The sequence below is a fragment of the Macaca nemestrina genome, chromosome 1, assembly GCF_043159975.1.
Source record: "Macaca nemestrina isolate mMacNem1 chromosome 1, mMacNem.hap1, whole genome shotgun sequence".
Lineage (NCBI taxonomy): Eukaryota > Metazoa > Chordata > Mammalia > Primates > Cercopithecidae > Macaca > Macaca nemestrina.
The window spans coordinates 86,698,153-86,840,961 of NC_092125.1; the positions used below are offsets into that span (position 1 = coordinate 86,698,153).

The 142,809-nt window shown below is 46.5% G+C and overlaps 4 protein-coding genes, 2 long non-coding RNA genes and 2 pseudogenes across 8 annotated transcripts; 3 read left to right on the top strand and 5 right to left on the bottom strand.

Moving 5' to 3' along the window:
* Positions 1 to 3,934: 3,934 nt before the first annotated feature.
* On the bottom strand, positions 3,935 to 11,067 carry LOC139359302 (large ribosomal subunit protein uL23 pseudogene; annotated as a pseudogene).
* Positions 11,068 to 11,856: 789 nt separating this feature from the next.
* Positions 11,857 to 12,957, bottom strand: LOC105499684 (H2A clustered histone 25). The gene has a single exon (XM_011772446.2). It carries the CDS (start codon positions 12,693 to 12,695, stop codon positions 12,303 to 12,305), a length of 393 nt encoding a protein of 130 aa, XP_011770748.1. The 5' UTR covers positions 12,696 to 12,957; the 3' UTR covers positions 11,857 to 12,302.
* Positions 12,958 to 13,005: 48 nt separating this feature from the next.
* Positions 13,006 to 13,477, top strand: LOC105499683 (histone H2B type 3-B). The gene has a single exon (XM_011772445.2). The coding sequence runs from the start codon at positions 13,006 to 13,008 to the stop codon at positions 13,384 to 13,386; it is 381 nt and encodes a 126-aa protein (XP_011770747.1). The 3' UTR covers positions 13,387 to 13,477.
* Positions 13,478 to 19,312: 5,835 nt separating this feature from the next.
* LOC105499682 (H2B.U histone 2) lies at positions 19,313 to 19,812 on the bottom strand. Its single transcript, XM_071081939.1, has one exon. The coding sequence runs from the start codon at positions 19,785 to 19,787 to the stop codon at positions 19,407 to 19,409; it is 381 nt and encodes a 126-aa protein (XP_070938040.1). The 5' UTR covers positions 19,788 to 19,812; the 3' UTR covers positions 19,313 to 19,406.
* Positions 19,813 to 38,034: 18,222 nt separating this feature from the next.
* Positions 38,035 to 57,800, bottom strand: LOC105499685 (uncharacterized). Its single transcript, XR_011615258.1, has 2 exons — positions 42,766 to 57,800; positions 38,035 to 41,096 (listed from the first exon to the last, which is right to left on the bottom strand). It is a non-coding gene; the product is annotated as an uncharacterized lncRNA (long non-coding RNA).
* Positions 57,801 to 61,540: 3,740 nt separating this feature from the next.
* LOC105499688 (ring finger protein 187) lies at positions 61,541 to 68,130 on the top strand (the record flags this gene model as incomplete). The annotated part of the gene is made up of 4 exons (XM_024787035.2): positions 61,541 to 62,248; positions 63,312 to 63,404; positions 66,199 to 66,420; positions 67,032 to 68,130. Coding segments are annotated over 4 exons (1,026 nt in total), but the record flags the coding sequence as incomplete, so codon positions are not given.
* Positions 68,131 to 119,456: 51,326 nt separating this feature from the next.
* Positions 119,457 to 121,427, top strand: LOC105499687 (uncharacterized). 2 transcript variants are annotated; one of them, XR_011608840.1, is made up of 3 exons: positions 119,457 to 119,923; positions 120,005 to 120,138; positions 121,184 to 121,427. It is a non-coding gene; the product is annotated as an uncharacterized lncRNA (long non-coding RNA). The 2 variants fall into 2 exon arrangements; XR_011608838.1 differs by having other exon boundaries at positions 119,459 to 119,923; positions 120,005 to 120,100.
* Positions 121,428 to 121,993: 566 nt separating this feature from the next.
* Positions 121,994 to 124,702, bottom strand: BTNL10P (Butyrophilin-like protein 10; annotated as a pseudogene). The gene is made up of 2 exons (XR_011608841.1): positions 124,351 to 124,702; positions 121,994 to 123,627 (listed from the first exon to the last, which is right to left on the bottom strand). The product of XR_011608841.1 is annotated as a Butyrophilin-like protein 10 (transcript).
* Positions 124,703 to 142,809: the final 18,107 nt, after the last annotated feature.

A 142,809-nucleotide genomic window follows, 5' to 3' on the forward strand; every position in this document is an offset into this window, starting at 1 on the left:
GCAAAGATGAGCCGGGTGCCAGTGGCTCACAACTGTAATCCCAGCACTTTGGGAGGCTGAGGTTAGAGGACGGCTTGAGCCCAGGAGTTCTAGGCCATCCTGGGCAATACAGGGAGACTCCGTCTACAAAATAAAACAAAAAACAAAACAAAAACAAACAAAAAAACAAAAACATGCACACACACACACAAAACCAAAACCAATTAGGCGCTGTGGTGCTCACCTGTAGTACCAGCTACTTGGGAGCCTGAGGCCGGAGGATCGCTTGAGCCAGGAGTTTTGAGGCCACAGTGAGCTTGATTAGGCGGCAGAGCTAGACCCCGTCTCAGCAAAACAAAAACAAAGCAAAAACAAAAGCAAAGATGCTTCCAACAATCAGGGTGACCCCAAAAGGACAGCAGCGTTTTCAAAATACCTCCCTGGGCCTGCAGTGTGACCATTTGAGCATTAAAAACAACCGTACAAATGGTTAATTAGAACATGTCTCATTTATAAAAGGAGGAAAGTTAACATACACGTTTCTAATAATAAGACAACAAAAGTATGGAAATAACATCGTGTTGAATTTTTATTGATTTTGTTTAAAAGGATCGCGTTGACACATAATGGGGGTTTTGTTTCTTTAAGTTCATGTCTGTTTATATAAAGTTTAGGTCTGGGTGTGTGTGTGTATCTGTGTAAGCAGGAAAGAGTGAACCAAGTCGAGAACCCGGGACAAATGCACTTGAGAAGGGGCGATGGGCGGGCCAGGCTCGCCCGGGCTGAGTGCTGAGGAGGGGGCACGTCCCACCCATGCAAGCCCAGAACAAAGGCGCCTGGCACTCGTCACTCCCCACGCGGGCTGGCTCTGGAAAGCCCAAGGGAAAAAAGCCTCACTTTCAGGAAGAATAAGCCTCAGCCCATGTATCTAGGGAACACGCGATGCTGCGAGAAACCAGTGACTTAACGCGTGTAAAACTAGGAGAGCATCGGAGGTTCTGACCCCGGAGGGGAGCAGACCCGAGGCAGCTGCAGCGGCAGCGTGCGGAGACTCAGAGGGTGGAATCTGCAACCAACGCAACCTGGCCCAGAGGTTTTGAATTGACCAATTGGGAGACGTCCCCTAGAATGAATAAGGGCCTCAAAGTCTTAGCGTTTTATGCAGAGTAGCAACCACTCAGCCCTGGGAACCTGAGCCTGCACAACCCAGTAGAAAGCAACAGTGACCGTCCCCGGCGCCCGGCATCCCTGCGCCCCGCACCCCTGTATTCCCGGCTCCTCTGCAGCTGTACAGCCTGCACTGCAGCGCCCCGCAGTCCCGCTGTCTGCTGCATCGCGCAGGTCTCCAAGACCGATCCCGGCTTGGAGGGGCTCTGCGGCCCGGGGCCTGTGCGCCTTTGCTGCCGGGCGGGTCATTTTCATGCCTAAGGACCCGCCCCTTGCACGCAACCTCAGGTAGCCAGCCGGAAATGGCGTCCAGGGCTCCAAATGACATCTCTTTTCACATTTCAGCAAAACAGCCGCACCCTTTCTCCCCAGATGGCCTCTGTGACCCTGAAAATGCCCGCTCCCTCCAAGTCCCTGGGCAATTGCTGGAACGCATCTCAGAGCCTGCGCGGGGCGGAGGAGGGGTATGTGCTTGGGCCACTAATTTTATTTTCTTGGAAACTTTTTTCCAGTCCAAACCGGAGTCAGCTCCTCTCACCCTTGTAGAAAAGGATCCCGTGGGGGCCGGGCGGGGTGGGTTGGGGCCCAGCGGGGTGCGGGAGGAGGCGGTCAGCACACCACCCTCCCGCCCTTTGTTTTGCCTATTGGAGTTCAATTTCATTCCTTCTCCGTCTTCCATTGACCAGAGAGGAAAGGAATCGTTTGAATTTTGTTTTTAAGTTCATCAAATATCCATTTAGCATCTACTATGTGCCAGGCATAGCTGTTAGTACTTGGGGTGAACGCATCAGATGAAAACATGCCTCCCTGGAGCTTGCAATTAAGTGGAGGAGGCGGTGAGAGTAAACGGAGGTGATGGCACAGTGTTGGAGGGGTTTCCACTATAGGCAGAGGGCACCAGGAGGCCGGTGGTCGCGCAGGACAGGGAAGGCTGCAGTTGGAGAGCAAACCTGGAGGAGCAGCCGCCGTAAGGCCCAGAGTGCGAAGACGCCGCCTCTAAGAGCAGTAGAGGGGACCTGGAGCTGGAGGGTTGGAAGAAGGGTGGTCACAGGCAAGCAGAAGGGGGCCTCAGAAAGACTGGACCTTGTTTTGAGTTTTTGGAGGAACCTCCGTCCTGTTTTCCGTGATGGCTGCACCAGTTTACGTTCCCCTCAACAGTGTGTGAAGGATCCCTTGTCTCCACATTGTGACCAACACTTGTTGTCTCTTGTCTTTTTGATAGTAGCCATTCTATCATGTGTTCGGAGACATTTCATTCTGATTCTGATTTGCATTTTCCTGAATTTTTTTTTTTTTTTTTTTTTTTTTTTTTTTTTTTTTTTTTTGCGACAGGATCTCCCTCTGTGGCCCAGGCTGGAGTGCAGTGGTGCAATCTCGACTCACTGCAGCCTAGACTTCCCCAGCTCAAGGGATACTCCCTTCTCAGCCTCTGGACTAGATGGGACCACAGGAACCACCACGCGCCGCCGATTTAAAATTTTTTTTTTTTTGTAGAGAGGGAGTCTTCCTATGTTGCCCAGGCTGGTCTCCAAATCCTGGGCTCTAGCAATCCTCCCACCTCAGCCTCTGGGATTACAGGCATGAGCCACCGCATGGGCCCTCCTTGACTAGTAATGTTGAACACCTATTGATATACCTGTTGGCCATATGTCTGTCTTCTTGGGAGAAATGCCTATTTAGGTCCTTTTTCTATTTTTAAAGTTAGGTTATTTGGTCCTTGTTTTGTTTCGTTTTTGCTATTAAGTTGTACGAGCTCTTATATATTTTGGGTATTGACCCCTTACCAGATGTATGGTCTGCAAATGTTTTCATCCATCCATAGGTTGCCTTTTAATTTTGTTGATCTAGCCATCTCACTTCTGAGTATTTGCCCAAAGGAAATAGAATCACTGTCATAAAGAGATACTTGTATTCCCATGTTCATTACAGCACTATTCACAATAGCTGAGATACAGAAACAACCTGAATGTCCATCAGTGAATGAATAAAGAAAATGTGGTATAGATATTATTGTTACATGCTATACTATACTATAATAATGAAAATTATTCAGGTCTGAAAAAGAAGGAAACCATGTCAACAACATGGATGAACCCAGAGGACATTATGCTAAGTGAAATAAGCCAGGCACAGAAAGACAAATAATACTGCATGAGCCATCTTATATATGGAGTCTGAAAAAGTCGGGGGCTGGGTGAGGAGGAGTGCAAAGCTTCAGTTATAAGACAAGTAGTTCTGGAGACCTGAAGCACAGCATGGAGACTCTGGTTAATAATATATCATGGACATGAAATTAACTGAGTAGATCTTACATGTTGTCACTGCACACACAGACACATGCACACACACAGACACATGCACACACACACAGGTAACCACATGAAGTGATGGGTGTGTTAATTGACTCGACTGTGGTAATCATTTCACCATGTGACATGTACCAAGACATCATGCTGTGCACCTTGAATATGTATGAGCTTTATTTGTGGATCATACTGTCAGAGGCATTTGAGTTAGAGCAACTCCATCTTGAACAGGGGCTGGGTAAAATAAGGCTGAGACCTGCTGGACTGCATTCCCAGGAGGTTAGACATTCTAAGTTACAGGATGAGATAGGAGGTTGGCACAAGATATAGGTCACAAAGACCTTGCTGATGAAACAGCATGTGGTAAAGAAGGCAGCCAAATCCCACCAAAACCAAGATGGGGACTAATGTGACCTCTGGTCGTCCTCACTGCTCATTATAATACATTAGTTATCATTAATTATAAGTAAAAGATACTCCCCCCTTAGTGTCATGACAATCTACAAATGCCATGGAAACATCAGAAAGTTTCCCTACATGGTCTATAAAGGTAAGGAACCCTCAGGTCCAAGAATTGCTTACCCCTTTCCTGGGAAACACATGAATGATCCACCCCTTGTTTAGCATATAATCAAGAAATGACCATAAAGGTGGCCAACCAGTAGTCCTCAGGGCTGCTCTGCCTATGGAATAGCCATTCTTTTATTCCTTTCTTCCTTTTTTTTTAATGGTGAAAAGATATATATATATATTTAGAATTAGCCAGCTGGACTCAGTTTAGATGATCCCAATTTTGTTGGTAACATCCAAAGCATCGTAATCAGGAGCCAGTCGAACATATGCTCTCCATCAGGCTGATGAAGGTGTTGACCTTGGCCATGTTAATGTCACAGAGCTTCTTCACAGCCTGTTTGATCTGGTGCTTGTTGGCTTTAACATCCACAGTGATCACAAGTGTGTTGTTGTCTTCTATCTTCTTCATGGCATACTCAGTGGTCAGCGGAAACTTGATGATAGCACAGTAGTCAAGCTTGTTGGGGACACTCTGCCGAGGATATTTGGGATGCCTCTGGAGTCACAGTGTCTTGGGCCACCAGAAGGTGGGTGACATGTGGATCTTCTTTTTTTGTATGTGGCTATGGACACCTTTCAACACTGTCTTCTTGGCCTTCAAAGCCTTTGCTTTTTCCTCGGCTTTAGGAGGGGCAGGAGCTTCCTTCTTTGCTTTCAGTGCCATCTTGTGAAAAGCTCCTTTACTTTATTAATAATCTTGCTTTCACTTTATGGATCTGCCCCGAATTCTTTCTTGCATGAGATCCAAGAACCCTCTCTTGGGGTCTTGATTGAGCCCCCTTTCTGGTAACAGTACCTTAATGAAGCTGGGAAAAAATAAAAAGGGACCAATAAAGCATTCTCAACAACAAAGAGAGTGGGGCTTTTCTTTGTAGGGCCCTGTGAGGCCTTCCAAGAAGCAAGGGCTTTGAGACTGTGTGGGTAAAGCTCCTGGGGTTGGAAATGTGATAGTTTTATAACTGTGATGATAGGGGCAGGCACAGTGGCTCATGCCTGTAATTGGGAGTCCAGGGCCTTTGAATGCATGAGCACAGATGTTGGAGACCAGCCTGGGCAATATGGTGAAACCACTGTCTCTACAAAAAATACAAAAAACTACCCAGGTTTGGGGAGCCTGCCTGTAGTCCCAGCTACTCAGGAGGCTGAAGTGGGAGGATCGCTTGAGGTTGAGAAAGCAGTGAGCTGTGATTGTTGCCACTGCACTGCACTTCAGCCTGGGCAACAGAATGAGACCTTGTCTTGAAAACAAAACAAATATGATGATGGCAAGTCTATCATGCACAAGCATGCTGCCCTGCACACCTGCAGGGATAGTCCCACTGGTTGCACTTATCCGCTGTCCAGGTGTCCTTGAGAATGCAGCCAGGAGGGGTTTCTCCTGCCATCCCAGAGCTTGGCTTATGGCGGGAGTGATGTGACAGTCACCCACTCAGTGCCACGAAGGGAGGTAAAGTGGTGATTGGATGGAAAGTAGTGTGTCTGGGCTCCCTTGCCTTGGGGTCGCCTCCAACAGCTGCTGTGCCTGAGGGACTCATGAAAAGTCACCTTGAAGCTACAGGTCGTGGCATGGAAGGGCTCACAGACAATTTTAGAGTAAGGGTGTCACACCTATGCTAGGCGAGTCAACTTACCCCTCTCCACCTCCCATCCTGGGGTCAGGTGTCCATAGGTGTTGTCTCTCTCTGCTGTCAGACTTTTCCCAGATAAAGTCCTGCTTACGAAGACCAGGGCTCAGGTGCAAGAGCAGGAGGGGTCAGCCAGAAGGTCAGGGATGGGTTAGCTGGTGAGTCAGGAAAGGGTCAGTGGAAGGTCAGGAGGGGTTAGGGTTGGGTCAGGGAGGAGAAATGAGGGGTCACCCAAAGGGTCAGGAGGGGTCAGCTGAGGGGTCAGGGAGGGTTAGGAGGGGTCAGTCAGAGCATTAAGAAGGGGTCATCAGTGACTCAGCAGTGGGTTGGTGGTGGGGCCAAGGCCCCCTGGGGCCTCGCCTGGAAGCTGCTCACTGTCCCTCGGGCCACACGCTGGGGGTCACAGCAAGTCAGCAGGCCAACCTGGTGTGGTGTGCTGAGGGACAGCTCCAAGGCCGTGTGTGCCAGGGTGGGGGGACCTCTCACCACAGGTCCTGTGGGCTCCACCCTGACACTTCCTTTTTCCCATGAGCTCATCCAAACCACGACTTGAGTGACCACAAGCCATGGACTGTGGACGTTTCCCAGAGTTCCAGGCTCATACTCACCCACTTGATACTCACATCTGTTCAAGGGGCCTGACCACCCTGCAGAGAATCCCACAGAAGGTTCTCCATGCCCCAGCCCCACCCAAACACTGAGACTTCCCTCAGTCATCCCCAGCCCGGGAATGGCTCCATCCTTCTCTGGTCACTTAGTTAAGTAAAATAGACAAACGAAAGTTGTCCATGCAGGCTGCTGTAACAAAACACCACAGCCTGGGAAAGTTAAAGACAATAGGGTTTAGGGCTCACAGCTCTGGAGGCTGGAGTACAAGATCCAGAGATAAGTCATAAGTAGAGTTTGTGGGTCTCAAAGGCAGAGGCGGTGGCAGGACCAAAATACTGAATATGCAGGAGATAGTGAGTAAACAGAAGGCCTCAGGGGCCTCAGGGCACTAAACATTGATGATTGCTAAGTACACAAGTGCCACTTAATGTGCAGGATCACTAAATATACAACAGAAAGGCACTAAGTATTCATAGTCGTAAAATATACCAGAGACACTAAATATTCAGGATCACTAAACACATAGGAGGAACTAAATATTAATGATCACAAAATAGGCCGGGCGCGGTAGCTCATGCCTGTAATCTCAGCACTTTGGTAGGCCGAGGAGGGCGGGTCACGAGGTCAGGAGATCGAGACCATCCTGGCGAACACAGTGAAATCCCATCTCTACTAAAAATACAAAAAATAATAGCTGGGCATGGTGGCGGATGCCTGTAGTCCCAGCTACTCAGGAGGCTGAGGCAGGAGAATGGCATGAACTGGGGGGGCAGAGCTTACAGTGAGCGGAGATCGTGCCACTGCACTCCATTCTGGGTGACAGAGCGAGACTCCATCTCAAAAAAAAAAAAGAAAAAAAATATATATATATATACCACAGACACTAAATATTGAGGATCGCTAAACACATAGGAGAAACTAAATATTAATGATCACAAAATATACAAGAAGCACTAAATATTCAGAATCACTAAATACATTAGAGACATTGAAAATCCAGGATTGGTAAATGTATGAGAGGCAAAGTGTTCATGCTCACTAGGTATACAAAGTACACTAAATATTAAATATTCAAGGTGACTAGTTGTACAAGAGGCACTAAATATTCATGATCACTAACTATACAAGAAGCACTAAATATTCAGGATTGCTAAATTTATGAGAGGCACTGAATACTTATGACCACTATATATACAAGATGCAGTACATGTTAGATGTTAATGATCCCTAAGTATGCAAGAGGCACTAAATATTAAGATAAATAAACACGAGGCTTAGGTATCTAGGATGACTAGATATGCAAGAGACACTAAATATTCAGGACAACACTAAGTATACAATAGGCAGTGAATATTCAGGATACGCTAAACAGGCCTGGCTCATTAGAGGCACTCCCGTTGGGATCACCATTCCAGCCCACCTTTCTCTATGGCATGGCCAGGACAGCCTGTGTCTCAGTGGCCACACGTGCCCACCATGGACCCACCAGCTGACCCAGCAGCTGACTCATCCTTGATCCCTCCTGACCCTCCATTGACCCTTCCCTGACTCACCACCTGAACTCCTCCCTGACCCCTCCTGACCCTCCGCTGGCCCTCGGTGGGTGGCGAAGGCCCAGAAGCCAGGTCTAGCCTGTTCACCAGATACCTGCTGTCTGGGAAGCCTGGCTCTCACCTCAGCCCCACAGGCCCACCCGCCACAATGCTTTGGGCTAGTTTGTTATCTTGACAGGAGAAACCTGGGCCTGGCCAGCCAGTGACCAGTAGGGCCCACTCAGGGCCATGAGTGGGCTGAGGGCACAGCCCACTGGGCAACAAAGATGGTCTGGGGCCCAAGGGCAGCTCCACGAGGGGTGGCTGCTGGGTCCAGGGTCTGGAAGCCAGGTGGTGCCCTGGACTTGGTGTTCCCAGCCGCCTGCCCAGAAGCAGCTGCCACTAGGCAGCAGTGAGACAGATATGGCCAGCATCCCACTGCAGCTGACGCTTGGTGAGTGGCATGCAGGAAACTAGAGACTCTTTCAGGCAGGTCCCAGGCCTACTCTGGCGATCAGAGTTGGGGGCCCTGTGAGATGGGAAAACACACAGACAGGGACAACGAGGATGAGTTCAGTACAACCCACACTGGACAGGGGTCAGAGCAGGTACCCAAAACTGCTTTCCTGAAGGACTGGCATCACAAACGCTTTAATGCAGCATCTCAGGAGAGGAAGAAATTGCAGGGAAGATGGTGGTAGTTTTTTATGTTTTGTTTTCTTTTTAATTGGAAGACTCAAGCATTTTGGTGTTGAGCCATGTGGGAACTGACCAGCTGGGGCTGGGGAGAGACCCACGGCCAGAAGAGGGGAGGAGAGGGATGTGGAACACGGCTGAGCCAAGCTGCATTCTGCAAAACTGCAAGCTCTCTCTGTGGGTTACTCCTGAGGCTGGCTTCAGCTGCATTCTCCCTCTGGGACATATCTCCTTTTCTCTTCTTCCTCCATAAAGTGCCTGCCCATAGGGGTGTGTGAAGTATCAAGAGTAAACTTCCAGAGAAGGTGGGTGCATACTGGGAATGCAGCGGGCAGAGAAAGGTCACGATGCATCCACAGGAAGACAGCCAGCCCTGTGGAGATGAGCTGCCCACAGCCACCAACAGGACCCTCTTCTCTCCACAAGGTCCCCAAGTTATGGCTGCTGCTGCACCAAAGGCAGTCCCTGCTGCCCCTCTTTATACCTGGGGTAGGCCAGTAGCATCCTGAAAAGCACTAGAATGGGCCTCTCTCCTCTCGGGCATCTGGTCTACCCTCCCCGCAGCCCTTCTGGGACCCCAGGCTTTCTTGCCTTTCCTTTCTGTTCTCCTGGTTACGGGACGATTTGGTACACATTCGTGTATTAGGTTCAGATTTTTTAAAAAATTGAGTGGTGAAATTCACATGACACACAATGTACCATTTTAAAATACACAATTCAGGTGCATTTAGTACATTCACAATGTTATGCAGTTACCACCTTTGTCTAGTTCCAGAACATCCTCATCACCCCTAAAGGAAGCCGTTCCCACTAGGCAGGCACTCCCTTCCTCCAGCCCCTGACAGCCAACAGTCTGCCTTCAGTCCCTATGGATTTGCCTGTTCTGGACATTTCGTATCAATGGACTCAGACAATCTGTGGCCTTTGTATCTGGCTTACTTGACTGAGCATGTTGTCAAGGTTCATCCCTGTAGTAGCATGTCAGTGCTTCATTTCTTTTGAATGACTGAATAATATTTCATTGTAATTGGACAGACCCCAATCTGCTTACCCATTCCTTAGTTGATGGACATTTGGGTTGTTTCTACCTTCTGTATTTCCTGAATAATGCTGCCATGAGCATTTGTGTACATGTTTGTGAATAAATGTATATTTTCATTTATCTTGGGTATATATACCTAGGACTGGAATTGCAGGACCATACGGTGATGTCTTCTTTATGTGAGAGTCTAATGAAGCTGAGTGCTCCATTACAGGCTCATGCCTGTAATCCCAGCACTTTGGGAGGCCAAGGCGGGCAGATCACCTGAGGTCAGGAGTTTGAGACCAGTCTGACCAACAAGGTGGTGAAACCCTGTTTCTACTAAAAATACAAAAATTTGCCAGGCGTGGTGGCAGGCGCCTGTAGTCCCAGCTGCTTGGGAGGCTGAGACAGGATAATTGCTCCAACCCTGGAGGCAGAGGTTGCAGTGAGCTGAGATCTCGCCACTCCACTGAGATCATACCACTGCACTCCAGCCTGGGCTACAAAGAGATACTCCATCTCAAAAAAAAAACCAAAAAACAAACAAACAAAAAACAGCCAGGCATGGTGGCGGGCGCTACTTGGGAGGCTGAGGCAGAAGAATCACTTGAACCCAGTAGGCAGAAGTTCCAGTGAGCCGAGATCACTCCACTGCACTCCAGCCTGGGACACAGGGCATGGCTTTATCTTAAAAAAAAAAAATGAAAATAAAAATAAAAAAGAGTCTAATGAACTTTCTTTTACTGAAGCAGGCAGCACTGGGTAATTTACTACATTTCTGAATCGGATAACCGGATAGAGAACCAGATCTTAGACCAAAGCTGTCCAGTGGAACTTTCTGTGATGCTGGAAACATTCTGTATCTGTGCTAACATGGTATCCACTGGCCACATGTGGTTAAGATGACTGATGAACTACATTTTGTATTAAATTTTAATTATCTGAAAATTAAATAGCCTGTGTGGTTCGTTGCTGTGTGTGAAACACCACAGCCTCAGAGATAACAAACGCAGTGCTACCCCAAAGTAGCCCTCCCACTACGCTGCCTCCCCCTTCACTCCATTTGAGAACCTTTTACAAAATCTGGAAATCCATGGTGATAATCAAAACACTTAAAGCCCCCAGACCCTGCAAAAACCTTAAATACCATTAAAGTGTATTTGAAGAGATAGAGTGACCTACATAGATATAAATACATAAAGATAAATTTCAACTGAAAATGAAGGCTTTCACAAGAAAAATAATGAAAAGAGCTCTGAAGGCTACTTCCTTTCCTGGCCAGTCCTTGCAGTTTTGTTTTACTGAAATGCTGCCCACTCATGACACACACTGTGAATATTGTGCTGTTTAGATCCACACTGTTGGAGCAGCTGCTTACCAATTTTTGGTTCAAATAGTTTCATAGCACTGGGATATTTTCTAAAGACACGCAGATTTGTGGTTAGCTGGTGTCCAGGAAGGCGACTTGAGTAGACCCAATTTTAATAGGGTAAATATAAATTATATAATATTCCTGAATCATTTTACTGGCCTATATTTGTTATTACAATAAATAATAATTGCTAGTTACCCTGATCTGATAATAAATATATTCAAAATATCACTATGTACCCCATGCAATATACAATTGTTAGGTGTCAATTAACTAAATACTATCACATTGGGGATTAAAGAAAAAAACAAAGTAGGAATCATTCATATTTTGAGAAATAGATTAATGAACACTGTACAGATAACAACAGAAGAGTAACACTTTCTGAGCTCTGATTTTGTGGCAAACATTTTTTAAGGGATTATAATGGATTAAATCAATGAACCTCTCTCCTCCAAGATTTAGAGGTTATTAACACAGCCATTTCAGTTAATTTGCCTGGAGGTCTCTGACCCTCTTAAACCCTCCTGTTTATAAGGAAAAATGTAGTTACAAACAGTTATTTTCCTCAAGTCCACATGTGTCATCATTCATCTGGTTCTAACAATACTCATTGTAAATTTGCTTAACTCGCAGATTTAGTTTTCCTTTTCAGAATCAGTGTACAAATTATTTTGTTCTGATTTTAGCAATCAATTTAAGCGGATCTTTGATTAATGTTTGACCAACTGGAATTAAACAAACTAAATTCCTTTAAATAATTATCCTATTCCAAATTAAGTCTTCTTAAAAGGTTTATACTTTTCAGCATCTGCTAATCTGGTTCCTTTTAAGTACTGAACCTTTCCTCATGACCTTTAGAATTCCCAGCCAAATAGATTAAATCTTAACCCTGGTGGAGCTCACATTGTTAAAACTTAGCAATTTAAATAGAATCCATAGACTCACTCTTCAGAATTAAAGTGCAAACTACTTAGAGATCATAAATACTTTTAATATCAGATAAATCATTAAGAAATTGCATTCTGTACTCGACGACCACACTGGAACCTTGCCGGAGTCAAGAGAACTTGTCACTAGTAATTATGAAGACACCTTTACGGTGAGCGTATTAAAACCCCTACCAGAGGTTTTCGATGGGACTCAAGAGCAAGGGGTAGCCACCTGTGGGCGAGGGTTCCTTGCTGTTAACAGAACACGTTGCCCACCAGGCGAGTATGCGACCCAATCAGTCTCCAGGGTCTCGGTTCCCGTTGCGCCCTTCCCCGTGGCCACTGCGCTCATTCATGAGCCTAGGGTGATCAGGACTCCGTCCTATAAAGAACTGCAGGCTCAGTGAGACTCTTTTCTCGAGATGGTGGGTGGCTCTGAAAAGAGCCTTTATGTCCATCAAAGGGGCCCCGGGGGCAGCGGGCGGCCTCACTTGCCCTTGGCCTTGTGGTGGCTCTCCGTCTTCTTGGGCAGCAGCACGGCCTGGATGTTGGGCAGGACGCCGCCCTGCGCGATGGTCACGCGGCCCAGCAGCTTGTTGAGCTCCTCGTCGTTGCGGATGGCAAGCTGCAGGTGGCGCGGGATGATGCGCGTCTTCTTGTTGTCGCGCGCCGCGTTGCCGGCAAGCTCCAGAATCTCGGCGGTCAGGTACTCCAGCACCGCGGCCAGATAGACCGGGGCGCCGGCCCCCACGCGCTCGGAATAATTGCCCTTGCGGAGCAACCGGTGCACTCGGCCCACGGGGAACTGCAGCCCCGCGCGCGATGAGCGCGACTTGGCCTTGGCGCGCGCCTTGCCGCCCTGCTTACCGCGACCGGACATTTCCGATTCAAGGGCAAAAGACAACAAGAATCCAAAAGCGAGACCGAAAACAAGAGGAAAGAGAACTCCAGCGAGCCCTTATCTATGGTAAGGAGGTAGGCTAGACCGCGGAGTTCGATTGGATGGCTATGGTAGCCAATCAGAAAAAGAACCTGGCACTCCTAATTTGCGTATTCCTTTCCCAGCGATGACGTAGAACAACGTTTGATCCAATCAGAAGTGAGCAAATCCTGAGCCTTCATTTGAATACAAAACGTACAAATAGAGTTACTCCGAGCGCTGCGCGTTTTTTTGGAGAGACACAGCCATCATGCCAGACCCGTCCAAATCGGCTCCTGCGCCCAAGAAGGGTTCTAAAAAGGCCGTCACCAAGGCGCAGAAGAAGGACGGCAAGAAGCGCAAACGCGGCCGCAAGGAGAGCTATTCTATCTACGTGTACAAGGTGCTGAAGCAGGTGCACCCCGACACCGGCATCTCGTCCAAGGCCATGGGCATCATGAACTCCTTCGTCAATGATATCTTCGAGCGCATCGCCAGCGAGGCCTCCCGCCTGGCGCACTACAACAAGCGCTCCACCATCACGTCCCGCGAAGTGCAGACGGCCGTGCGCCTGCTGCTGCCGGGCGAGCTGGCCAAGCACGCTGTGTCCGAGGGCACCAAGGCTGTCACCAAGTACACCAGCTCCAAGTGAGGCGTTTCCCGGCGTCCTGAACCCAAAGGCTCTTTTCAGAGCCACCCACACGATCGAGAAAGGGTTTCGAACACGGTGAAGGGTTATGTAACCTAATATGTCTCCATGCGCCCTAGCGGTTGCCGGGTGCGGCCGAATGTGAGCCTCCTCTGTGTGTGTGTGTGTGTGTGTGTGTGTGTGTGTGTGTGTGTGTGCGCGCGCGCGCGCCGGCAGAGAACGAGAAAAACTGCTCATTACAGAAATTGGGGTAGAAACAGTGCTCAGGTGATGTAGCTCAGTAATGTTGGGAGCCAATCAAGGACCCCCTCTCCACCCCCTCCCTCCGCGCGGACATATTAACACGCGACGAGACTTTTTGTTTTTTTTTTGAGACGGAGTCTGCTCTGTCGCTAGGCTGGAGTGCAGTGGCGTAATCTCGGCTCACTGCAACCTCCGCCTCCTGGGTTCAAGCGATTCTCGTGCCTCAGCCTTACGAGTAGCTGGGATTACAGGCATGGGCCACCACGCCTGGCTAAATTTTTGTATTTTTAGTAGAGACGGGGTTCCACCATGTTGGCCAGGATGGTCTCGATCTCCTGACCTGTTGATCCATCCGCCTCGGCCTTCCAAAGTGCGGGGGTTACAAGCGTGAGCCACCGCGCCCGACCCCAAATGTCTTTTATAAGCAAGTGGTGCATTCTTGGATGTTGAGCGCTTGCGCCCGGTTCAGGACCGGGTCCAACTGAGCTTGGCGTGCGCGGTGCACGTGAGCGGTGCGGGTCACCTCCCCCAGAAAGACCCTGTGCCAACCTCCCCATCCCTACCCGCACCCCATGGGTGAGGCCAGACGTGGCTCAAGACCACGGGCTCTGAGGCCATGGGCGTTGTCACGTTCCCCTGGCGGTGGTGCCTGGCTCTGCATTTGCTTAAGACTTCCATCCCTGCCTGGACCAGAGAGACATACTTAGATTTAAGTGATGAACATTCCGGGAGGATATTTTCCTGGCAGGATACTGCGATGGCAGGATGTTTGATACCGAATCGAAGCGCTGCGTCAAAGCAGCGCCCTGCTCTGGGGAGCCGGATGTAATAAGCGACCCCAGCTGCCGGTAGCTTTAACCCTTATGGGAGTGGGGGTGGGGGAAGGGTTAATTCAGGAGGGAAAGAATTCCCTTTTTCTGAGCAAATGTAGCTACCTCCCTCTTCTACCACATTGTTTTCTGCGAGGCGTTAGCAACACAGAATTCCTTTCCTACCCCCTCCAAATTCACGGCATTTATTTGGGGACTGCCATTTTGGCGCAGGAAAGCTCTTTGGCACGAAGAGTTTTCGTTCTGGAAAGGGCATTGTTTACGTTTTCATGACTTGGCTTTTCTTGTTTAGAAAAAGGAGATTTCCAGTAATTGCTTCCCCAAACCATTGTGAAAATTCGAAGTATTGAGCGTTTGTGTCCCCGTTTCCAGCAGGGAATAAAAATTCAATAAAGCTAAATGACAATTTTTTTTTTTTTTTTTTTTTTTTTTTTTTTTTTTTGAGACGGAGTCTTGATCTGTCGCCCAGGCTGGAGTGCAATGGCGGGGTCTCTGCTCACTGCAACCTCCGCCTCCCGGGTTCAAACGATTCCCTTGCTTCGGCCTACGGAGTGGCTGGGACTACAGGCGTGCGCCACCCACGCCCAGCTAATTTTTGTATTTTCAGTAGAGAAGGAGTTTCACCATGTTGACCAGGATGGTCTCGATCTCTTGACCTCGTGATCCACCCGCCTCGACCTCCCAAAGTGCTGGGATTACAGGCGTGAGCCACTTCTCCCGGCCGAGAAATAATTTTTTAATAAAATTAAATAAAAACTATTTTTCCCCCCAAGTCATCTCTCCAAAGGGAACGCGTCGTGTGCCTGGGATGCGGAAGGAAAGGTCAATGTGAACATCCTCGACCAAAACGGCTTTGTCCACTACTCCCCACCTTTTTTCCTGCGTGGTTCCTCTAAAGAATCTTTGAGAACCTTGCATATTTTAAAGCTATCTAAAATATTTTTATTTACAATTAAAATAGTTGCAAAGATACAAATATCAATATGGGACTTTTTAAAAATCAAAATTCTCACATCAGTCTTAAGGTGCCTTTTGGAATATCAATATGATAGTATAATTAATTCATAAAATACATGACCAAATTTTTCTTTGACAATGAGAAGTTTCAGATGATTTTTTTCTTCCTGAATGCCTATTTCTATTCTCCATTTGCCTTACAATTTCACCCTACCATAATATATCTATTGTATGTTTAATGGTGTTTTGTCTATTATCGTTCTCTGCAAAAAAGTCTACATTGAAATTTAAACTACCTCTGGGTAGTCTCTCAGTGTTTTAGAAAAATCATCTCGACAGTACACAATTGTTCAAAACATAAATAATTTGATAGATTATTATCAAACAGATAAACTTTTAGTGAAACTGACTCTTTTAATGAGCTGGATGGTGCATCTACTCTTCTCTTCCCCTTTCCACCTCAGTGACTGCATGCATGCAGTGTTCATATGGTTACAGTGTTAGCAGAGCATGGGATCATTTCCATATGGTTACAATGCTAGCAGTGCACGGGCTCATTTCCATTCTGTTTTGTTTTGATGTATGCTCCAAAAAAATTTAGAAAAAATGCACAGGAACAGCAACTTTGTCATAGGCATTTTATTCCATTCTTTGCATCCCCAGTTATAATCCAAATAATAAACAGTGATCCATCATCAAAAGTAAGTCGGACTTATCAACACCCTTAGTATTTTCAAGAAATATAGAATTTGTATGAAAAGCTATTGAATTCAGCCCTCTCCACTATGAAACAGGTGCCCAATGACTGGAACATCCAAGCCCTCAGCCTCCTGTCAGCATGGATTGGAAGTCAATACCTTAAACATTTGCAGCTGTGAAATTACTCTCACAGATCCATATAGTTCTCCACCTTAAGGAACTTAAAACATAGGTTTAATAAAGTGAAACCAGTCTCCAGCAGAGAGAGTGAATGATTGTGTTAGCACAAGGCAACAACGCTGGTTGGTGCCAGAGATCAAATCAAGGCAGAAGATGAACATTTCATGACCATTTCCAAGTGTAATTCTCTAAGAAGGCATTTTGTGATGGATAATGTCAAATGTCAGTCAATTCATATCTCAGTCCTTCTGATTCCCCTGACACAAACTTGAAGTAAAAACAGGCTGTCTGTCTCTTCCTGCTGCGTTAGCACCCCCAGGCCCAGAATGCATGGGATTTGTACCTCTCTCCCAGGACAGGAATCTGTTAAGGGAGAGGCAAAGAAGGTAAAACAGGATCCCTGCTACTGAGATTTTATAATGGAGAAAATTCAGAGCAATTGTGTCCAGAACCCATTTCTCTAATTATAGTGTTATAACGGAGAAAGACAAATGTTAATGATAAACGGAGTGCACATCAAATATGTCAGAATCCACGGGAATTAGGACCCACTCAACAAAATGGAAGCATTTTCTGGGTTGGAGAGACATGCCAAGATTCTCAAACTAAGCCAGATTTTTAAACTAAGGTTCATATCTCACCTATCTGAGATGAGTGAGTGACAATCACTGAAATACATGTCAGATTGTATGCCTACAAAATCCCTCCAGACTGGCATACAATCTGAAATGTATTTAAGAGATTGCCCCTCACCCATATCAGATGGAAATTTCAAGTCAGATTGGCTAATTATTATGCAGTAAATAAAATAATTTGGATGGAATCATCTCCAATTAAAGTGACTTTGATTAAAAAAACAAAAGATAACATGTTGGTGAGAACGCGGGGAAAGGGAATGCTTGTACACTGCTAATAAGAATGTAAATCAGTACAGCCACTATAGAGACGAGTATGGGCATTCTTAAATAAACTAAAAACAGACTTACCATATGATCCAGCAACCCCACTGCTGGGTATATACCCAAAATAAAGGAAATCGGTATATCAAAGAGATGTCTGCAGTCTCATGTTCATTGCAGCACTATTTATAATAGCCAAGAAAGAGAGTTAACCTTAATGCCCATCAGTAGATAAATGGATAAAGAATATGTGGTATATTTACACATTCAAATACAATTTGGCCATAAAAAAATAATGAAATCCCATCATTAGCAGCACCATGGATGGAACTGGAGGACATTATATTAAGTGAAACAAATCAGGCACAGAAAGACAAATACTGCATGATCTCACTCATACGTGGGAGCTAAGAACATGAGTCTCACGGAGGTAGAAAGTTGATTACTGGTTACCAGAAGCTGGGAAGAGTGGTGGGGAAAGGAGGAGATGAAGCCGATCAATGGGTACAAAAATACACTTAGGAGAAATAGTAACATCTAGTGTTGGTTAGAAAAGTAGGGTGACTGCAGGTAACAATAATTAGTTGTATTGCTGGAGGAGAGGAATTGGAATGATCTCGACCTGAAGAGGGGGTGAATATGATGACGGATGTCCCAGTTGCCCTGGTTTGATTGTTATGCCTATGCGTATATCAAAATATCGTATGTATCCCCCAAATATGTACAATTATTATGTACTACTAATAAAAAAGCTTATTGCTCTGAAAAAGTGCTCTAAAAAATAAAGCCTAGGACGGGCGCGGTGGCTCACACCTGTAATCCCAGCACTTTGGGAGGCCGAGGCAAGTGGATCACGAGGTCAGGAGATCCAGACCATCCTGGCTAACACGGTGAAACCCCGTCTCTACTAAAAATACAAAAAAATTAGCCGGGCGTGGTGGCGGGTGCCTGTAGTCCCAGCTAATCGGGAGGCTGAGGCAGGAGAATGGCCTGAACCCAGGAGGCAGAGCTTTCAGTGAGCCGAGAGTGCCACTGCACTCCAGCCTGGGTAACAGAGCGAGACTCTGTCTCAAAAAATAAAAAAAAATAAAATAAAATAAAAAAATAAAACCTATTTACAAAAAGAATTTGGAGGAAAGAAAACTCCCTTTAAGAAAAAACTAACCCAAGAAAATTGATATACTTTACGAGACCATAGAGGTTAAATGTTGATAAATGCTTGGCTGTCATTGTGTTGGGGGTGTGCAGTGGGAACTGAGCCTGGGTAGAGTGCATCCTCTACCAGTGGGAACTGAGCCTGGAATCTGAATCCTAATTCCAGGCAACGTTTCTGCTTAGAGGGTGGTTGGGGTGACACAGGTACGGGGTATTTTTAGGGAGAGGACAGCCTGGGCCCCAGTCAGGCCTGCATGCCTTAGTTTTTACTTAATGTGTCATCCAGAGATCATACTTATTTTGCCTATGATTTGCTGGAATTTTTTTAAAAAGCACTATATTTGCATTATTCAAAATAATCTTTCACTGTGCATTTTGCGTACACACACATACACACACATTTTTGGGATAAAATACCAGAATCCCTTAATTGGGGAAATTTTAACTGATTGATAAGGAGATATGTGAGCCTGCTGTTTTGATGTTTCAAGCAGGAAGGCGTGGCATAAAGAGCTGCTTAGGCGCAACGCCGCTGAAAAGGTTTTGGCTAGAAGCTCAGGGTGTCTAGTTGTGGCTAAGGAGGGAGGAAAGGGGCGGGAGAAGGACGGACCCAAGCACCCGCACCCAGACGCCGCGACAAACCCCTCACCCCCAACCCCGGACCTCAGTGAGCACGTCCTCCAGTCTCAGCCACCAGGAGGCACTGGGGGAGGGGAAGTGGCACAAGATCTTCCTGGAGGTGACCCACGCTCCTCACGCGCAGGGAGTGCGCCACACACAGATCTTTGGATAGGATCCATGGTTCAATCTCCTGTACTGCGCCCTCTCTGACTTTGCCTGTGGCCAAGAGAAGACGAACGCAGCCTTTCTAAGGGAAATGCGCTATTACAGACAGGAAGACTAGTTTTATCTCTAAGACTTGCGCCTCCACAACTCACTATACCTTCCCCCGTTACTCCAGTTAAATCACAGGTCACAACCAGACCAGGTGGCACGCTCCTTTTTGAGCTTGGAGGTGGCTCTGAAAAGAGCCTTTGGGTTCGGGGCGCCGGGACGCGCCTCACTTGGAGCTGGTGTACTTGGTGACAGCCTTGGTGCCCTCGGACACAGCGTGCTTGGCCAGCTCGCCCGGCAGCAGCAGGCGCACGGCCGTCTGCACTTCGCGGGACGTGATGGTGGAGCGCTTGTTGTAGTGCGCCAGGCGGGAGGCCTCGCTGGCGATGCGCTCGAAGATATCATTGACGAAGGAGTTCATGATGCCCATGGCCTTGGACGAGATGCCGGTGTCGGGGTGCACCTGCTTCAGCACCTTGTACACGTAGATAGAATAGCTCTCCTTGCGGCCGCGTTTGCGCTTCTTGCCGTCCTTCTTCTGCGCCTTGGTGATGGCCTTCTTGGAGCCCTTTTTAGGAGCCGGAGCCGCCCGCGATGGCTCCGGCATGGCGGGGTGACAAGAGCTCCTAGACGAACGCGGACGCGAGGCGGGCAGGGCTATTTGCCATCTTTATATTCAAATGAAGGCTCCAAATCTGTACGGTCTGATTGGACGGCCTGACGCCGAGGCCGCCACCGGGAGGAATTTATGCAAAGAGGAGAGTCCGGTTCTTCTTTCCTATTGGACGGTGGTCCAACCAATCCCAAGGCATATCCGCCGCGCACAGGAGCTGAGGTTGCGCATCTTTGTTCAAAGCCTTTGTTTTAAACCTGGAGATTTTTGTGTCCGCAGCGGATCTGGACGTAGCTAAAAAGAAACTGAAAAACGGTTTCAACCCCAAATTGCAGTCTTCTCTGGCTGTGAGGCACATACATGGGGGCATTTTTTTTTCCTGAGGCACACAGCTAAGGAGTGGTAGTTAGTGCTTATTTAGAAGGGGAGGTGGGGATGGGAATGGCAGTTTGCAACGACCTTAACCCTTCATATCTTGCCCTTCCCTCCATTCCTCCAAAGATCAAAGGGATGCATTCCTCTCAGAATTCAATTGTAAATCCAAACGGTTCGTTAGGAAATACAGAAAATAGTACAGAAAACATACAAACGTACTTAAATTGGAATTGTAGTCATGAGGCAGAGTTTTAACTGGAGAAAGAAATTGAATGGTTTTCAAATGAAACCTAGTCCTTTCTACTGTTTTAAAAATCCCCCCAAACCCCTTTGAAGTGACAGCCATAATGCAAAGGGCTTGCTATGGGCGATCTCATTTGTTTCCCAGTGTCCCCGAGAGGTGGGTACTGTGATTGCTTGCGATTACCCGTCAGAGGGCAGGCTTATGGAAGGCACTGTCTCCGAGCTGCGCCCCTCTCCCCGCCATTATATTAACTCCCAATGAAGAAACGTAAGGTGTTGTGTATTTCAGCTTCAACGGAAGAGCTGGTTAAAAAAGCAGAATCTCGGGCCCACTCCAATCTGATTGAGTCAGAATTTGCATTTTAAAAAGACTTGTGCGCACTTTACAATTTGAGAAGCCCTAGTCCAGAGGTCATTTATCTGCCCTAGCTGGGGCAGATAATTTACCTCTCCATACCTCCATACACTCATCTGTGAAATGAGGCTGCCAGTGCCCACCTGATAGCGTTGCTGAGCATTAATGAGTGTGAAGCAGTGGGCAGAGTGCCCAGCATCTGTTTTGTGCTTAATTCCTGTTAGCGCCTTTCCTTCTTAGGACTGATCCAGCCATAAGCAGCTTGGGCTACCTCAGCAGAGCATGCTGTATGCCCGGGGCAGATCCATCACATAAATATGTAGCACGAACCTTTCTCTCTCACCAGCATGCTGACTGAGCTTAATTCACAGGGAAGGATGTGGCTTTCATGTCTGAATCTCCAGAGCACAGAGTGTGGCACCCAGCAGGGGCCCAGTCAGTATTTGCTTGTGAATAAGCCTGTGAGCTGAGGCAGTGCCTTCTACATTCAAGTCTGTCCTCTGAGGTCTTCTGGGCATCTTGAGACTGTGGGTTCCCTGAGTGGCTTTGGGCATACCCAACATTAAGCACTTTATCTGTTTCCTTTTGAAATATGTGTTGATTTAACAAGCATTTCTAGAGTGCTCACTGAGAGCTGGCTAGGTAACCATTTAATAAATACTTGATTCAATTTAGTTCTCAAACAGCCCTTCGACTAAGATTCTCTGCTTGACCAAACTCTGGTCAGGCTCCAGAACCTCCTTCTGGGTCCATCTGTGCACTTTCTTGTGAAATCCAGTTTTAGGAAGAGCCCCGCTAAGTCAGTTTAATCAAAACCCCTGATTCTGAATATCTGATCACCCTCTGTGCTATCTGATGGGGTACCTCATCCTCCATCCCCAGGTGATGTCTGATCACTCTGCCTGCCTCCAGCAAGAGCCCTGTGATGTTGGTTTACCCAGAATCCCCCTCACCCCTGATGTCTTCTTCTTCTTCTTTTTTTTGAGATGCAATCTTGCTCTGTCACCCAGTAGCACAATCTCAATTCACTGCAACGTCCGCCTACTGGGTTCAAGTGATTTTCCTGCCTCAGCCTCCTGAGTAGCTGGGATTACTGGCATGCATGACCATGCCAGGCTAATTTTTGTATTTTTAGTGGAGACAGGGTTTCGCCATAAAACTGCTGCCCTCAAGTGATCCACCCTCCTCAGCCTTCCAAAGTGTTGAGATTACAGGCATGAGCCACTGTGCCCGGCCCGGCCCTGATGTCTCCTCTTAATACTGTTCTATCCACTGATCTACCCTACTCCTGTCTATACATTTCCACTTGTCAGTGCAGTACTCAGAGTTGAGCCCAGTTTCTCTACCCTGCTGCAGAATCCCACTGCAATGGTCCTAATCCTACTCCATCATCCTGAATGAAATCTTCCTCACCATGCTTTAACAAGTGTTAATATATACACATATATAGCACTGCTTGTCTTGGTCCTGCCAGCCCAGTGAGAAGCTGGTCTTCCCACCAGGTTCTTACTAAGGCTTCCTGGCTTCCTACTGGTATGGGAAGGTTTGAAACAAAACTTGGAGTGGGACAGGAGGTGGGCATTCTAAGGACTTTGGGTAAGAATATGTCTTTCAGGTGCTAAGATTTAGGATTTTCTCTGCCCACCATCTGGTGGCTGCTTGGTGGTGTCAGGAAATCAGCCCTGGTTCTCATGGGTGATTGCTAGGGACTCAAAGTCTGTGTTCCCTCCAAATTTCTAGGTTGAAAACCCCCATCCTCAGGGTGATGGTGTTAGAAGGTAGAGCCTTTGGGGGATGATTAGGTCATGAGGGTGGAGTGGCATGGTAGGATTCCTGCCCTTATAAGAAGAGACACAAGACAGCTGGCTTTTCTCTTTCTCTCTGCTGCAGGGCCCAAGGGAAAATCTTTCCCATTACCCTCTGAAGGTTCACTAAAAATCAGCTGACAAAAGGCAGATTAAAAGAGAAAAGGCATACACATTTATTTGATCATAGTTTTGTGTGACACAAAATCCCTCAGAATGAATACAGAAGAAGCTGTCTATTTTAATGCTTAGGTTCAACAAAATTTGGACTGCTATGTAGAAATAGGATCGGGCAGGATCTACTGCTAATACACTGAGTGAGGATATCCAGCAAGGCCTGTCTGTCTAGATTCTTCTTGGCCTCTCTGCGTGGCATTCGTTCCTCTCGAGTATGAGATAGGACCCTCTGTGAAATGGGAGTCTTATGACCTACAACCAAACAAGGTGGCCCAGAGAATTTGTGGTCAGCATTTGCACAGAAAGGCAGGAGTTAGAGTAATATTTTTAGGATTTGTGTCTGGCTTTGGGAAAAAGGGGTTGTGGTTTTTATGACCTGCCTTGGGGAAGAGGGATTCTAGTTTCTATGGCCAGTCTGGGGGATAATGGGACTGAGATAGGAAGGCAGGAGATCAGAGAAAGTTTTTTGCTTCTGAGGTCTTCATTTTAGGATATCGCTTTCTAGCACCATGTGAGGACACAGTGAGAAGGTGACTAGGTGCAAACCAGTAAGAGTGACCCCACAAAACCCAACTCTGCTGACACCCTGATCTCAGACTTCTAGCCTTGGATAATCAGCACTCTTTGGGGGAAAATAATGACACAAAATGTATGTGTTGTGTAATTGTAATGTGCAATTTGTATTAAATGTCTTTATTTTTTATTTTTTAGGTGACAGGGTCTTGCTCTGTTGCCCAGGCTGGAGTGCAGTGGTGGGATTCATAGCTCACTGCAGCCTCAAATTCCTGGGTTCAAGCAATCCTCCTCTCTCAGCCTCCCAAGTAGCTGGGACTATAGGTGCATGCCACCATGCCTGGCTAATTTTTTTTTTTTTTTTTTTTTTTGGTAGAGACAGGGTCTTTCTATGTTTCCCACACGGGTCTCTTTTCTCCCAAAGACTTTGATGAATTTCTGTTGTTTAAGTCTCCCCTTCTGTAGCATTTTGTTAGAACAGCCTGAGCCAACTGAGACAGTGTCTTGGATCAAGACCAACATGATGTATTGGCAGATGGACACTATGGAGTAAACTTGAAGCTTTCCTCATGTGAAGAAAAGAAGGAAAAAAGAAGAGAGGGAAGGAAGGAAAAGAAAGAAAGAAGGAAAGAAAGAAAGAAGAGGGAGAGTTGGGGAGACGGAGGGAGGGAAGGACAGGGAAAGAGAAAGAAAAAAGAAAAGAAACAGTGGCCTCTAGCTTAGTGACTGGGTTTAGATGATTAAGAAAAATAATAAACACCTTACCCCTGCCCCTCGCACTTCTTTAATGGTTCTAGAGTACAGTACCTGGGCTGGAAGCCAGTCTAGAAATGTGTTGAATGAATAACTGAATGCATGAAATCAGCCCATCTTTACACCTTAGATTTTTGTGCAGCTCTGGATGATGTATCCTTCTCTACTAGGATAAGGGGTTCCTGCAGTGAGCGTTTTCCCCACCAGTCAAGAAGCCAGTTCCCTTTAAGTCTCACAAACAAGCATTTAACACAGGCGGGGCATGTTCGCTGAGGCCTGTAATCCCAGCACTTTGAGAGACCCAAGCAGGTGGATCCCTTGAGTCCAGGAGTTTAAGACCAGCCTGGGAAACACAGCGAGACCCTGTCTCTTTTTTTTTTTAAGCATTTAATAAAATTGCACGTTGCAATGGCAAATGTACATGCTCCATCCAGACCCCACCGGTAGGGTGGGATCTGTGTGGGGGACAGTACTCTGCAGATAGAGAGAGGACAGGCTTCTAGGCTTCCCAAGGACTAGAGGGAACCTTGTGTGATTTAAAGCAGGAGGAACTGGGAGTGGCTGAAATGACAGGGTGAGCTGTGGAGTTCTGCAGGGAACTCTGGGGCCTCCCGTAATGCTTGCAGGATTGCAAAGAAGGAAAAAAGGGTTTGGGCAGCCTTGCACTTCGCAGGGCTTCCAGTTGACAGCCTATAGACAAAGGCCTTCCTGCCACAGCCAAGGTGCCTTTCTATCAGGGGCGACTCCTGGGGCACCTGAGGGCAACCTCCTCCCGGCGCGCCCCCACCCTGCTTAAAGGCTCTGGGTTGCGCCGGGCCAGCACCTGGGGGTTCCCCAGCCCAGCACTGGGGACAAAGGCCGGTGCCCTTGGGGACCTGGCGCCCAAGAGAGCGGGCCCTCTGACGAAGGCGAGGAGGCACATCGGCTGATTCCCAACGCCCAAGTCCGCAGAAGCAGCTTTTGTGCTCATTTCCATTGCATTTCAGTACTTAGAAGAGAGCTGCAAATGCCAGCGGCAGGTGGTGTGGATGCAGAAGCAAAGCAGGAGCGTGAAAGCCAATCAGTGAAGCAGCGGTGAGGCCCGGGCGAGGGCACCAGCCTGGGAACCCGAGGTGTGCTCCCGGAGCAGCGCGTCTGGGGTAACCTGAACGGCGGCCTTTGGTGGCCCTGTCCACACAGCGAGGCCGCTCCTGCCCTACAGTAGCTTTTGGCGAAAAGTTCTTCAGCGCCAGTGATCTCCCCTCCCCAAGCTAATATTATACCACATATTTCTCTTCTTACCTACTGCAATTAAATATCTTACCAGCTGCTGACTGCGAAGCTGGTGGCTTCAAGCACCATTTGGAGAAGATATGGAAACCGGCAATGTACGTATCACAAGACATAAGGGCATTTTATGTAATAAATAATAAATAATAAATATTTATTATTTAACCAGGAGAGGTGGTTTCCACCAGGGAAGGGAGAACCGCGGAGTGTGCGGGTAGGGGTGCCCTACGGTGGGCTAGGAGGGGTGCAGGGGGAGTGCGGGAGGAGGTGGGAAAGTGGGGGATACCCGGGTTGGCTGGGTTGGGAGGGGAGGGGCTCTCAGATGGGAGACAAGAGGTATGCCGGGAGGGACACTGGGAGGAAGTGGGGTGGGAGGATGGGGGGAGGGTCGCGGGGAGGGGAGCAGGAGTGGGGGCAGGGCCTCCGGGGGATGAGTGGGGAGGGGAGCTGGACTGATCCCCGATTTACCCTGAGGAACACCCAAGCCGGCCGCCTCCACCCTGCAAACCCCGAAGCAGCCTCATCCCTGTGCCACAGGGGTGTCAGAGAGTCTTGGTGACATCCAAAGATTGGAGAGAAAACATTAAGGCACAAACATGCATAAAATACAAAAAGTTCCAAACTCAGAAACAAAACCAAGGGTCGCACAGAGGCAACGGAATGAAGGGTGGCTTTGGAAAGCTCGAGAAGGCGCATCAGCCAATTGGTTTGTGGTGTGAGGCGGGTGAGAATGAATTTAGAACCAACTGGATACTGCACCCCTAAGTATTGGGGCATCACAGAACCGCGGCACCCCTGCACTGTGTACCCATCTTCCCCCGCACCCCTGCAGCCCCAGCATCCCAACATTCCTGCACTCTAGTGCCGGGGCTTCCCTTTATCCCTGGCACCCCTGTGAACTCAGCACCACACCATTTGACAACTCTGCTCCCGGCACCCCTGCACTTCTGCACTCGGGTACCACTGCACCCCTGCATTCATATCCTCTACACCCACACCCCTGTAACCCAAGCACCCCGGCGCCCCAGCACTCCTGCACTCAGGGACCCCAGCATCCCTGCAATTGGTCCCTCCTATAATCCCAGCAGCACCCCATCTGACACCCTTGCGTCCGCCACCCCAGCACTGCGGTACCCCGGCATCCGTGAAGCAGAGCACTGTGGCGCTGCATGCCCTGAGCCTAGGCTACCCCTTCGCGCAGGAACCCAAGACGGAGCGCAGCCGCGTTGCACCTGAAGAAGTGCAAGACTAGTCAGCCAGACCCGACCAGCACGTCACCAACACACCTAAGGAAGCCAGCTCCAGTGCCGCCTCCGTGGGGCGCGGGCTAGAGATGGAGGCCCAGGTCTCTGGACTGCGCAGAAACGTTTTTCCCAGAACTGCCCAAGACCTTAACTAAGTGAAGTGAGTTATTTTCCCAAGTGCACTGGACGCTTCTTTCCCAGGCCTGGATGGGAAAATGGGCTGACCACCGCGTCCCTGTCCATCTGTGTCCTCCAAAGGAGGCTGGAGGATCACTTGAGGCCAGGAGTTCGAAACCAGCTTGGGTGACACGACATAGCAAGACCTCGTCTCTACAAAAAAATTTAAAAAGTTAACGGGCGTGGTGGCCTGCGCCTATCGTCCGCCATCTGCTTGGGAGGATGAGGCGGGACTATAGCTTGAGCTTGGGAGTACGAGCCTGCAGTGAGCTGTGATCATGCCATTGCAGTCCAGCATGGGTGACAAAGCAAGATCCTGCCTCCAAAAAAAAAATAAATAAATAAAAATAAAAAAAGCTAACCTGAGTCTAAACTGGATGCCCCAGCCAAGTCTTCTAGTCTTGTTTTGTGGCCTCAGATTCTGCACCCTGCCGTCTTCCCCGAAGTCACCCCTAGGGGGCATTTTGTTTCAGTGGAAGCCCAGAATATGCCTCCTGCAAGATGAGGGATCGTTGGGCTCAGGGCAATGGAGAAGAAAGTATACAGGAGAGCTCACTGCCCTCCCTCTGGGTGGCTAAAGGCAGGACATGGATTTACAGAGGGCATCCAGCCCCCACCCCACTTCACCAGGGAGAAGGGAGGTTAGCCCTGAAGATAACTTTGCACCTTTATTGACTGGAGATGCTACCAGGGGATCTGCATTAGCAAGGGCTACTAACTAGACTTCATGTGTGAAGACCACAAGGATGACCTTTATGATGATTTACTTCCCTATCATGAAGAGTAACTACATGTTCTCTTTCTTAGGACTTTCTTAATAACATTTTATTTCCTCTAGTTTACTGTATTGTAAGGACACAATATGCAATATATAGAACATACAAAATTTGCCTTAATAGACTGCTTATATTATTGGTAAGACTTCCAATAGTAGCCTATTAGTAGTTAAGTTTTGGGGGATTAAAACTGTATGTGAAGACCAGGCACCATGGCTCATGCCTATAATCCCAATGTTTTGGGAGGCCAAAGTGGGAGGATTGCTTGCGGCCAGGAGTTTGAGACCAGCCTGGGCAACATAGCAAGATCACATCTCTACAAAAAATAAAAAATACAAAATTTACCTGGGCATGGTGGCTCATGCCTGTGGTTCCAGCTATTTGAGAGACTGAGGTGGGAAGACTGCTTGGGCTCAGGAGTTCGAGGCTGCAATAAGCTGTGATTGCACTCTAGCGTGGGTGACAGATGAGACCCCAACTCAAAAAAAAAAAGGTTATACTTGGATTTTCAACTGGACAGGAGTCAGCACCCTTAACCCATGCGGCCTTGTCCAAGGGAGAGCTGTGCATGCAATTACACAAGTGCTTTCCGAGTGCGTTTCCTTCCTGTTCTTCCTGTCTAGCTTCTCACACCACCCTGTCCCCACCTGTAGTAACAACTTCCCTAAATTCCTCCTTATGGGCTCTACAATTTTTGGGGAGGGTTTCCCAAAATGTGGTTCTGATATCCACACACCTACCTAACATTTCTTACTCCACATCCTCGGGGGGCTGGTCTCAAACTCCTGACCTCAAGTGATTTGCCTGCCTTGGCCTCACAAAGTCTTGGGATTATAGGTGTGAGCCACCATGTCCGGCCCCCAGTGAGATTTAAAAAAACTTCTCAAAGGCCCCAGCCTCAAGCTGAATCTTCTACAAAACTGAACTCACCTTCTCACCCCAGTTCTCCACTCCAGGGCCTGCACACCCCATGGAAACCCTGGTGGTGTCTTCTCACTCTTCTCCATTTCTAGTCAATGGCCACACTTCTCTCCGTAGCTCAGCACCATGGTGCTGCTCACACACGGGCAGGCATTCTAGATGAGTCCCCCACCTGGCCTAGGAACCTCCTCCCTGGCACTTGGTCTCCCTCCAACCAGTTCATGTTTCTGCATTGGGGCACTGAGAAATTCCAGCACCTGGTCACATCTCTATTGTGTAAGCCCTCACTATGTACATGGTCCCTGGATGCCCCACCCACAATCCTAATTCTGCAGCCCAGCCAGGACTCCATGCTGTCTCTTCTTCTGGGCCTCCTCTCACTTTTTAAAAATAGAATTAGAGGCGGGGCATAGTGGCTCACACCTGTAATCCCAGCACTTTGGGAGGCCAAGGTGGGTGGATCACGAGGTCAGGAGCTCGAGACCATCCTGGCTAACATGGTGAAACCCCGTCTCTACTAAAAAATACAAAAAATTAGCCAGGCATGGTGGCGGGCACCTGTAGTCCCAGCTACTCAGGAGGTTGAGGCAGGAGAATGGCATGAACCCAGGAGGCAGAGCTTGCAGTGAGCTGAGATCGTGCCACTGCACTCCAGACTGGGAGAGAGAGCTAGACTCCATCTCAAAAAAAAAAAAAAGAATTAAAAAAAATTACTCAGGTACAGTGAGGTCAACAGATCAGGAGACAAACACCATTGAAAAGACAGTTTATTACTCACAGTTCCCAAGAGGAGGGGGTTGCTATGCCTTTGATGCCACGTGGGATAGCGCCAGCGTCAGTTAAGAGGCAGATGGAGGGAGGGGAAAGTGTGGGCAGGAGCCTTTACTGTGGCTTTCACCAGAAGGAGCAGGCAAGGCAGGCCAGGCTAGCTCACACTGGCTGGTTTGAATAAGCCCAGCAGGCTCTGGGGCGCCTAACCTTGGGGTGCTTTGGGCCACACACCAAGCAAGCAATTCTGTAGATTCCCCAGTGGACACCAGCTGGGTGTCCTCCAATGCAATGCAATTCCGACAGCAGAAAAATGCAAATGGGAAATTTTAAAAACAGTCTTCAGTTTTGGCAGGTTGGCAATATGTGTAGGTATTAATCTGATGTGCTCCTTTTAGTCTCCTTTTATATAAGACACAGGGGCTGGACTGTGCCATTCAAAGACATCTCTCAGTTTTAACACTTTGTGATCCCCCTCACCCTTTTTCCATTTACACATAGAAAATTTGGAGTGTCAACCAAAATAACAGAGTGAGATGATAGTGGCCTGGAGTGTGACAGCCCCCATAGATGAGGTTGGTGAGTTTGTATATGAAATGCACAATCCCAGTACATTTTTTTTCTAGCTGTAAATTTTTTTTTCTAGCTATAAAATTGGCCCTGGGAGAAGCCATCCCTCCATGGCCAGTGAGGCCCTGGATGTCAAAGCATCTGAAAATACAGAAAATCAAAGGCATGGTTACTATACTTGCATTCCTCTTTCTGCCAGGAATGCTGTTTGCTGTTGTTGGGACTCAGAAACTGACACCCCAGGCCGGGCGCGGTGGCTCAAGCCTGTAATCCCAGCACTTTGGGAGGCCGAGACGGGCGGATCACTAGGTCAGGAGATCGAGACCTTCCTGGCTAACACGGTGAAACCCCGTCTCTACTAAAAAATACAAAAAAAAACTAGCCGGGCGACGTGGCGGGTGCCTGTAGTCCCAGCTGCTTGGGAGGCTGAGGCAGGAGAATGGCCTAAACCCAGGAGGCGGAGCTTGCAGTGAGCTGAGATCCGGCCACTGCACTCCAGCCTGGGCGGCAGAGCGAGACTCCGTCTCAAAAAAAAAAAAAAAAAAAAAAAAAAGAAACTGACACCCCAGCGCTTTGACATGCTGAACTGAATAAGAAGCCTCCAGGTCTCTCTGACCTTCCCCTCCTTCCTGTCTCCCAAACTTCTGTCTCTCCCAAAGCACTGGATGAGGCTGTTCTGTGAAATTCCCCTATCTGCCTAAAGTGCAGACCTGCTGCAGCAGAAAACAATGGCCTCTGATCCCTTCCCTGAGTTTCCAACGGCTGAACTCTCATCACAGGAATGAGGACTGAAGTCGGTCAACACGCCTGGACAGACCTTTTTTTTCTAGCTGTAAATATTTTTTTCTAGCTATAAAATTGGCCCTGGGAGAAGCCGTCTTTGTCACAAACCAACAGACTGTCCCAGGCCATTGTACGTTCTTCAAGCCCATTGAATTTCCCTAAAAAATATTTACTATCCCCCTCAAATAATGCACGCTTCCCTATCTCTCTTTCCCCTAAGAGGAGAATAAGGGACTCTGCACCTCATTGCATGGTGAGGTAACCACCCTGTGATTCTCCCCATGCACGTTAATAGATGTGTAAGCCTTTCCTCGTAGCAATCTGCCTTCTGTCAGTTGATTTTACAACAAAACTTCGGAGGATAAAGGGGAAGTTTTCCCTTGGCTCCTAAGCTGTTCACCCTGTTGATCAGAAACAGGGCAATGCTGATGACACACCAGTAACATCCTGATCCTTGATGCCCCTGCCCCCAACTTTCTAGGTCTGTGCAGTTAGCCCACATCTTTTTTTTTTTTTTTTTGAGACGGAGTTTCGCTCTTGTTGCCCAGGCTGGAGTGCAATGGCACGATCTCGGCTCACTGCAACCTCTGCCTTCCAGGTTCTCTTGCCTCAGCCTCCCAAGTAGCTGGGATTACAGGCGTGTGCCACCACACCCGACTAATTTTGTATTTTTAGTAGAGATGGGGTTTCTCCATGTTGGTCAGGCTTGTCTCGAACTCCCGACTTCAGGTGATCTGCCCCCCTCAGCCTCCCAAAGTGCTGGGATTACAGGCGTGAGCCACTGCACCCGGCTAGCCCACATCTTATGATGTCCCATGTCTGGAGAGAGGGCTGTTGCCAACAATGACCTCAGAGGCACACAAACCCTCAGTCAGTGCAAGAATCCAAGTATCCCCAGAGGGCCAGCGAGTCCAGTTCAAACAGGAGCCAGGAGGAAACCTGACTGGTGCTCACCTGCTTGTTAGGGTAGGGGGCTGTCATAATGTGAATTATGTCCCTTGAAATTCACAAGTTCAAGTCCTACCCCCAGGACCTCAGAATGTGGCTGTGTTTGGAGACACAGCCATTAAAGAGGAAATAAAGGTAAATGAGTTCCTTTGGATAGGCCCTAATCCTATAGATCTGGTGTTCTCATAAGGAGAGGAGATTAGGGCACAGACTCACAAGGAGGGATGGCCCTATGAGGACTGGTGGGGAGACTGCATCTACAAGCTCAGGAGAGAGGCCTCAGGGGGAAATGACCTTGTTCACACCTTGATCTTGGACTCCAGCCTCCAGCACCATGAGAAAGTAAACTTCTGTGGTTTACGGCACCTAGTCTCTCTACTGCAGTGTTATGGTGGTGTGAACCCTGAAAATGAGACAGGTCTCAGTTAATTTAGAAAGTTTATTTTGCCAAGGTTGAGGACATGTGCATGACACAGCCTCAGGAAGTCCTGCCAACGTGTGCCCAAGGTGGTCAGGACACAGCTTGGTTTTATACATTTTAGGGAGACATGAGATATCAATTACTATATGTAAGAAGTACATTAGCTCCATCCAAAAAGGCAGAGACAGCTCAAAGCAAGGCCCCCCAACCCCCACTGTACTGGGGGCTTCCACATTACAAGTAGATGAGAGAGAGAGATGGTTGGATTCTTCTGAGTTTCTGATAAGTCTTTCCCAAGAGGCAATCACAATATGCATCTATCTCTGTGAGCAGAGGGATGACTGAATAGAACTTGAGGTAGATTTGACCTGAGAGGTTCCCAGCCTGAAGGGGCCCAAAGTATCTTCCTTTCACAGTGGCCTGAACCAATTGAGACAGGGAAGTTGCAAGTTTTAGATGGAAGAAACCACAGAGCTGTAACTTATGTCTGAAGGGTGTGCAAGACAAGCAAGGCCCTTTTGTGCTCCAGTCCATATTTTTGTCAACATCCCGGTTCAAGCTGGGAACCAAGTGATGGGATCTGAACAGAGACTATCATTCATTCACTTCAGGGCCCTGGGAGAGAAAACCATATTTGATTGGGTCAGGATTATGGAATTGCTTTAGAATTATAGATAATCAAAGGCTGAGAATAATAATAATAATACCTATTATTATGATTACTTTCAGTTGAGAAATAGCTTAAGTTCTAGGCCAGGCATGGTGGCTCATGCCTGTAGTCCCAGCACTTTAGAAGGCTGAGGTGGGAGGATCACTGGAGCCCAGGAGTTTGAGACCAGCCTGGGCAACATGGTGAAACCTCTTCTCTACAAAAAATTTTAAAACTTAGCCAGGCTTGATGGCACACACCTGTAGTCTCTGCTACTTGGGAGACTGAGGTGGGAGGATTGCTTGAGCCAGGGAGGTGGAGGCTGCAGTGAGCCCTGATTGCACCATTGAACTCTAGCCTGGACAACAGAGCAAGAGCAAAGCCCTGTCTCAAAATAATAATAATAATAAAACCATTATGTCTCTAAATTTGTTGTAATTTTGTCTTTTGGTAGGCATAGGATTAAATTGAACTAAAGGACACTGAGAATGCATCTCTTAAATAAGTAAATAAAATAGAAATACCTTAGGTATTTGAACTCTGAAAATTTGAGACAGGTCTCAGTTAATTTAGAAAGTTTATTTTGCCAAGGTTGAGGACAGGCACCCATGACACAGCCTCAGGAAGTTCTGACGACAAGTGCCCAAGGTGGTCGCAGCACAGCTTGGTTTTTTACATTTTAGGGAGACATGAGACATCAATCAATATATGTAAGTACATTGGGTCAGTCTGGAAAGGCAGGAAAACCTGAAGCAAAGGCAGAAAGATTCAAAGCAGGAAGGGGCCTTCCTAGTCACAAATAGGTGAAACACAAACAGTTGCATTCTTTTGAGTTTCTGTTTGGGCTTTCCAAAGGAGGCAAACAGATATGCATCTATTTCAGTGAGCAGAGGGGTGACTTTAAATAGAATGGGAGGCAGGTTGGCCCTAAGCAGTTCCCAGCTTGACTTTTCTCTTTAGCCAAGTGACTTTGGGGTCCTAAGATTTATTTTCCTTTCACAGGTATATTTAGATTTTTAGAATCCTAATTTTTTGAGCAATTTTAACATCTGAAATATTGAAAAGATTACCATTACAACTGCATTTAAAATGAAACATTGAGTAATTGGTTTTGACATGAGTTTTTAAGTTGAAAGGTTTAAAAATTATACAAAGGCTATCCATAGTATTGGATAATACAGTTAGCTTAATATTCACCATCTTTAAGTGTAGCAGTTAATTTTGTGAACGTTATTTCTGCCTGCGTGGAGGGTTGCAGTGAGGGAGGCCAGGGCTCCTGGATGTTGAGGTATGGATGGTAGCCCAGCCCACCTGAGCTGTCTCTGGCCCTGCAGGTGACCACAGTCCGTCATTTTTGTCTATGGTGGTGATGGCATCTGTGCAAGGCTGTGGTTTTTGTAGGCTTTTTTTTTTTTTTTTTTTTTAATCAGCCCCTTCATCATTTCCTTCCTTTTATCCCTTGGCCCCTAGCTGGTGTGTGGCTCTGGGCTTGGGCCCTTCTCAAATGCATCCTCTTTCTCTGGCCGGAGCTGGTCCAGCCCCTGATGCGAGGTCTGACTACTGGGTCCTCAGGCCCTTCCCTGGTCATGATAATGTCATCAGTGCCTAGCCCAACACCCACCCTGGATATTTAGAGGAGGGGAGCTCTGATTTGCTGGGCTGGAGTGGCTGTTAATGGAAGCCCGACCTGGCCAGTGGGCCTTGAGGAGACAATTGCCTGGGGCTGTAGGGGGACCACCCAGGAGGAAGGGGACAGTTAAACCTACTTTCCTTGCTTAAAGGAAAGGCGTTTCCATCCCCTGCAACTCAAGACATACAGGAAAAATCAATGGATGTGTTTTTTCCAACTCTCCACTCAACACAACCCTTCTGCCACCAGATGTTGGCAGGTGTGTTTCCCCACACACCAAGCAAGCAACTCTGCAGATTCCCCAGTGGACACCAGCTGGGTGTCCTCCAGTGCAATTCAGAGAGCAGAACAATGTAGACAGAAGTGTTTAAAAAGAGACTTTATTTTCAGCAGGTTGGAGTGTGTGTGTGTGTGTGTGTTAACATGCTTAGTCTCCTTTATAAGACACAGGGACTGACTGAACCATCTGGAAGACATCTCTCAATTTTGACACTTTATGATTCCCCCCTACCTTTTTTTCACTTACACATAGAAAATTTGGTGTCAACTGAAATAAACCGAGACAAGCTCTCTAAAAGAAATGTATTTGGGAATAAAGCATTGCAATGGGAATACATGTGCCATGGTAAACACTAAGTGCGTATTCAGAGAGGTAAAGGAAGACAAAGGTTTTTAGAGGACAAAATAAGAAGAATTACCTAATTGTTTTGAAATAATTATCTGTGGTTAGAAATATCAATAACAAGGGTGACACCAGTCCGAAGTTAAACAGGAGGTTACTGGGGAGATGTCCTTGCAGAAGTCTTTTTTGTGTACCCTGGTGGTGGCCTGTGAGCAAGGCTGTGGTTTTTGTAGTCTTTTTTTTTTTTTTTAATCAGGCCTGCAAGCCTGGCAATCTTCTCTTCAGGACTTCTCCAATTCTATTCATCAGGGTTTTGTGAACATTCGTGACTCCATTTCTATTCTGACAACTTTCTCAGGCAGAAGAGCAGAGTGATTTCATACCACGTAGGAAGTTGTGTTTCTTAGTTGTATTTCTGCCTTTTAGGAGCAATGAAAATGAATTACTTCAGATTCCTTTTCCATGTGCCAGACGTGAGATTTCCCAAGTCATATCTTCCTATCCAAACATCCTTGCATCTCCCATATTTCTTTTAAATACACAGCTTATGGCCTCTTCAACATTTGCTTTTGTATACTCTGATTTGTGAGACTAGAATTTTAAATAGGGTAACCTGCAATGCCATAAAATACATATAACAAAAGACACATCAAATATACAAGGTAAATGTGGGATTAAAATTTCCTGTAATTAAGGCTGGGTGTGGTGGCTCTCGACTGTAATCCCAGCACTTTGGTAGCCTGAGGCGGGTGGATCACACGAGGTTACGGGTTTGAGACCAGCCTGGCCAACATGGTGAAACCCCATCTCTACCAAAAATACAAAAATTAGCCTGGCGTGGTGGTGTGTGCCTATAGTCTCAGCTACTAGGGGGGCTGAGTCAGGAGAATTGCTTGAACCCGGGAGGCGGAGGTTGCAGTAAGCCGAGATCATGCCACTGTACTCCAGCCTGGGTGACAGACTGCTTCAAAAATTTCCTGTAATTAGGATCATTTACATCTCTTCTAGTCGTCCATTTTTTGGTTGTTTCTGTTGCCTTAAAAAAAAAAAAAGACGGGCCAGGAGCCCTGGCTCATGCCTGTAATCCCAGCACTTTGGGAGGCCAAGGCAGATGCATCACCTAAGGTCAAGAGTCCAAGACCAGCCTGATCAACAAGGTGAAACCCTGTCTCTACTAAAAATACAAAAATTAGCTGGGCGTGGTGGCAGGCGCCTGTAGTCCCAGCTACTCAGGAGGCTGAGACAGGAGAATTGCTTGAGCCCAGGAGCCAGAAGTTGCAGTGAACTGAGATTGTGCCACTGCACCCCCTAGGGGACAGAGTGAGACTCCGTCTCACACACACACACACACACAAAAGACTTCACCACACGGTTAGAGAAAATATTCACATGCTTTTGTGGTTGCCAGTGAAATTCCCAAACATTTTACATTAATCAGTTGAAAATATTATCCTGAGAAGATGATGGTTTGGCACCCAGCACCGTTTTGTGGCAGAATGGTGTCTTATTTAGTTGGTGATGCTAATGCGATGGGAATTCAAGAGCCCAGAGACATCCAACACTCGTCAATGTTCTTCTGTCTTTGTGGAGTCTATGAGATGTCATGCTGAGAAAAAACAAACAAACAAACAAACAAAAAAACCCACTGCCCACTCTGATCCTGTCTCTGATCAGAAAGTGAGAGCCTTCAATTTTCCAAACAGTTCAAAAGGCAGATGAGGGAGGAGGAGTACTCTTTCCCCACCCAACTGAGTGCTCAAATGGCATCAGGCTCATTCTCTAATCTGGAGGGTAGAGAGGAGGGAGGCTGGATGGAGAAGGGCCAGGCAGCTCAGAAAACAAGATCCAAAATGAGAGCATCCTAAGCAGCCTCAGAAGCAACATGTTTTCCCTGACCTTCTCTGGCCCTCCTGTCTCTCGCCCCTCATTCTCCCATCTGGCCATAGAGACTAGGATCCTTCTTCCCCAAGGGGAGTCATGGAAACCAGAACCCAAAGCCAGCCATAACATCTAAAAAATATGACTCTAATTTTCTTTCTGCCTTTCTGTGTAAAACCCGGCCATGAAGAAATGATCTGACCTACCTTGTTAGACTGTAGATCTTAAGACCCTCACTCCAGAGAGGGTCCTGGATGGATGAAAGGAGGGAAGGAAGGAAGGAAGGAGCACTGCTCAGAGAGGCCACAAGAATCTACACAGACAGGCCTGGCTGGGTGTCCCCACTCAGGCTCTTCTCATTAGATCCGACCCTATTTGCCCAATTCTATTTCTGCACGGCTGTCCATACCTTGAGGAACCTAAGCATAAAAATGGACAATTTCCCTCATATCTTGGCCAGGCATGGTGGCTCACGACTCTAATCCCAGCACTTTTGGAGGCTGAGGTGGGTGGATCACGAGGTCAGGAAATCGAGACCATCTTGGCTGACATGGTGAAACCCCATCTCTACTAAAAATACAAAAACTTAGTCAGGTGGGATGGCATGCGCCTGTAGTACAGCTACTTGGGAGGCTGAGGTAGGAGAATCACTTGAACCTGGGAGGCGGAGGTTGCAGTGAGTCAAGATCGCGCCACTGCACTCCAGCCTGGGTGATAGAGCGAGACTCCGTCTCCAAAAAAAAAACAAAACGATTTCCCCCATATCTTTAGGTTTGTGCAGACACAGTAAATAAATGTGTCTGCCTTTACTCCAATCGATTTGCCTTTTGCAACCTTTCCTTCCTTCCTTCCTTCCTTCCTTCCTTCCTTCCTTCCTTCCTTCCTTCCTTCCTTCCTTCCTTCCTTTCTTTTCTTTTCTCTTTTCTTTTCTTTTCTTTTTCTTTTCTTTCAGACAGAGTCTCGCTCTGTTGCCGAGGCTGGAGTGCAGTGGCACGATATTGACTCACTATAGCCTCTGTCTCCTGGGTTCAAACAATTCTCCTGCCTCAGCCTCCTGACTAGCTGGGACTACAGGCATGCAGCACTATGCCCGGCTAATTTTTGTATTTTCAGTAGAGACGGGGTTTCACTATGTTGGCCAGGATGGCCTCCACCTCCTGACCTTATGATCTGTCGGCCTCAGCCTCACAAAGTGCTGGGATTACAGGCATGAGCCACCACACCCAGCCTTTTGCAATTTTTCATCAAAATTTGAGAGGACCAAGGGCTCCTCTTGGCACCTACACCAGCCACCCTGTCTTGGGAAGTGGGGACGCTGGCACTGTAGCAGGACAAGCAGCAGACAAAACTCCTCAGACACCGAGTTAAAGAAGGAAGGGGTTTATTTGGCTTGGGGCATTGGCAAGACTTCTGTCTCAAGAGCCGGGCTCCCTGAGTGAGCAATTCCTGTCCCTTTTAAGGGCTCACAACTCTTAAGGGGGTGCATGTGAGAGGGTCGAGATTGATTGAGCAAGCAGGGGCTACGTGACTTTGGGATGCATGCACTGGTAATTAGATCAGAACAAAACAAGATAGGGATTTTCACAGTGCATTTCTATACAATGTCTGTAATCTATAGATAACAGAACCAATTAGGTCAGGGGTCGATCTTTAACTACCAGGCCCAGGGTGTGGCGCCGGGCTGTCTGCTGTGGATTTCATTTCTGCCTTTTAGTTTTGACTTCTTCTTTCTTTGGAGGCCGAAATTGGGCATAAGACAATATGAGGGGTGGTCTCCTCCCTTATTCCCCTCTTTTGAGACTCTCACTCCTTTTATTAGTGGGAGTTCTCACTTTCATTTTTACTCCCCATGTCTTCTTTCAAGACAGATCCATAGTGATTCATATAGCACATTTGTGCATTATGATGAACTAAGGTAGCAATGAAGCTTTTTATCATTCAAAGAAGTACAGGTAGCAAAGGGAGCAGTAAGTAGGCTCCTATTACTATTATAACTCTTATTAAAGAATTTTAAATCCTCCTAGTGCTGGGAGCCATTTTCTAAACATGGCCCAAGAGTAAAATCTATGCCACACTTGCACGGGCATGTGTGCCAGTTTTGTCATATCGCTAACCATGTCTTCAACTACTTGCCCTTGATTATCTGTGTGTAGGCAGCAATTAGTAAGATTAAATTTCCTACAGATCTCTCCTTCAGCTGCTAGCAAGTAGTTGAGAGCTAATCTATTTTGATAAATAGCATTTCTCATCTGAGTAGTCGAGAGCTAATCTATTTTGATTGATAGCATTTCTCCTCTGAGTTTCTTGCTAGGCCAGAATAGTCAAGGCTCTGCCGGTTTTATTAGTGATTTTTTTTTTTTTTTTTTTTTTTTTTGAGACGGAGTCTGGCTCTGTCGCCCGGGCTGGAGTGCAGTGGCCGGATCTCAGCTCACTGCAAGCTCTGCCCCCCGGGTTTACGCCATTCTCCTGCCTCAGCCTCCCGAGTAGCTGGGACTACAGGCGCCCGCCGCCTCGCCCGGCTAGTTTTTTGTATTTTTTAGTAGAGACGGGGTTTCACCGTGTTCGCCAGGATGGTCTCGATCTCCTGACCTAGTGATCCGCCCATCTCGGCCTCCCAAAGTGCTGGGATTACAGGCTTGAGCCACCGCGCCCGGCCTATTAGTGATTATTTTTAAGACAGATTGTAACCTTATGATTTGGTTGATCATGTAAATGGGGGTCCGGTATCCCCATGAGCCATCTTGTGCCTAAGTAGCAGGCCTATGATACTGTATGATTCTCTCAGGGGGCCATATATCTTTTTTTTTTTTTTTTTTTTTCCAATTTCTTATAGCTATGCTTCTCTTTTCAAGGGAAGCATAGACAGGGAAGCTCAGGAGTTCGCCTATTTTTATGGGCAGTAGGAAGAAAGGTGGTTTAATAGTGCCAATAACACAACTACCTGCCCACTGGTCAGGTAATTTGGCATAAGCTCTATGCCCACGTATCCAATACAATCCAGTGGGGACTGTCCAGTCCTGGTGGGACCCCAGGTGGGTCCACACGGTTTGCAACTTTGGGAATTTGCTAACTGGATTTCTCTCTGTGTGATTTGAACTCCACCAAGTGACTGTTTCTGTGGTACCATTATACAGTTTCTGTCCCAGACAACTAAGACGTACTACAGGGTGAGTGAATTCTTTTCCTTCTCTAGCTATGCAATATTGTCCAATAATTGAGGTTTTAGGACCCAGAAATTATCAGGGTGATTCTTTTGAGCTGGGAATTAATCAGGAACTGGGTCTGTAGACACTAATTCTTGGGCTTCCCATGGTCATTGATCTCCTATTACAGTTCCTCCACATACATAACATGAAGTGACATTGAGAGACTGGGCTATATACTCAGCTAATTGAAAAAACAAATTTCTTGTTTTTCCTGGAATTTCTGGTACTGGTACATTTAGTTCATCATAGAAAGTTTGAAACACTGGTTCAGGAGAGCGTTTGTACACTTCTCCTCGAACCAAGATATTTACTCAAGGATCTAGTCTGGCCCCATCAATTCCTAAGGTCACACACTCCTCTTCTTTTCAGCAAGGATCAAAAGGATTTGTTGTTACTAGCTCTAAGGGGTTACATTGTCCCTTAATACAGAAAGGGCCATTTTTTCCTTTCTGAAGGTGGACTGGATCCTTTTCATCATTTTTTTTCTTTTATCCAAGTGGCCTAAATGACACAAGACCAGTATTTACATTTATTTCCACACAGTCCTAATTTATGACAGATGTACTTATTTTCTGCAATGTAGCCTCTTTTCTAACTAAGAGAACCACACCTTATTCCTAACTTATTACTATTAATGATAGCACAGGCATCAAATTTTAAGGTGACTTGTTAGGGCAACCTTTTTTTTTTTTTTTTCTGTTTTGGCTAACACTTTACTCATATCATTTATGAGCTCCCACCTGTCCTTAGTTCTTAATCTTATTTTGAGAACTGTGGTCATGGGAGACTCAGATGGGTCATAACACATATCAGGTTGGTCATTTCCTGGGCTACGTACCTTGTATAGAATAATATTATACAAACAACTTATTTTTAGAGTTCCAGTACACTTACAATAACCATAAAATAATAGGACCATAGCAACCTTTTGTCCAACTCAGTGATTTGATGTATACACTGGGAACAGCCCTCAGTCTGAGGAAGGTCAGTTGAAGTCCTTACTGTACAAGTCCAAATTTTAAGGAAAATGAGTCCCACGATGAGTTTCCTCATGCTTCGGCCATGCATGGACTAGTCAGCTTCCAGGTGTGACTGGAGCAGGGCTTGTCGTCTTTTTCAGAGTCACTTTGCAGGGTTGGCGAAGCTGCTCCCATCCATGTACAGCTCCCAGTCTACTGATGTTTAAGGATGGTCTTGGAGGTTGGGCCCACTAGAAAAAACTGAGTCCAATACTTATACACAGTTATGTTTAACTGGGCTCTCTGATACCAGGAGCAAGGTGGCGGGGTTTAGGGTGTTGCAAACTTAAATGGTTATGTGGGGATTTTCACAGAGCAAGCTTTGGTATCTAGTTAGTCTAGCATTTATTAGCTAATGGTGTCCTTTGGTATTTATTAAAATCACCACAGCACGGGGGGACTTTATGTTTAGGTTTTGCCTAAGAGTTAGCTTATCTGCTTCTTGTGCTAACAGGGCCTTTGCTGCCAGGGCCCTTGGACATGGTGGCCAGCCTTTGGAAACTCTGTCTAGTTGTTTTGAGAGATAGGCCACTGGCCTTGGCCAGGGCCCTACATTCTGGGTTAAAACTCCAACTGCCTTTTTTTTTTTTTTTTTGACACATAGAGTTAAAGAGTTTTGTCAGGTCAGGTAGCCTCAGGTATGGGGCCGACCTGAGTTTTTCTTTTAATTCATGAAAAGCTCGTTGCTGTTGGTTGTAAATAGACGTAGTTTATCTAATCTACATTTTTATTAACTGTCACCTACTAAAATATTGACTCAAATCCTGCAGCTATTTTATTTCAAGCTTCAAATTGATCTGGTATTCCTCGTGGGACTCCAGTTGCGTCTAAATAAACATGAGAGTTGGAAGACCCATAAGGGTCTTTATGGTGTCTTATTATTATTTTTCCTTCTGGTTGATTAAATGCCAGGATGAAAGGGATAGCCAACTGGACTAAAGTACGAGTGCCACTTCAGTTATTCAGCAGAGTGCCTAGTAAAGGTCCACCACAATACCACCACACATCCGCTCAGGGATGAACAAGGGCTGACTGACTGATAAGCTCTTGAAAATTCTTAAGCTCACTGCATCCTTTCAAGTCTCCAAGGAATGCTAAGTTTCCTCCCTGTCATGAGAGACACGAAGTGAACTTAGTGTTGGGAGATGGAAGCTGGATGGCCCTCGGGGGCTGAACTGCAGGGTGCGGGACTTTGGGATATAGCAGAGAGAGAGCTGGGCATGACTTATTACTCCAGGCTGTAGAATCCTGGAAAAGAGCTACCATGCAGCCCACACCTGGTCGACTGGAGGACCACCTTAATGGAAAGGGGACAATCTGGGCCTCTGGCCTGCCATGTGCACAAGCATAACAATTGCTTTTGTTTAATGTACAGATGGAATATTTGATCCATTTTAACCAGGTATTTGCATCTTGGTATCCTGTCTTAATTGCTAAAGTGTGTTTTAAGTCTTTAACTTCTGTGATCCTCTAGTAAAATGAATGTACGGTTTTAGGGAAATTACAAAAACCGGTTGGGGCAGTCCATCCTTGCTCTTTAGTGGTCCACAGAATGTTGGCATGAAAGCTCTACATCAGGGGGCAACACTCCTGGTTGGCACTGGGGTCTTTATCGAAATCTCCCCAGATTAAATGGTCCTAGTTTACTAATGCCTAGTCTGAGGAGAGTCAGGAGGGACAGAAGTACTTTTCTGAAGTAGAAAGCTGTCTTTGAATTGGCAAGTCCTCACAGGGTATAACAAGGTAAGTATTAAATGCAATAGTTTGAGGTGAAATTGACTTGGTTATATTAATAACTAGATGGTCAGCAATAGAATGAGGAAAGAAGAAAGATTAATAGAACAGATTAAAAGAATTAAATTTTTCTTACCTTTAGTTTGGTAGGGTTTTCCCCTGGGACTATGGCCCATGACTCTGGAGGGGGTGGCACTTTCTTGACTCGGGTGTGATGAGTCCCTCCTTTTTTTGCTGTATGAACAGCACTCTTGCTGGTTAGCAGCACAAGGTAAGGTCCTTCCCAGGCTGGCTCAAGTTTTTCTTCTTTCCACCTTTTGATGAGAAAGTGATCTTCAGGCTGGTGCTGGTTTACTGGAAATTCTAGCGGTGGTACCTGTGCTAAAAGACTTTTAGTTTTTTTTTTGCGAGAAAGGAAAGTGGAAGATAAAACAAGTATATAATTTTTAAGAAATTGACCTTTTGTTTTAAATGTGGGGACCTTGGGAGTGGACTTTATAGTCCTTAGTGCCTTTTTACTGAGAAATTTCCTTAAGCACCTATTTTTATTAGTTTTTAAACCAAAGAAAGCCAAATACCGTTTTACATTTAACAATGCTTCTCATATGATTTTTATACCAGATAAGCTAAATGTTATCTTTATATTAGTGTGCTATTAATGTTAAACCTAATTTTAATAAAACCTTGTAGATATATTTATTTAATTTTTAATGTTTGACCATAAGGTAAGATTTTATAGACTCTTTTTAATCTTTTATAATTTTTGCTAAAGAGCAGATTGGTGCTTTAAGAAAAACTTGTTATGCTTTTACTTTAATGTTTGGTTCACAGAAAAACTGGATGATACTTCTTTAACTTTAGCTAATATGTTTACACACAGAATGTTCTTTACAATTAACGTTTTAAACCTTGCTTAAACCTTCAAAACAGTAGTTTTTAACTTTTTAATGTAGGTAAAAATGTATATTCTTATGCCTCCTTATAATCCTTTTACCAAAGGTATGTTTTGCTTTTCTTTTCTTTTTTTTGAGGCGGAGTCTTCACTCTGTCGCCCAGGCTGGAGTGCAGTGGCACCATCTCGGCTCACTGCAAGCTCCGCCTCCCGGGTTCGCGCCATTCTCCTGCCTCAGCCTCCGGAGTAGCTGGGACTACAGGCGCCCACCACCGCGCCCGGCTAATTTTTTGTATTTTAGTAGAGACGGGGTTTCACCGTGTTAGCCAGGATGGTCTCGATCTCCTGACCTCGTGATCCACCCGCCTCGGCCTCCCAAAGTGCAGGGATTACAGGCGTGAGCCACCGTGCCCGGCCTGTTTTGCTTTTCTTATACACCTTGTACATAAACTGTTTTTTTGTTTCTTTTGTTTTGTTTTTCTTTTCAATAGTTTTACATTCAGGAGGCTTAGTTACTTTTAAATTACACATTTTTTGCATAAATTCTTTTTTAACACACTTTTTTTTATAACCTTTTTTTTTTTTTATGTCTATGGACTAGACTGTCTAAGGCCACAAGTTTAGAAGTTACTATAATACATGTTACACTGTTAACTTTTAGCAAACTTTACTTTTGTTGAAAACTTTGTAAGTTTGGGATTTTAATTATCTTTTGCTATTAATAAGACCTTGTTTTGTCCAAATTAGAATTGGTATAATGGCTTTTAAAGGAATAGGGTACACTTTTTTTTTTCTCTTAACTACTTGTATATCTCTCTCTTTCTTTCTTTCTCTCTTTGACTTTGTCTCTCTCTCTTTGACTTTTCTTTTGCCTCTGTCTCCTCTCTCTCTGCCTCTCTCTTTCTTTTCAGGGAGGAGACCACCCCTCATATTGTCTTATGCCCAATTTCTGCCTCCAAAGAAAGAAGAAGTCAAAACTAAACGGCAGAAATGAGATCCACAGGCAGACAGCAGGGCGCCACACCCTGGGCCTGGTTCTGTTATCTATAGATTACAGACATTGTATAGGAATACACTGTGAAAATCCCTGTCCTGTTTTGTTCTGATCCAATTACCGGTGCATGCATCCCCCAGTCACGTACCCCCTGCTTGCTCAATCAATCAAGACCCTCTCACTTGCACCCCCTTAGAGTTGTGAGCCCTTAAAAGGGACAGGAATTGCTCACTCAGGGAGCTTGGCTCTTGAGACTGAAGTCTTGCCAATGCCCCTGGCTGAATAAACCCCTTCATTCTGTAACTCGGTGCCTGAGGAGTTTTGTCTGCCTCTCCTCCTGCTACATTTCTTGGTTACCTGACCGGGAAGCGAGGTGAATGGTGGATGGTGGAGGCAGCTCCTTAGGCAGCTTAAGCCTGCCCTATGGAACATCCCTGCGGGGGACTCCGACCAGCCCCAGCGACGCGGATCCTGAGAGTGCTCCCAGGTGGGCATTTGTCCCGGTGGGACGCTTCGCCAAAGCAGTGTGTGGCAGGCCCCCGTGGAGGATCAAAGCAGTGGCTGAACACTGGGAAGGAATGGGCACTTGGAGTCTGGACATGTAAAACTTGGTAAGACTAGTCTTGGGAACTTGCCCACTCCATTTGAGTGGAAGCGTGGCCTGATCACCCACAGCGTGCCTTTATCGGCACTTTGGTTTTGGTTTTGACTTGGTTTGAATTGCTTGACAGGACTGGTCTTGGGAACTTGCCCACTCCATTTGAGGGGAAGCGTGGCCTGATCACCCACAGTGTGCCTTTATCGGCACTTTGGTTTTGGTTTCGACTTGCTTTGAATTGCTTGACAGGATTGGTCTTGGGAACTTGCCTACTCCATTTGAGTGGAAGCGTGGCCTGATCACCCATGGTGTGTGTTAGGCAGGGATCTAGACCCAACATGGCGGCGCCACCCAGTGTGGTAGGCCCTTTGCTTGAGACTTCCCTTCCTCTTTGAACACACCCGCAGACTTGCATATGTCAGAAGTTCTGGCTGGGCAACCACACTCCCCCATGACCTGCAGCTCACCTGCATTCCACAAGTTCGTAAACAGCAGTTTCGGTTAACAGTTTCCAAAGACCCCTTCCTCATGACACTTACTCAACTCCTGCCCTAGTAGTTTCAAGACCCCCAGGCCCTGTTTGCACAACCAGCTTCCCTGCCTCTCGGGCTATAAAAAGCCCCTATCCTACTCCCTCAGCGCGACTTCCTCGGCCTGCACCTTTGGACCAAGGAACCTCACCCGGGAGTCCTAATAAAGACTATTCTTAGTGCCATTTGCTTAGTGTCTTCATTCCCGGTTTGGCTCCAGCCTCAGTTTACCTTTATATTTGGTGCCGAAACCCGGGAGGAGACCCCCTCCCTGGACCCCTGCCGGGTCAGGCAGGCTCTCCTCTCCCCAAGCCAGGACCTCCTTTCCAAGCCGGGAGCCATTTCACCAAATCCAAGACTCAATTCAATCACTGCTGGATAAGTTTTCCCCCGTCCTGTAGGCCTCCTCTGGGAAGTCCCTGTCCGAAACATGTGGCCACATCAGGGGCTCCCTCCAGTCAACTGTGACCTTGGCACTGGGGACTAGGAGATGTCCAACCTCCCTGGAAGCCGCCATACCCCGCACTCCACGTGACAGTAGGAGGACGCTCCCATTGCCTCCGGACTGCCCGCCTTAGGACCATGGGAAATACCCAGTCCAAACCAAACAGAAAATCCCCTCTGAGGTGCCTCTTGGCTAATTTCCAGACTTTAAGTCTCAGCCAAGACCTAAAACAAAAGTGGCTCATTTTCTTCTGCACAGTAGCATGGCCACAGTATAAATTGGATAATCAGTCTCAGTGGCCTGCAGAAGGCACTCTAGACTTTAACATCCTCACAGATCTGACCAACTTCTGCAAGAGACTAGGCAAATGGTACAAGATACCCTATGTTCAAGCCTTTTGGGACTTGCGTTCTTGCCCAGATCTCTACGCCCAATGCTCATTAGCTCAGGTTCTACTCGCAAAGTGTCTTCCCTCGAGCAAGGAGAGGGATGATTCCTCCTCTTTTTCTGAGCCTCCTGACACCCTATCCCGGCCACCCCTCCTGTCTCCTGCCCAACCTCCTCCTTACCCTGACCCACCATTATCCCTGTCCTTGTCAATGCCTCCCCTCCCTCCCACCCCTCATGTGCCCTTACCAACCCGACAGATTCTGTCTCCCCTACCTCCACCTCCTCCCCTTCCTCACCTGTCTCAGCCCATACTCGGTCCAGGACCGACCTCCTGTGTCCCTTGCGAGAGGTGGCAGGCGCCAAAGGAGTAGTCTGGGTCCATGTGCTGTTTTCATTGGCAGATTTGTCTAAGGTTGAGGAGCATGCAGGCTCCTTTTTGGCCAATCCTACTCATTATATCAAAGAGTTCAGGTATCTATGCCAGGCATATGATCTCACCTGGCATGACCTCCATGTTGTTATGACCTCAACACTGTCCCCTGAGGAACGGGAGTGTATCGTAGCGGCAGCCAGGCAGCACACTGACCAGGTTCATTTAACTGACCACGCCATGCAAGTTGGCACTGAGGCGGTGTCCTCAGCCAAGCCCAACTAGGACTAGCATGTTCATCAGGCAGGCCGCCGCAGCCGAGATATGATGGTCCAGTGCCTTCTTGCTGGCATGTAGGCAGCCTTCAATAAGTCAGTCAATTTTAATAAGTTAAAGAAGGTAGTCTAAGGCTCAGATGAAAATCCAGCTGTTTTTTCTTAACCGACTGACAGAGTCACTTATTCAGTACACCTGCCTTGACCCTGCCTCCCCTGCAGGAGGAGCCATCTTAGCTTCATACTTTATTTCTCAGTCCACCCCCAGTATCCAAAAAAGTTAAAAAACGTGGAGGACGGCCCTCAAACTCCCATCCTGGACTTAGTCAAACTGGCCTTCAAGGTCTACAACTCCAGGGAGGAGGCAGCTGAGGCCCAACGACAGGCCAGGCTAAAACAAAAGGTACAACTCCAAACCCAGGCCTTGGTAGCAGCCCTGAGGCCAGCCCGCTCCAGGAGCTCCCAGAAAAGATGTACTGCCCGAGCGCCACCTGGTGCCTGCTTCAAGTGCGGAAACGACAGCCAATGGGCCAGGCAGTGCTCTAACCCAAAGGAGCCAACTCACCCCATCCGAACTGTTGGCAAATGGGCCACTGGAAGTCAGACTGCCCCGACCTAAGGACGGTCACTGCGCCTCCACGTGACGACCCTCCTCCAGGTATTGGAGGTGCCTCCAGCTCCTCCACACTGACAAAGATTGAAGAGGCCCAGACTCAGGGGACCCCTCTCACTCTCGCCGAGCCCAGTATGCTCCAGGTAGCGGGTAAGTCCATATCCTTCCTTAGGGACATGGAGGCTACCTACTCTGTTTTGCCTTCCTTCAGTGGCCCCAGCCACCCTTCCACTGTCACAGTCATGGGAATTGACGGCACTCCCTCCACCTACCGCCAGACTCCTCCTCTGTCTTGCCCCTTGGATGGCTCCCTCTTCTTGCACTCATTTCTTATCATTCCTTCATGCCCAGTCCCCTTGTTGGGATGAGATCTCCTCTCCAAGCTAGGGGCCTCAGCTCACTTCCGACCCAACCCCTCCCCACACCTCACGTTCCTCTTCCCCCTCCTCTCACCTGACGAACCCTGCCAGGCTGACCCCCTACTCCCGTTTCCAGTCCCCATTAACCCTGAGGTGTGGGACACCTCCACCCCGATCATTGCCCAGCACCACACTCCGGTCCGCATCCGGCTAAAAGACCCTTCCAAGTTCCCCTCTAGACCCCAGTTCCCTATCTCCCTTGAACACTGACAAGGACTAAAACCCATCATTACATGCCTGCTCCGGCAGCACATTCTAGTTCCCACAACTCACGATGTAATACTCCTATCCTGCCTGTACAGAAAAGCTCTGGGGCCTATCGTCTCGTACAGGACCTACGCCTCATCAATGAGGCAGTAGGCCCTACCTTTCCAGTTGTTCCTAATCCATATACACTCCTCTCGCACGTTCCCCCTGACACCACCCATTTCACTGTCCTTGACCTGAAAGATGCCTTCTTTACCATCCCTCTACACCCAGACTGCCACTTTCTGTTTGCTTTTACATTGGAAGATCCAGACACTCATATTTCTTCCCAGCTGACTTGGACTGTTTTGCCTCAAAGGTTCCATGATAGCCCCCATTTTTTCGGACAGGCACTGGCACAGAATGTTGTCCTCTGTCCCCTGACCCAGACTAACAATAGTGTTAGTCTGTAACACTAACAATAGTGTTATTGCAGTATGTCGATGACTTATTACTATGTAGTCCTTCCTAGGAGTGCTCCCTTGCAGATACTGCTACACTTTTAAATTTTCTAGGCGACTGAGGTTATCAGGTTACCCCAGCTAAGGCTCAACTTTGCAGCCCTTCTGTCACCTACCTAGGCATACTCCTCACACCCACTACAAAAAGCCTCACAGCGGATAGAATAAGCCTCATTGAAACTCTCCAGCCTCCTCAGGATGCGGAAGAGATCTTGTCCTTCCTAGGACTGGTGGGCACAGTGAGTCTTATCCCATGGCCCGACTCAGGATCTTTAAGGCCTACATCAAGGTCATAAGCAGCCTCATCAGCCTGGCCTCTGACATCAGACAACAGGAGGAAGCCATCTCAGCTCTAGCCCAGGCAGTAAGCCCCAGGACAGCAGCAACCCTTTTTCCTGGCTTGGCCGAGGTACACAACATCTCTCGTTGTTTCTTGTGTGCAGCCTTGAATAAGCCCCCACTGGTTGCGGTACCCTTACCCAGCCCTTTTAACTCCTCTAACCTAACCCCCTCCTTTCCCCTTCCCGGCCGAACACTACATCAATGAGTTAGGACTAGTAGAAACCAATCTCCTCACTCTAGAAAAGATTCAGGAAATATTCCACCAGAAAAACCTCAGATTAAGGCCCTCACTTAGGTGGTGGCAGTCGTCTGTGTGGCCGGTTAAGTCCTACCCTTTCTAAGCCCCTTACTAATCATTGGCTTCTTGCTACTTATAGCACCCTGTGTCCTCCGCTTCATCCAGGACAGCATGAAAGAAGTCTTCCAGGTCACTTTCAATCAGATGCTGCTCTACCCTTATACCTGAGTTCCGACCTCCGAAGAACCCCACGATGACCCATACCAGCAGGAAGCAGCCAGATGAACACGTCACCCCATTTTCTTATTAGAAAGAAGTCGGAATGTTAGGCAGGGATCTAGACCCGACATGGCAGCGCCACCCGGCGTAGCAGGCCCTTTGTTCGAGACTTCCCTTCCTCTTTGAACACACCCGCAGACTTGCATATGTCAGAAGTTCTGGCTGGGCAACCACACTCCCCCATGACCTGCAGCTCACCTGCATTCCACAAGTTCGTAAACAGCAGTTTCGGTTAACAGTTTCTAAAGACCCCTTCCTCATGACCCTTACTCAACTCCTGCCCTAGTAGTTTCAAGACCCCCCAGGCCCTGTTTGCACAACCAGCTTCCCTGCCTCTCGGGCTATAAAAAGCCCCTATCCTACTCCCTCAGCGCTACTTCCTCGGCCCACACCTTTGGACTGAGGAACCTCACCCGCAAGCCCTAATAAAGGCTATTCTCACTGCCATTTGCCTTGTGTCTTCGTTCCCGGTTTGGCTCCAGCCTCAGTTTACCTTTACAGTGTGCCTTTATCGGCACCTTGGTTGTGTTTTGATTTGGTTTGAATTGCTTGACAAGACAGGTCTTGGGAACTTGCCCACTCCATTTGAGTGTAAGCGTGGCCTGATCACCCACGGTGTGCCTTTATCGGCACTTTGGTTTTGGTTTTGACTTGGTTTGAATTGCTTGACAGGACCGGTCTTGGGAACTTGCCTACTCCATTTGAGTGGAAGGGTGGCCTGATCACCCATCGTGTGCCTGTACTAGCACTTTGGTTTTTGTTTTTGACTTGACTTGGATTGCTTGATACTTTGGTTTTGGTTTTGAGCTGGCTTGGATTTCTGGATACTCTGATTTTGGTTTTGATTTTGGTTTGGTGTAAACTACAAAAGTGTGTGTGTGCCATTTTTACCCATTGTTTTGTGGTGTGCGTGTGGTGTGAGCGTGGTGTTTTGTCTAGAGGAAACATGCGTGAGGCACAAAGTAAGCCCACCCCACTAGGAACTATGTTGAAAATTTTCAAAAAAAAAAAAAAGTATTTAAGGGAGACTATGGAGTACTGTGACACCAGGAAAGCTTAAAACTTTGTCGAAGATAGACTGGCCAGCATTAGAGGTAGGTTGGCCATTAGAATGAAGCCTGAACAGGTCCCTTGTTTCAAAGGTATGGCACAAGGTAACCTGTAAGCCAGGGAACCCAGACTCAGCTTGTTTTAGATCCCCTGCCCCCAACACATGGCGGTTGAGAGAATAGCAGCTTAAGTGGCTGGCAGAGGCAAGGAAGGACCAGCAGTGAGAGAGAAAGGAAACAGACAGAGAGGAAAAGAGGCAAAGAGACAGAGTGGAAGAGACAGACAAATAGGGAGTCAAGGAGAGACAGAAAGACAGAGACAGAGAGAGAGAGGAAGAGACAGAGGCAAAAGGAAAGTCAGAGAGAGACAAAGTCAAAGAGAGAAAGACAGATATACAAGTAGTTAAGAAAAAAAAAAAAAAAAAGGACCCTATTCCTTTAAAAGCCAAGGTAAATTTAAAACCTGTAATTGATAATTGAAGGTATTTTCTGTAACTCTATAACACTCCAATACCACTTTGTTGTCAGTGTAAACAAGGGTGTATCCTGAAAGCACTGAGGCCTTCCTTCTGTTAAAAAAAAAAAAAGGTTATCATCTTCGGGATAAAGGGCAGGGTGGAATTTATATAAAAAGAGTGTTATATGGTAAATTCTTGTCCTGAAATAAACTAACTGGTTGTTTAAAGAAAAAAATGTTTGTAATAAGTCAGAAAGTTTAGGCATGTCAAAAAAAAAAATTGCCCGTAAAAGTTGTGAAAGAAAAAAAAAAGGGTTATAAAAAAATGTGTGTTAAAAAAAGAATTTATGCAAAAAATGTCGTATAATTTAAAAGTAACTAGGCCTCCTGAAGGTAAAACTATTGGAAAAAAGAAAAGTTTATACACAAAGTGTATAAGAAAAGCAAAATATATCTTTGGTGAAAGGATTATAAGGAGGCATAAGAATGTACATTTTTAAAAATTATTGTTTTGAAGGTTTAAGTGAGTTTTAAAATGTTAATTGTAAAGAACATTCTGTGTATAAACATATTAGCTAAAGTTAAAGTAGTATCATCCAGTTTTTCTGTGAACTGGACATTAAAGTAAAAGCATAACAGGTTTTTCTTAAAGCACCAACCTGCTCTTTAGCAAAAATTATAAAAGATTAAAAAGAGTCTATAAAATCTTACCTTATGGTCAAACATTAAAAATTAAATATGTCCACAAGGTTTTATTAAAATTAGGTTTAACATTAATGACACACTAATATAAAGATAAAATTTAGCTTATCTTGTATAAAAATCATACGAGAAGCGTTGTTAAATGTAAAATGGTATTTGGCTTTCTTTGGTTTAAAAACTAATAAAAATAGGCGCTAAAGGAAATTTCTCAGTAAAATGGCACTAAGGACTATAAAGTCCACTCCCAAGGTCCCTACATTTAAAACAAAAGGTCAATTTCTTAAAAATCATATACTTATTTTATCTTCCACTTTCCTTTCTCACCAAAAAAAAAAAAAAAAAAAGAAAAGGATGGACTAATCACACCCAAGTCAAGAAAGCGCCAACCCCTCCAGAGTCGTGGGCCATAGTCCCAGGGGAAAACTGTCATGCGCATCCCTGTGAAGAGAACACCAAACAGGCTTTGTGTGAGCAATAAAGCTGTTTATTTCACCTGGGTGCAGGCGGGCTGAGTCCAAAAAGAGAGTCAGCGAAGGGAGATAAGGGTGGGGCCGTTTTATAGGATTTGGGCAGGTAAAGGAAAATTACAGTCAAAGGGGGGTTGTTCTCTGTCGGGCAGGAGTAGGAGTCACAAGGTACTTGGTGGGGGAGCTTTTTGAGTCAGAATGAGCCAGGAAAAGGAATTTCACAAGATAATGTCATCACTTAAGACAAGGATTGGCATTTTCACTTCTTTTGTGGTGGAATGTCATCAGCTAAGGCCGGGCAGGGCATTTTCACTTCTTTTGTGATTTTTCAGTTACTTCAGGCCATCTGGGCATATATACGTGCATGTCACAGGGGATGCGATGGCTAGGCTTGGGCTCAGAGTCCTGACAAAAACTCTACCAAACTAAAGCTAAGAAAAATTTAACTCTTCTAATCTATTCTATTACTCTTCTTTCCTCGTTCTATTGCTGATCATCTGGTTATTAATATAACCAAGTCAATTTCACCTCAAACTATTGCATTTAATGCTTGCTTTGTTACACCCTGTGAGGACTTGCCAAGTCAAAGACAGTTTTCTACTTCAGAGAAGTACTTCTGTCCCTCCTGACTCTCCTCAGACTAGACATTAGTAAACTAGGACCATTTAATCCAAGGAGATTTTGATAAAGACCCCAGTGCCAACCAGGAGTGTTGCCCCCTGATGTAGAGCTTTCATGTCATAGTTGGTCCAACGTTCTGTGGACCACTAAAGAGCAAGGATGGACTGCCCTAACTGGTTTTTGTAATTTCCCTAAAACCGTACATTCATTTTACTAGAGGATCATAGAAGTTAAAGACTTAAAACACACTTTAGCAATAAGACAGGATACCAAGATGCAAATACCTGGTTAAAATGCATCATATATTCCATCTGCACATTAAACAGAAGCAATTGTTACGCTTGTGCACATGGCAGGCCAGAGGCTCAGACTGTCCCCTTTCCACTAAGGTGGTCCTCCAGTCGACCAGGTGTGGGCTGCATGGTAGCTCTTTTCCAGGATTCTACAGCCTGGAGTAATAAGTCATGCCCAGCTCTCTCTGCTATATCCCCAAGTCCCTGCAGTTCAACCCCCGAGGGCCATCCAGCTTCTGTCTCCCAACACTAGGTTTACTTCCTGTCTCTCACAACAGGGAGGAAACTTAGCATTCCTTGGAGACTTGAAAGGATGCAGTGAGCTTAAGAATTTTCAAGAGCTTATCAATGAGTCAGCCTTTGTTCATCCCTGAGCGGATGTGTGGTGGTATTGTGGTGGACCTTTACTAGGCACTCTGCTGAATAACTGGAGTGGCACTTGTACTTTAGTGCAATTGGCTATCCCTTTCACCCTGGCATTTCATCAACTAGAAGGAAAAAAATAATAAGACTTCATAAAGCGAGAGAAGCCCCCTATGGGTCTTTCGACTCTCATGCCTATTTAGACGCAATTGGATTCCCACGAGGAATACCAGATCAATTTAAAGCTTGAAATAAAATAGCTGCAGGATTTGAGTCAATATTTTAGTAGGTGACAGTTAATAAAAATGTAGATTAGATAAACTACATTTATTACAACTAATAGCAATGAGCTTTTCATGAATTAAAAGAAAAACTCATGTCAGCCCCAGCCCTGAGGCTACCTGACCTGACAAAACTCTTTACACTCTATGTGTCAGAAAGAGAAAAAAAAGGCAGTTAGAGTTTTCACACAGACTGTGGGGCCTGGCCAAGGCCAGTGGCCTATCTCTCAAAACAACTAGACAGAGATTCCAAATGCTGGTCCCCAGGTCTAAGGGCCTTGGCAGCAAAGGCCTCGTTAGCACAAGAAGCAGATAAACTAACCCTTAGGCAAAACCTGAATATAAAGCCCCCCCCCCATGCTGTGGTAACTTTAATAAATACCAAAGGTTATTGGTTAACAATGCTAGATTAACCAAGTACCAAAGCTTGCTATGTGAAAATCCCCACATAACCATTGAAGTTTGCAACACCCTAAACCCCACCACCTTGTTCCCGGTATCAGAGAGCACAGTTGAACGTAACTGTGTAGAGGTGTTGGACTCAATTTATTCTAGCAGGCCCAACCTCCAAGACCATCCTTAAACATCAGTAGACTGTAAGCGGTGCGTGGATGGGAGCAGCTTTGCCACTCTCTGCAAAGTGACTCTGAAGAAGACGACAAGCCCTGCTCCAGTCACACCCAGAACCTGACTGGTCCACGCACGGCTGAAGCATGAGGAAACTCATCGCGGGACTCATTTCCCTTAAAATTTGGACTTGTACAGTAAGGACTTCAACTGACCTTCCTCAGACTGAGGGCTGTTCCCAGTGTATATATCAAGTCACTGAGGTAGGACAAAAGGTTGTTATGGTCCTATTATTTTACAGTTATTGTAAGTGTACTGGAACTCTAAAAATAAGTTGTTTGTATAATATTATTCTATACAAGGTATGTAGCCCAGGAAATGACCAACCTAATGTGTGTTATGACCCATCTGAGCCTCCCATGACCACAGTTCTTAAAATAAGATTAAGGACTAAGGACTGGTGGGAGCTCATAAATGATATGAGTAAAGTGTTAGCCAAAACAAACAAACAAACAAAAGGTTGCCCAAACAAGTCACCTTCAAATTTGATGCCTGTGCTGTCATTAACAGTAATAAGGAATAAGGTGTGGTTCTCTTAGTTAGAAAAGAGGCTACATTGCAGAAAATAAGTACATCTGTCATAAATTAGGACTGTGTGAAAATAAATGTAAATACTGGTTTTGTGTCATTTAGGCCACTTGGATAAAATAAAATAAAAAAATGATGAAAAGGATCCAGTCCACCTTCAGAAAGGAAAAAATGGCCCTTCCTGTACTAAGGGACAATGTAACCCCTTAGAGCTAGTAATAACCAATCCCCTTGATCCTCACTGGAAAAAAGGGGAGCGTGTGACATTAGGAATCGATGGGGCCGGACTGGATCCTTGAGTAAATATCTTGGTTCGAGGAGAAGTGTACAAACGCTCTCCTGAACCAGTGTTTCAAACTTTCTATGATGAACTAAATGTGCCAGTACCAGAAATTCCAGGAAAAACAAGAAATTTGTTTTTTCAATTATCTGAGTATATAGCCCAGTCTCTCAATGTCACTTCATGTTATGTATGTGGAGGAACTATAATGGGAGATCAATGGCCATGGGAAGCCTGAGAATTAGGGTCTACAGACCCAGTTCCTGATGAATTCCCAGTTCAAAAGAATCACCGTGATAATTTCTGGGTCCTAAAACCTCAATTATTGGATAATATTGCATAGCTAGAAAAGGAAAAGAATTCACTCAGCCCGTAGGATGACTTAGTTGTGTAAGACAGAAACTGTATAATGGTACCACAGAAACAGTCACTTGGTGGAGTTCAAATCACACAGAGAGAAATCCATTTAGCAAATTCCCGAAGTTGCAAACTGTGTGAACCCACCCAGAGTCCCACGGGGACTGGACAGTCCCCACTGGATTATACTGGTTATGTGGGCATAGAGCTTATGCCAAATTACCTGACCAGTGGGCAGGTAGTTGTGTTATTGGCACTATTAAACCACCTTTCTTCCTACTGCCCATAAAAACAGGCAAACTCCTGGGCTTCCCTATCTATGCTTCCCTTGAAAAGAGAAGCATAGCTATAAGAAATTGAAAAAAATGATAAATGGCCCCCTGAGAGAATCATACAATATTATAGGCCTGCTACTTGGGCACAAGATGGCTCATGGGGATACCGGACCCCCATTTACATGATCAACCGAACCATATGGTTACAAGCTGTCTTAGAAGTAATCACTAATAAAACCGGCAGAGCCTTGACTATTCTGGCTCAGCAAGAAATTCAGATGAGAAATGTTATCTATCAAAATAGATTAGCTCTCAACCACCTGCTAGCAGCTGAAGGAGAGATCTGTAGGAAATTTAACCTTACTAATTGCTGCCTACACATAGATAATTAAGGGCAAGTAGTTGAAAACATGGTTAGAGATATGACAAAACTGGCGCATGTGCCCGTGCAAGTATGGCATAGATATGATCCTGGGGCCATGTTTACAAAATGACTCTCAGCGCTAGGAGGATTTAAAACCCTTATAATAAGAGTTATAATAGTAATAGGAACCTACTTACCGCTCCCTTGTTTGATACCTTTACTTCTTTGAATGATAAAAAGCTTCATCGTTACCTTAGTTCACCAAAATGCCTCAGCACAAATGTACTATATAAATCATTATCGATCTGTCTTGCAAGAAGACATGGGTAGTGAAAATGAAAGTAAGAACTCCCACTAATAAAATGAGTGAGAGTCTCAAAGGAGGGGAATAAGGGAGGAGACCACCCTTCATATTGTCTTATGCCCAATTTCGGCCTCCAAAGAAAGAAGAAGTCAAAACAGAAAGGCAGAAATGAAATCCACAGCAGACAGCCCGGCGCCACACCCTGGGCCTGGTAGTTAAAGATCGACCCCTGACCTAACTGGTTCTGTTATCTATAGATTACAGACATTGTATAGGAATACACTGTGAAAATTCCTATCTTGTTTTGTTCCAATCCAATTACTGGTGCATGCATCCCCCAGTAACATAGCCCCTGCTTGCTCAATCAATCTCGACCCTCTCACATGCACCCCCTTAGAGTTGTGAGCCCTTAAAAGGGACAGGAATTGCTCACTCAGGGAGCTCGGCTCTTGAGACTGAAGTCTTGCCAATGCCCCCGGCCAAATAAACCCCTTCCTTCTTTAACTCGGTGTCTGAGGAGTTTTGTCTGCCGCTTGTCCTGCTACATTTCCTTTCTCTCTCTCCTTGACGCCCTCTTTGTCTCTTCCTCTCTCTCTCTCTCTGCCTCTTTTCCTCTCTGTCTCTTTCCTTTCTCTCTCTCTGCTGGTCTTTCCTTGCCTCTGCCAGCCGCTTATGCTTCTGTTCTCTCAACCACCGTGTGTTGGGGGCGGGGGATCTGAAACAAGCTGGTCTGGGTTCCCTGGCTTACAGGTTACCTTGTGCCGTACCTATGAAACAAGGGACCTGTCCATGATTCCTTCTAATGGCCAACCTACCTCTAACGCTGGCCAGTCTACCTTACACAAAGTTTTAAGTTTTCCTGGTGTCATAGTACTCCGTAGTCTCCCTTAAATCCTTTTCTTGAAAAATTTCAACATAGTTCCTTAATGGGGTGGGCTTACTTTGTGCCTCACCCATGTTTCCTCTAGACAAAACACCACGCTCACACCACACGCACACCACAAAACAAAGGTGCTCCTCCCTTAGCACCACACAATGTGGATTCTGCTAGTGGTAAGGAAGAGAGGCTTTCAGGCAACAATCTTTGCCAATGTCTACTTTCTTTTTTTTTTTTTTTTTTTTTTTTGAGGCGGAGTCTCGCTCTGTCGCCCAGGCTGGAGTGCTGTGGCCGGATCTCAGCTCACTGCAAGCTCCGCCTCCCAGGTTCCCGCCATTCTCCTGCCTCAGCCTCCCGAGTAGCTCGGACTACAGGCGCCCGCCACCTCGCCCGGCTAGTTTTTGTATTTTTTAGTAGAGACGGGGTTTCACCGTGTTAGCCAGGATGGTCTCGATCTCCTGACCTCGTGATCCGCCCGTCTTGGCCTCCCAAAGTGCTGGGATTACAGGCTTGAGCCACCGCGCCCGGCCATGCCAATGTCTACTTTCAAAAGTCTCTATTGCACATGTGTGCAAGTTCATGGCTGCTACCATTTACTAAGCCATGCCCCCAGTATTGGACCTTCAAGGTTTTGTTTTTCCCTCCAAAATGAATAGTGATATGATATACATATCCTCATTTCTTCCCTCTTCCTCTCCCTTCCTCTCTCCCTCCCTTCCGTTCTCTTTCTTTCTTTTTTCTCCTTCCTTCCTTCCCTTTCTTCTTTCTCTCTTTTCCCATTCTTCCTTCCTTCCTCCTCTCCCTTCATCACCATTGTCTTAATCTCAACTACCCAGTGACACTGCCAAAGGTCGCAGGGACCTCTGCCTATGAAAGCTAGGTATTGTCCAAAGTTTCTCCCCATGTGATAGTCTGAAATACGACCTTGTGGGAAGGGAAAGACCTGATCGTCCCCTGGCCTGACACCCGTGAAGGGTCTGTGCTGAAGATGACTAGTATAAGAGGAAAGAAGGCCTCTTGGCAGTTGAGATAGAGAAAAGCATCTGTCTCCTGCCTGTCCCTGGGCAATGGAACATCTCAGTGTAAAACCGGATTGTGTGTTCTGTTTACTGAGAAAGGAGAAAACCGCCTTAGGGCTGAAGGAGGGACTTGCTAGCGCAATGCTGCTCTTTATGCACTAAAAAGGTTTATGGAGATGTTTGTATATGCATAACAAGGCACAGCACTTTTCCTTAAACTTACGTCACAGAGATCTTTATTCATATATCTTACTGCTGACCTTCTCCCTAGGATGATCCTATTATCCTGCCACTTCCCTTTTTCTAAGATGGTAAAGATAATTATCAATAAATACCAAGGGAACTCAGAGACAGGTGTCAGCGTGGGTCCTCTGTATGCTGAGCGCCAGTCCCCTGGGCCCACTTTTTCTCTATACTTTGTCTCTGTGTCTCATTTCTTTTCTCAAGTCTCTCGTTCCACCTAACGAGAAACGCCCACAGGTGTGGAGGGGCAGGCCACCCCTTCACTCAAGTAGCTGGTACTATAGGCATGCACCACCACACCCGACTAATTTTTGTATTTTTAGTAGAGATGGGGTTTCACCATGTTGGCCAGGATGGTCTTGATCTCTTGACCTTGTGATCCGCCTGCCTCAGCTTCCCAAAGTGCTGGGATTACAGGCGTGCGCCACCACACCCAGCTTCAGATGATCCATCCTCCTCCCAAAGTGCTGTGGTTACAGGCCTGAGCCATGGCTCCTGGCCAAGTTGCTTTTTTTTTGTCTGCTTACTTAATAGTGGAAAGAGAGTCTCGTTTTATTTTCCTCTTTCTTAACTGGGCAGAGTGTACATTTTTTTCTCATGTGTGTTCAATCATTTGTGCGTTTTTTTCCTGCGATTTGAAAAATCCCACGACAAGGTGCATTTTCCATTGTGCTTTTCCTTACCAAATTTTAAACTCTTTGTATATTTGTGGCTAAAATGTTCCTAATTTGGCAATTTGCCTCTAATTATCGTTTTTGATATTTTCTCATTCGCAAGATTAGTTCATTATGAAGTTTGCTCATTTTTTATATTTTTTTACTTTTCTCTCCAGCAAGTTTCTAGTTGACTCCACAAATCAGCAAGGCTCTGCTGGAAGCCTTCTAATCTTTACTACACAGAAATAACCTCGGCTTACTATTCATATTTCCCACGGGCATTTAGCGCATTTCCAAGTCGATTAAAAAAATCTTAACAAAGACAAAAATACCTCATTAGATCCTGCGCTTGTTTGGAATACAGATTAAAAAATTTTTTTTTTTAAGACAGAGTCTCGCTCTGTTGCCAGGCTAGAGTGCGGTGGCACTATCTTGGCTCATCGTAACCTCCGACTCCCTGGTTCAAGCGATTCTCCTGCCTCAGCCTCCAGAGTAACTGGGATTACAGGAACGCGCCACCACGCCTGGCTAATTTATGTATTTTTAGTACAGAGGGGGTTTCACCATGAGCCAGGATGGTCTTGATCTCTTGACCTTGTGATCCGCTTGCCTCGGTCTCCCAAAGTGCTGGGATTAGTGGCGTGAGCCATGGCGCCCGGTCCAGATTTTTTAAAATGCAAAACTTGCACAGTCTTTTTTTTTTTTTTTTTTTTTTTTTTAACGATGCTTGCTTGTTTTCAAAATAATTAAAAAACAAAAACACAAAATTGCTCTTCCCAAAGGCTTCTTTCTTTCCTTTAAATTTATTTTTTAAAGAAAAGCTAGCCGGGTACGGTGGCTCAAGCCTGTAATCTCAGCACTTTGGGAGGCTGAGACGGGCGGATCACAAGGTCAGGAGATCGAGACCATCCTGGCTAACACCGTGAAACCCCATCTCTACTAAAAAATACAAAAAACTAGCCGGGCGAGGTGGCGGGCGCCTGTGGTCCCAGCTACTCCGGAGGCTGAGGCAGGAGAATGGCGTGAACCCGGGAGGCGGAGCTTGCAGTGAGCTGAGATCCGGCCACTGCACTCCAGCCTGGGCGACAGAGCCAGACTCAGTCTCAAAAAAAAAAAAAAAAAAAAGAAAAGCTAACGGCTGGGCGCAGTGGCTCACGCCTGTAATCCCAGCACTTTGGGAGGCCAAGCCGGGCAGATTATGAGGTCAGGAGTTCGAGACCAGCCTGGCCAATATGGTGAAACCCTCCTCTTTACTAAAAATACAACAATTAGCCGGGCGTGGTGGCGGGCGCCTGTAATCCCGGCTACTTGGGAGGCTGAGGCAGGAGAATCGCTTGAACCCGGGAGGCGGCGGTTGCAGTGAGCCGAGAACGCGCCACTAGCGAGGCTCTGTCTCAAAAAAAAAAAAAAAAAAAAAAAAAAAAAAAAGAAAGAAAAGCTAACAAATGCTGTTTTGTCATGCATCATCACGGAATGAATGAGAGCTCCTGCCAGCCAGGAGACAGCGGACTACCAGGGTTGCTTCCCAGAGGTCCAGAAGGGAGGTCGCGCGAGAAGAGGCTCCGTGGGATGGGTCCACGCAGCGAAATCCCACGCAGGGTGGGCGTATACGAGTGTCCACGTCCGAAGGGCCCGTTCAAGGGCAGATCCCTGAAGGTTGGGTGCACGCAGGGCACGTCCACGCGGGCAGGCCCTTGCACGCAGGGAGTGCCCACGCAGGGCGGGTCCGTGTAGGATGAGAGCAGCGAAGGAGGCCCACGCAGGCCATTTCGCACCCCGTCCTCAGCCCACGCTGGCGAGCTACCGCGGGGAAACGCGCAGCTCAGATCTTAGCAGCTTACAAGAACAACCTTTTAAAAATGGAACCTTCAAGTAAAAATAAAACTTTTGTTTCCTTCTTCTACAGGAGTTATTGATGTAGGAAGGGACAGTCCCAGTAACATTTCAGGATACGACTTGGGCCGGTCCGCAGGCAGGAGAGTGAAGCGCGCAGCTGCCAGGACTTACGGGGTGACGTGCGCCGCTGCTAGGACCTTGCAGGTGGAGAGCATAGTTGCCAAAACCAAGGCGGAGGAGTGCACCGCCGCTAGGATCCGGGCGGAGGAGCCCACCGCGGCCCGGACTTATTACGGATGCAGTACACTGCTGCCAGGATCTTGTCTGTGGAGGGCAGCGGGGCCGGGACCTCAGTTTGCAGCACACCGCTGCCAGGATCTCGTCGGCTGAGCGTTCCGCGGTCCGATCCCCGCCCCGTGCGCGTCGCCGGCGTTGGCGTCGTCTTCCTGGTGCTGGTCTCCGTCCGGTCGCCGGTCGCCTTGGTCTCCGGCCCTCCCCAGACGCTCCCGCACCCTTGCCGACCCCGCCGTCCGCAGCCCTGGCGCTCCCTGCGGGCCCCGCCGAGGCCGCCTGCGCCCTGTGCCAGCGCGCGCCCCGGGAGCCGGTGCGCGCCGACTGCGGCCACCGCTTCTGTCGGGCGTGCGTGGTGCGCTTCTGGGCCGAGGAGGACGGGCCCTTCCCGTGCCCCGAGTGCGCCGACGACTGCTGGCAGCGCGCAGTGGAGCCCGGCCGGCCCCCGCTCAGCCGCCGCCTTCTGGCGCTCGAGGAGGCGGCCGCGGCGCCCGCGCGCGACGGCCCGGCCAGCGAGGCCGCGCTGCAGCTGCTGTGCCGCGCTGACGCCGGCCCGCTCTGCGCCGCCTGCCGCATGGCTGCAGGCCCCGAGCCACCCGAGTGGGAGCCGCGCTGGAGGAAGGCGCTGCGCGGCAAGGTGCGCGCGGCGGGGTCCCGTGCCCCGCCCCGGGCGGTGCCCTGCGCCTCTCCGCCCCTGCCCCGGTCCCCCTGAGCCCTGGGCCCTTCCCATTTCCACTGTCCCTGTCCCCGGATTGTCCCCCTCCCTTTACCGCCACTGGTCCCCGCTCCAGCGTGTGCTGGGCCCCTCCTCCTTGCAGCTTGCCTCCCCACGTTTTCTGCGTCTCTTCCGAGTCTGGTCCGCGTCCCCATCTTGGTGTCCCCTGCTGGGCGGTGCCTTATCTCCCCATCCCCTACCTTCTACGAAGTCCTTCCCCCACCAGCGTCCATCTTTGTGGTCCCCACCACTAGCTGTGCCCTGCCTCACACTCATAGACCCCCCTCTAGTTCCCACAGATTGACTCCCCCACTCACTGTTCCCTTGGGGAAGACATCACACCTCTCGACCCTCTGTATTCCACTATGTCCACAGGCCTGGCCCGCCTTCTTGTCTGCTCTCCGGGCCACCCAGCCCTCACTTGCACCGCCTGTCCCCTCTCCCATCTTTCAGAGACCCGCTCTGGGAGTCTGGCAGCGACGGGTCTGGGAGTCTGGAGCCTTTCCCATGGCGGGTTGTTTGGGGGATACAGAGTAGGAGAGAACAGCCAGCCTGGGGTCCCGCTCTTGAATACAGGGGAGGGGAAGCCAGCCAGACTGTGCCCCTGGGCGCTCCTCCTGCATTGAGGGCTCTTGCCACCAGGCAGAGTGACCCCCATCCGGCTCAGGCAGGGCAGGGTGTAGGGCAGGCTGTGCAGACCTGTGGTACAGACCGAACTCACACTGAACAGGGCCACTTACAGACACACAACTCCTAAACCCACCTAGACAGTCCCCTTAGCCCCAGCACCCAGATCCTTCTGAATAGGTGTGAAGCCCAAGAAACCTTTTGGCTGCCTGTGTGTTCCTGCCCTAGACAACAGGGCTTCGAGATTATCTCTGGAATGGTCAGACTGTGTGCATTCAGCTGGGGTGATGTCCCTCAGAACTGGGCTAGGTTGGGGGAGACCTTCTGCCCACCCCTGGTGACCTTCCTCTCTTTCCAGGAGAACAAGGGGTCTGTGGAAATCATGAGAAAGGACTTGAATGACGCCCGGGACCTGCATGGCCAGGCGGAGTCAGCAGCTGCCGTGTGGAAGGCAAGTGGGGGGCCTGGGGGCAGCCTGGAATGAGGGGACCGGGGACTCAGGGCTCTAGACAAAGGGACCACCAGGCCAAGCAGGCCAGGCCTCTGAACTGCTCAGCTGGTTGGTTGGAGGAGGGGCCTCTGGACTTTAGTGAGTTTCAGGGTATTTTTCTAGGATGTGTTTGTATTTTTCAAATAGAATCTAGCCAAAGTCAGTGGAAGCCTCTTTTTCGCCTCACATTTTACCTGTAGGTGATGGCAGCATCAGACTTACTCTTTTTTTTTTTTTTCCAAGAGACAGTCTCATTTGGCTGAAGTGCAATGGTCTGCTTGTAGCTCACTGCAGCTCGAACTGGCCTCAGGCGATCCTCCCACCTCAGCCTCTGGGACTATAGGCATGTGCTACCACACCTGGCTAATTTTAGAATGCTTTTGTAGAGATGGGGGTCTTGCTGTGTTGCCCAGGCTGGTCTTGAACTCCTGGCCTCAAGCGATTCTCCTGCCTTGGCCTCCCAAAGTGCTAATTTTTTTTTTCTTTTAAAACACATCTGTAACTTTCTGTGGTCCTCTTGTTCTGATCTGAGAGTTGCTCATTTTTTTTTTAAAGGCTAGAAATCCAGGATCAAGGAACTGGCACAGTCTGTGTCTGTTGAGAACGCTTCCTCGTTCATAGATGGTGCCTTCTCACTGTGTCCTCACATGGAAGAAGTAAGGGTGTTTCTGGGGTCCTTTAAGGACACTGATTCCATTCTTGAGAGTTCCACCCTTACAACCTCATTACCTCCCAAAGGTCCTGCCTCCTAACACCATCACCTTAGGGATGAGGATTTCAGCATGGGGATTTGGGGAGGCCACAGACATTCAGACCACAGCAGTGTTACTTTCCTTGGGTGCCTTCCACAGCATTACATCCCAAAGGGCAAAGGGACATCCCACTAGATTCTTTGAGGTTACTCACAAGTAAAGCTCTTCAGTCGTTTAAACTCTCTTTGGTGACTTTTTCCTCATGTGTAGTAAAAAATCTGTGTGCCATTTTCTCTGGGTTTCATAAATTCCTACTTCCTCCTTTTAACCTGAAAGACAGAGTGATTTTCAAAGGTGCAGCAGCTCTTGGGTAATTGGCTGCACCTTGAGGCTGAGGCCCGCATTTTTACCCCAGCTTGAGGCTGAGGTAGACTCTCTGTGTTCCCGGTGGTGCTGAGCCCTTGCCTACTCTCCACAGGCCTGAGGTGCAGGCCTCACTCAGTGACAGGTGACACACAGAGTCCCTGATGCCAGTCGGACCCCTGGCACTTCACACTGCCCTTGGGGGCTGCTCTGAACTTCTCCTTGCCTTGTGAGTGGTCAACACTGCCCAGTGCAAGTGAGGCTGGAAGGCTTTGGGGACCTCCAAGTTTTTAATAACTGTGTGTTACCCCCAAGGGACTTGTTTTGCCCACAGGTTTTAGGTTGGAGTTTTCAATCTGTCCTGTTTTGGGGGTTGGTGGCTTAGATGCTGGGATGAGAGAAGCCACCTAAATTCAAAGGAAGGAGTTTGCAGTGTGCCGCATCAGCCAACCAGCAGACACCCAGCTGTCATTTGCATTCTCTCTCAGCAACAAAAGCCTTGGCTTCTCATGACTATGGCTGTCACCTGCCCTGTGTGGCCCAGGGCCAGGTGGAAGCCATCCATGACTCTGAGTAAAATCACAGTAGCATCCTCCTCTGCTCTCCTGTTTCCAAGGTTAGGGGTTGGCTGGAAACCAGCTGAAGAGTGGCAAGTGTGAACGCTGTTTGTTGAAGGCTGATGGGATGGTTTTCAGCTGTTGGAGTTCTGGTGTGGGCACAGCAGGGACAGTTTCTGGCAAGATGGGTGTGTGTCCTGCCTTGACAGTAACGTGCCTGACAGGCTCTAGACCTAGCAGGGCCACTCAAGGATTTACTGTTCCCTTGGCCATGGGAGACGGGAGAGGAACTGTCTTCATGTGCAGCTGACCACTGCAGTGTCAGGGAGAAAGAACTCTACTTCTCCCCTTTTAGGGTCCCAGGCTGGGCCGGAGAATTAAACTGACATAAGCTAAACTAACAGGGCCAGGTGCAGTGGTTCATGCCTGTAATCCCAGCAACTTGGGAGGCTGAGGTAGGAGGATTGCTTGAGGGTAGGAGTTCGAGACCAGCCTGGGTAACATAGTGAGACCCCCATCTGTACAAAAATTAAGAAATTAGCCAGGTGTGGTGGTGCATCTGTGGTCCCAGCTACTTGGGAGGCTGAGGTGGGAGGATACTTAAGCCCAAGAGGTTGAGGCTGCAGTAAGCTATGATGGCACCACTGCACTCCAGCCTGGGTGACAGAGTGAGACCCTATCTCAAAAAAAAGGAAGATAGATTAGTGGGAGAAAAAACATAAGTTTTTTTTTTTTTTTTTTTTTTTGAGATGGAGTCTTGCTCTTGTTGCCCAGGCTGGAGTGCTGTGGTGCCATCTTGCCTCACTGCATCCTCTGCCTCCTTGGTTCAAGTGGTTCTCCTGCCTCAGCCTCCTGAGTAACTGCGACTACAGGCATGTGCCACCACGCCTGGCTAACCTTGTATTTTTAGTGGAGATGGGGTTTCACCATGTTGGCCAGGCTGGTCTTGAACTCCTGACCTCAAGTGATCCACCCATCTCGGCCTCCCAAAGTGCTGGGATTACAAGCGTGAACCACCACACTCGTGCCTGAGCAGCATGTTTTAGAGTGGCATGTTCTTAACTCCTTCAAGAGGGAACAGGTTCCCCTTCGCCTGGGGAGAGTGGGCGAGGACACAGGTCTTTTCCTGCCACCTGTCTGCAGGGACACGTGATGGACCGTAGGAAGAAGGCACTGACTGACTACAAGAAGCTGCGGGCCTTCTTTGTGGAGGAGGAGGAGCACTTCCTGCAGGAGGCTGAGAAGGAGGAGGGGCTACCTGAGGACGAGCTGGCTGACCCCACTGAGCGGTTCAGGTCACTGCTGCAGGCGGTGTCGGAGCTGGAGAAGAAGCACCGGAACCTGGGCCTCAGCATGCTGCTGCAGGTGTGGGATCCCCGCTGGGTCTGTCCACCATCAGGCCAGGGTGGACGTAGGCAGCAGCGAGCCACTGGGGGGCCATTGCCCGAGGTCAAGGCTTAAAAGCCCAGCCTGACTCCCACTGCCGTGGCCTTGCAGGGCTGATTTTGGGAATGGGTGGGTGGTCAAGGAAGGTGATAGGAAGGGGTTTTAGGTTGAGAAGGGTCTGAGGTGTCCCTGACCTTCACAAGGGAGGACACTTGGTATGCCAAGTGCCTGAGGCTTCTGCCTCGCCCTAGGGTTCTGAAGGCAGAAGCAGGCAAGAAACTCAGCCTCAGGGCTTTTCTTCTGCCTCTGCCCAGGGCCTGGCCTGAACCCCAGAGCCCGCAGCAACCCAGATGGCCTTGAATGGTTCAATTGCCTGTGCCAGCCATAGGTGACAAGGCTTTGGCCTTGGGGAGACAGAAGTCTGGGCTAGGCCCTGGGTTGGTTGTGCTCAGGACAGTACCTCATGCACTGTCTCATGTGCACTCTCTCTTGCTCTCTCTCACTCTCTCCTTTTGTCTTTGTCTCTGCCTCTGTGTGTCTCTTTCTCTGTTGTTTTGTGTCTCTGTCTTTCCCTCTACCTTCCCATGCAGTGATGGCGCCAACCGGCGGCAGTCCCAGAGTTGGAGGCAGGAGGGGATGGATCCTCATCTCCTTGGGAAGTGTCAGCGTGTGGCTGTCAGGGAAGCGTGGAAGGCGCCCGGCCTTGGGTCCGTCTATATAGTTGTGTGTTTCAAGAATGTCCCTTTATCCTTCACCCTGAGGCGTGAGTGTTTTGGGGGCTACAAACACCTCCCGGTAGAGGCTGGACCTGAGGACCCTTCCGACCTGTGCCCGACCCTTCCTGAAGTCCTGGCCACAGCCCATCTTCCATGAGTCCCGGCAGCTCTGGGCCATGCCCTTCCTCTGTCACCTATCTGCCCCTCACCTTGTCATCCACGGACCCAGACCCTGCACCTTCCATGCGGGCCCACAGATCCTTGGCAGGTACCTGAGGTGCACCATTGAGTGTCGAATTTGGGGTTAACATCTAGAAAGAAGAACGCACATGAGGCTCTGTGAAGGCTGGAACTCAGGTCTTCAGGGAAGAGAAAGGAAGACTGGATTGCACCTTGATGCCTCCTGAGGAGGCAGCCCTCCTCTTGAGGTGGGCTTGGGCCCCGCCCAGCCTTATCCGCGTCGCTCTGTCCACCTCCCCCTTCCTGGCCCCCACCCTGCCTCTGTGTCTCCCAGAAGCCCTCCCTGTGCTCCACCTGCCTCCGTAGAAGGAACTCTCTTTCTCCTTTTTCCTGGGCGAGGGGGCTGGCAGGTGGCTAACCCCATTTAGCATCTCCAGGCCCTGCCATGGTGTCTCATCTTGCTGTTCTCTCTGGCTCTTTCTCTCTCCCCATTTCCTTTAGTAGTTGAATTTTGCAAAGCTCGTAGCAGTAGCTCAGTTGCCTGCAGCATCCTTGTGTGTAGATAAATTCGTCTAGTCGACAGAAACTCAGCACTGGGGACAGGATTGCAAAGTCTGGGACATAGATGCAGGCAGATGTTGAGATTTGGGTATAGCTGGGCTTGTGAGCAGTGCCTATTTCCAGATGAAGCCTTTCAGCCTTTCCGAGTTCCCGGCCTTTGGTGCGATGTCTGTGAGTTTGACCTACCCAGCGTGTGAGCTGGTTCAATGTTGAATAAAGTGAGTTTGTGTCAGCTCGTTTGCTTCGTCTCCGTATGTCCACCTCTTCCCCCTGCTCTGGCCACCCTCCAGCGTCAAAGGAAAATTCCTCGTGACACTTGCTAAAGCATGGTGAGGAGATCTTTCATTGGGACCATGGAGATGGGTGTGGAGCCCTTTCCTTGGGGCCTCAGGGTAGATGGGGCTCCACCCCGACACAGTAGGGCAGGGGTTGGAGAAGCCGAGGAGCAGTGTGGGGTCCATTGGTGGGAATGACTGTGAGGAGACATCAGGGCTGAGGGGGGTCTGGGGGCTAAACCCACCTCACAGAGTCCTTGCTGCAGGCAGGCAGGGTGATCAGACATTGGTTGCAAACGGTCTGATAGGAACCCAGTCAGGTACCATTGAGGGTGGTCAGATATTATGGTTAAACCAAATTAGGGTTCTTGCTAAAACGATTTCATAAGAAAGGGCACAGAGGACCCTAGGAGAAGATTCCAGAGCCTGGCCAAGTAGATAATCTTTGTCAGCACGCCAACAACATCCCAATCCTGAGAACTCCAGTTTGTCTTTCTCACTGTCTCTACCTGCTGCAGTCTGCTGTCGTCCCCAAGTGTCCCTGCCCCTGCGCTGCACACCTGTGATGCATGCCTGGCCAGGTCCTGATGGGACAGAGTCTCCCGCAACATCCAAGTGTCTCCACATCACCAGGTCCAACAGTGGCTTCACCATCCTCACCTAATCTAGCTGACCAGCAACATCCCACCCTGTCAATCACAACCTGTTTCTATTTGAAAAAATTATATACTTATGGGGCACAGTGTGATGTTTTGATATCTGTACATTGTGGAGTGACAGAATCAAGCAGATTCATGTATCCATCTCATGTTTTTTTTTTTGTGGTGAGAACATTTGAAATCTACACTCAGCAATTTCAAATACAGTCATAGTCATCCCTCTGTGTCCAAGGGGCATTGGTTCCAGGACCCCTTCCTGGATACCAAAATCCGCAGATGCTCAAGTCCCCTGCAGTCAGCCCTCCCTCTGCACGTATGTGGGACACTCAGATACGAGGGCTGACTGTGTACAGTACACAGTTATCAGCTGAAGTCACCATGCTGTGCAATAGACCTTGAGTTTATTCTTGTATAACGGGAACTCTGTACCCTTTGACTAGAATTTCCCCAAATCCTCTTGTCTCAGCCCCTGCTAACTACTGTTCTATTTCTATAAATCAACATTTTGATTCCACATATAAGTGAGATCATGCGATATTTGTCTTGGCTTATTTCACTTTAATAATGTCCTCTAGATTCACCCATGTTGCAAATAGCAGGGTTTCCTTTATTATGGCTAAATAGTATTCCATTGTGTGTATATACCACATTTTCTTAATCAATTTTTCCACTGTATCCCTTTATCCACTTTGCTTCTAGACCACGTAGGTTGATTGCCTATCTTGGTTGTTGTAAAAGTGCTGTAAGAAACACAGTGTGGGTATCTCTTCCACATATTTATGTCATTTCCTTTTGGAAAATACTTAGCAGCAGGATTGCTGGGTCACAGTACTCAAATTTTTAAGTTTTTGAATAACCTCCATATGTTTCTCCATAATGGCTATAATAATTTACATCCTCGCCAACATTTGTTGTCTTTGAAATTAGTCATTCTAAGAAGTGTGAGATAATCTCATTTTGATTTGGTTTGCATTTCCCTGATGATTAATGATGTTGAGCATTTTTTCGTATACCTGTTGGCCATTGGTGTGTCTTCTTTTGAGAAATGTCTCTTCAGGTTCTTTGTCCATTTTTTAGTTGTTTATTTGCTTTCCTGCTATTGAGTTTGAGTTCCATGTATATTTTGGATATTAACCCCCTACCTAATGTATGGTTTGCAAATATTCTCTCCTGATTTGTGAGTTGTCTTCACTCTGTTGATGATTTCCTTTGCTGTGCAGAAGCATTTTAGCTCTATGCAATCCTGTTTGTTTATTTTTCTTTTGTTGCTTGTGCTTTTAGGGTCACATGCAAGAAGTGATATGACCCTAAAGCCTAGGCCAGTGTCATGGGGTTTTTCACCTGTGTTTTCTTCTGCTGGCTTTACAGTTTCAGGCCTTACAATTAAGCCCTTGTCTGTTTTGAATAGATTTTTGTGTAGGGACATTCCCTCCACAAGGGCTTCCTCTGGCCTTGCTGATAATCCTCCATCTCCCTTGTGTCCTCTCCACTCCACCCTCTTCATGTGGATGGACTCTTGGCATCCTCGTGTGGCCTCTCTGTCTTACCCAGACCCCCATGGTGACCTCACACTTGCCTCTCCGACATGGGTCTCTCTTCCAAACCCTCTTCCAGGTCCAACCACGCCTTCATCCCAGACTCACCCAGGGGCCCAATCCCTGCAGTCCTCAGACAGACATCTCAGAGCTGTCTCTGAGTCGTCTTCTCTAACAGTCCACAGTAGGTCTGCAAAGGAATCCTGCAGGCTTTTCCTGTAGCCACAGACCTTGACCTCCTCTTAACTGCTCCCCGCCAGTCCCCCACCGTGGCCCACTGGCACTGTCCTCTACTGCCCAGGAGACCTGGAAACCTCATCTCCTACCCCTGCTCCAACAGTGCATTCTCAACCCCGCAGGTAGATGGGTTTCTACCTTAAAATATGTAGGATGAACCAGTCTGGTGATCTGATGTACAACAGGAGGACTGTAGGTAATAAAATTGCACTGTTTTGGGAGTTCCTGCTAAATGACTAGATTTCAGCTACTCTTGCCACAAAATTCTAAAAATGGTTGACTCTGGGAGGTGATGGGAAAGTTAATTGCTCCCCTGTAGTAGTAACCATTTTGCTATCTGTTTGTACTTTGTAACATCACGTTGCATACCTTAAATATACACAATAAAATTTATTAAAACAATAAAACTAAGCAAGAGCCTGCCTCCGGTGTACTCAAGGCCCTGCAGCAACTCAGATTCCTTCAGGGAAAGCTTACCAGTGGCCTGGGGGGCGCTACATAATCCACCCCCAGCTGTTTCTCTCTCTGGTCACCACTGTGCCCCCTGCTCCCAGCAGACCCAGCACGATGGCCTCTCTTCAGCAGGCCAGGTGGGCCCTGCCTCGGCCTCTGATCTCCAGGGAATGTTTCTCCCCGATATCTGCATGGCGGTTCCCCCAATCCTTCAGGTCTGCTCCCACAGGGTGTTTTGTAGAAATGGCTTGAAACAGACACCCTTACTCAACCCTTGACCATGCAAGCTCTGAGGAGCCACTTGTGTCCCTGGGGCTTTGCCGCAGCCAGATCTCTCTGGTCAAGAGGATGTGGGGAGTGGGTGACATGTGGAAGGAAACTGAGGCCAGGCACTGCATAGAGAAGCAACAGTTTGTTTGCTGGAAGGTAGGGGACACATTCTCAAGACATTGATGTATTTGTCCAGTACTTCAGTACTTTTTTCTCAACTCTTATTTTCAGAGCTTTGTGGGAGAGCTGTGGATAGTTGGGACCCAAAGGTCGTTTTCAGTTTCAGGATCCTATGGCCAAAGAGAGGAGATAAAAATGTTTGGGGCCATTTTACCATCTACATTACCTAATTGAGTAGCTATTATTTCATGAGGTTGACAACAGCAAAATATAAGGAGATGCTTAAACTCTTTAGTAACTGGAGAATCATAATTAAAACCATAATGAGATACTGCTTTAACTCGAGGCAAGTGGGGTGGTGGTGGTTCGGGCGGGTGATGGGAACTGCAGCACTAGGTGATGTTGAAGTCTGAGTGACAGTAGCACATTAGGTGAGCTTAGAGGTGCTGTGAGGAGTGTAGAATGAGGCCGCTGCTTTGGAGTGCAGTCTGGGGTCAAACTAAAAGGCATACCTTGGAGAAACTGTGGGTTTGCTTCTAGGCCACTGCAATACAGCAAATACTGCAATAAAGCAAGTCCCATGAAATGTTTGGTTTCCAAGTGGATATAAAATGCTTTTATAGGCTGTACTGTAGTCCACTAAGTGTGTAGTAGCATTATGTCTAAAAAAGCCAATGTATGTACCTTAATTTTAAAATACTTTGTTGCCAAAAAATGCTAATAATCATCTGAGTGTTCAGTGAGTTGCCATCTTTTTGCTGGGGGAGAGTCTTGCCTCAATGTTGGTGGCTGCTGACTAATTAGGGTGGTGGCTGCTGGAGTTTGGGGTTGCTGTGACAATTTCTTAAGACAATGAAGTTTGTCACATCAATTGACTTCCATTGAAAAGACTTCTCATAGCATGTGATGCTGTTTGATAGCATTTTACCCACATAACATCTTTAAAAATTAGTCACTCTTGTCAAACCCTGCCACTGCTTTATCAACTAAGTTGATGTCAATTCTAAATCCTTTGTTGTCATTTCAACCATGTGCACAGCATCTTCACCAGAAGTATATTCCATCTCAAGAAACCACTTTCTGTGTTCATCCATAAGAAGCAACTTGTCATCCATTCACATTTTCTCATGAGACTGCAGCAATTCAGTCCCATCTCCAGGCTCCACTTCCAATTCTCGTTCTCTTGCTGTTTCTACCACATCTGCAGTGACTTCCTCCCCTGAAGTCTGGGATTCCCTCAGAGTCATCCATGAGGGCTGAAATCAACATCTTCCAAACTCCTGTTTGTGTTGCTGTTTTGACCTCATTCCATGAATCATGAATGTTCTTAGGGCATCTAGAATGGTGAATCCTTTCCAGCAGGATTAAAAAATTTTTTTTCCCAGATCCATCAGAGGAATCACTGTTTAAGGCAGCTGCAGCCTTATGAAATGTCTTAAATAATAAAATTTGAAAGTTAATTATGGAAGTTAACTTGAAAGTTAATAAGACTTGAATGTTGTGTTAATAGGTATTTTAATATTTTAATGGACTTAAAATAGTAAACCATCCTGTAAACAGATGTGCTGTCATGTAGGCTTTGTTGTTTCATTTATACAGCACAGGTATAGTAGATTGAGCACAATTTCTAAGGGCCTTAGAATTGTTGTAATTGGTGAATGAGCATTGGCTTTAATTTGAAGTCACTAGCTGCGTGAGCCCCTAACAAGAGAGTCACCCTGTCCTTTAAAACTTTGAAGCCAGACATTGACTTCTCTGTAGCTATGAGAGTTCTGGATGGCATCTGCTTCTAATAGAAGACTGTTTTGTGTGCATTGAAAATCCGTTGCTAGTGTGGCCCCCTTCATCAGTGATCTTAGCTGAATCTGCTGGAGAACTTGCTGCAGCGCCTCCATCAGCTCTTGCTGTTTCACCTTTCACTTTTATGTTACGGTGATGGCTTCTTTCCTTAAACCTCATGAACTCTGCCAGCTTCAAGCTTTTCTTCTGTAGCTTCCTCACCTCTCTCAACCTTCATAGAATTGAAGAGAGGATCTTGCCCTGGATTAGGCTTTGGATCAAGGGAAAGCCTTGATCCAAGGCTGGTTGTGGCTGGTTTGATTTTCTATTCAGACCATGCACACTTTCTGCATATCTGCAATAAGAGCGTTTTGGTTTTTTATCATTTGTGTGTTCACTGGAGTACTTTTAATTTCCTTCAAGAACTTCTCCTTTGCATTCACAGCTTGCCTGACTGGCACAAGCAGCCTCTTTCTACTTCAGATGTGCCTTCCTCACTAAGATTAATCATCTCTAGCTTTTGCTTTAAAATGAGAGGTGTGTGACTCTTCCTTTCGCTTCACACTTAGGGGCCATTATAGGGTCATTAATTGGCCTAATTTCAGTATTGTTGTGTGTCAGGGAATAGGGAGGCCTGGGGAGAGAGAGAGAGAAAGGGGAATGGCTGGTCTGGTGAGCAGTGAGGATGTACATGCCAGTTTTTCTATTAAGTTTGCTGCCTTGTATGGACGCATTTCTTGGCATCCCTAAAGAATTTCAAAGATAACATGAAAGATCCCTGATCACAGATCACCAGAACAAAACTAACAATAACAAAAAAGCTTGAAATATTGCAGGAGTTACCAAAATGTGACACAGACACCAAGTGAGCACATGCTGCTGCGAAAATGCCACAGGTCACCTTGCTCAACACATGCTTACCACCTACCTTCAATTTTTAAATGCAGTATGCGAAGCGCATGAGGCATAGGCTGTATATGAAAGGGAGTTAGACCAACCGGACGCCGGGGGAGCCAGTCCCCAACACGTTGCTTGTTTCTGACACCAGCTGCATGTCTGTGGGGTGAGCTGTTCCCCAAACCACCTCCGGTTCTATAACTCACTAGAAAAGCCCCCGGAGCCCACTGAAAGCTGCTACCCTTTCCATTAACAGTTTATTATGGGGAACGGAGACAACTTTAAGTCAGCCAAGGGAGGAAACCCATGGGGGAGTCCAGGAGAGATAACAGAGCTTCCTCTGTCCTGTGCCTGTGGAGTCTGGGCTGTGCTACCTTCCGGGCACCCTATGTGACTGTGCACGGGAAGTTCTGCCAACCAGGGACACTGCCCAACCTTAGTATCCTGTCTCTTCTGGCATCCAGCACCTAGGGATGGCTGACTTCCCACATGGCCAGTCTTAGTCTCCAGCCTCAAAGGAAGTCAAACTGCAGGACCCAAAGGCCCCTACCACATATAACATTGCTGCCGCTGGGCTTGGCTCAGGGACTCCCACCCCCATGTCACAGTGTTCTCTTCAGTGTGGCCAACCTGCCCTGAACCATATTATGGGACTGTCCAGTGTGACCCAAGGCCACCAGGCAAACAAAGACCCTCCTATCAGGCATCGCATCCGAAGGGCTTTGAGGTCACTTCCCAGCAGCAGAGTGCAAGGGCAGGGGGTCTTGTTGGGAACGGCTCAGTTGTGGACTATGCAATTTGCATGCCCACGCTATGGTCTGAAGGTGTCCCACCCTCCACATTAGTATGTTGAAATCCTCATCTCCAAGATGCTGGTGTTATGAGGTGGAGCGTTTGGGAGGTGATGAGTTCATGAATGGGATTACTGCCCTTATAAAAGGGACCCCAGAGAGCTCCTTCATCTCTTCCACTACGTGAGGACTCGGTGAGAAGGCGCTGTCTGTGAACCAGGAATCGACTTCACCAGCCACTGAATATGCTGGTGCCTTGATCTTGGACTTCTGGCCTCCAGAGCTGTGAGCAGCACACTTCGGTGGTTTCTAAGCTGCCCAGGCTGTCCACATGGACTGCGATACTCTGTATTGCATCAGTTCCACTCCTGGGCTGTTATGCCAAAGAGATGCCAACAGGGTTCCATGAGGGCACAGGCATGGGATAGTTACAGAGTCATTGGTTACTGTGGTGACAGGTCCTCACTGCTGCGGATGTGGAAAGGTGAATATGGTGGAGGCCTCCATGGGAACTGAACTGAGTAAAACTTGTTCTGCTACAAGGGCCTGCACATGGGGTGCCCTTGACAAGAGGTGTGCACATGAGATTTGCACGTGGGGGTGCCCTAGGTTGTGTGTGTTTGTGCATGGATGAGAGAACTCCAGGAAGAGCCCATTTTGCTAAAGATTTCCTAAATGCAAATGCAACTTCTTCCAAGATGCAACATGCAGAAGATGGCAGGCAGGCCGGCAGGCTATTGCCATTCCTGAAAACTGGGCTTATCTTTTTGGAATCCTGTGGATAGACTGCCCACCCAATCGCTGCTGGTGGTAGGATGCCCCCAAGCCTCGTTCTGCTGCGGGAGAGTGGGCTCACTGAACACAGAGCTATCTACAGCTGCAGAGGCTGGCTGGCAATCACAGGGCTGTGGATACTACACCCACCAATGGGCTGAAGGACTTTGCATCTCAGGAGCCTCATTGGCTGTGCCAGAGAACGGTTTGTCCAAACCAAAGAGATCTGAAAAGTCACCTCATTTGCATACAGCTCCAGCAGAGCAGCTCCCAGCAGTGTTCTCCGTGCCCTTGGCCTGGCCACCCTTAGGGACTGAGGATGTACTGTGGTGGGTCACTCTAGACCAGTCATTTCTTTGGATGCCTGAGGATTGCTCTGTAGCCCCTGCTGGTTGGGAGGCAGAGGAACCAGCCTTTCAGCTCAGTCACACTGAGTCTGCATGCCTTTCTCCTGTGAATCAGCCTTCTGCCAGTTTATTTCATAGACACAGTTAACCGGACTCAGAGGTAGAGGGATGGTAGTTTTCTCTCCAACAGACCTAGGAAGTGCAGATGAGCTAAAAGGTCTATTCTTCTGCCTTCCAACCTTCTTTTTAATTGTTTATTATTTTTTATAAAGATGGGGGTCTCACTGTGTTGCCCAAGCTAGTCTCAAATTCCTGGCCTCAAGTGATCCTCTCACCTTGGGCTCTCAAAGTGCTGGGATTATAGGCACGAGCTGTTGTGCCTGGCTACAACCTCCTTTTCCCAGCAGACAGGCTGGGCACCACTTGGTTTCCACAGGTGAGGTGGTCAGGCTATTTATTTTTATTTTTTTTTTTGAGACAGAGTCTCGCTATGTCACCCAGACTGGAGTACAGTGGTGTAATCTTGGCTCACTGCAACCTCCATCTCCTGGGTTCAAGCGATTCTCCTGCCTCAGCCTCCCGAGTAGCTGGGACTACAGGAGTGTGCCACCACACCCTGCTAATTTTTGTAGTTTTATTAGAGACGGTGTTTTGCCATGTTGCCCAGGCTGGTCTCAAACTCCTGACCTCAGATGATCCGCCCATCTTGGCCTCCCAAAGTGCTGGGATTACAGGCGTGAGCTACTGTGTCTGGCCAGTCAGGCTTTATTTTAAAAAGAAAAAAACGGGTAAGACTTTTACTCAACCAAGTGTCCCATGGCCAGAGTTAATGAAGAGATACGGAGTTATAGAGGATGTCTTTAGTGTCCAAACTGATACGGTTAAAACCTAGGCTTTGCAAGGAACCCTTGCAAGTCAGGAAAAGCAAGAAGTCACTGGAATGAAAGAGAGGATGGGCCAGGGTATGAGAAGGAATTGCAACAGAGGAAGCTGTCATAATCCTTGGGGCCACTACAACAATACCATTGACTGGTATTTCTTATAAACTACAGAAATGAAGTTCTTAGAGTTCTGGAGGCTGGAAGTCCAAAATCAAGGCATGGCGGATTCAGTGTCTGGTGAGGCCTCACTTCCTGGTTCACAGATGACAGTTTCTCGCTGTGTCCTTACATGGGGGAAGGGACCCGGGAGCTCTTTGGGGTCCCTTTTATAAGGACACTAATCCCATTCATGAGGGTCCCACCCTCATGACACAACCACCCCCCAAAGGCCCCACCTCCTAACACCATCACTTTGTGGGTGAGGATTTCAATATGAGAATTTGGGGGGACATTCAGTCACAAACATTCAGTCTATAGCAGAAGCTAAAAAGGCTTTGAAGCCTTGGAGGAGACTCTCAAACTCTTTAGTTTTTGGAGCAATGAAAATTGTATGCTGGCTAGGTGTGGTGCTCACACCTGTAATCCCAGCACTTTGGGAGGCTGAGGCCAGAAGATTGCTTGAGGCCAGGAGTTCGAGACCAGCCTGGGCAACATAGCGAGACCCTGTCTCTACAGAAAATACAAAAATTAGCTGGGCGTGGTGGTGCGTGCCTGTCGTCCCAGTAACTCAGGAGGATCGCTTGAATCTGGGAGGTCGAGGCTTCAGTGAGCCGTTATTGTGCCACTGCACTCCAGCTTGGATGGCAGAGCCGAGACCCTGTCAGGGTCTCAAAGAACAAAAGAAACAAAAAAAAAAGAACGCAAGAAAAAATTGTACACCCACAAGAGTAATGACTTGATATTGGCATGTTAGATTGGTGGAGATGAGACATCTGTCCCCTGCCACCTCCCTGTCACCCACCTCCTGCATTGGGCATGGTTCTGTAGCACTGTCTAGCTGACTTTGTCAATTAAGGACCTGAGGACCTGGGAGTCCCACCCCTGGATTTGTTACATTCCAAAGATGTCCCCTCCCAGCCCACAAGGGGATACATGTTCCATGTCAGCTGCACCATTGTGGGTGGTGGCAGGTGGGACGGGCATCAGCTCCCTTCCCTGCAGGGGTGGAAGTTACAATGAGGGGATGGAGACCTTGGAATACGCTACAGCCCTTGGAAAAAGCAGATAAGCCAGACTCATCATAACACGGGTGGGTGGGACTCTAGGGCTGGAAGCTGAGTACCCCCAAATGAGAAACCAAGTGAAGGATAAAAGCACCAGACCATTTACTGAAACGGAAAATGCTTGCCCACCAAACGATCAGTCATACTTTAAAAGGACACTTCAAACAGATAAGACAAATGGGACCCATTGGAATAGCTGCCTGTGGGGTGGGAAATGGGGGAGATGATTGGTTAGTGAGGGAAAGAAAGGGAAAAACAAAGCATAAGTCATCAAAGCATGCACGGTGGGAAAAGCGGGGAAAACCGCCCAGCTGCTCCCTAGTCAGCCCATGTAGGGCTGTCCTGGTTCAGGAACTCTTTTTATGGAAGAGTACCAGGTAGGCATTTTCTCAAAGAGGGGATAGAAAGCAACAAAGTAAAGACCTGGGGAAGTTACAGGGAAAGTGGGGTTTCACCTTGGGGCAAAGAGAAGTGCCCACACCACCTGTGTTCTACAAATCAGATCACTCAAAGGATGCCTGGATGAGGTTTTTATTTCCTAACAGGAATCTTACTCAATTGGACACAGATAATTTATTTATTTATTTATTTTTATTATACTTTAAGTTCTAGGGTACATGTGCATAACGTGCAGGTTTGTTACATATGTATACATGTGCCATGTTGATGTGCTGCACCCATGGATACAGATAATTTAAATGACACAAATACTCTTTGAAGTCTTTTTTTTTTTTTTTGGGAAGATTATCTTTTGGATTCTGAGCCTTTATTAAACCTATATTCATGAAGAGGGGTGTACTGGTGAGTTCTTGCTGTTTTTGAGACAGCATCTCACTCTGTCACCCAGGATGGAGTGCAGAGGCGTGATCACAGCTCACTGCAGCCTCGACCTCCTGGGCTGAAGCAATGCTCTCATCGCCTCAGCCCTTGAGTACCTGGAACTACAGGCACGCATCACTACACCTGGCTGATTTTTTGTTTTTGTAGAGATGGTTTCTTGCTATGTTACCCAGGCTGGTTTTGAACTCCTGACCTCAAGCGATCCTCCTGCCTCGGCCTCCCAAAGTGCTGGGACTACTGGCGTGAGCCACTATGCCTGGCTGTGAGCTATTAACATTTCTATTTGACAAATAAATCTAAATGTTTATAAAACCATCAAGAAATGAAATGTCAACTGTCAGCAATGCAGTGCATGCTTAAATCAGCCAGATTTCAACTGTTACTGAACAAAAGAACAATCTCTAAAATGTCTTTTTAAAGGCATTTTTGTACAAATAAGAATCTACAGATTAAAAAAAAAAACACAACCAACCACGTTGGAAATAGCTATAAGTACTCCTCATATCTCTTATTTGACAGAACAAGACTATCCTCTTGTGAAAGTTTTCAGTTCCACACCTTGGAGCAGCCACTGAATTGTTTTGTGAATGAGTGGTGTTTCTCCCTTTGCATGGGCAACTTCTGGTTACATTTGCAGGGTTCTTTTGTTAATTGTAAAGCTTGGCACTCTCATGGCTTGGCTCTGGAATGCACTCCTTGGCCTCCTGAAACCAAACAGGCTTTCAGGTCACTCTGCTTCCTGGTCTGAAGGAGTTGCCAGGCCGCTTGTCCCAAGCACCTTGCTCCCGGGGTGGGCCAGTCAGGTGCTGGCACAAAGAGGTTGGGAGGCAGAGTGATCCGGTGCACAGTGCCCGACCTTGAGCTCTGGGATGCCTGGTGACCTGCGTGCCTGGCCACCTCCTGGATCAGGCAAGCCAGTAATGACAGTTTCTCTTGGGCAAATTAAGATCCTTTGGGAAAGGCCAACTCGTCTTGAGTTCGGTATTTCTGTGGTTCCTGGGGGAAGGGCATGTCCCCTCTCAGCTGGAGAGGCATGGCAGGCAGAGCTCAGTACCTGCTTGTAACCCTAAGGGGACAGGACCTTGAGCCTTGGGGAGTGGGTAGGTGTGTGGCTCTCCCTGACTGTTTCTCAGTGCCACCAGCCTTGGAGGACCCCAGAGTGTGATAGCATATGCCACTCTGAATACATCGCTCTGGTATATTGATTGTTTTGAGCTGAAGCCACTTGAAAATCAGCAAGTGCAGGAGAGGCTGTCTTTGAACTCCCTTATCTGCCTAAATACGGACAGATATTCCAGAAGACCCTCAAGTGTCATCAGCCCCTTCTGCTGGAGCTTCCTCAACCCAGGAAGATAAACTCATGACAGGAGAGTGACTAGAAGTGGACTCCACTCAGACTAACCATGTCACAAGTATCATAGCTTTCATCTATTCTGCTACAGACCTGTTCAACTTTCCTAAAAGTCATTTACTCTCTCCTGAATTGCCGACAGCCTCCTCCTGTCTCCCTGCTGCAGATGACATATAAGCTCCTAATTCTCACCCTTTTTCGGGTATTTTTTTTCCCTGTGAGGCCCCTGTGCATGTGTTAGTTTGCGTGCCTTTCTCGTGCGAATCTGCCTACTGTCAGCTTATTGCTGACCCAGTTATCCAAGCTCAGAGGAATTGGATAAAAGTAGTTCCTCTCCAAAGGACCTAAGAATTATGACTGAGCTGAAAGGCTGGCTACTCTGCCCTCCAACAAGCAGGCGCAACCCTGGGGCAGTCAAGGAAGCGAACGGCCTCCAGAATGACCCCTTTGCAGCCCGTGACGCCGTGACGGCGGCCTGGGCCAAGTGCAGGGAGAACCCGGATCTCATCCACTCAGATACTTGGTGCTGTATGCAAATGAGGTGACTTTCTAGGTCTCTTTCGATAGGACAAATTGCTCCCTGGAACAGCCAATGGAGCTCCCAGGCTGCAGAGTGCCTTCACCTCATCTGTGGGTGCAGCATCCACAGCCCTGTGCAGAGTGTTCCGGGGCGCCCTCCCGAGGTGTAAGGCCCAGGCGCGCGCGTGCATTCTGTTGCTCCGCCAGGGCGGCTGTTCCGGGAGCATGGCAGCTGGTGTGCGGGTCTCCTGGCCTGCTGTTGTCAGGCAATGCAGGCAATCTTCCCGTGCCACCTGCAGCTGGCCATCCGCAACCAGGGGGAGCTCAACAAGCTACCGGGCGTGTGACCATCATGCACAGCGGCGTCCTGCCCGACATCCAGGCACGCTGCTGCCCAAGAAGATAGGGAGCCACTACAAGGCCAAGGGCCAGTGAGGTTGCCCGCTGCCTTGCACCACCACAGGCTCATTTTCCCATTTTTTGTCGGGATTTTATTTTGTTTTTCTTTATATATGTGTATGTTTATTATTTTTTTTATTTTTATTTTTATTTTTATTTTTTTGAGACAGAGTCTGGCTCTGTCGCCCAGGCTGGAGTGCAGTGGCCGGATCTCAGCTCACTGCAAGCTCCGCCTCCCGGGTTTACGCCATTCTCCTGCCTCAGCCTCCCGAGTAGCTGGGACTACAGGCGCCCGCCACCTCGCCCGGCTAGTTTTTTTGTATTTTTAGTAGAGACGGGGTTTCACCATGTTATCCAGGATGGTCTCGATCTCCTGACCTTGTGATCCGCCCGTCTCGGCCTCCCAAAGTGCTGGGATTACAGGCTTGAGCCACCGCGCCCGGCCTATATGTGTATGTTTAATTGACACATAATAATTACATATTTGTTGGATACTTAGTGATGTTTCACCAAATACGTACAATGTAAAGTGATCGGACAGGGTAGTTAGCATGTCCATCATATGAAACTTTCATCATTTCTTGGTGTGGGACCATTCAATATCTCCTTCTAGCTGTTTGAAACTATGTAATATATAGTGGTTAATATAATCACCCCATAGTGTTGTAGAACGCGAAGACTTACAGTCAAGATGTGGAATCAACCCAGGTGTCCAACAACAGATGAGTGGATAAGGAAAATGTATATACACAATATTATCCAGCTATAAAAAACTGGGGCTCATTTCCTGGGTCATAGGTGGCTCCCCTACCTGCATCCTCGAAAGGTGGAAGGGGCAAGGGAGACCTCTGGGGTCTGTGAAAAAAAATTAAATTTTGGGACCCCCAAACTCATGTAGCCAAAGAGGAAAGTCAAGCTGGAAACTGGGTCACAAAAACCTGCCGCCCCCTTTTGGTTCCTAAATCAGATGGCTACAAGATGAAAAGCTACCTGCCTCCCCGACATTTTGCCCACAAGGAGATTCCTGGGGAGCTGTTAAAACTTCACTATGGCAATGCAAATTGATAGCTTGTCTTAACAGGTGCAGTCACCCTGGCCTCCCTGCCAGACACAAATGTATAACTGATTGTTCCCCTACCCCATTTTGTCTGTGTTATGTAAAATGCAGATTCCCCACATTTTTCCTCTGCCTCTTTTGTTTATGTGAAAACTGTGTGCTTCTCTATATCCTGCCCTTTCCCCTTTAAATTTCGAGCCCTCAAAAGCACCTTCAGAGAAAGGCATAGACCTGTCTCCTGGGCTCATCCTTAACTTTGGCAAATACATTTTCTAAGATGATTGAGACTTGTCTCGTCATTTTCCCCTATTGACAGGTCCCTCTTATAAGGAAACTAATCCCATTTGTGAGGCTCCACTCTCATGACTCAATCACCTCCCAAAGGCCCCACCTCCTCATACCATCACCTTGGGGGTAAAGATTTCAATATATGAATTTGGAGGGTGGGACACAAACATTCAGACTGTAACCCCGTGACTGGATTTAGGGCCCACCTGAAATCCAGGATTTTCTCAATCCAAGATTCCTAATCAAGTCTGCAAACAGGAAGACCTGTTTTTCAAATAGGATCACATTCGTAAATTCATGGAAGTGTCGTTTTGGAGGGTTACCATTTAGTCCTCTCTGCAGGGTGTCTTAACTTCAATCCTCTTGGAGGCCATCTGTTGAGAAGTGTGTATGTGTGTCATATATCCATGTTACAGATGAGGAGATGGAGGCTCAGGGACATTAAGCAGCCCTGAGTCCCACAGCTAGGGACTGCAAAGTCAGGATTGAAGCCCACTGAAGGACCCCTGTGCCCTTAAGAGAAATGTGGGGGTGGCGGCTGGACTGAGGAAGTGGATTAACCGCGGGTAGATTAACTACAGTAGATAGCGCAGTAGAGGTGAATGGAGCTACAGAGGTGGCTGGCTCCTTGCGGGCACTTTCGGCGTGAGGGAACCTGCAGCCCTGGCTCCCGGGGTGGACCACATGCCACTGGGGTTGCCCTTTACTGTGTGATGCCATAGACTACCTGGGGAGGTTCCTGGCCCCAACACCACCAAACGCTCCCCCTTCCTTTTCTCTGGATTTTATTTTTGCTTTACATATATTTTTAATTGACACATAATAATTGTACATATTTGTGGGGTTCTGTTTCTGTAATTCCTTCCTTCCTCTCTGGTGCTTAGGGAGGTGCCCCATAAGTGTCTTCAGTGAGGGAGTGACTGCATCGCCCCACGCTCTGCTCATCTCCCCACCCCTCAGAGCAGGTTTTACACTTTCAGGTGTGAGGAAAAAGCATTTTGAGAATTGTTATGTGTTCCATTGTGTATCCCCCGCCCCCCAGTCATCTGTTGAAGTCCTAACCCCCAGGACCTCAGAATGTGACTCTAATAAGCCCCCCTTATCTTTGGGGGATACATTCCATGACCCCCAATGGATGCCTGAAACTGAGGATAGTACCCAATCCTACACAGCCTGTGCTTTTTCCCATACACATGTAGCTATGGTAAAGTTTATACATTTGGCACAGTAAGAGATTAACAACAGTAACTAATAATAAAATTAGTGGGGTGTGGTAGTGCATGCCTATTGTTTCAGCTACTTGGGAGGCTGAGACAGGAGGATCACTTGAGCCAAGGAGGTAGAGACCAGCCTGGGCAACAAAGTGAGATGTTCTGTGTAAAAAAAATAAAAATTCAGAAAAGGTAAATAAACTAGAATGATTATGATAATATACTGTAATAAAAGTTATATGAATATGGTCTCTCTGTCCTGTGAAATATCTTAATAAAAATAACTACAGTGGACCGTGGGTAACTGAAACTGCAGGTGAGGAGGGCTATGATATTTGGAGATAGGGTCTTTCAAGAGGTAATTAAGGTTAAGTAAGTTTATTGGGGTGGGCCCTTATCCAGTAGGACTGGTATCCTTATAAGAAGAGGGGATTAGGACACAGAGACACCCAGAGGGAGGACCATGTGAGGACAGCAGGAGGAGAGGACTATCTGGTAGCCATGGAGGGAGGCCTGAGGGTGAACCAGTGCTATCTACACCTTGATCTTGGACTTCCACATCAATGAAAGAAATAAAGGCCTGTTGTTTGAGCTACTCAGTTTGCAGTGCTGTGTTAGGCAGCTCTAGGAGATGGCTAGAAGAGCTGATTAAAAATGCACATTCCTGCCGCTCCATAGAACTGAATTCCTAAGTCTGCACTGGGGCCCAGAAATCTGCAGGACAGGACCCTGCTCTAAGGTTCTTAGAATCCACACTGAGAAACACTAATTCCAGTTTAGTCTCGCAACAGCAAAGAAGTGAGGAGAGAACAGGGTTTCTCAAACTTCATTTCACTGTACCCCCAAGAAGGAGCCTTTTAAAGACTTTTTTTTTCCCTCATTGTCACCATGACCATGCAGCTTCCACAGCACAGACACACTGTGTATCTGTTTATGTGCCAGGTCCTTCAGAGGGCTGCAAGCCACTGTGATGCCTTTAGCCCCCAAAAACGAATTCTCACCCCTTGGGGAGGCATGTCATTCACATTGAGAATGCACAAAATAGAAGAAGAATTGCTGTCCACTTTTTTTGTATGCATATGTACACATATGCACACACACATATACACACACAAATCTCCATTGAGACATAGAACATATCATTGCGCACTTCACAAGGAAAGTGCTGCTTGAAAGAATCCCAACCACAGCAGAGAAGTCGGGAAACTGTTACAGGATGGAGATGTGTCAGCCATGGAATTACAACTAGCAGCATGGCCTATTGCAGATGGAGCTGCAGGGGAAACTGGTGGATTTGGGGGTTCCCAGAGTTGGGCCCTGAGCTAGTCTGATGCTTCTTAGGCTCTCTGTCTGTGCAGGGGATCCTAGTGTTCTTCTGCAAGCTTTCTGTGAGGTTAGAATGAAGGAGCAGTGGACTTTGCATGTGCCCTCGAGGGGTCATTACTGCAATTGTAATTTCATCCTTACAGGGTGAGATCCAGGCTGGATTTGGGGTTGGTCACTCACTATGTATCCTGAGGCAGTGAGTTACTTAAGTCTGGGGTGAAGCCAATCACCTTATATGTTGGGTCACTTGGGGTCCTTGGATTCCTCCTGGCTTATTCATTAATGGAAACCTGCTTTGGGCTTGTGGGAAAGGCAGTTTGTTGTCTTCTTGCCTGTGGGGGAAAGGTCAGTGTCTGCTTGGGGAATTTTCCATGGGCGGCAGGAGTGGCTTCAAGGCTCTCACCTGGTGAGGCTCTTCAGGGACCTGCAGGTTTCCTGTTGCCTTCTGTGAAGGAAAGCAGAGAGTTGGACTGGAACGAGAGTGTGGGCTCTGAAAGATGAAGAAATGTTCTTGATGTCATACATTCAAGGTCAAATTGGGACTTATTTTTACCAACACTCAGCTGCCATGATGAAATAGGGGGCTGTAGCACATGTACAGTGGCCATCACTGATGGCTTCACCCTTTTGGCCTCCCATAGGGCCTAGAACATAGACAGGCCTCTGGTAACCACCAATCTACTATCTTCATGAGATCCAGGAAGAGTAGGAGGGAGGTGGAATGAAGAAAGATTCATTAGTGTGTAAAAAATACAGTAGTTAGATGAAATAATACCAAGTGTTCCATAAATCAGAAGGGTGACTGTAGTTAATGATGATCTATTATATATTTCAAAGTAGCTAAGAGAGAGGAATTGGAATGTTGCCAGTATAAAGAAAAGCTGAATATGTCAGGTGATGGATGCACTTTTCATGCACTGACAAGGAAGGTTAATTCGTAAATCTTAGTGCCAAGAAAAACAGAATCACTCCCAATGTATGAAGCGAACTGTCTTGTGCGCCTGGATTTGCAGTCTTGGGAGAATCACTACAGGGCCTAGCAGAACCTGAGCTTGGCCCATTGCTTGATGCTCCTGCCCAAGGGTGGAGCACATTCTCCCACCTTTGCTGGGCTGAAACTACACTCAGGAGCGATATCTAGTCTAGGTTGACAGCCTCAGAGGCTACCTGGTCATTCACACACACATGCACACACACAAAAATGCACACATACACATACACACACACACATGTACATATACAGCTGACCCTTGAGCAATACAAGTTCTAACTGCTCGGGTTCTTGATACAAAATTATATACCTCTGCCACCCCTGAGACAGTGAGACCAAGCCGTCTCCTCCCTCCTCCTCCTCAGCCACTGAACATGAAGACCACAAGGATGAAGACCTTTATGATGATCCACTTCCCCTCAGTGAAGAGGAACTACATTTTTTCTTCCTTATGATTTTAATCACATTTTATTTTTTCTAGCCTACTGTATTGTAGGAACACAGCTAATAATACGCATAACATACAAAATATGTGTTAATTGACTGCTTATGGTATTGGTAAGGCTTCAAGTCAACAAGAGGCTGTTAGCTAAGTTTTGGGGGAGTCCAAAGCTATGCAGGATTTTTGACTGCATTGGGGGCCAGTGCCGCAACCCCCAGTTGGTTGTGGGTGTTTGTATTTGTATGTACATATGAAATTACTTTCTAGTTGAAGGCCAACATTCCTGGCTTCTCAGATCACCTTGCTGAGGTTTCCTCCTAAGTGACGGGAGCAAGCTACTTTGATCTCTTCATACAACACAAAACTGTTGGGGTCCGTGCCGGGGGTGGTGGAGAATGAAAGAACACACAAAAGACAAAGACACACAGAGAACATGGCGGCCGCGCTCAGAGCCTCCGCCTCACTTTATTTATACTCCATAAACCCCACGTCAGCAGAAAGAATGCAATGCAAAACAAACTTTCTTTTCCCACATGTAACCTTCTACTCAGTTCCTTGTTTCTATGCTCTTCCTTATCTGCCCACCTTCTTGGTGCCTACGGGAGTTCATTAAAAGTTCAAATGGAGATACTGTCCTTGAACCCTATCTATTCTCAGCATACTGTTTTCAAAGGCCCCTGCATTTCCCCCTTTTTGTTTTTGTTTTGCCTCAATCCTAAAAAGGTAGCCCATATTTGTTCCTGTGTTTTCTTTTGTTTTTGGAGGCGATGGAGGGAGCATCGAATCACCAAAAGAAGTAGACCCAATCCAAGTGGCCAAAGCAATATACTTCCAGAGATTGTAGAAATCCATGTTTTCATCGGGGTCCATGGGTTAAAGGCAGCAAGGCGCTGACCCAGCTTCTGCAGGGTTACGGTTCCAGACAACACATGTAATTGTTGTCGAAATGCTTTGGAAATGTTCTGAATGAGCTCTTGGATGTCCAAACTAATATTTTTATGGCCTACTAATAATTTTCGGATTACAGTCCAATTTTGAGAGATGTTAAAAGGTACAGGCATTACACAAAATTGAGTGGAGTTCCAATCACATTGTAATGTCATCCGAGTACTGAGTACAGTGAGCTGATCTCCAAGCCATGTCAATGCTTGCTCCATGTTGTCCAATCTTTCAGCAAGTTGAGAGTCAATGTTTCGTTGTTGAAGCCATAACCAGTGAGATTGTTCGTGCCATTGCTGCATAAATTCAGCATTTTGTATGCTTTGATGAAGAGCGAGTCCTGCTACTGTCGCAGTGGAGGTGATGGCAACAAGACTCATCACCGAGGCAATTATAAGTCCAAGAGCATGGCGGGTTCGCTAAAGAGAAGTCCAAATATAAGTTTCAAGAGGTGATGCCCCCCACGGTCGCGTAAGGTTAACAGGTAGCCAAATTTCCTTACGAGCCTTGAGGATATAAATATCCCCAGTAAAGTTGTGCCACCAGGAATGATTGAGGCAAGACAAAAATGTACACGTATCTGTACAATTAACAATCCCCATATCATTATCCCATGTCAAATTCCCTGCTAATAATAGGTAGGGCTTACGGACACAAGCAATAATATATCAGGAGGTATTTCGATATAACTGAATATGAAAGGAGTTAGTTGGGTTAGAAAGATTAAGGGACATATTCCTCACAAAAGTGCTAATGGCATCACCTGCAGCTAACAACTTCCAAAGATGACTCTGTACTTCAGGCCTCCTTCACGCCATACCAAGGTTTCATTACTGTTAGCGGCAATACTTTTATTTACCCAGTGTCATTTCAAAGGTATGTGACTAAATTTTATTTGAAAATCACTGTGCACACTCCAATCAGTTATTTACATTCCATTGTATTCTAATAAAATCCGGGGTTTAGTTCCCCGACATTGTTGTCACTCCAGCACCTCAATATTAGGAGAAACCTCTAGAATAGGACAAAAAAGTAAAGAACTAGGAATAGTTTCATTACTATATACAGTATGATTATATTAAAAGCTTCTAGTTACAATAATAACAGTTTTAGCAGCCACATGACTATGATTATAGCGAACAGCCCAGGCTTCATGCGATTTTCGGAGACAATGAGGACTATTTCCCATACATATTGGAAGTCCTTCCACTCCAAATTGGTATGTGCTGATTATAATTCCTGTTTCCCGTTCTATGTTGTCCTTGTCCATATAGGGGGATGGCATCCAAGTAATGTCATTGGTGAACCTTAATTTCCACCTCCTCCCAGGTGACTCCCTGACACAAGGGCGGAAAGGGAATATAAGTCCAATATTCATACAAAGCCTCACTAAGAGAAATAAGTCCCCTGCTGAGGCACATCTAACAAAGGAAGAAATGCATGCTGAATCCAGTTTTCTTTTCAACAGGGTTTCAATCATCTTGTAGGAAACCACTCAGGTCCGCTCCCTGTAAGGACAAGAGCATAGCCCCGTCCCTGTTTTAGAATTTGCCCTTGAACATACTTACCTTCTTCATTAGGATACCAAACCTTTAAATTGTCAGTGGGGACTATCACCGAGGGAGGTGAGGAAAGATGGGTTACGACAGCAGAGTCTTGCAATTGTCTCCATTGATTCAAAAAAATTAAGGTAAAAAGAACCTTCAAAATCTGGTTTCTGGGGGGCTCATTTCCCCCTTTTTGTTTTAGTAGTTGAGTTTTTAAAGTTAAATTTGCGCGCTCAATGATGGCTTGACCTTGACTGTTGCCCGGGATACCGGTGATATGTTGAATATTGTATTGCTGTAAGAAAACTTGTAATTTATGAGAGACATAGGCAGGGGCATTATTAGTTTTAAGTATAAGAGGAATGCCCATGATGGCGAAACAAGCTAAGAGAAGTGTAATAACAGAATCAGCTTTCTCAGATGGCAACGGAGTGGCCCATTGAAAATGAGAAAAGGTATCAATGGTATGATGAACATACTTTAATCGTCCAAAAGAAGGGACATCTCATGGATTAACCCCAGGATGGAAGGATGGAATGCTCAAAGGAGCACAGGAAAGACAAGCTCGAATAAGAGAACGAACTTGTTTTGTTCTGCAGCATGTAGGTGGCCGATTAAAAGCGAATCAATCTGAGTATTACCATGAACTAATGGTCCAGGAAATTGAGAATGAGAATGAAGATGAGTGATGAATAAAGGAGCTCGACATTGGCTCAAAGTAGAAGATAACAAGGAAAAGAGTTTTTTTTTTTTTGAGATGGAGTCTCGCTCTGTCACCCAGGCTGGAGTACAGTGGCGCAATCTCGGCTCACTACAAGCTCCGCCTCCCGGGTTCACGCCATTCTCCGGCCTCAGCCTCCCGAGTAGCTGGGACTACAGGCGCCCGCCACTGCGCCCGGCTAATTTTTTCTATTTTTAGTAGAGACGGGGTTTCACCATGGTCTCGATCTCCTGACCTTGTGATCCGCCCGCCTCGGCCTTCCAAAGTGCTGGGATTACAGGCATGAGCCACCACGCCCGGCCAGGAAAAGAGTTTTTGAAGAGAAGAAGTAGCACAAAGAGGTAAAGTGGCCTGAGAAATATAAGAAGTAACATAAACGGCATATTGAGAATCACTAACAATGTTACAACCAGTAGTAGGGAAATCAAGTAAGACCATGAGAATAGCAAACAGTTCTCCCTGTTGCACCGAGGGATAAGGATAAACTGTAACTCGAGATTGATGAACACTCCAATATCCAGCCTTACCATTGCTACTAGCATCAGTAAAAAAGGTAGGACCTTGAACAGGAAATACAGAAATTGGTGAGAAAGGCAACACAGAATGTTGCCTAAAAAATGAAAAGATTGGAGACTTAGGATATTGGGTAGAAAATTGTCCAACAAAAGAAGCGCAAGCAACTTGCCAAGAATCAGAAGTTGCAAGAAGATAAGTGATCTGATTATGAGTGAATTGAGGAATAATTAAGGAAGGATCTCCTCCCCAAAGTTGTCGACAGTGATGCCGTCCTTTGATGATCAGTTCAGCTAAACGATCGATATAAGTAGCCAAGTGTTTAGATATTTTATTGGGCAAAAAGATCCATTTTAGTGGTCGACTAGTTTGATGAATCATTCCTGTGGGAGAAGGTAAAGTATGAAATAAACAAAAGGAAGGGCCTTTTGAAGTTGCTCTTCAACAAGCTGGAGTTCCTGTAAAGCCAAAGGAGTTAAATGGCGTGAGTTGTCCAAGTGACTGTCTCCTTCTAGAATAGAAAAAAGATGTTATAACTGATATGTTGGTATTCCTAAAACAGGACGCATCCAATTAATGTCTCCTAGAAGCTTTTGAAAATCATTTAATGTTTTTAAATGATCACGTCAAATTTGAATTTCTTGGGGTCGAATATTTTGTGTTCTTAAGGTATAACCTAAATATTGAATAGGAAAATCCAGTTAAATTTTTTCTGTGGCAATATTAAGTGAGTAGAAAGAAAGCTGAGTTTGTAATGATACAAAAGCATCTTGCTGCTTTTCTCTGGTGGGTGCAGCAAGAAGAATGTCATCCATATAATGATATAAAAAAACAGAAGGATGACGCTTTCGAACAGGATCCAAGGCCCTATGGACAAATTCTTGACACAAGGTAGGGCTATTTAACGTACCTTGAGGTAAAACTTTCCATTGATATCGGGAAAGTGGCTGAAAATTATTAAAAACAGGGACAGAGAAGATCCATACAATGATAAATTAACACAGTTAGAAACTGATTGTTTACAGGATTTAAAGTCCTATGTACAAATTTTTAACATATAGTAGGGCTATTAAGTATACCCTGGGAAGAAGCTTCTGCTGATATTTTTGAATAGGTTGTCCATTATTATATTTAGGAATAATAAAGGCAAACTTTTTACAATCTTGAGGTTGTAATGGAATAGAGCAAAAACAATTTTTGAGATCTATGACCATTAATTTTTAACTTTGTGGGATAAGGGCAGGATTAGGAAGACCGGGCTGTAAACTTTCCCTAGGTTGAATGTAAACATTTATAGTTTTAAGAACAAGACAAAGACGGGAATTCCATGCAGAAGTACGTGGCTTTAGATTCCTCTCGGCCATTTGTTTTTTGACTTACTCTTTTAAAGTCCTAAGTATTTCTTTAGATAATGGCCACTGTTTCACCTAAAGAGGAGTGGTCGTTTTACACTTTAATTATAAAACTTGAGGCTGGTGAACTAGTGGCTATGAGTTTAAAGGATTGTAGCCCATTTTGAACATCATATTTTTGACAGCTGAGGAAATGTGAAGAATGTTTAAAAAAGCACCAGATTGTTATGAAAGATTTTGTCCCCAAAGATTAATATTGATAGGAATAATATAAAAAAACACTTGACCTTGTTGACCTTTAGGACCGACACAGGTTAAAGGTTCTACGTTTTGATAAAACACAGAAGTAGCACCCAAGCCAGTGAGTATAACTGAAACTTATCTTTTTTCCCATTGTATAGGCCACTAATTTAAACAAGTAATAGACATATTCACCCCCATATCAATTAACCCTTTTAAAACTATTTCATTAATATGCAATGAACATAAGTTTTTGGGAAACTAAAGTTTCCCAAAAAACGGTTTTTTCTGTGCTACCAAACCCTCCCTATTGATAATACGTTCCCCTGCCTCTAGGCATATAAATTGTGAACTTGTACCATAATAAGAATTTTATTAGTAACATCAAGATCAATGATTTCTGAAATCATCATTAACTTCCATATAGCACTGTTGTTTTGACCTAACAAAAGTCCTACATGTCCTTTTGGCAAAGGGCCACACACTCTAATAGCTAATTTATATACTCCTCTATTAGGAGACAAAGTATAAGGCTGAGTAATAGCTAAGTCAGCAGCAGCGCTCTGCTTAGTTGCTGCATAAAGCTGAGAAACTGGGGTAAGGTGTGGGATCCTTAAGGAGGACTTGAATTTATTCCTTAATATTGTAAGCCATTGCTCACTGAATATTGTAGTAGACTTGTATTGTAATTGTTGGGGCCTCAAACCTGTGGGCCCTGACTCCCATTTCCCAGGAGAGGAGACAGTAAATTTCCACTTCTATCAGTTTTGGAATGACATTTATTTGTCCAATGTCAACCTTTATCACAACATTTGTACACCTCTGAAGGCAGCTTTCTGCCTCGAGGGATAAAAGTGTTCAATTTTTATGACATTCTTTTTTGAAATGTCTAGGTTTACCACACTGAAAGCAAATACCTTGTTTGTTATTTCCTTTTAAGGCTTTAGACAAAGCTCCAGCAAATAATTGAGCATTATAAATAGCCCCTCCAACACTAACACAAGTTTTAATATATTTATCTAAATTGGCCCCATTGGCCTTTAATGATTTTAACAATTTTTGACAGTCAGCATAAGCATTTTTAAAAGACAATGTTTGTAACAAAATTTTTGAAGCAAAGCCAGCACTCAAAATTTTCAAGACAGCATCCTGAAGACGGGCTACGAAATCTGGATAGGGTTCATTTGTGCCCTGTAAAATCTTCACAGAGGAAAGGGAAGATTTTCCTGTTATCTCTACCTTATTTCAGGCCCTTAAAAACAAAGTCTTGATTTGAGTAAAGGCAACATCATCTAGACCAGCCTAAGCATTAAGAGTAGCATACTGGCCTGTGCCTGTGAGTTATTCCTCAGTGGGTCCAGGGGGATCACACATAACATTTTTCCTAGCCTGTACATGTGCCTTGTTCATTTACCAGATGTGCAATTATAACCACTGAGAACGATCAAGAAAAGCCTTCCCCAAAGTCTTCCAGTCTATAGGAATCATCAAATTTTCTGATGAAAAAATATCAAGAAGACCAAGGATAGGGGTCCATAGTTAGAAATGGCAGCTTTCATTTCTTTTAAAAATTTAATTTGTAAGGCATTAAATTGGACATTATTGCCACCATTTGAAAACTGAGCATTAGGTGCAAAAGAAGCACAAATAATTAGAAACAGATCCAGCTCCTTAAAAATTTTTTTTTAATTAAAAGTATATATAATATATAATAATACTCATATCCCCAAATATAAAGAATCCCAACATATTAATAAGAAAAGGCAAATAACCCAACCAAAAGTAGCAGAACAAAGAAATGACAATAAACCTATATGTCTAACATCATTACTCACTAGGAAATATGTATATTAATACCAAATTGAGAATCATTACATACAGAATACAATGGTTAAAATTTAAAAACACAGAAAATATCAAGAGGTAGTTAATGTGTTAAGCAACTCGAATATTCAACTTCTGTTTGGAGTGTAAATTGGTGGAACCTATGCACCCCTATAACATAACAATTTCCTAGCTGGGGTTATTAATACTATATTAATATTAATAGTTAATATTAATGTGCTTATTTATTGACTATTGAAATACTCATAATATTTTAACAAACAATAAGATATACATATACACTGGTTTTAACATATTAAACAGGTGTTTAGTATAAATTTAAAGTATGTCTGATGTGAACAGGGCTTCAACTTTGCCAAACAAAGGCAAAGATAACGAAGCCGGGGGGTTGGAGGCTCTGGAAAATCCTCTTTTAACAGGGCAGAAGGAAAAGAAACAGAGAAAGCTCGCAAAGGTGAATTAGAAGAATATATCTGTAATATTTGTTGAAGCATTTCCATAATACTCTGCATGTCAGAATTTCCCTTAGAAGAAGGAAGAGCTGGCTTTTTCTCTTCTCCCCCTTTTGCTACCCCCCCATCCTCTGTTATCCTGGCACAAATGGGCTCCATTTCAGATTTTTTTTTTTTTTTTTCCCAAATCCTCAGATACTTTTCCTCCTGTGGCTACATTACCACACTCTGAATCAGTCTCAAGTAACTCTAATGTCTGAGTGATAGAGTTACACAAGGTCCACAATCTTAGAGGCATAATATCCCCTAACTGGAGAGCTCTAAGCAGAGCTTTTTCTACCTGTAACCATTCTCTCCGATTCAGCTGCACTTTAGTCTGATACTGAATCCAGTAACAATGTTGTTCAACATGGGCAAATAATCGCTTCAAAGTCTTTTTCTTTTACTTCCACTCCTATAGACAGCAACAGTCCTTGAAACAGCTGTAAATATTCTGAGGCCAGAGAGATGGAATTCCCCATAATGAAAGCTTAAGAAAGTTCCCCTTAACAATATCCGGGCCTTACCCACCCCTAGGGGGTTCCCCTTCTTGTTCTCCCCTACTCACCCGTGCTGACCCTGCTCGCTCCGCCACTTGTTGGGGTCCGTGCCGGGGGTGGTGGAGAATGAAAGAACACACAAAAGACAAAGACACACAGAGAACATGGCGGCCGCGCTCAGAGCCTCCGCCTCACTTTATTTATACTCCATAAACCCCACGTCAGCAGAAAGAATGCAATGCAAAACAAACTTTCTTTTCCCACATGTAATCTTCTACTCAGTTCCTTGTTTCTATGCTCTTCCTTATCTGCCCGCCTTCTTGGCGCCTACAGGAGTTAATTAAAAGTTCAATTGGAGATACTGTCCTTGAGCCCTATCTATTCTCAGCATACTGTTTTCAAAGGCCCCTGCAAAAACTGCTCTTTTTATCTCAGTGGCTATTTCCTCCTTTTTTCAATCAGCTGCTTTTTAAGCATTCTGCTTCCCTATCCCGTTGCCCTCCATCCCATGCCCTCTGCACTGGCTTGCACATCTTAGCATTTCTGCTTGCCTCTCTAGCACAGCAATCTCTTTCCCATGGGCTTGATTTGTTTACAAAATTATATTTTTATCACTAGCAAATTAGTAGTGCCACACAGGAAATGCAATATTTATCCAACATTACAACCCTAGTTCTGTGAGTGTACAATTACAATTTGTGCTATGATCTTGCCAATGAAACAGACAAATAAGTTCATATTTTACTATGTATTTGAGAAAATCAAGAAATGTTGGAAAACTAGAAACAACAACGTGTCATGGATTTCAGGATTCCTTTCATGTCTCTGCTCTAAAAACCAGAGAATGGGAGCCACTGTTTGATTTGCTGCCCAGTGGAAGAAAAATTATGCAAATCAGAACTGCAGCTAACCTTGGGGCCAGGAAATTCCTGCATTGCTTGGTGACTTGAGTTTTCAGTGTTTAAAAGAAGGGCTAGGCAAGGTGGCCTATGCCTGTGATCCCAGTACTTTGAGGGCGGGGGTGAGGTGGGAGGATCGCTTGAGCCCAGGAGTTGGAGACCAGCCTGGGAAACATGGTACAACTCATCTCTACAAAAAATAAAACAAAAAAAAAATTAGTCAAGTGTGGTGGCATGCACCTGTAGTCCCAGCTGCTTGGGAGGCTAAAGTGGGAGAATCGCATGAGCCCAGGAGTCCGAGGCTGAAGTTTGCCATATTTGCAACATTGCACTCCAGTCTGGGTGACAGAATGAGACCCTGTCTCCAAAAATAAATAAGAAAAATGAAAATAAGGTAAGATAAAAGTAGGTAACTGCTGACAAGTCCCTAGGCTGCTTGTTGGGTTCCTTCAGCAAGCACAGGGACAGGGAGTGAGATGGAACAGGAGTGCTGGAGCCACGAATGGTCCCAGTGCCCCCTCCATTCCCACACTGTGCCCAGCAGGGAACTCAGCAAGGTGGTTGGGAAACACTCAGCAGAAACTATCGTCTGCATGGTGATCTTCTCAACTGTTCAAGTAGGAGGATGGGGTGCTCGTAGTGACTCAGCAACGTGCCGAGTTCAAAAGCAATTGACCCTCCACTACCAGGTCCTCAGTGCAATGTGGAACTTTCAGTGTTAAGAAAAGAGGCAGCTGGCACGTGTCTGCGAATATCAGGAAAGGTTTCAGTGAAGAATACAAAGAACTGTGAGATAATAAAAGGAGGAGGGAAAAAAAGGAGTTCCAGGAATAAAGAACGGCTCAAGCACATTTCTGAGTATTTGCTCCATAAATAATATTAACATTTGTGGTGGTGTCCCCAGGGATGATGCAAATACTTAGTTCACACACAGATGCCCCAAGCATCACCCCTAGACCTGGGGTGGCTGCTCTTCAGGCCTTCCTGGAGGGGTTCTCTGTAACCAGGCAAACAGCTAGGCTCTCCAGCCAGAGGGTTTGCACAGATTTCTCAGTGGAGGAAAGTGTGGTCTGAACTCCCTTTTCTCTCCCATGCCTGGGTAAGGTTGGATATAGTCAGAGCCTAATGCTGCCGGCTTCTACTCCCCTCCTCCTTGCTGATGGATGAAGCCACACCATTCGCTCAGTCGGACCATTGGATCGTTTGGCCAGGGCTGCTGGGTCTGAAGTCTTCATATGCATCTGACCTAGAGAAAGATGCTTATTTTAAATGGAGTCCACAATATCCCAGGCTGAGTCCTCTTTGACAATACATCTGGAGTCCTTGTTTAGATTTGTGTCTGGGGGACAAATAAATTGTGACTTTTGCTCACCAGCACATTAGTAATTCAACAACTGGAATTAAAAAAAAAAAAAAGTACCACGGGGTTGGTACCAGAGAGCCGATTAATGGCCTGGCTCTTTATTTTCCCTGTGAACAGGATGCAGCTGCTGTGCTTGTCACACTGTACCCAGGTTTCACCTGTCTTGCATCCCCACATACACAGTTGGTGGTGCTTTTTTTGCTTAAAAAAATTCCCCTGCATATATCGGTAAATCAACACATTTTAAGAACTTTCCATGTGCAGATACCTCCACCTAGAGTTTTTGCACTTGACTTTCACTCTTCAGTTTGGCTTTTAATGGGCTCCACTAACCCTGGGCTGTGGTGTTGGCTCCTCTAAGGGGGGCAGCAGCTGAGCTTGGAGAGGGTACCCTTGCCTTTGTGGGTGGCCTCAGGTCCCACCTGAGAGATGCCGGTGTGTCCACCTCACTGCTTCTGTGTCCACATGTTTAAAATAATGCTCTTCCCCTTGATGGGTTACCTTCTACTTGAAACCTCATTTCCATTCCTACAGACTGTATTAGGAATGTAAAAAGCCCAAATTGGCTGGGCCAAGAGTGACTTGACCAATAGACTTGAAACAGCCCGAGCACTCACACTGGCTACACCACGGCCAAGGGTGGGAGCCGACTGCAGGTGGTGGCAAATCTACTTGGTGACTAATTCTAGACAGAGAAATGCACTCCAGCTTAGGACAAAGAGCACCAAGGAGACCCATCAGACAGAATGAAACTCTCAAACACGCAAAAGTCCCCAAGGCCTAATGTCACGTCTTAGGAGGGCCGTCTTTCCGCAAGTATAAGCAGAAGATGCACAATCAGGGTGCTGCAGTGTTGAGTACGCCCCCTCCCCTCAACCCAGGCACTGAGCTGTTGGCAGCGTGACCAGCAGTGGCTCTGATAAGGCTGGTTTTTGGGATGCCCCACAGCTCAGAGCCCGGAAAGCATGCGCCCCGGTTGAGTGTGCAGCCACTCGCCGGCTGAGGGCATCTTGCACTGGGCGCGCTCAGCAGAGATCTGAGAGTCCCAAGCCACATCCTCTGAGAAGACCCGGAGGACAGCGCGCCCTGAACGCTCAGTGATGCCAAGAACGTCTTCACACAGAAACTTCAGATGCCGTCGGGCTTCCCCAGTACAGAGGGCTGAACACCAGAAAAAACAGAAAAACAACAAAACCACAAAAAAGCAGGCACGGAAACTTACTTAATCCAGTCGGTCATTGATGGACATTCGGGTTGGTTCCAAGTCTTTGCTATTGTGAATAGTGCCACAATAAACATACTTGTGCATGTGCCTTTATAGTAGCATGATGTATAATCCTTTGGGTATATACCCAGTAATGAGTCATATATTGGCTGGGTCAAATGATATTTCTAGTTCTAGATCTTTGAGGAATCTCCACCCTGTCTTCCACAATGGTTGAACTAGTTTACAGTCCCACCAACAGTGTAAAAGTGTTCCTATTTCTCCACATCCTCTCTAGCACCTGTTGTTTCCTGACTTTTTAATGATCGCCATTCTAACTGGTGTGAGATGGTATCTCATTATGGTTTTGATTTGCATTTCTCTGATGGCCAGTGATGATGAGCATTTTTTTTGTGTGTCTGTTGGCTGCATAAATGTCTTCTTTTGAGAAGTGTCTGTTCATATCCTTTGCCCATTTTTTGATGGAGTTGTTTGTTTTTTTCTTGTAAATTTGTTTGAGTTCTTTGTAGGTTCTGGATACTTTGTCAGACGAGTAGATTGCAAAAATTTTCTCCCATTCTGTAGGTTGCCTGTCCACTCTGATGGTAGTTTCTTTTGCTGTGCAGAAGCTCTTTAGTTTAATTAGATCCCATTTGTCAATTTTGCCTTTTGTTGCCATTGCCTTTGGTGTTTTAGACGTGAAGTCCTTGCCCATGCCTATATCCTGAATGGTATTGCCTAGGTTTTCTTCTAGGGTTTTTATGGTTTTAGGTCCAACATTTAAGTCTCTAATCCATCTTGAATTAATTTTTGTATAAGGTGTAAGGAAGGGATCCAGTTTCAGCTTTCTACTTATGGCTAGCCAATTTTCCCAGCACCATTTATTAAATAGGGAATCCTTTCTCCATTTCTTGTCAAAGATCAGATGGTTGTAGATGTGTGGTATTATTTCTGAGGGCTCTGTTCTGTTCCATTGGTCTATATCTCTGTTTTGGTACCAGTACCATGCTGTTTTGGTTACTGTAGCCTTGTAGTATAATTTGAAGTCAGGTAGCGTGATGCCTCCAGCTTTGTTCTTTTTGCTTAGGATTGTCTTGGCAATGCGGGCTCTTTTTTGATTCCATATGAACTTTAAAGTAGTTTTTTCCAATTCTGTGAAGAAAGTCATTGGTAGCTTAATGGGGATGGCATTGAATCTATAAATTACCTTGGGCAATATGGCCTTGGGCAGTATGGCCATTTTCACGATATTGAATCTTCCTATCCATGAGCATGGAATATTCTTCCATTTGTTTGTGTCCTATTTTATTTCATTGAGTAGTGGTTTGTAGTTCTCCTTGAAGAGGTCCTTCACATCCCTTGTAAGTTGGATTCCTAGGTATTTTATTCTCTTTGAAGCTATTGTAAATGGGAGTTCACTCATGATTTGGTTCTCTGTTACTCTGTTATTGGTGTATAAGAATGCTTGTGATTTTTGCACATTGATTTTGTATCTTGAGACTTTGCTGAAGTTGCTTATCAACTGAAGGAGATTTTGGGCTGAGATGATGGGGTTTTCTAAGTAAACAATCATGTCATTTGCAAACAGGGACAATTTGACTTTGTCTTTTCCTAATTGAATACCCTTTATTTCTTTCTCTTGCCTGATTGCCCTAGCCAGAACTTCCAACACCATGTTGAATAGAAGTGGTGAGAGAGGGCATCCCTGTCTTGTGCCAGTTTTCAAAGGGAATGCTTCCAGATTTTGCCCATTCAGTATGATATTGGCTGTGGGTTTGTCATAAATAGCTCTTATTATTTTGAGATACATTCCAATTGCTAATTTATTGAGAATTTTTAGCATGAAGGGTTGTTGAATTTTGTCAAAGGTCTTTTCTGCATCTATTGAGATAATCATGTGGTTTTTGTCTTTGGTTCTGTTTATATGCTGGATTAAATTTATTGATTTGCATATGTTGAACCAGCCATGCATCCCAGGGATGAAGCCCACTTGATCATGGTGGATAAGCTTTTTGATGTGCTGCTGGATTCGGTTTGCCAGTATTTTATTGAGGATTTTTGCATCGAAGTTCATCAGGGATATTGATCTAAAATTCTCTCTTTTAGTTGTGTCTCTGCCAGGCTTTGGTGTCAGGATGATGTTGGCCTCATAAATTGAGTTAGATAGGATTTCCTCTTTCTCTATTGATTGGAATAATTTCAGAAGGAATGGTACCAGCTCCTCCTTGTACCTCTGGTAGAATTCGGCTGTGAATCTGTCTGGTCCTGGACTTTTTTTGGTTGGTAGGCTGTTAATTATTGCCTCAATTTCAGAGCCTGTTATTGGTCTATTCAGGGATTCAACTTCTTCCTGGTTTAGTCTTGGGATAGTGTATGTGTCCAGGAATGTATCCATTTTTTCTAGGTTTTCTAGTTTATTTGCATAGAGGTGTTTATAGTATTCTCTGATAGTAGTTTGTATTTCTGTGGGGTTGTTGATGATATCCCCTTTACCATTTTTTATTGCGTCTATTTGATTCTTCTGTTTTTCTTATTTATTAGTCTTGCTACTGATCCATCAATTTTGTTGGTCTTTTCAAAAAATGAACTCCTGGATTCATTGATTTTTTGAAGGTTTTTTTGTGTCTCTATCTCCTTCAGTTCTGCTCTGATCTTAGCTATTTCTTGCCTCCTGCTAGCTTTTGAATGTGTTTGCTCTTGCTTCTCTAGTTCTTTTAATTGTGACGTTAGGGTGTCAATGTTAGATCTTTCCTGCTTTCTCTTGTGGGCATTTAGTGCTATAAATTTCCCTCTACACACTGCTTTAAATGTGTCCCAGAGATTCTGGTATGTTGTATCCTTGTTCTCGTTGGTTTCAAAGAGCATCTTTATTTCTGCCTTCAATTTGTTATGTACCCAGTAGTCATTCAGGAGCAGGTTGTTCGGTTTTCATGTAGTTGAGCGGTTTTGATTGAGTTTCTTAATCCTGAGTTCTAGTTTGATTGCACTGTGGTCTGGGAGACAGTTTGTTATAATTTCTGTTCTTTTACATTTGCTGAGGAGTGCTTTACTTCCAACTATGTGGTCAATTTTGGAATAAGTGCGATGTGGTGCTGAGAAGAATGTATATTCTGTTGATTTGGGGTGGAGAGTTCTGTAGATGTCTATTAGGTCCACTTGGTGCAGAGTTGAGTTCAATTTCTGCATATCCTTATTAACTTTCTGTCTCATTGATCTGTCTAATGTTGACAGTGGGGTGTTAAAATCTCCCATTATTATTGTGTGGGAATCTAAGTCTCTTTGTAAGTCTGTAAGGACTCACTTTATGAATCTGGGTGCTCCTGTATTGGGTGCATATAGATTTAGGATAGTTAGCTCTTCTTGTTGAATTGATCCCTTTATCATTACGTAGTGGCCTTCTTTGTCTCTTTTGATCTTTGTTGGTTTAAAGTCTGTTTTATCAGAGACTAGGATTGCAACCCCTGCCTTTTTTTGTTTTCCATTTGCTTGGTAGATCTTCCTCCATCCCTTTATTTTGAGCCTATGTGTGTCTCTGCACATGAGATGGGTCCCCTGAATACAGCAAACTGATGGGTCTTGACTCTTTATCCAATTTGCCAGTCTGTGTCTTTTAATTGGAGCATTTAGCCTATTTACATTTAAGGTTAATATTGTTATGTGTGAACTTGATCCTGTCATTATGATGTTAGCTGGTTATTTTGCTCGTTAGTTGATGAGGTTTCTTCCTGGCATGGATGGTCTTTACATTTTGGCATGTTTTTGCAGTAGCTTGTACTGGTTGTTCCTTTCCACGTTTAGAGCATCATGTTTAGTGCTCTTGTAGGGCAGGCCTGGTGGTGACAAAATCTCTCAGCATTTGCTTGTCTGTAAAGAATTTTATTTCTCTTTCACTTATGAAACTTAATTTGGCTGGACATGAAATTCTGGGTTGAAAATTCTTTTCTTTAAGAATGTTGAATATTGGCCACCACTCTCTTCTGGCTTGTAGAGTTTCTGTTGAGAGATTCGCTGTTAGTGTGATGGGCTTCCCTTTGTGGGTAACCTGACCTTTCTCTCTGGCTGCCCTTAACATTTTTTCCTTCATTTCAACTTTGGTGAATCTGACAATTATGTGTCTTGAAGTTGGTCTTCTTGAGGAATATCTTTGTGGCGTTCTCTGTATTTCCTGAATTTGAATGTTGGCCTGCCTTGCTAGGTTGGGGAAGTTCTCCTGGATAATAACCTGCAGAGTGTTTTCCAGCTTGATTCCATTTTCCCTGTCACTTTCAAGTACACTAATCAGATGTAGATTTGGTCTTTTCACATAGTCCCATGTTTATTGGAGACTTTGTTCATTTCTTTTTACTCTTTTTCTCTAAACTTCTCTTCTCACTTCATTTCATTCATTTGATCTTGAATCACTGATAATCTTTCTTCCAATTGATTGAGTCGGTTACTGAAGCTTGTGCATTTGTCATGTAGTTCTCGTGTCATGGTTTTCATCTCTATCAGGTCGTTTAAGGACTTCTCTACATTGGTTATTCTAGTTGGCCATTCATCAAATCTTTTCTCAAGGTTTTTAGCTTCTTTATGCTGAGTTTGTACTTCCTCCTTTAGCTTGGAGAAGTTTGATTGTCTGAAGCCTTCTTCTCTCAACTAGTCAAAGTCATTCTCCGTCCAGCTTTCTTCCATTTCTGGCAAGGAGCTGCGTTCCTTTAGAGAGGGGAGAGGTGCTCTGATTTTTAGAATTTTCAGCTTTTCTCCACTGCTTTTTCCCCATCTTTGTGGTTTTATCTACCTTTGGTCTTTGATGATAGTGACATACAGATGGGGTTTTGGTGTGGATGTCCTTTCTGTTTTATAGTTTTCCTTCTAACAGTCAGGACCCTCAGCTGCAGGTCTCTTGGAGTTTACTCGAGGTCCACTCCAGACCCTGTTTGCCAGGTATCAGCAGCAGAGGCTGCAGAAGAGTGAATATTGCTGAACAGCAAATATTGCTGTCTGATCATTCCTCTGGAAGCTTAGTCTCAGAGGTGTACACAGCTGTGTGAGGTGTGAGGTGTCAGTCTGCCCCTAGTGGGGGATGTCTCCCAGTTAGGCTACTCGGGGATCAGGGACCCACTTGAGCAGACAGTCTGTCCATTCTCAGATCTCAAACTCCATGCTGGGAGAACCACTACTCTCTTCAAAGCTGTCAGACAGGGACATTTAAATCTGCAGAGGTTTCTGCTGCCTTTTGTTTGGCTATGCCCTGTCCCCAGAGGTGGAGTGTACACAGGCAGGCAGGCCTCCTTGAGCTGTGCTGGGTTCCACCCAGTTGGAGCTTCCTGGCTGCTTTGTTTACCTACTCAAGCTTCAGCAATGGCGGGCGCCCCTCCTCCAGCCTCGCTGCAGCCTTGCAGTTAGATCTCAGACTGCTGTGCTAGCAATGAGGGAGGCTCAGTGGGTGTGGGACCCTCTGAGCCAGGCACGGATATAATCTCCTGGTGTGCCATTTGCTAAGACCCTTGGTAAAGTGCAGTAGTTTTCCAGGTGTTATGTGTCACCGTTTCCCTTGGCTAGGAAAGGGAATTCCCTTCCCCCTTGCACTTCCCGGGTAAGGTGATGCCTTGCCCTGCTTCAGCTCTCACTTATTGGGCTGCACCCACTGTACAACACGCCCCAGTGAGATGAACTCAGTACCAAATGCAGAAATCACCCATCTTCTGTGTTGCTCACACTAGGAGCTGGAGGCTGGAGATTCTCCTATTCGGCCATCCTGGTGCCACCAAGCTTTTCTTTCTTTCCTTCCTTCCTTCCTTCCTTCCTTCCTTCCTTCCTTCCTTCCTTCCTTTCTTTCTTTCTTTCTTTCTTTCTTTCTTTCTTTCTTTCTTTCTTTCTTTCTTTCTTTCTTTCTTTCTTTCTTTCTTTCTTTCTTTCTTTCTTTCCTTCTTTCCTTCTTTCCTTCTTTCCTTCTTTCTTTCTTTCTTTCTTTCTTTCTTTCTTTCTTTCTTTCTTTCTTTCTTTCTTTCTTTCCTTCTTTCCTTCTTTGTTTCTTTCTTTCTTTCTCTTTCTTTCTTCTTTCTTCTTTTTTTGAGACAGGGTCTGGCTCTGTTGCCCAGGCTGGAGGGCAGTGGATGGTTCACTGCAGCCTTGACCTCCAGGGCTCAAGCAATCCTCCTGCCTCATCCTCCTCAGTAGGTGGGCCACCATGCCTGGCTAATTTTGCTTACTTTTTTTTAGAGGTGGAGTCTTGCTACGTTGCTCAGGCTGGTCTCGAACTCCTGGGCTCAAGTGATCCTCCCTCCTCAGCCTCAAAGCACTGGGATTAGAGATGTGAACCACTGCACCCAGCCTCTTCATATTCAAGGATAGGAGAGCCACGTGCCATTTCTGCCTTCCAAATCTTGCCTGGAATCATTAACCCACAAAAATCATAGGATGTGAAAACATCTCCCAAGGGCCACCAAACCAGAGGACTTTTTGAAAGGTGTGTCAGGTAAAATATGGGGGAAGAATGATGTCCACTTCCTTCTTTCCCCTGTCAAAGATAAAGCCAGACACTAGTTAGGCAGTAAAGACTGATTTTAATCAGGAATATAATATTGCAATAGGGGAAAAACTCAACCTTGATTTGTACAGAGAGGCCTGTGCTTTTTAAAGGGGGGATAAGGGAGTCAGGAGGTCGGATGGGGGCTCAACAGTCAGGGAGGTGAAAAATTACACAATGTGGGAAGGAGGTTGTTTCTCGTGAAACCCACCTGGGCTTGCTTACTGATGTTTATGCAAGTTGGGCTCCTACCCTTCCACAGATGCTGGATGGCCAGGGCTGTGATGGTTAATTTCATGTCAACTGGACTGAGCTAAGGGATGCCCAGATAGCTGGTGAATGATGATTGCTGGGCACATCTGTGGAAGTGCTTAGTGAAGAGATTAGCTTCTGAAACAGAAGACTGAGGAAAGAGAATCCCTCCTCACAGCCTTTATCTGATATGCTGAGGGCCTGAATACAACACGAAGGTGAAGGAAGGGCAAATTCTTTCCATTTTGGAGCTGAGACATCCATCCTTTTCTCCTCTCTGACATGGCAGCTCCTGGTTCTCCAGCCCTTGGATTCTAAGACTTGCCCCAGCACTCCCCACTTGCTTCTCAGGCTGCCATCATGGCTTGAACTCTTACACTGTAGACCCCCCTGTGTCTCAGGTCTTTGGGCACAGACTGAATGGACCCCAACTTCCTGGGCTCTCCAACTTGCAGACATAGGTGGTGGTAGTTCTTTGCCTCCATAACTGTGTGAGCCAAGTCTCATGCAAAATATCCACTTACACAGGAACTATACAGATATCCTATTGGGTCTGTTTCTCTGAAGAACCCTGACTGTATAGGGAGTGTACCTCCATGTACAGTCCCATTCCTGAAGTGCTGGGGGTTTTTGCTACAGCATATGAAGAAGGGGGTCACAATTCAGCCCCTAACAGGTACCATGTGGCAAAGAAACCCACGTGTAGACCTGTTGAGTAACTTGCAGGAAGTCTTGCTGATAGGGACAGGGACTGGGGGCTGGGAGTAGACATCAGTGGAGGTGCCAATCAGGTGATGGAGATACCATAGTGACCACAGCAGCAGCTGCCCATGTCCTCACATGGATGGTTCCAAGAGGCCAGAGGGTTAGTGGCCCTCTCCTCCTCATGGTGTGGAAATGAGAGTCAAAACAGGACAGAATGATTATTAAAAATTCTGATTATTAAAAAGTAATAGATGCTGGCAAGGTTTCAGTAAAAAGAAAATGCTTATATACTGCTAGTGGGAATGTAAATTAGTTCAACCACTGTGAAAGCAGCTTGACAATTTCTCAAAGAACTTAAAACAGAACTACCATTTAACCCAGCAATCCCACTACTGAGTATATGTCCAAAGGAATAGAAATTGTTCTACCATAAAGACACATGCATGTGTATGTTCATTGCAGCAGTATTCAGAACAGCAAAGACATGGACTCAACCTAAGTGCCCACTAATGGTACACTGGATAAAGAAAATGTGGTACATATACACCATGGAATACTGTGCAGCCATAAAGAAGAATAAGATCATGTCCTTTGCAGCAACACAGGTAGAGCTGGAGGTCATTAACCTCAGCAAACTAATGCAAGAACAAAAAACCAAATACAGCATGTTCTCACTTATAAGTGGGAGCTAAACTTTGAGCACACATGGACACAAAGAAGGGAACAACAGACACTGGGGCCTACCTGAATGGGAGGGTGAGGTTCAAAAAACTACTTATTGGATACAATGCTCATTAGACAGGTCATGAAATAATCTGTACACCAAACCCCCACAACATACAATTTATTCATGTAACAAAACTGCACATGTACCCCTGAAACTAAAATAAAAGTTGAAAATAGCCCAGGAGAGACTGGATGAACCTCACCCTGGGTTAGGAGACGGGCAGGAGGGCATGGGCTTGGGGAAGGCAGCCTATGGTGGATTTGAGCATGCCCTTCAGGGCTCCCCACCCCATCAGGAGCCTGGTTGAGGGTCCTGTCCAGGCACCTGGAGTCCTCTCTAGGCTGTTGCCTCCTCCATGCTGTCCCTGGGACTGAGGTTACTTACAATTGGCATGGGGGTCCCCCACAGGTGTGTCCTGTTGATAAAAGAGGAACAATTGTAGCTGGTTCAGGGGACAGCCATTTACTTCCTTGAGTTCAGCAATGACCGAGGTCTTCAGCATCCATCTTTGGCCCTGTGCTAGGCAGAGTGGATAAAGTGGAGGACGGAACTTGGTAAATAGACCACATTTTCTTTCTCTAGTTATCCGTTAATGGGAACTTAGGTTGATTCCATATCTTGGCTGTTGTGAGTAGCTCTTCAGTGAACATGGGCATGCACGTGTCTCTTTGAGATCCCGACTTCAATTCCTTTAGATATACACCCAGCAGTGGGATTGCTGGATCATATGGTAGCTCTGTTTTTAGTTTTTCATGAAACCTCCACACTGTTCTCCATAGTGGCTGTACTAATTTACACTCCCACCAACAGTGTGCGAAATTTCCTTTTTTCCACACCCTTGCCTACACCTTTTGTCTTTTTGATAAAAGCCATCTTAACAGTTGTGAGGTGACATCTCATTGTGGTTTTGACTTGCATTTCCCTGATATCCATGGTGTTCAGCACCTTTTCATATGGCTGCTGGCCCTCTGTATTAGTCAGGGTTCTCTAATAGGACTAATAGGACAGATGTATATATGAAGGGGAGTTATTTATTTATTTATTTATTATTATTATTTTTTGAGACGGAGTCTCGCTCTGTTGCCCAGGCTGGAGTGCAGTGGCCGGATCTCAGCTCCGCCTCTCGGGTTTACGCCATTCTCCTGCCTCAGCCTCCCGAGTAGCTGGGACTACAGGCGCCCGCTGCCTCGCCTGGCTAGTTTTTTGTATTTTTTAGTAGAGACGGTGTTTCACCATGTTAGCCAGGATGGTCTTGATCTCCTGACCTCGTGATCCGCCCGTGTTGGCCTCCCAAAGTGCTGGGATTACAGGCTTGAGCCACCGCGCCCGGCCTATTTATTTATTTTTTGGGATGGAGTCTCACTCTGTTGCCCAGGCTGGAGTGCAATAGCACGATCTCGGCTAACTGCAACCTCCACCTCCTGCGTTCAAGCAATTCTCCTGCCTCAGCCTGCTGGGTAGTTGGGATTACAAGTGCCTGCCACCATGTCCAGCTAATTTTTGTATTTTTAGTAGAGACAGGGTTTCGCCATGTTGGCCAGGCTGGTCTCGTACTCCTGACCTCAGTTGATGCACCTGCCTTGGCCTCCTAAAGTGCTGGGATTACAAGCTTGAGCCACTGTGCCCGGCCTGAAGGGGATTTTATTAAAGAGTATTGACTCACACAATCACAAGGTGAAGTCCCACAATAGGCCATCTGCAAGCTGAGGAGCAAGGAAGCCAGTCTGAATCCCAAAACCTCAAAAGTAGGGAAGCTGACAGTGGGCTCAAGAGCCCAAACCACTGGTTGGTCTCTGGTAGGTTGGACTCTGGTAGGTCCAAGAGTCCAAAAGCTGAAGAACCTGGAGTCTTATGTTTGAAGGCAGGAAGCATCCAGCACAGGAGAAAGATGAAGGCCCAAGACTCAGCAAGTCTGCTCATTCCAACTTCTTCTGCCTGCTTTATTCTAGCCATGCTGGCCGCTAATTAGATGGTGCCCATCCAGATTGAGGGTGCTTCTGCCTCTCCCAGTCCACTGACTCAAATGTTTATCTCCTTTGGCAACACAGACACATCCATGAACAAAACTTTGCATCCTTCAATCCATTCAAGTTGACACTCAAAATTAACCATCACAGCCTTCATACATCTTCTTGGGAGAAATGTCTGTTCAGGGCTCTTGCCCATTTTTAAAACAGGCGATTATTGCTAGTTGCAAATGAGTTGTTTTTAGCCTTAGAAGAAAACAAATCCTTCCATTGTGACAACAAGGATGAACCTGGAGGACATTCTGCTGAGTGAAATAAGCCAGGCATGGAAGGACAAATCCAACAGGATTCTGCTCATGGAAGCAATGCACAATAGTGAAACTCCTAGAAGCAGAGAGGAGAAGGCTGGTGGCCAGTGGGGCTGGAGGGAGGAGGGAATGGGGAGGTGATGGTCTGGGGTACAAAGTTGCAGTTATGCAGGGTGCATGTGTCTTGCAGATATACCCCACAGTCACTGCTGTGGCTTACCAGGCTATATTGTAGATCTAAAGTTCCTAATAGTGTTGGTCTTATGGTGTGTCCTTACAAAAAAAAAGAAAAAAAATAAGAAAGAAAGAAACAGAAAACAAACAAATTTCACAATAGTACTAACAAGGGTGGGGGAACAGTTTTGGAGGAGATGGATATGATGGCCTTGATGGTCACAACACTTTCACAGGTGATACCTAAACTCACCAGGTGGTCTATATGAAGTATTTGCAGCCTTTGGTATGTTAGCCATAGATCAATAAAATGGTTTAAACAAACAAACAAAAAAGAATATAAACATATTATTTTGTGAGTTGCGAGGGACTCTGGGAGACAAGACCATTTTGGCAGTTTGTGTCTGTTTGTTTTGCATGATCCTGTTCAAAACCCAGGCTGAGCGGTGTGAACAGGCGACTGTGGGCCTCCCTAAGGTGCGACCGCAAGTGGATCCATCACTATCTCAAAGTAAAAGTTTAATTAAAAATGTCACCTCCTATTGCAATGGTAAAAACAAATGGAACTGGAAGAACTGGATAGCTATGCTTCAAAAGCAAATCTCAAGCTTTACCTCACACTGTACACAAAAATCAACTCAAAATGAATCTCAGGCCTAAATCTTACACCATTTCAGGTGTAAGACCTAAAATGATTGCACTTCTAGAAGAAAGCACAGGAGAAAATATCTAGACATTGAATTCAGGGACCATTTTTAAAACAGGACATCAAAAGCAGGTATTATAATAGAAAACAATGGAAAAAAAAAGATGTTTGCTCTTCTTTTGGTAATTGAACAATTTAATTTTCCCCCAGCTTTATTGAGGCATAATTGGCAAAGAATAATTATATATATTTAAGGTGTACAACATGTTTTGATATACGTATACCTCGTGCAGTGATTGCCACAATCAAGCTAATTCACATGTCCATCAGCTCACATAGTTACCCTTTTCTGCGGTGAGAATACCTAAGATCTACCCACTAAGCAAATCTTAAATACACAATGTATTATCATTAACTAGAGTCTCCATGTTGGCATCAGGTCTCCAGAACCACCCATCTTAGAATTCAAGCACCGTGCTCGTTGAGGAACATCTCCTCATCCCCTTGCCACAACCTCTCCTTTCTAGCGATATAGTTAAGAAAATAAAAATGCAAGCCACTTCCTGGGTAACATGTGCAAAATACATGCTCAGTAAAGGGCTTGTAGCAGAGTATATAAGGAACTCTTAGAATTCAGTCATAAAACAGACAACCCTTTTTATTTTTTATTTTGTAAAATCATTTTCATTTTTTGCCTTCAACTCACCAGACAATCCTGTTTTAAAAATGGGCAGAGTTAGACACACCTGTGGTCCTACCTACTCGGGAGGCTGAGGTGGGAGGATTGCCTGAGCCCAGTTTAAGACCAGCTTGGGCAATATAGCAAGACCCCATCTCTTAAAAAATAATAGCCAGGAGTGGTGCCTCTAGTGCCAGCTTCTTGTGGGTGGGCTGAGGTGGGAGGATCACTTGAACCCAGGAGGTTGAGGATGCAGTGAGCTGTGATCCTGCCACTGTGCTCCAGCCCGGGCAACAGAGTGAGACTCTGTCTCTAGGAAAAAAACAAAAACCAAAACACAAAAAACAAAAAAATAGGCAAAGGACTGGAACAGATACTCCAGTCCTATAAAGAAGATATGCGAATGGCTAATAAGCACATGAATACTCTCACTTGTCACCAGAGAAATGCAAAGTGAAACCAAAATACAATACCAATACATGTGTGCATGTGCACGCACACACACAGACACACACTATAATGGCTGAAATTAAAGAAGACACCAGTGCCATCGTGGTGACATCCAGTGTGGGTGAGGATGTGGTGCAATATCTGCTGGTGAAATTGCACAACAGTTCAGCCCCTCTGGAAAACTGAGTGGCTGTTTCTTATCAAGTTAAACATGTACTTGCCCATAGGTATTCATCAAAGAGAAAGGAAAGCGTAAATATACACACAAATATGTTGGTGAATGTTCACAGCAGGGTGGGGGGCAAGGGAGAGCTTTCCCTTGGGCTCTCTGAATTTGCTGAAAAATCAGCTTGCAAAAGACAGACAGAGAGAAGGAAAGGTAGATACATTTACTGAACATGTAGACAGGGGAGCCTTCAGAATGAAGACCCAAAGATCCAGAGGAAGCTGCTTGTTGTTTTTTTTGTTTTTGTTTTTGTTTTGAGACAGAGTCTTGCTCTAGTTGCCCAGGTTGGAGTGCAGTGGCACAATCTTGGCTCACTGCAATCTTTGCCTCCCAGGTTCAAGCGATTCTCCTGCCTCAGCCTCCTGAGTAGCTGGGATTAGAGGCACCCCCCCCACCACGCCCAGCTAATTTTCATATTTTTACTAGAGACGGGGCTTCACCATGTTGCCCAGGCTGGTGTTGAACTTCCAACCTTAGGTGATCCACCTGCCTTGGCCTCCCAAAGTGTTGGGATGACAGGTGTGAGCCACCGCACCCAGACAACTGTCTGTTGTAATGCTTAGGTTCCACAAAGTATGGACAGCTGTGCGAAAATAGGATTGGGCAAATAAGTTTGGATCTAGTGAGAACAGCTTGAGTGGAGACACCCTGCTAGGCTGTCTGTTTAGATTCCTCTTGGTCTTCTGAGCAGTGCCCTTTCCTTCTGGGCATGGGGCAGGACCCTCGCTGGAATGGGAACCTACAGTGAAAAAAAGGTAGGTCAAAGGCTTTCTTTTTTTTTATTTTTCATTTTTTTTTTTGTAGAGACAGGGTCTTGCTATACTGCCCAGGCTGGTCTCAAATTCCTGGGCTCAAGTGATCTTCCCACCTTGGCCTTCCAAAGAGTTAGGATTATAGGTGTGAGCCACCATGCCTGGCCAGATAATTTCTTGGTGGCCAGTTTTTACACAGAGAGGTGGGGAGAAATTTAAAGTCATATTTTCAGGCTTTGTGGCTGGCTTTGGGGACAGGGGTTTCTAGTTTCTATGACTCAACTTAGGGAAGAGGGATTTTGGTTTCTATGGCCAGCCTCAGGGGAGAATGGGAGACAGGAGGGCAGGAGAAGGTGAGGGAGAAACTGATGCTTCTGAGGTCTTCCTTTTGGGGTATCATTTCTGGGCCACTGCAGCAGCATCACTCATGACAGCCAAGAACCGCAAGCATCCCAGGTGTCCAGGAGTTGGTGAGTAAATACATTGCACACGAAATACTACTGAACAGCAAAATGCAACAAATTATGATTACAGGCAGTGATGTGGATGAACCTCAAATGTGCCATGCCAAGAGACAGAAGTCAAACACACAGGAAAATGCACTGTATGATTTCATTTATTTGAAATTCCATATAACAGGCGAAGAGGGATGATATATAATGCAGACACACCCAAGAAAGAACCAGGAGTAAGACGATGGTTATGGGCCCAGCTATGCCAGGAAGGCTACTGGATTTCAATGGACTTGTTATCCCAAAGAAAGACCAAGAATGAATAGAAATGAAACAGAACCAAAAACTGTAGAGGGCAGATCAGTGATTGCTTGGGATAGGGGCTGGGGAGAGTGGATCTGATACTAACAGATTGGAGGGAACTTTTAGGGAGGAAGTGCTAATCTCTTGCAGGTGGTGTTATGATTATATACAAGGATCAAAACTCATCAAACTGCACACTTAAAATGGGCACACCTCATTATATGTAAATATTACCTTAATAAATAAGAAAGAGAAATAAACTTTTTTTTTTTTTTTTTTACAAACATGTCAGCCTAATGTTGAAGGAAGCTATCTGAAGAGCTTAGTGATGATTTGGAGTTGCCAGTGAGGGAGATGAGGGAGGGCAAAGGCTTTCTATCCTATCCTATTTCCATCCACACAAATCCTACTCTTTCTCCAGAGCCCAGCTCTTAGGCCACCTTCTTACATGGCGATTTCTGGCCAACCCACTAACCACGTTAGTGTTTCTGACGGTGAACTTTCAGAACACTGGGAATCCAGAGTACTTTTATAAAATGGACTTCAACTTTGTATGAGGCACTTATCTCTCCCAAACGTTGACAGATCACCACAGGGTCCTTGTGGACTCAATTCTTTTCTGGGAGGCATGCGGGTCATTGAGCCCTCATAGCTCAGTGCCACACCCACTGCAGTGGGTTGAATGGGGCCTCTGAAAAGGTACGTCCAAGTCATAGTGCCTGGTATCTGTGATGGGGACCATATTTGGAAAAAGTGTCTCTGCAGGTATAATTAAAATATGGATCTCAGGATGAGATCATCTGGCTTAGGGTGAGCCCTAAGGTCAATGACTACATGTCCTCATGGGAAAAAGGTAGGGAGATCTGAGACACAGACACATGGAGAGAAGACAGCTGCACATGACAGAGACAGGGATTGGAGTGGTGCTTCTACAAGCCAAGGTGGCCAGCAGCCCCCAGGAGCTGGGACAGAGCCTTCCTCAGAGGGTCCAGGAAGAAACCAACCCTGTCACATTTTGATTTCAGACCAGGTCCCCAGAATTGGGAAAGAATATATTCTTGTAGTAGTCTTTGTTTTGTTTTTTAAATTAGAGACAGAGTTGCTGTGTTGACCAGGCTGGAGTGTGGTGGCATTATCATAGATCACTGCAGCCTCAAACTCCTGGGCACAAACCATCCTCCTGCCCTAGCCTCCTGAGTAGCTGGGACCACAGGAAATTCACATTGTTTTAAACCCCCGAAGTGTGCTGTACTTTGCTGCGGCAGCCTCAGGGAGCTCCCATGTGCTCCCCATCTGGGTGGAGACAGGGCCTGCAAGGCTGCCATCAGTGGCTCCCTATTTGACCCTGCAATGGGCAGCCAGAGGATGAGTTAAGGTCGGGATCAGTCCATCCTTGTCCTGCTTGGGGTTGTCCAGACTCATGGCATGTGTCCAGATTGCATTTTCCCAGCCACACTGGGGCCCCCTTGCCTCCGAGGGCTCCTCTCCTGAGCTGCCTGCTGCCCCAGTCATTGGGTGGTTGCTGCTTCAGGAGCTGAGTGCTAGCACCACAATGTACAGTGTCCTTGTCATCTCGGTTCTCTGATGTCTGGAGAACGCTTCCTTCTGTCCCATTCTCTAACTGCTAGTGTGACTTCTGCTCAGACTTGATCCTGACTGATGCCAAGGCAAGTCGAGGAGGCCTGGGATCTTTGGCTGGGCCTTTGCATGGCCCTATGATAACCCATCATGGTGAGGGAGGAAGAGGGAAATCCCAGGTAGACCAGATGTCTGGGAGGATTGTCAAGGGGATGAGGAAGTGGGAGGGGTGGAGGAAGAAGAGGAAGGGGAGGGAAAGGAAGTTGGGGAGGAGGAGGTAGACGGAGGGAGGAGGAGGAGGAGGAAAGGGAGAAGGATGAAGGAGGAGGAAGGAGGAAGAGGAAGAGAGGGAGGAGGAGGGTGGAGGGGGAGGAGGAAGAAGGAGGAGGGAGAGAAAGAGGAAGGAGAGCAGAGGGAAGAGAAAGGAGGAGGAGGAGGAACAGGAAGAGGAGCAGGTGGAGGACTGCTGTTTATGGAGCAGTACATGTCAGGCACTGGGCTGCTGGTTCTGCACGTGCCCCTGAGTTCTACCTGTCACAGAGGAGCCCAGGGGTATACTGACTGTTGTTTATTATTAATCTGCCTGGGCCTCCATAACAGGGGACTGCAGGCCGTGGCTTAAAGGCAGATATTGATTGTCTCCTAGTCCTGGAGGCTGGTGGCTGAGGCCAAGGTGTCGGCTGGCAGGGCTGGTTCCTCCTGAGCCTCTCTCCTGGGCTTCTCCCTGGAACCTCTCAGGGCCATCCCCCTGTGCCTGTGTCTTCATCTCCTTTCTTAGGAATCCCATCCTATGGGATTAGGACCCACATAGTGACCTCATTTGACCTAACATCCCTCTTTAAAGGCATTATCTCCAAACACAGCCACATTTTGAGGTCCTGGGGATTAGGACTTCAACTTATGAAAGGGGCACAATTCAGTGCTTACCATATTGTCATCATTTTACAGGAGAAGCATGGAGCTTGGATGGGGGATCACGGCCCCGAGCTACATCCTTAGACACAGTCCTGTTGGGATTCAGGGGCTAGATGTTCCTCCTGGAGCTGGACAGGGCTGGGTGAGAATGTGAACCTTGCCTGGAGAGCATTCTTGTCTATCGAGAAGGATGCTGCTGTCTCTCCCACTGGAGTTTCCTGGGGAAAGCTGGAGGCCTCCAGGGGTGGCGGTACCTTCCTGGGTCTCTCCGGCCACTGGGCAGATAGTCAGGGGACAGGGGTCATGGGTCCAGAGGCAGAGGAATGGCCACAGGGGCCCAGGGGAGAGTCCAGAGAATGTGTAGAGCAGGAAGCCATCAGTCCCCCTGTGGAAGGAGACCCTGCTGGCATTGCAGTCCAGGGTGATGGCCACCCACTGGAGGGGCTGGGTGAGCTGGAGGTGCGTCCTGGGGTAGGACAGGGCCTGGCAGCGCTTCTGGTACAGCTCCAGCGCCCAGGCTCCATGCTGTGGGGCCTTGGGAATCCTGCCTTTTCGATCCAAGCCTTCTACACACACACCCAGCATCCAGGCCTTCCTGTTGCCCACCTCCACCTCCCAGTGATACCTCCCAGTCAAGAAGCGCTCCTGGCCCAGGACGCAGTGCTCCTGCTAGAACCACCCAGGGCTGGGGGGCAGGTCCCACGAGAACAGCAGCCGCCACACGCTTCTCCCATCCTCAGACAGGCTGAGCTTGGGGCTCGTGGTGTCCAGGTCCAGCTTCAGGCTCACTGTGGAAAGGAGAGGATCATGTGTTTGGGGCTTGGGGTGCCTTCCTTGCAGATGGGGAACCCCGAGGCTTGTCTCACACACTGGGGCATCCCCCGCCATCTCTGGGAATCACTTCACTGTCTCTGTGTCTTGTGCCAGGAGCTGTCCAAATAGCCTGTCCCTAAGAGATCAGGACACATGCAGCCTGGGGTTGGGAGTGGGAGCCTGGCAGAAGGCTCCAGGGAGGCGAGAGTGTGGCCAGTGTGTGGGCAGCCTGGGTCACCTCCCAGGATGTGTACCCTGCGGCTTTCATAAGCTTGTGCTGGTGGGCAGGGTGTGTGTGAGAGCAAGATGGAGACAGAGAGAGACACAATGAGAGAGACATACAGAGAGACAGACAGGGAGAGACAGGGACAGAAAGAGAGAGACAGACATAGAGAAAAACAGAGAGATATAGAGACAAAGACAGAGACAAAGTCAGAGAGACAGAGAGAGACCGAGACCGAGAGAAACTGAGCTGAAGGGAGGACATGGAGACACAGCAAGTTCACTGATCACCAGCCAGTGCATCTGGAAAGCCCCAGGAGGGATCCCAGCAGCCCTGGATGCTGAGACAAAGGTCTTCCCAATCAGCCCACCTCTGCAAAAAGCACTTTTCTCTCCTTTCCCCAGTCCTCGTCCCACTTCCTTAAGGGCCACCCTTCCTCTTCAGACCCCCGGTCCATGGGGCTCCTCTTGCCTGCTGTCTCAGAGTGCCCACCCTTTGGTGCATGACCTGGGGGTCGAGGTCCGTCTACACTCCAGCTCCCTAAACTAGAGGCAGTGAGGGCCAGCCCGGGCGCCCGGCTGTTCCAGGTACCACATTTCTGACACCTGAAACTAGCACTAGGTGACCCACCCTGCTCCTTCAGAAGTTCTGTGTGCTGCTGTGGGCTTGGTCTCCGATCCCACGTCCCAGGCATACATCATTTCCTGAACTCTCATCCCCATGGACTTGAGAGCATTCACTGTCTCCGTTATTAAAACCCCAGCTTCCCCACTAAATGCCTCTTTACCTCCTTCTTGCAAGGAAGCCCTTCTCCCCTTTGCTTTTATTTCTTTATTTCCCTCCAAACATCCCCATTGCTACTTCCCGCCTTTCTTCTCCTCCCCACCCAGTTCTCTGTTCCTTGAGCCTGAGCTGTGGGATAGAACTGTTGCTGTCGCTTCTCCCTCACGTCTATACACCAGCCCCCCAGCTGCCTCTTCCCCACTGAAGAATTAGTCCAGCTCTTCATGTTTCCCTCCACCCGAAATGCTGTCATCATTTAAGGAAATTTCTTATTCACATTAAAATTATTCCAGATTTACAGTGACAAAAAGCATAAAGAATATGGCATATGATAACATCTTGCATAGCCATAGTAAAATGATCAAAACCAGAAAATGGACATTGACATAGCTTTATAAAATATCTATTTCATAATCTGCAGAGCTTATTCACATTTTGCTAACTGTCCCTCCCAAGTCCTCCCACTGGTCCCATCTCCAGCCCAGCCAGTTTTGCCTTTCCTGGTCCTTGCCTCTCCCTTTCCACAGTGACTCTTCTCTGTACTTTTTTTTTTTTTTTTTGAGATGGAGTCTTGCTCTGTTGCCCAGGCTGCAGTGCAGTGGTAAGATCTCGGCTCACTGCAACCTCTGCCTTCCAGGTTCAAGCAATTCCCCTGCCTTAGCCTCCTGAGTAGCTGGGATTACAGGTGCCCACCACCATGCCCAGCTTTTCTTTTCTTTTTTTTTTTCATATTTTTAGTAGAGATGGCATTTCACTATATTCACCAGGCTGGTTTCGAACCCCTGACCTCAAGTGATCTGCCCCCACTTGGCCTCCCAAAGTGTTAGGATTACAGGCATGAGCCACCATGCCTGGCCTCTTCTCTGTATTTCATGAGATCATGTCTTGAGGTGAAAAGTCAGATTTCCCTGCTATCTGGGGTAACAGCATCCCCAGAGCTCCCCATCTTAGGAAAGCAGACTCCCTCAGCATCTCCCACATGCAGGATGGTTGTTGCCATAAGTTCTCCATGCCTGGCTCTCCCAGGGTTTCAGAAAATAATAAAGAAGGAGCACAGGCTGTGTGCCACACCTGTAATCTCATACCTGTAATCTCAGCACTTTGGGAGGCCGAGGCGGGTGGATTACCTGAGGTTAGGTGTTCCAGACCAGCCTGGCCAACATGGTGAAACCCCATACCTATTAAAAATACAAAGAGTAGCCAGGCGTGGTGGCAGGCATCTGTAATCCCAGCTACACGGGAGGCTGAGGCAGGATAATTGCTTGAACCCAGGAGGCGGAGGTGGCAGTGAGCCAAGATCATGCCACTGCACTCCAGCCTGGGCGACAGAGCCAATTCTCAAAAAAAAAAAAAAAAAAAAAAAGAAGGAACTCAGCGTTTCTTGTGGCAGCTAAAACTTGACTTTTACAAAGCTGTGGCTGCCTGTCACCAGCATTTCTGCTCTCTGGAATAGATGGGAACACACACACATGTACATGCATGGTCACAGGAGCACATATGCACACACACATGCACACACTTACATGTACACATTTGCACACACACATGCACACTTGCACATGTCTTTACACACATGAATGCATACACTAATATGTATACATATGCAAATCATATGTAAACGAATACACATGTGCACATACTCTTGGCACATTGCACTCTTGCATACACAAACGTGCCCTGTACATGGATATGCACACTCGTGACACACCAAACATAAATGAACACACAGAAACACACATGCATGCATGTGTTTACTTGTACATGCATGCATGTGCTTACCTGTACAGTCATGCACACACTCACATATGCATACACAGTCACACTCATTCACATGCAAACACACCTGCACACATGCAGCATATGCTCACAATCATGCACATGCACAGAAACACAGACATATATGTACATATGTGTGCCTACATGAACACATGTACGTGTGTGTACCCATCACACAGATGCACACACGTTTGCACGTGCACACATGTATGCACACAGTGCTGGAGTGCAATGGCACCATGTCACTGCAACTTCCGCCTCCTGGGTTCAAGCATTTCTCCTGCCTCAGCCTCCTGAGTAGCTGGGATTACAGGTGCCCACCAACATGTTCGGCTAATTTTTGTATTTTTAGTAAAGATGGGGTTTCGTCATTTTGGCCAGGCTGGTCTCGAACTCTTGACCTCAAATGATCTGCCCACCTCGGCTTCCCAAAGTACTGGGATCACAGGCATGAACTGCTGCACCTTGACTTTTCTTTCTTTTTTCTTTCTTTCTCTTTCTTTTTCCTTCCTTCCTTCTTTTCTTCCTTCCTTCCTTCCTTCCTTCCTTCCTTCCTTCCTTCCTTCCTTCCTTCCTTCCTTCCTTCCTTCCTTCCTTCCTTCTTTCTTTTCTTGTCTGCCTGACAGGATCTGGCTCTGTCACCCAGGCTGGAGTGCAGTAGCACAATCAGGGCTCACTGTAGCCTTAAACTCCTGGCCTCAAGCGATTTTCCCACCTCAGCCTCCTGAGTAGCTGGGACAACAGGCACACGCCACCATGCCCGGCTAATTTCTTTTTTCTTTTTTTTTCTTTTTTTGTAGAGATGGGGTCTTGCTATATTGCCCAGGCTGTCCTCAAACTCGTGGCCTCAAGCAATTTTCCCACCTCAGCCTCCCAAAATGCTAGATGACAGCTGCAAGCCACCACAAACGACTCTATCATAATGCAGTCTTTACAACCAGCTGCAAATAGGGCTCTGAAATCTAGGGACGAGTCCTCAACTCCTGAAATGACAGAGGAGGAAGTGAGTGAAGTGAATGAATGATGGGCACAGTCAATATTGAGAATAATCACAATGATTGCAACTGCAAACCCTCCCCTATGCGGCCCCTGCTCTAAATGCTACTTTGTTGGTCACTGCAGCACTCTTTCAGGATGGTATCAGCACTCCCAGTAGACAGAGTGGCTCAGGGCTCACACCAGGTCCCTCAGCCCACACCCATCAGACTTGGGGTTCAAGCTCAGATCTGTCCGTTTTCAAGAGAGAGTCCAACCAGCCTGCCCAAAATCAGCCAGTGAAGACTAACCAAGGGATTGCTAGGAGACAGATGGTCTCACTGGCTAGATCATAATCAGGCAATTCCAGAGTGAGGATCCTCATCGGCCATCCCATTCCTACTGTGTTTGAGGACACATGGATGAAGCCTCGGCTCAGGGCTTCGTGTTAGGGTCCTGGGTTTGGAGGGTGGGCAGGATGTGCCTTGTCGGGGCTCCCTGCTCACCTCTCATGGCTCAACCTCGTTGCTGCTGGTGGGTCGCCTCTGCTCCTTTTCTCTTCGCTCCCTCTCTTCTTCCAGCAATGCTTTGTTCTTTTCCCTTTGACATTTCCAGAAGATGCGGATGCCTCCAGCTATTATGAGTCCCACTGCAACAAGGAACAGAGGCAGAGCCGCTTTCCATGCCATGAACTGGGAGCTTCTGGAGAAGGTAGCTAGAGAAGATTCCCAGAAGCCAGGAATATTGGGGTGAGAGAGTGTCTGTGTTCTGAGGTCAAACTCGCTAAAGGGTTCACGAGTCCAGGGACATGATATTTGCAAATTACTGTGAAATAGTTTCCAAAATAGTATGTATTTGCACACGTGGTGCTAGGAACTGAATGTCTGTGTCCCCCAAAGTTCCCAAGCTGAAATCCCAAACCCTACGGTGATGATGTTGCGAGGTGATGAGGTCATGAGGGTAGAGCCCCCATAATGGATATGATGGGAATGGTGCCTTTATAAAGGGGAGAGCCTATAGAGCTCCCGTACCCTTTCCACCATGTGAGGACACAGTGAGAAGGCGCTGTCTATGAACCAGGAAGCACCCTCCCCAGACACCAAATCTGCCACGCCTTTATCTTGAACTTCCCAGCTTACAAAACTGCGGTCAATAACTATCTCTTGTTTCTAAGCCACCTGGTCTGTGATATTTTGTTATAGGCACACAAATGGAGTAAGACAGTTGGGTATAGATATATGCATAGGAAGTAGATATTAGATATCTATTTGTAGATAAAGAGAGAAGTGATAAAAAGAAATTTCACAACGAGGTAGAAATGTGGTGAATCTGAGTAAAGGATGCACAGACAACTTCTCTATTTATCTTGCAAATTTTCTGTAAGTTTGACATCATTTAGAAAAGTAAAAGTGAAAGTTTTTGTGAAAAGGTAAATTTGGAAACAACCAAGATATTTTTTAGTAGGTGAATGGATCAATAAACAGTGGTCCATCCAGATTCTGGAACATTATTCGTTTCAAAAAAGAAACAAGTTATTAAGGTATGAAAAGACATGGAGGAAACCTAAACGCCTACCACAAAGTGAGGGAAGCCAGTGTGAAGGGGCTACAGAGGCACAATTCCAACTACAGGACATTCCAGAACGCCTGGAAACTATGGAGACAGTGAAAACATCAGTGGTGGCCAGGAGTTAGGGGAGAAGGATGAATGAGCGGAGCACAGAGGATTAAGGGCAGTGACATTATTTTGTATGATACTATAATGACAGATATGTGGTGTTATATATTTTTCTAGAACCATGGGACGCCATGCCAAGAGTGAGCCCACATGGAGACTGCGTACTCTGGGTGCCGACGGCATTGTCAACGGAGGTTCATCAATCATGGTGGACATTCCTTCTGGTGCAGGGTTTTTTTGCTGGGGGAAGTTGTGCAAGGGGGTTAGGGGAATATGGGAACTCTCTGGACTTTCTACTAAAATTTGTTGTGACCCTAAAACTGCTTTAAAAAATAAAGCCTATTTTTAAAAACCCTAAAAACCATTGATATTAGGGTGTACATTTCTTGTTCCCCCAAAGGCAAGGCTCTCTCCAGTGTCCCTGCATCCTTATCTCTGTTCCTCTTCCGTAATCAGCACCCAAACAGTGCACCTTCCAGGACGCCCCAGCCAGGTGAGGACAGGGACCTGCTGCCCGTTCCCTCTTGCCACAAGCCCCACAGCTGTCTCTTAATGTCTCCAGTGTCCAGGGCCACGGAATCTTGTGCTCACTGATTGTGAGGACAGAACTGAACAGAGGACTCACCGGGCAGGTGACTTTCAGCCACCTTCCTCCTCTCAGGGAGGAGAGGGCTGGAGATGGAGCAAGAGAGACCCTCCACAGCCCTGTCCCAGAGCATCAAGCTGGACGTCACAGCCCAGAGACCCATGGTGGCCGAGGCTGAGAGATTGGTCACAGCAGGCCTAGCCTGGCCTCTGAAGTCTCGCCATTCCACCCAGGGCTTGGGGAACCAGCCTGCTAATGTGCGCTCTGCCTTGACTCCATCCTGCTGTTCCATCACCTGGATTCTGGGCTCCATGCCCAGCCCTGAAGGAAGAGACAGCGACTTGAATCTTTGCAGCCATGGCTGCTTCTATTTAAAGGAAAAACAAAATCTTGAGGATTTCCAATGTATTTTGGCAATTTCACAAACTGCCTACCCTGTATCACATGCCATCCTTAACAGAGTTGCCCCATTTCCCAGACAAAATAGGGTAAGCAAAACGGAAAAGGCCCAGGAAGATTGAATAAGCATCCTGTGTTGCAGAAGTAGAATTCACGGCACAAGATGGGACCTAGGCTTGTCTGCTTCAAAGCACAAGTTCTGAGTCACTCGGGAAACCTCCTGTATTTCAAGACTCTCTTCTCTCTCGGTCTCTCTGTCTCCTGTCATTATTTCTCTGTCTCTCTCTTCCTCCCCATTTCTGTTGCTTACTCTCTTTCTCATTCTCTTTTACTGTCTCTCTGTCTCTGTCTCTCTCTCTCTTTCTGTTACTGACTCAGTCTCTTTGTCTGTTTCATTCTCTCTGTGTTTCTCTCAATTTCTCATTCTCTCTGTCTCTCTCCATCTCTGTCTCTCCTGTCTTTTATTCTCTGTCTCTGCTTGTCCCTCTCTCTCCATCTCTCTCTCCTCATCTCTATAATTCTGTCATTCTTTCTTCACCTCTCTCTGTCTTTCTCTCCATCTATCTTTCCACCTCTGTCTGTCTGTCCCTGCTTCTCTCTCATTCTATCTCTCCATCTCTGTGTCTCTCTCATTCTCCCTGTCTCTCTCTTTCCCTTCCCTTCCCTTTCCAGTACACTGGTGTAAGGAGGGAAAGGAAGATGAGGAAGGTGACCCTGCCTTCACAGCTGCACTTCCCAGGAGCAGCGCAGGCCAGCATGGCAGCTGCGAGAGTGCACTCTCACCCTCCTGAAAAGCCCTCCACCTGAACATGCTGGGCCCCGAGGCCATGCCTGGAAGTAGGACTGATAGCCAGTTAGCCACTGGCCTCACCTGCCACCTGCACCTGCACAATGGCCTTGCCGAACTTTACACCATCCTTGAAGTGGCAGCAGTATGTCTCGTTGTCAAAGGCTGTGACCCTGTGAATCCTCACCATGGCCTTGCCCCCGGCCACATGGTCACTCACGAAGGTTGTCCTTCCTCTGTACTATGACTTTTGCTCTCTATCCATGTCCATCCCTCTCTCATGCACGTGCACAGCCAGGGAGGCCTGGCACCTGTACCACCTCAGCTCCATGTCCTCGGCACTGATATTGGGGAACAGTTGACACTGTAACTCCACATGTCCCCCAGCCATGGCCAGAATAGGGGCATGAGGCCCAATGACATCAAAGTCAGCTTTCTCTGGGAGACGCAGATCAGAAAGGGCTGGGTTAGCCATGTGTGGGGAGGCCAGGGCACTTTCCCCCTGCCCCTCCCTCATCTTGGAGGCTTTGGGGACCTCTTGAGCCCGAGCTGCTGGGAGATGCTTCAGCTTCTTGCCATGCTGGACACACACCTCCTATGCCAGGGCACCTGCCTCGACTTGCACAAGAGTCTGTCCCACAGTTTTGACAGATGCTGGCCAGTGGGAGCTGCAGGAAGACCAGGGTGACAAAGCAGATGGGCAGGAAGTCCTCTTGATCGCACATCATTGCCATTCCTGCCAGGTCAGAGCTACGCACTGTCACTGGGAGAGGAGCCACCGCCAGGAAGCTAACAGGTGCAGAGGAAAAATGCCATGGAAGAAAAAGAAGAAAAGGTCATTCACTCTCACTCCCAAACAAGTTATTAATGCTATAAATGGAGACACAGCAAGCCTCATGTGCTCCTGTATCCATCTTCTCACGGGTAACACACCTCTCACCCTAGTCCCTCTGTGGAATTCCACAAGGACATCCAGGAGGGAAGGGGTTTGATTTTCTAACCTGCTCATGAAGAGCCATAGCCCAATCTCTAGCTGGAGACTGTCATGAAACACCAGAATGCTGGAGGAGAAAACCCAGACTTGGATTAAGCAAATTCGAGGTCAGAATGACATCAGGGGATTCCCTTAATATCCCTTGCTTTCCCGCTGTCCCCATGGGGACTTCTATAGTCAGGGGCTGGGGTCTGGGCCCAATCCTCAGGGCTCTTCAGCTGGGATGGGCAGGCCAAGACCCTCATGAGTCTCTTGTGAGCATTTCTTGTAACCTTGGTTTAGAGAGCAGGTATTGGGAAAAAGGTCTGTGGCCTTGGGCGGTTCTTCCCAGCACAGCCATCCATGTTGGGCATTTACGTGTGTTATTAGGGAGTTGTGTGGGCACAGGCTCTTGTCCTATTTGGTTCTTGCCTTCCAGGAAGACCCTGTGGTCCTTCTGCCCCTTGGGGATGGGGAGAGGTTGGAGGAAGCAGAAACACTGAAGAGTGAACAGCATCCTGACCATAGAAAATGCTCACCTGGCACCGAGAGCTGCTGCAGCTTCCTTGGGAAGTCCTGGCAACTTTAGGGGAATTAATTTAGTTTCCTGCCAACTCCAGGTGGGTGTGACCCAGGCCAAACATGCTGTCTCCAGGCGGTGATGTGAAAGGCAGCCTCGACATCTGGCAAAAGCTGCCAACTCCCCCGGTTTCCAGAGATTCTTCCTTTTGTTTTTTTTGCAAAAGTATGTAACTGTGCCTTTTGGGCAGTTGCAGTAGAGGACAAAAAAGGCTTCCCATAGAGTGTGATCCCCAGTGTGGAACGCCCCAGGGCTGGGGAGCAGGAGATACTGCCCGTGGGGAGGAGACAGGCCTCAAGATGGGACCCAGGCCAACTGAAGGAGCTGTGAATGCAGGTAAAGCCTGCAGTTATCTGGCAGTGTGCAGGCCCAGCCTAGCTGGCCCGGGTCCTTCAGGAAAGGTGTTTATGATCATGTCGCAATGGCCTAATTCCCATATTGTCCCGGAGGGATGTTCAGGGCTCATCTTCCCCAGCCTTTCACTGCCCTCCATGGCCGTGGGGTCATGGATGTCTGTTCTCATTGGCAGCCTCCCTGACCCAGCTTAGAACCTTCATGCTGATTTCTTGCACCCAGCGGCCAGGCCCATTCCCTCCTCACCTTCTTGTTTGAAGACTCAAAAGTCTGGGCCTTTTCCTGGGTGGTTTTTGTGAGAAAGGAGTCCTTGCTTTCCTAGAGGGAGGAGCTTTATCTGAACTCTGCAGACAGGTGCTGAGCACTCCCCGTGCCCTCGGGCGGTGGAGGAAATCCAAGTGCCAGGTCCCTCCTATGTCCCTCCTGGGGGAGTGTCCCTTTGGTCAACCAGTTGTTCCCCCTTTTATATGTCAGCATGTAAGAATTATGTTGTCCCCGTGATCTGCTTTTACCAGACAATGACGTGACCTAAAACTCGACTCACTTGTCTTTTTGAAAAAATTAATTGGCCAGGTGTGGTGGCTCACACCTGTAATCTCAGAACTTTGGGAGGCCGAGGCAGGCAGATGGCCTGAGGTCAGGCATTCAAGACCAGTCTGGCCAACATGGTGAGAACCCGTCTCTACTAAAAATACAAAAAAAAATTAGCCTGGCATGGTGGCCTGCGCCTGTAATCCCAGATACTTGGGAGGCTGAGGCAGGGGAATTGCTTGAACCAGGGAGGTGGAGGTTGCAGTGAGCCAAGATCATGCTACTGCACTACGGCCTGGGTGACAGAGTGAAACTCTGCCTCAAAAAAAGAAAAAAAAATTAATATATTGTTAAAGACAGGGTCTCATCCTGTCACCCAGGCTGGAGTACAGAGGTGTGATCTCTGCTCACTGCATTCTTGATCTCCCAGACTCAAGCAATCCTCCCATCTCAGCCTCCCAAGTAGCTGGGACCACAGGTGCACCATCATGCCTGGCTAAATTTTTGGTGTTTTTTGTAGAGATAAAGTCTTGCTATGTTTCCCAGCTTGTCTTGAACTCCCAGGCTTAAGCGATCCTCCCACTTCAGCTTATCAAAGTGCTGTGGTTACTGGCATGAGCCACTGTGCTGCATCCAGTCACACTTGTCCCAATGACTTGGGAAGGAGGGCTCAGGTTTGAACAATCTAGAGAGAGCTGCTACGATGTACAGAGCACACTGTGTTGACAACAGATTGTGATGCCTGCTGTCAGACAAAGAGTCATGAGCACTGGGAAAAGCTATGGCGGAGAAGGGTGTCCTGGTGGTGTAGGCTTTCAGCCCATGGGTAGGTCACTTGACACAGTGGTCCTTCTGTGCATGAGCCCATGTGTGGCCCAGAGTCTCTCAGGTGGGCAGCCAGGGCTCCTGCAGACACATTCAGCTCAACCCACCTCAGGTACAATGTTTAAAGTTCAAAGGCAAGAAGACAGGAGGTCACACACTTTACAATTCCCTTCATATGAAATGACCAGACAGGTAAATACAGGGACAGAAAGAAAACTGTGGTTGTTGGGGCTGAGGAGATGGGGGAGATGGAAGTGGAGATGAGGAATAACTGTTTAATATTTTTGGGGTTTTACTTAGGGTGATGAAAATATTTTGGAACTAGATAGAGATGGTGGTTGCAAAACATTGGGAATGTACTTAGTGCCACCAAATGGTATACTTTAAAATGGTCAATTTTATATTATATAAATTTTATCTCAATTGACAAAAAAGAAAAATATTTAAAAAAAGAAAAAACAGAAGAAAAGGAAAAACAACAGAGAGAGAGAGGAGAGAGAGAGAAAACAAAGAAAGAAAGAAAAAAAAAAAGAGCTGCGTATCCACCCTCTTGTGGAAGGGATTATGTTTAGAAAACAAGAAAACCCCCAAATCTCGAGTTTGTTAAAATGTGATTGTCTGGTCTTTGGTGCCCTCTGCAGGAATGTGTGTCAGTGCACCAGTCCCTCTTCCCAGTTTTCTTTTCTTTTTCTTCTTTTCCTCAACTTTTATTTTAAATTCAGGGGGTACATGTGCAGGTTTGTCACATGGATTTATTGCATGACGCTGAGGTTTGGGATCTGAGAGATCCTGTCACTCAGGTAGTGAGCATAGTACTTAATAAGTTAGTTTTTCAACCCTTTCCTTTTCCCTTCCTCTCTGCTCCAGTAGTCCCCAGGGTCTCTTGTTCTCATCCTTATGTCCATGTGTGCCCAGTGTTTAGCTCCCACTTATAATTGAGAATGCATAGCATTTGGTTTTCTGTTCCTGTATTAATTCACTTAGGATAATGGTCTCCAGCTGCATCCATGTTGCTGCAAAGGACATAATTTCACTTTTTTATGGCTGTGTAGTATTCCTTGGTGTATATGTACCACATTTTCTTTATCCAGTCCTCCAATGACAGGCGCCTAGGTTGATTCCATTTCTTTGCTATTGTGAATTGTGCTGCAATAAACATATGAGTGCATGTGTCTTTTTGGTAGAATGATTTCTTTTCCTTTGGTTATATACCCAATAATGGCATTGCTGGGTCAAATGGTAGCTCTACTTTTAGTTCTTTCAGAAACCTCTGAACTGCTTTCCATGGTAGCTGAGCTAATACACTCCCACACGGTGTATAAAGGTTGCCTTTTTCTGTACAAATTTGCCAACATCTGTTAATTTTTTGACTTTTTGGTAATCGCTATTCTGACTGGTGTGAGATGGTGTCTCATTGTGATTTTGATTTGCATTTCTGATGATTAGTTATGTTGGGCATTTTTTCACGTTTTTTGGCTGCATATATGTCTTTTTGAGACGTGTCTGTTCAAGTCCTTTTATCCATTTTTAAATGGGGTTATTTGTTTTTAGCTTGTTGAATTGTTTAGGTTCCTTACAGATTCTGGATCTCAGCTCTTTGCGGATAGTTTGTGAGTATTTCGTGAGTATTTGAGTTTGTGAATATTTTCTCCTGTTCTGCAGGTTGTCTGTTTACTCCATTGATGGCTGCTTTTGCTGTGCAGAAGCCCAGTTTTCCCTAAGGCCCCCAAGAAGTCAGTGAGATTTTCTGTCAGAAGGAGTCCTCTTGTATTTCCCTCCCCCTCCATCTGCTCTGGACCTGGGAGCCAGCTTTGCTGTCTGGGCCCTGAGCAGGCCAGTTTGTGTCCTCTTTTCTCAAAGCCCTTCTGAAAACAGTTCAACTGGTGTTTTCCCTGTAGACCCTCCCTCTGTCCTATAATGGGACCAAATCCATAGGGGCAGTCTTGGAGGACAAATGGTACTTTTCCTAATCTCTCCTCCTTCTCCCTATCTCCCTGCACAAACTTTCTGCTTCCCATAACCCCTGGGACTGTGTGCACAGGGATTCCGGATCCTCTAAGTATTTAAAACAATATTTACCCAAGTCATGGATGATTTGTCTCACCTCACTCTTGGATGGTAAATTCACTCCCTGAGGCTTTGCAGTTTCTGCCTACACACTGTTTAGTCCAGGCCCAAGGGGTACCTTGCAGCAACCACACCCTCCTATCTTCCCAAGGCTTCCCACTCTTTAATGCAAACCGTGTATTTTTTCTCAATATTATGTAAAGTGCTCTGTATATGTAGCTGGAAGAGCCCCCTAACAAGCAGATCTGCCAAGGAGCCCCTCCAACATGGACATTTAAGGATCGCCTCTGTGTCTTAGACTCTGGAGATGGTGTTAGTTGAATGACGACCAGGTGAGTGCAATGAAGACTAAAAACCACTAAAAGCTGGCCCCTCCTGAGGAGACAGGACTGAGCAGGGGCACACGAGGATGCTGGGGCCTTCAGGATGAGAAGCAAGGTTCAGCAGAAGAGACAGATGGGATACAGCAAGCATTTAGGGCAGGAGAAGAACTAAATTAAATGAGGTAAATGAAGTAGGGTCATTTCGTACCCAACAGTGATTATTTATTCATAAAAATCTGTGTCTCAGGCATTCAGGTCCTTTGGAATGCACTAGCTAATCAAATGAACAAAAAGTTCTTCTGACCTCAGGAGTTGATATCCTTCTTTTTCTAATGCCTCCTTCTCCTTTTCTTCTTCTCCACGTTCTCATCTTCTTCCTACTCTCCATCCTGCTTCTCCTCCCCTCCTCCTCTCACATTTTTCTTACATTATTCTTATATTTCTCCTTTTTCTTTCTCATTTTCCCTTCCTTTTCCTCCTCCTTTTCTGCTTCTTCTTCATGATCATGATCTTTTTTGTGGTCATCTTTTTACCCTCTTCCTCTTCCTCTTTATTTTTCTTTGCCATCCTCATCTTCTTGGCTATCTTTGTCATCACCTCATTCTCCTTCCCTTATCTCCTTCTTCTCCTCCTCTTGCTCTTATTCCTCCTTCCCCTTCTTCCCTCCTCCTCCTTCCCCTTTCCCTTCTTCCCTCCTCTGCTTTCTTTCCTTCCTTCCTTCCTTCCTTCCTTCCTTCCTTCCTTCCTTCCTTCCTTCCTTCCTTTCTTTCTCTTTCTTTCTTTCTTTCTTTCTTTCTTTCTTTCTTTCTTTCTTTCTTTCTTTCTTTCTTTCTTTCTTTCTTTCTTTCTTTCTTTCTTTCTCCTCCTCCTTCTTCTCCTTCTCCTTTCTTCTTCTTCTTCTTCTTCTTCTTCTTCTTCTTCTTCTTCTTCTTCTTCTTCTTCTTCTTCTTCTTCTTCTTCTTCTCCTCCTCCTCCTCCTCCTCCTCCTCCTCCTCCTCCTCCTCCTCCTCCTCCTCCTCCTCCTCCTCCTCCTCCTCCTTCTTCTTCTTCTTCTTCTTCTTCTTCTTCTTCTTCTTCTTCTTCTTCTTCTTCTTCTTCTTCTTCTTCTTCTTCTTCTTCTTCTTTCTTCTTCTTCTTCTTCTCCTTCTTCTCCTTCTTCTCCTTCTTCTCCTTTTCTTCTTCTTCTTCTTCTTCTTCTTCTTCTTCTTCTTCTTCTTCTTCTTCTTCTTCTTCTTCTTCTTCTTCTTCTTCTTCTTCTTCTTCTTCTTTCTTCCTCTTCTTCTTCTTCTTCTTTCTTCCTCTTCTTCTTCTTTCTTCTTCTTCCTCCTCCTCCTTCTTCTTCTTCTTTTTCTTCTTCTTCTTCTTCTTCCTCCTCCTCCTCTTCTGAGATTTTAATAGCGCCAAACCTCCTTGTGTAAGGGAAATACCTAATTGTATCTTACTCTAACCTGCCTGACTTAGTAATGGGGGTAAGGAATTAGAAGTTCCATAAAAGTCGTAACCTAAGGAGACCAAGGCTTTCTACAAATAATGGCATATGTCAGTTCTGGAAAACACTTCCATTTCTGCCACAAATCTGGAAAGTATTCCAGATTTTAAAGGATATACACACATAGCTCCCCAGACAGACACAAAAATCATACAGCTATGTGTGTATGTCCTTAAAATCTGAAATACTGGTATTTCATTGTGTCATCTAATTTCTGTGGTAGCACCTCCCTGGGCATATTGAATAGAAGTGGTGATAGCAGACATCCTTGTCTTGTTTCTGATCTTAGGGGGAAGGCATTCAGTCTCTCAGCGTAAAGTACTTTGTTAGTTGTGGGATTTTTATAGATGCCTCATAGCATCTCAAGGAAGGTCCTTTCCATTGCTAGTTTATTGTGTGTTTTCATCCCGAAGGGGTGTTGAAACTTGTCAAATGCTTTTTAAAAAATATTTTCTGGACCTGGCACAGTGGCTCACACCTGTAATCCCAGCACTTTGGAAAGCCGAGGCAGTTGGATTGCTTGAGTCCAGCTTGGACAACATGGTGAAACCTCATCTCTATAAAAAATACAAATAATTAGCTGAGCATGGTGGCATGCACCTGCAGTCCCAGCTACTTGAAAGACTGAGGTGGGACGATTGCAGTAAGCTGTGATTACACCACTGCACTCCAGTCTGGGTGACAGAGTGAGACCCTGTCTCAAAACAAAACAAAACAAAAATATGTTCTGGATATTAATACCTTACCAGATATATTATTTCCAAGTATTTCCTACAAGTGTGTGGGTAGCATTTTTACTCTATTAAAGGTGCCCCTGAGGGATAAAAGTTTTAAATTTTTATGAAATCAAATTTTTCCTTTTTTGGTTGGTGTTGACTGGGTTTGTGGTGTTATATGCAAGAAATCATGGCAAAATCCAAAGCTATGAAACTTTTGCCGTATATGTTCTTCTAAGGGTTGTTTAGTTTTAGCACTTTCTTTCAGGTCTTTGATCCTTTTTTATTTCATTTTTGTATGTGGTGTAAGGAAACTGTCTAACTTCATACTTCTGCATGTGAATATCCAGGGTTCCTAGTCCATTTTATTTTTTCTGATACTTCCTTTTCCACTGAGTGATCCTGGCGCCGTCTTGAAAATCATTTCATCATATATGTGAGGGTGTCCATCTGGGCTCTCTATTCTACACATTGGTGTGTGTGTCTGTCTTTGTGCCTATATCATGCTGTTTTGATTACTGAAACTTTCAGTAAGTTTTGAAATCGAGAACAGTGAGACTTCCAGCTTTGTTCTGCTTTTTCAATGGTTTTGGCTAATCAGAGTTTCTTGTTATTCCATGTGAATTTTAGAATGGTAGTTTCTGTTTGTTTAAAGTCTTTGGGATTTTGGTAGGAATTGCATTGAATTTGTATATCATTTGGGGGTAGTATTAACATCTTAACACTAACAACCAGACAGACTCATGAGCTCAGTAATCCTCAGAGATGGCACAAAGACACCAACAGATGTTCAGAAACACACAGCCCAGGCTGCCACCGTCACCACCGCCCTTCTTACCTTCCTTAGCAACAACCACCATCTGTCCACTGTGTGTTTTACTTGCATCTCTTGTTCCCTGTTTCCTACAATGTCACCTTCAAGTGGACAGGGTTATTTGTTCTGTTTTATTCATGGTAGCCCCTACTAGAAGGTCTGTTACATAGGAGGAGATTAATACTTGATGAATCACTTGGGCTAAAACACACACAAACATGTGCATGCGTGAGGGTGCACACACACACACAGGTTTTAACAAACCTCATCATAGGTCCACAACCACTTGGTTTTCATAATGTTCTCAAGTGCATCCCATGTGGCAGACAGGTGTCTCCTGGATGACAAGCCAATACTCAAAGGTGAGTTTACCTAAATGAAAATGTAGATCCATACAAAAACCTGTACAGGGATGTGTACAGCAGCATTGTTCATACTTTTCAGAACTTGGCAGCAACCAAGAGGAAGAGGTGTAATAAATTTAACAAAAGTACAAAACTTATAGTCTGAAACCCACAAACCTTGTTGAAAGGCATCGAAGATTTAAATGTTAGATTTCATGAGCATAGATAAGTAGGCTTAATATTAAGATGGCAACACTACCCAAAATAATCCACAGATTTCATACAATTCCTGTCAGTTGAGTACCTTGCAGAATTTAAAAAGTCAGTGCTAAAACTCATATGGGAACAAAAGGGCCTCAGAATACCACAACGCTCTTGAAAAAGAGCAAAATAGGAAAACTCACACTTCACAGTTTTAAAACTTGCCTCAAAGCAACAGTAATCTAGATTGTATAGTAATGACACAAGAAAAGTCCTTTATATCAATGAAAGACAACAGAGTCCAGGAAGAGTGAGGTGAGTATAATGGCAGAATGAGCTTCTCCAAACACCTTTCCTTGCACAGAAACATGGAAAAACAAGCAGAATGGCCAGGAGTAACTTTGTCAAAATTCTTGAAAACTGTCAAAGGTTTACAGGAACCAGGTAAAGAAGAATAAACAATAGTGAAAAATGGAAGGAAAGCCTGTTGGATTGTTTACTTGTCCTTGCCCCAACCTCTCCTTGGCTTGGTGCCAGTCTTTTAGACAACAACCTGAGTTTCCAGTGTGGGACACTGGTCACAGGTTCCTGAGGGAGCAGAGATGTTATTTGCAAATTATCATGTTTCTATGTTCCAATCTGTCTGGGGGCTACGCGAAGGTCTGAAACAAGGCTCTTATCTGTTTTGTCCAAGTCAGAACCCAGTCAATGTGGAAAACTGGCAGGAATTGCTTGGAAATGTTAAGTAAGGCTGGGTATGGTGGCTCAGGCCTGTAATCTCAGTACTTTGGGAGGCCAAGGTGGGTGGATTACTTGAGGTCAGGAGCTCAAGACCAGCCTGACCAACATGGCAAAACCCTGTCTCTACTAATAATACAAAAATTAGCCAGGCATGGTGGTGCACAGGTGTAGTCCCAGCTACTTAGGAGGCTGAGGCATGAGAATTGCATAAACCCAGGAGGCAGAGGTTGTAGTGAGCCGAGATCTTGCAGCTGCACTCCAGCCTAGAGGACAGAGCAAGACTCCATCTCAAAAAAAAAAAAAAAAAAAAAAAAAAAAAAAAAAAAAAAAGTTAAATTAATAAAAAGTCTGCTGTCACCTGGAAGAATACATTACAATATTGTATGTATTGACACATACAATAGACCATATATACAGCTCAGGGGGAGAAGCAGGAGTGAACATTTCTTTCAGAAATTAGGGTATTCAAAAGCACCCAGGTATAATGGGGAACTGAGAAAGCCCCATGCATGCCTGGAGCCAGGGGACATTGTCAGATAAGACCTAAAGACCTAAGAAAAGCCTTATTTTCAGCACTGGATGATCTCCAGGCTCAGTTCAGCAGAAAGCAAATGCTGGAGCAGTTGTTGACAGCCTGGACACGTGTTAAAGGAATGCCCCATCACAGAGCCTGTCACAGAAAGAGGAAGAGGTGAGATTTTGTTTCTTCTTTTTTTCTTTCTTTCTTAGCTCCTGGCATTCAAGCAAATTGCTGTCAAAACACTTGATAAACACAAGCTACAGATACAGACACTTCGGCAAGTATATACAAGTAATACGTCTCTGCAAAAACACTCTGGAAAAGTAACTAAATGAATGACAACTACAGCCTTCAGAAAACAAGAATAGCAAGCACTAGAGAAGGGGGAGAGATTCACTTTCTTTAGCCCCAGGAGGGCAGCTCAGCTCTACTTTGAGAGTAGGGTAGCTTTGAGGGCCCTGATGGATGGGCCACCAGCCTGGGCACAGAGGTGCTGGGGGCGTGCAGCCGGGACCAGGGGCTGTGCGTTCAAGCCTGTCCCATTGTACCAAACAAGACTAAATCGCAGGTTGTGCGCTTATGTCAGGGTGAGTCCAGTGTGCCCTGCAATGGATCCCGTGTCACTGTTTACATGACCTATTCGTGTGGTTACATAGCCCTTTATTTAAAAGAGAGACATTCTTTGTACGAAGTTATTATATTAATTATATGTTTAAAGGTTAAAGAAAAAGAGTTGCAGACTATTTATACAACTGTTTTTTAGGAAAAGAAAAAGCAAGAAGACCATTTAACCATATAAATGCAAAAGGGAAGAAAGTATAATAGAAACTTTGCTAGTTTAAAAAAAAAAAAAGAAAGAAAGAAAAACAAAAATAAGTCCCTTTCTTGTAAACTTATGGAAAACTCTTTGCGGCTGTTGGAGTTTAGTTTGTATATACACAGAGTTATCAGACATTATTTATAAAACTTAGTTTAAAAAAAGATCCCCCACCAAAAAAAAAAAAAAAAAAAAAGGTACAGCTGTGAGCCAACCAGAAGGCCGTCCTCTTGGATATCTTTTGCAACTGTACCAAAACTGACTTACTCCTCTGCCCTTCCTGTGTCTGTCTCTTGCCAGTGCTGTGGTGTCGTCTGTGCCTGGGGAGGTTTTGTGCAGTGGTAAAGTGCTGGTATTTCAGGTGACCTTTGACTTGTGGGTGTCACTTCTTGTGTCTGTTTCCCATGTTCAATTTTTTTGGGTTTAGTTGTGCTTTTGCTTCTGTTGCCTTGCTGGGCCTAAGCTGGGGTGCTGGGTGGCACCTGCTACGTCAGAGCTTGAGGAGTCTGTGCCCACCAGTAGCCATTGGTTCCCTAGGAGGTGAGACATGGGGTTGTGTCATGCCCATCCCACTGAACCTTGGCTACATCTGTGTTTGGGCTTGGGCTAATCTGGGGCCAGGGTAGGTGAAATTAGGGGCTCATTAGGGTCCCTCACACTGCTTCCACATGCGCCACCTCTGTCCTTGGGTGGTGGCATTGCAGGGGTCAAGGAGTCACTGTGGAGTCACTGGGGTTGGCCAGGTATCTCTATCCATAGAATGCCTGAGGTCAACCAGGTATCTCTATTCTTAGAATGCCTGAGGTCACGAGGCCTCTCTATCAGTAGAATGCCTGAGGTTGGACTGAAGTCTCCATTATTAGAATGTCCAGAGTTGGCCAGGTGTTTATACCTTTAGAATGCCTGAGGTTGCCCAGACGTCATTACTGTGAGAATGGCTAAGGTCGGCTGGGAGTTTCTCTCATTTAAATGCCTGGGGTTGGCCAGGTGTCTGTATCCTTAAAATGCCTGAGGTCACCCAGGTGTGTCTGCCATTAGAATGCATAGGATAGGCCAGGAATCTCAATCATTAGAATGCCTGGTGTCGGCCAGGGGTCTATATCATTAGAATGTCTGAATTTGGCCAGGAGTGTCTCCCGTTAGAATGCCAGTTGTCTCTATCTTTAGAATGTCTGATGTTGCCGAGGTGTTTCTATCATTAGAATGCCTGGGGTAGGCCAGGTGTCTCCATCCTTAGAACGCCCGAGGTTGCCAGATGTCCCTATAATTAGAATGTCTGAAGTTGACCAGGAATCTCTTCAGTTAGAAAGCTTGGGGTCAGCCAAGTGTCTCTATCCTTAGAATGCCAGAGGTAAGCCAGGTGTCCATATCGTTAGAATGCCTGGGGTCGGCCAAAAGCATATATCATTAGAATGCCTGGGGTTGGCCAGGAGTATCTCCTATTAGAATGCCTGGGGTCGGCTGGGTGTGGTGGCTCATGCCTCTAATCCGAGCACTTTGGGAGGTGAGGTGGGCAGATCACAAGGTCGGGAGATTGAGACCATCCTGGCTAACACGGTGAAACCCTGTCTCTGCTAAAAAAAATACAAAAAATTGGCTGGGCGTGGTGGCTCACGCCTGTAATCCCAGCACTTTGGGAGGCCGAGGCGGGCCGATCATGAGGTCAGGAGATTGAGGCCCTCCTGGATAACATGGTGAAACCCTGTCTCTACTAAAAATATAAAAAAAAATTAGCCAGGCGTGGTGGTGGGTGCCTGTAGTCCCAGCTACTCGGGAGGCTGAGGCAGGAGAATAGTGTGAACCCAGGAGGTGGAGCTTGCAGTGAGCCGAGATCATGCCACTGCGCTCCAGCCTGGGCAACAGAGTGAGACTCCATCTCAAATAAAACAAAACAAAACAAAACAAAACAACAACAACAACAAAAAATTAGCTGGGCGTGGTGGTGGATGCCTGTAGTCCCAGCTACATGGGAGACTGAGGCAGGAGAATGGTGTGAACCTGGAAGGCGGAGCTTGCAGTGAGCGGAGATGCACCACTGCACTCCAGCCTGAGGGACAGAGCGAGACTCCATCTCAAAAAAAAAAAAAAAAAAAAAAAAAAATGCGTGGGGTTGCCCAGGTGTCACTATTATCGTATTATTGCCATGCCATAGGTCAGAAGAGATTCTCTCCCATTAGAATGCCTGGGGTCTCCCAGGTGTCTCCATCGTTAGAATGCCTGGGGTCAGCCAGGTGTCTCATTCATTAGAATGCCTGGAGTCAGACAAAGGTCTCTCCCATTAGAATACCTGGGGTCGCCCAGGTGTCTCTATCATGTGAATGCCTGGGGTCAGCCAGGAGTCTCTCTTTTTAGAATGCCTGGGGTCACCCAGGTGTCTCTATCATTAATATGCCTGGGGTCACCCAAGGGACTCTATTGTTAGAATGCCTAAGATCGGCCAAGGGTCTTTTCCATTAGAATGCCTGAGGTTGCATTCTGTCTCCATCATTAGAATGCCTGAAGTCGGCCAGGAGTCTCTCCCATTAGAATGCCTGAGGCCACCCAGGTGTCTCTATCATTAGAATGCCTGAAGTTGCCCAGGTGTCTCACTCATTAGAATGCCTGGGGTTGGCCAAATGTATCTCCCATTAGAATGCCTAAGGTCATCCAGGTGTCACTACCATTAAAATGCCTGGGGTAGACAAGGTGTCACTACCATTAGAATGCCTGGAGTCTCCCTTTAGAATGCCTGGGGTCTTCCAAGTGTCTCTATAATTAGAATGCCTGGGGTCGGCCAGGGGTCTCCCCTGCTAGAATGCCTGTGGTCGCAGAGGTGTCTCTATAATTAGAATGCTTGGATTTGGCCAGGTGTCTCTCCTATTAGAATGCTGAGGTCAGCCAGGTGTCTCTATCATTAGAATGCCTGGTGTCAATCAGGAGTGTCTCCGTTAAATTGCCTGGGGTCCCCCAGGGGTCTCTATCATTACAATGCCTGGGGTTGGACAGGAGTCTCTTTTATTAAAATGCCTGGTGTTGCCTAGGTGTCTCTATCATTAGAATGCCTGTGGGTGGCCAGGAATCTCTCCCATTAGAGAGCCTGCGGTTGCCAAAATGTCTCTATCATTAGAAATACTGGGTTTGCCCAGATGCCTCTATCATTAGAAAGCCCGGATTGGCCAGGAGTCTCTCTCATTAGAATACCTGGGGTTGTCCAGGTGTTTCTATCATTACAATGCCTGGGGTCAGGCAGGAGTCTCTCCCATTAGAATGCTTGGGGTTGCCCAGGTGTCTTTATAATTAGAATGCCTGGGGTCACCCATTTGCCTCTATCAGAATGCCTGCTTTCAGGCAAAAGATTTTCCCATTATAATGCCTGGGGTTGCCCAGGTGTCTCTATCATTAAAATGCCTGGGGTTGGCCAATAGTTTCTCCCTTTAAAATGCCTGGGGTCATCCAGGAGCCTCTATCATTAGAATGCCAAGTGTTGCCCAGTTGTCTGTATCATTAGAATGCCTGTAGTCAGCCAGGGTTCTCTCCCATTAGAATGTTTAGGGTCGCTAAGGTGTCTCCATCATCGGAATGCCTGGAGTCGGCCAGGAGTCTCTCTCCAATTTGAATGCCTGGGATTGCCTGATGTCTCTATTATTAGAATGCCTGGAATCAGCCAGGAGTTTTTCTTATTAGAATGCCTAGGGTCTCCCAGGTGTCTCCATCATCATAATGCCTGGGGTTGGCTAGGAGTCTCTCCAATTAGAATGCGTGGAGTCGCCCAGGTGTCTCTATCATTAGAATGCCTGGAATTGCCCAGGTGTCTTTTTCATTAGAATATCTGGGGTCACCAGGTGTCTCTATCATTAGAATGCTTGGGGTCAGCCAGGAGTGTCTCCCATTAGAATGCCTGGAGTTGCCTAGGTGTGTCTATCATGAGAATGCCTGGGGTCGCTTACGTGTCTCTATCATTAGAATGCCTGCAGTTGGCAAGGAGTTTCTCCCATCAAAACGCCTGTGGTCGCTAAGGTGTCCCTATCATTAGAATGCCTGGGGTCGGCAAGGAGTCTCTCCCATTAGAATGCCTAGGGTCACCCAGGCATCTCTATTATTAAAATTCCTGTAGTCAACCAGGAGTCTCTCTCATTAGAACGCCTGAGTTCACCCAGGTGTCTATCATTAGAATGCCTGGGGTCACCCAGGAGTCTCTTCAGTTAGAATGCTTGAGGTCAGCCAGGTGTCTCTATTCTTAGAATGCCTGATATCAGCCAGTTGTCTATATCATTAGAATGCCTGGGGTCAGCCAAAAGTATTTATCATTAGAATGCCTGGGGATGGCCAGAAGGATCTATCATTAGAATGCCTGGGGTTGGCCAGGAGTCTCTATCATTAGAATGCCTGGCATCGGCCAGAAGCTTCTCTCATTAGAATCTGTGGGGCTGGCCAGGCATCTCTCCCATTAGAATGCCTGGGGATGGCCAGACATCTGTTTGGTCAAATAGGAGTCTCTCTGGTTAGAATGCCTGGGGTCACCCAGGTTTCTCTATCCTTAGAATGCCTGAGGTCACCAAGGTGTCTTATTATTAGAATGACTGAGGAGGGCCAGGAGTCTCTCCCATTAGAATGCCTGTTGTTGGCCAGATGTCTCTATCCTTAGAATGCCTGAGTTTGCCCAGGTGTGTCTATAATTAGAATGTCTGTGGTTGGCCAGGAGTCTCTATCATTAGAATTATTGGGGTCAGCCAGGAGTCTCTCCTGTTAGAATGCCTGACGTTGGCCAGATGCCTCTATTTTTAGAATGCCTGAGGTTGCCGAGGTGTCTCCATCCTTCGAATGACTGAGGTGGCCAAGGTGTCTCTATTATTAGAATACCTGGGCTCAGCTATGAGTCTCTATCATTAGAATGCCTGGGGTCAGCTAGGAGTCTCTCCCTTTAGAATGCCTGAATTCGGCCAGGTGTCTCTATCCTTAGAATGCCTGAGGTCTCCCAGAATGCCTGGGGTCAGCCAGCAGTCTCACCCATCAGAATGTCTGGGGTCAGCCAGGTGTCTCTATCCTTCCAACGCCTGAGGTCACCAAGGTCACCCAGGTGTCTCTATCATTAGAATGCCTAGGGTTGCCCAAGAGTCTCTATCATTAGAATGTCTCTGGTTGGCCAAAAGTCTCTCTGGTTACAGTGCCTGTGGTCAGCCAGGTTTCTCTATCCTTAGAATGTCTCAGGTCACCCGTGTGTCTCTATCATTAGAATGACTGGTGTTGGCCAGGAGTCTCTCCCATTACAATGCCAGAAGTCAGCCAGGTGGCTCTATGCTTAGAATGCCTGAGGGCGCACAGTTGTCTTTACCATTAGAATGCCTGAAGTTGGCAAAAAGCCTCTATCATTAGAATGCCTGGGATCGGCCATGCGTTTCTCCCATTAGAATGCCTGGGGGTGGGCTAGGTGTCTGTATTCCTAGGATGCATGAGATCGCCAGGTGTCTTTATCATTAGAATGCCTGGGGTTGGCCAGGAGTCTCTCCCATAGAAAACCAGTGGTTGCCCAGGTGTCTCTATCATTACAATGCTTGGAATCAGCCGTGAGTATCTCCCATTAGCATGGCTGGGGTTGCCCAGGTGTCTCTACCATTAGAATGCCTGGGGTCAGCCAAGAGTCTCTCCCATTAGAATGCCTAGGGTTGAAGAGGGGTCTCTATCATTACAATACCTGGGATCTGCCAGGAATCTGTCCATTAGAATGCCTGGGGTTGAGAAGTTGTTACTCTCATTAGAATGTCTGGGGTCGGCCAGGAGTCTCTCTTATTAGAATCCTTAAGGTCGCCCAGCTGTCTCTATCATTACAATGCCTGGGGTTGGCCATGAGTCTCTCCAATTAGAGTGCCTGGGGTGGCCCAGGTGTTCCTATTATTATAATGCCTGGGGTCGCTCAGGTGTTTTTATCATTAGAATGCTTGTGGTCGCCAGGAGTCTCTTCCATTAGAAAGCCTGAGGTCGCCCAGGTGTCTCTATCATAAGAATACCAAGGGTCAGCCAAGAGTCTCGTTCATTAAAAATACCTGGGATCACCCAGGTGTCTCTGTCATTACAACGCCTGGGGTCAGCCAGGAGTCTCTCCCATTAGTATTTCTGTAGTCGCCCAGGTGTCTTTGTCATTACAATACTTGGGATCGTCCACAAGTCTCTCCCATTATAATGACTGAAATCATTCCAGTGTCTCTATCATTAGAATGCCTGTGGTAACCTGAAAGTCTCTATTATTAGAATGCCTGGGGTTGGCCTGGAGTCTCTCCCATTAGAATGCATGGGATCTCCCACATGTCTCTTTCTGTTGGGAAAGAGCTGAGTGTTGGGAAAAAAACTGAGGCAGGGCTTGCATGTCTGATGTAATGTCCAGGGCTCAGAACATAAAACCCCTCGTGGCCTCTGGAATCAGTCTAGACTTGCTGGCTCCTTGCATCTAGCTTAAACTAGAAGAACATGCTCCCCATCATCTCAAGTAGCAAAATATGTTCCACATGCTTCAAAGGAAATGCTAAACCATCACAGCTGTAGGTCATGCGTTTGCCCTTTTGATCCCCACATTCTCACCACCCATTTCTTTGCTTGATCACCAATAAATAGTCTGGGCTTCCAGAGCTTGGGGACTTTGCAGCCTCCATAGTAGCATTGGCCCCCTAGACTACTTTCTCTCTCAAACTGTCTTTTCTCATTCCTTTGACTCCGCTGGACTTCGTTGCACCCACGACCTGGTATTGGGTCTGATCACCCCATCTGTCATTACAATGCCTGGGGTCAGCAAGGAGTCTCTTCCATTAGAATGCCTGAAATCCATCAGGCATTTCTATCATTAGAATGCCTGGGGTCGCCAAGTTGTCCCTTTAATTAGAATGCCTGGGGTTGGCCTGGAGTCTCTCCCAATAGAATGCCTGGAGTTGCCCAGTTGTCCCTATCATTAGAATGCCCAGGTCGGCAGGAGTCTCTCCCATTAGAATACCTGGGGTCATGCAGGTGTCTCTATCATTATTAGAACACATGGGATCAGGCAAAAGTCTCTTTCATTAGAATGCCTGGGTTTGCTCACGTGTCTCTATTACTAGAATGCCTAAAGTTGGCCAGGAGTCTCTCTCATTAGAATGCCTGGGATCACCCAAGTGTCTATCATTAGAATGCCCTTGGTAGGCCAGGAATGTCTCCCATTAGAATGCTGGGGGTCACCCAGGTGTGTTTATCATGAGCACGCCTGGGGTTACTCAGGTGTTTCTATCATTAGAATGCCTTCCATTGACCAGAGTCTCTCCCATTAGAATGCCCAGGGTCGCCTAGGTGTCTCTATCATTAGAATGTGTGGGGTTGGCCAAAAGTCTCTTTTATTAGAAAGCCTGGGGTCTCCCGGGTGTCTCTATTATTAGAATGTCTAAAGCCATCCAGGAGTCTCTCCCATTAAAATGCCTGTGATCACTCAGGTTTCTCTATCATTAGAATCCCTGGGTCAGCCAGCAGTGTCTCCCATTAGAATGCCGGAGGTCACCCAGGTGTGTCTATCATTAGAATGCCTGGGGTCGCTATTAGATGTCTCTATTATTAGAATGCGTGCCATTGGTCAGGAGTCTCTCCCATTAGAATGCCAGGGTCGCACAGGTGTCTCTATTACTAGAATGCCTGGGGTTGGCCAAGATCTTTTTCCATTAGAATGTCTGGGGTCACCCAGGTGTAGCTATAATTACAATGCCTGGGTCAGCCAGGAGTCTCTCTTTTTAGAATCTCCGTGGTCGCACAGGTGTCTCTATCATTAGAAGGCCTGGAATCACTCAGATGTCTCTATCATTAGATTACCTGAAATTGGCCGGGAGTCTCTCCCATTAGAATACCAGGGGTAGCCCAGGTGTCTCTATCATTAGAATGCCTGGAGTCAGCCAGGAATCTCTACCATTTAAATGCCTGGGTTCGCTGAGGTGTAACTATCAGAATGCCTAGGGTTGGCCAAGAGTGTCTCCCACTAAAGTGCCTGGGGCGGTCCAGGAGTCTTTATCATTAAAATGCCTGAGGTTGGTCAGGAGTCTCTCCTATTAGAATGCCTGGGGTCTCACAGGTGTCTCTATTGTTAGAATGCCTGGGGTTGGCCAGGTGTCTCATTCATTAAAGTGTCTGGAGTCAGACAGGAGTCTCTCCTATTAGAATGTCTGGGGTCACCCAGGTGTTTCTATCAAGTGAATGCCTGGGGTCAGCTAGGAGTCTCTTCATTTAGAATGCTTGGGGTTGGCCAGGTGTCTCTATCCTTACAATGCTTGAGGTCAGCCAGGTGTCTATATCATTAAAATGCCTGGGGTCAACCAAAAATATACATCATTAGAATGCCTGGGAACAACTAGGAATATCTATCATTAGAATGCCTAGGGTTGGCCAGAAGTCTCTCCGTCTCCCCCTTAAAATGACTGGGGTAGGCCAGGTGTCCCTATCATTACAATGCCTTTGGTTGGACAGTAGTCTTTTATTAGAATGCCTGGGGTCGCCCAGGTGTATCTATTATTAGAATGCCTGGGTTCGGCCAGCAATCTCTCCCATTAGAGTGCCTGCAGTCACCAAAATGTCTCTATCATTAGAACTACTGGGGTTGCCCAGGTGTCTTTATCATTAGAAAACCTGAGTCGGCCAGGAGTTTCTCTCATTATAATACCTGAGGTCGTCCAGGTGTTTCTATCATTACAATATCTG

Bases quoted from the DNA above. Each gene is read 5' to 3' on its own strand.
- LOC105499684 (XM_011772446.2), bottom strand. From the start codon at position 12,695: ATGTCCGGTCGCGGTAAGCAGGGCGGCAAGGCGCGCGCCAAGGCCAAG.
- LOC105499682 (XM_071081939.1), bottom strand. From the start codon at position 19,787: ATGCCGGAGCCATCGCGGGCGGCTCCGGCTCCTAAAAAGGGCTCCAAG.
- LOC105499683 (XM_011772445.2), top strand. From the start codon at position 13,006: ATGCCAGACCCGTCCAAATCGGCTCCTGCGCCCAAGAAGGGTTCTAAA.